At 39.0% G+C, this 144,179-nt stretch overlaps 5 protein-coding genes across 6 annotated transcripts in view; 1 reads left to right on the top strand and 4 right to left on the bottom strand.

Annotated features, from left to right (window-relative positions):
- Positions 1 to 41,051, bottom strand: part of LOC113052542 (cytoplasmic phosphatidylinositol transfer protein 1-like) — a 49,765-nt gene extending 8,714 nt beyond the window's left edge. Inside the window, exon 1 of the mRNA XM_026216957.1 lies at positions 40,268 to 41,051. Coding sequence (XP_026072742.1) covers positions 40,268 to 40,315 — 48 coding nt within the window. The 5' untranslated portion in view covers positions 40,316 to 41,051. The remainder of the gene's footprint in view (positions 1 to 40,267) is intronic.
- A 1,489-nt stretch (positions 41,052 to 42,540) lies between these two features.
- Positions 42,541 to 87,580, top strand: LOC113052516 (probable helicase with zinc finger domain). Of its 2 annotated transcripts, none has more exons than XM_026216936.1 (31): positions 42,541 to 42,644; positions 45,408 to 45,608; positions 46,061 to 46,097; positions 46,600 to 46,724; positions 47,686 to 47,742; positions 48,277 to 48,325; positions 48,451 to 48,526; positions 48,645 to 48,843; positions 50,009 to 50,116; positions 50,446 to 50,746; positions 51,092 to 51,359; positions 51,972 to 52,311; positions 55,218 to 55,348; positions 55,554 to 55,733; positions 57,519 to 57,620; positions 58,222 to 58,400; positions 59,548 to 59,666; positions 60,664 to 60,809; positions 62,105 to 62,252; positions 62,410 to 62,593; positions 63,832 to 64,060; positions 67,537 to 67,741; positions 73,414 to 73,465; positions 76,370 to 76,548; positions 76,744 to 76,951; positions 78,039 to 78,121; positions 78,357 to 78,807; positions 83,491 to 83,719; positions 84,524 to 85,034; positions 86,675 to 86,909; positions 87,022 to 87,580. In XM_026216936.1, exons 2-31 carry the CDS (start codon positions 45,426 to 45,428, stop codon positions 87,351 to 87,353), a joined length of 5,646 nt encoding a protein of 1,881 aa, XP_026072721.1. In that variant the 5' UTR covers positions 42,541 to 42,644; positions 45,408 to 45,425; the 3' UTR covers positions 87,354 to 87,580. The 2 variants fall into 2 exon arrangements, with proteins under 2 accessions (XP_026072721.1, XP_026072715.1); XM_026216930.1 differs by lacking the exon at positions 42,541 to 42,644 and adding an exon at positions 42,726 to 42,926 and having other exon boundaries at positions 87,022 to 87,353.
- A 242-nt stretch (positions 87,581 to 87,822) lies between these two features.
- On the bottom strand, positions 87,823 to 100,270 carry LOC113052532 (voltage-dependent calcium channel gamma-1 subunit-like). Its single transcript, XM_026216946.1, has 4 exons — positions 99,853 to 100,270; positions 93,239 to 93,313; positions 90,121 to 90,258; positions 87,823 to 89,835 (listed from the first exon to the last, which is right to left on the bottom strand). Exons 1-4 carry the CDS (start codon positions 100,091 to 100,093, stop codon positions 89,603 to 89,605), a joined length of 687 nt encoding a protein of 228 aa, XP_026072731.1. The 5' UTR covers positions 100,094 to 100,270; the 3' UTR covers positions 87,823 to 89,602.
- Positions 100,271 to 108,498: 8,228 nt separating this feature from the next.
- Positions 108,499 to 124,673, bottom strand: LOC113052508 (voltage-dependent calcium channel gamma-4 subunit-like). Its single transcript, XM_026216922.1, has 4 exons — positions 124,220 to 124,673; positions 113,783 to 113,866; positions 113,516 to 113,656; positions 108,499 to 110,038 (listed from the first exon to the last, which is right to left on the bottom strand). The coding sequence occupies exons 1-4, from the start codon at positions 124,440 to 124,442 to the stop codon at positions 109,518 to 109,520; spliced, it is 969 nt and encodes a 322-aa protein (XP_026072707.1). The 5' UTR covers positions 124,443 to 124,673; the 3' UTR covers positions 108,499 to 109,517.
- Positions 124,674 to 131,944: 7,271 nt separating this feature from the next.
- Positions 131,945 to 134,887, bottom strand: LOC113052499 (aminoacyl tRNA synthase complex-interacting multifunctional protein 2-like). Its single transcript, XM_026216916.1, has 4 exons — positions 134,615 to 134,887; positions 133,947 to 134,153; positions 133,230 to 133,464; positions 131,945 to 132,585 (listed from the first exon to the last, which is right to left on the bottom strand). Exons 1-4 carry the CDS (start codon positions 134,735 to 134,737, stop codon positions 132,197 to 132,199), a joined length of 954 nt encoding a protein of 317 aa, XP_026072701.1. The 5' UTR covers positions 134,738 to 134,887; the 3' UTR covers positions 131,945 to 132,196.
- Positions 134,888 to 144,179: the final 9,292 nt, after the last annotated feature.

The following is a 144,179-nucleotide window of genomic DNA, read 5'->3' as shown; positions in this document are numbered from 1 at the left end:
GACAAAAAGTTTCCAAAAAGTGTATTTTCAATATCGTAGCGATGTTCAGCAGTGTGCTGAATTCAAGTGACCAACAAAATTAGAGAAAGCTGCTCGGGTAGCATTTTCGCCATCACACAAAAATTTACATGAAATTTTGCAGTCAGAATCCAGTCACTTTTTTTTCACAAAGGGTGAAAGATTTCTCCCTATTCACAATGGGAGCGAGTTATCCACACGGCTTTGAGGCATTGACCAGCTACTTTGAAAGAGACTGAGCTGTGCTCGATACTTTGCTCTACTAAAAAAAAACGCAACAATGACTATTCCCAAACAAGTTTCCCAAACACACCCCTCAAATGCTTAATCATAATGTTTAACCTCCTCTTTCCCCCGAAGCATGCCATGCTCACCTCCATATCCTTCATTCATCTGAGCTTTTTAAAAACCACAGCTCTTGGTTTGATTAATGAGATATTGTCCTCATTGTTATCCTCTAAAACCCAATTAAAGCTGGAGAAAAAGCGAGAGAACGAGAGCGGCTGTGGGGTTCAAGTGGTGGTGAATAATTCATCGCTACCACTTTCACTTTGTGTGCGATGGACAGGCGTGAGGAGGGATGAGAGGATGGACAGACTGCATGAGAGCACATTAAGAGTTGGGAGTGAAATGTCATTTTAAAATAAATAAATGAGGCAGAGATGGAGAAGCGCATGCTCGATCTTCTTTGATGGCAAACTTGAGTCTTTTTTTGTTCTTTTAAGCGTGACTCTAGTTTCACCCACAGCAGCACTCTGTTACCTGGAGAGTGCCTGTGTTTCATGGGAAGAGAGTAAGTTAATGGTGAGTCATTAGACTGTGCTGTCAGGCTGCTCTCTGAGAGCTCTTGAGGGCTGCCCTGATTGTGTTGGGGAGAGAAAACGGTGGTTTTGTTGATACTGAAAAACCTCTCTCAGGCACACTGACGAAAGACTTCAATCATACACACAGGGAGGTTCATGCATTGCAGTCAGTTGAATCTAGTGTGCCAACAGCACGTTTGAAAGGAATGCAAGTGGTGCGTCTTTATTCAAAACTTGTCACTAGGGTTGCCACCCTGCATAATTCGATGATGAGCCAGTTCAGTGTTGTCATTCCTCGGCAATGCAATGCAATGCAAGTCAACATTGTAATAATGGCATTAGCTTATGTTTTTTTCCCCCAGTAGTCTATGGTTTCTCTTTCAGGTCGACTACTGTCATAACAGAACAACATTTTCAAAACTTGACTAACTGTGGAGGAACTGTGAGAGGGAAATAATGCTACATTAATGTAGACTGAAAAGTTTCCCCTACAGACAGATGACAACCGGATCCAGCGGATAAGTGGGTAAGTTTTCAATTCTCACCAACTGAATAACACTGAATAGCTGCCTTTCTGATGGTTTCATTAGCGCCAGCACACAGATGCAAAAATCAGAGACACTTGAATGCAAACACTTTAGGAATGCTTTAAAACCCTACTGGATGATGTACAGTATTGTTGAGGAAAACGCTACTGAGAAGACAAAATGAAAGACTGAAGACTGCATCTCGGGCAACAGGCTGTTGAGAGTGGGCGAGCAATGGTAACAGATGACTGTAGAGCCATTATCTACACAATACTCCTCAGACTGCACTATATCATTAAACCACGAGCAGCAGCGGCACATTTACATTCCGCCCATTCACTACTAATTAGAAAGCTTAAGGGATTCTATGCCCATGGAGAAAAGGAAATTAACTGTGATCTTCTTGACGAGAACAACTTCAAGTGCTCCAGCTGTCCGTAATGACAAACTGCTAACTGGCTTGTCCACAACAGATTTATCTTTTTGACGTCTCTCTGTCTGAACAGCAGAGGAAAATATGTAGATTCAAAACCAGTGAAAATTAAAAACTGGCATTGAATCACACTTTTAACCTTATCTTTTTAACCCCTAAACACATCTGAATCAGCTAATCAAGTGCTGTGTTCAAAATCGTCCTCTAATAAAGTCCAGTTGAAGGAGTGAATGAAAGCGAGTGGGCAAATTCGGACACTGAATGCGTCAGAAGGAATGCTGATTTTCTACAGTTTGTGCTTGCTGTTTAATAATCATATGAAACTTAGCAAACTGGCAGCACCAGTCCTAACACAAAACAAATTGTCATGGAAACTAGCATGTATAGACAATTAAATAAACAATTAAAAAGTACCGGTGTGTTATTACACTGTGATCGCATTGGACCAGCAGTTTGGAAAATTGATGGACGGAACTGGATCCTTCAGTCGAGACACAGGAATCCATTCCCCACAACCCTCACAGTGCATTATGGGTATTCTCTAGCCGCTGAGTGTACATCAATTGCACACTTGTTATTGCAGTGCATTATGGGATTGAATGAGTGTTTTCGATAATGTGCACTATGGTTCCAGAAACCACCACAAATGGCTGTCCCCTCAAGTAATGCCCTATTTAATGGTATAGGTGGCTATTTTGGACATGGCCAGGATCTTCAGAATAACACTGTCTCTATACAACGATGTAAAGCTGTTTTCACTGACGCAATTACTGTAAATCAGAGATGACAACACATGACGTTGTACTCAGAGCTGTTCCAAGTCCTAAAACAATCTGGCGGTGATCAGGAGAAAGAACACTTTTTAAACCAATACCTCACTCTTAACTACCCAGAGAGATGTGAACCGTTGATTTAACAGTGCTGAGCTGTCTGCATCAGATGAAGCGGGGCTAATCAAAAAGCGACTGTTCTTCTAGAAAGCTCAATCAGAACAAAGAGCAAAACAGTTTCTTATCAACCCACGCAAGGTACATGCTGTACATGAGCCAAAGCGAGCTCTATGTTATGCTGCAGATGTACCATGATATGAGATACATATGGCACAGTACAGAATGAATACAATTTTCACGTACCGTGGTCAAGTCCACAGTAAACAACTGTTGGACGAGGTACGAAATGTTCATCATGGGTTGCATAGGAAGTTATTGTTTGTAATATTTATGCTTTCTCACGAGATCAGGAAAATACTGATCCCACTGCATAGCTGTATGGCCATTATACAGACATAGTGTAACATATTATTAACACTTATGCACTGCACATTCATCTACTTTGACATTTTGTACAAATAAATTTGAATTTGCAACCTATTTGTCAAAGCGTAAAAATAGATGCATTTCCATGAAAGTGTGTTGGTAATAATTTTCATACTGTGTCTGTGCAAGAGCCATACATCTATACAGTGGGCATAGTATTTTCCCAATCTCATTATAAAACAGGTCAACAACTTCCTAAGCATTTGAATGATCCGTTACATACAAAATCAAAAATGTATTAGGTCCACCACAAACCCATCTCTAACGGTGTATTCACACCGGTCTGGTTTAGTTCGATTTAAAACGAACTCTGGGCGATTTGTTTACAGACGATCGCGCATTTAGCTGAGGAATTTGATTTAGCCTGCAATCCTGGTTTCACTTTCTTTATACCTAATCCGTCTTTTGTGCAGTGCCATTGTCAGTATGCCATGGTAGCTGAACATAAGAGCATGCTCTCTCTGCCGGAACAATCTTACAGCACTTCATCTGCGCAAAAACCTTGTTACAACATCCTTGTTACAACATCGCATAGATGACATTGGTCCAGACCAAAGCAAGTGAACTAGCAGACTTCCCAGGTGTGAACTAAATCATTGGGACTTAGGCAGTTCATATGAAAATTTGCAAATGAGATTGTACAAATAATGAGATTAGCGGGAAGACACTTTGCCCATTGTATAGACATAACGTGAAATATTTCCAACAGACTTTCATAGGAATTGATAGTTATTTTATGTTTTCGCCAATTGGTCTTAAATTTGAATGAATTTGAGATTGAATTTATTGCTTAAATTAATCTCATTAGCACATTTTCGGATGATCTGATTAATCACCACTGAAGGTTAGGTTTAAGGGTGAGGTTAGGGGTGGACTTAAAATTTTTACATTTTTGCACAAAACCATTTGTGAAAATTCATAAGAAATTGACAACTCATAAAATACTATCATTTTCTCATGAGATCACCCAAAAATGAACAGTCTGTCATCATTTACTTATCCTCATGTCGTTCTGCGGAAGAAAGATAACTATTTTAATTATTTTGGATCCCATTGACATTCATTGTTGAAGCAAAACAGAAACATTCTTCAAAATTATCTTCTTTTGTCTCCCACAGCACACAGGATTGGTGAGTACAACATGAGGGTGAGTAAATGATGATTGTTCATTTTTGGGTGAACGATCTCTGTTCTCCCAGCCTGACCAGCTCCAGTGGTGAAAACAAGTATAAAGAAAGTAAATAGGGTCCCTTTTGATTTCAAGTCATTTTTGTATCCGAAAAAAGAAGAAGTTTTAATCGCCATACAATTATTATATGAATCATCTTCTCCACCATCGAAGCAGGGGGTTTCAAGGTCTGACAACTACTAAAAATGGTGTTGTTAGCCCAAAGCATTCTGGGTAACAAATAAATAAAAATGGATTCAACAGCAGCGATTACTTAGGAAATCCTAGCCACCTGAGTGTCGATTACATCAAATTCAAGCCCACCGGCAGAGTTCGACAGAGGAAGCATTGGGGCTGTATTTATTAGACAACATCCTGTGTGACTGATAGTGTTGTCGTGAGCCTGGGGTGAGCAATGTTCACGTAATTCAGCATTAGCGCCCGTGGGGATGGCAGGGTGAAAGAGAACGACTCGGGATGTTACAGGAACGCAGGAGACGGAAGGGAGGAGCTGAGAGAGGTGGCCTTTTCCCAGGACGAGTGGAGTGACTGTCAAGTAAATGATTGGAGGGTTTGCGCTGTTATCTCCACCTCATCCATCACTGCTGGAGAGAATGCAGCCTCAGCGCTAACACAGCGTATAACACTGGTCAATGGAGTGTCAGGGGAATATATGGGAGAACGAGTGTGTGTTTATGGGAGTTTCTCTGGCTATGGGCACTTTTGGTCCTGTGGACTTTTAGAAATGAGAACTTTTTCTTTTAAAACATACTTTGAACTTGCGTCTTTTATTTGTCCTCTAGCAAACACCCATTCATTAACGGAGGATTCTGTCATAGCTTTCGTGAACAGCAATTGTCATTTACACCACATCTCTAATGTGGACTGTGTTTAATGGCATTCTGTAATGGAAAAGATGGGAATATTTTTGTAATATTACAGCCTATGTTTGCTAAGGGAAATTTCATAGCTAACGTTTTGTGTCATAAATACGTACATTGTCTGATGAAGAGCCACATAACTCGAGAACATGCTATAAATATGGATCTATGGTGTACCAACTTTTTCTTCCTTTGTTATTTATTTATTGTGGTTGAGCACCTTTATTAAGATTTTTTTTCTGCTAGATATGCATACTTAAATATTTTTTATGTTAAATATTTGCACAAACATGCACAACTAAATTTACAGCTTGATTGGTAATGATGCACAAAAATATTCTATTCATAGATTTACAGTGATATTTAACATGAGTTTACTTTATACATCACATATGATGTTTCATCTTAAATCACACGGAAAAACAAGTGCCAGTTACAATTATACTGCATGTAATTGCATATAATAACTATATATTGTATATATTATAAAGTGAAGTAATTCATTTTGACAAAAAAAAATATTAAAATGCTGTCCTTCATTATTTAGATTACAGTTTAAACTAATTCATATTTTATATGACATGTTCATATTTCAAGAATGTTAAAAATGTAATTAAAAAGGTAAAACATTCCCAAAACATCTTAATGGGACCGTAATGTAACAGAGTTGTAAATTTGTTCGTTCTAATGAATAAAAAAATCAACTTGTGGGACATGTGAGTGGCCAACACTGAAGTGACACCCTTCTGTGTGTGGAAGGCTGGGGGTGTGAATGACACATGAGACATATTAGACTGTTCACACATGAATGTGACGCAAGCAAAAGTGTTAATGAGAGAGTGCATGCTGAGATAGAGAGAGAAAGAGAGAGAGAGAGAGGAACTAAGGTAGGAACGCAATAACACAAGTAACAGCATGCTTGCTTCTCACATACATGCTTTTCTGATCACAGTGTGTCCAAAGTTACCATCTATCAGAGCAGTTCGCAACTGGTTTTTGTTAAGGCATGTATGATAATGGATTATAACTGTTTAAAGGGGTCATATGATGCGATTTCAATTTTTCCTTTCTCTTTTGAGTGTTACAAGCTCTTGGTGCATGAAGAAGATCTGTAAAGTTGTAGAGACCAAAGTCTCAAATCTTAAGAGATATTCTTTATCAAAGTTAAGACTCTGCCAGGGCCCCCTAAAACGGCTAATTCAGACACGCCCCCACATGTCTACATCACTATGTGGAAATATTTGTGTAATGCTGCCCAAATGTTTCAGTTTCAGTAACTGCAGTTAGTGTTGAAACAGCTATGTCAGGGAGATGGACATCTAGGCAAAAGCACTTTTTGTGCATCATGTGTGTGTGTTTGTGTGTGTGTGTGTGTGTGTGTGTGAGAGAGAGAGAAAGAGAGAGAGAGAGAAAGAGAGAGAGAGGGAGATGGTAACAGTCCATGGCTTGTGTACTGCAAACACATACGAGCTTCATCACTGTCTGTCACGCATCTCTGTTCCTCTTTCAGGCTTGAACTGATGGTAAAACTAAGGACATTAACTGTCTTTACATTTATTTTTTTAAAGATGAAGTTTGCGATTATGAAAATGGGAGTTACATTCCGAAGAGTGCTTGCAGTGATCAGCCAATCACAATGCATTGGGTCAGTTGGCCAATCAGAGCAGACTGTATCTGTTGGAAGGAGGGGCATTGTAGAAAACTATGTGTTTGAGAGAGACAGAGGACCTACAATAATGTACAGTATCTGAAAAATAATGCATTTTGAACATTTAAGTATTCCAACATATTCTGTTACACCACATACACAAAATAATAATCTTTAAAAAAGCATCACATGAACCCTTTAATGTGCAAAAAAAGTATTTTAAATAAAATAAACCATGAACGCCATAGGACCGACCAACATGTATAAAAAACAGACATATGCACAAACCCTGTTTATCTTAATTGCAAGTGGGTTGTATTTGCCTTTAGCTTGGGTAATTTTGTTGACGGTGTTAAAGGATGAGAACATGAAATCTGTTCACGATGGCATCCCGAATGCTAGCAAGTGATGGATAAATTTGCACCAAAATACACAAGGTGTGACTTTCAATCATCTGCAGAAAACAAAAGGAGAGGCTTACCAGCTGTTTTCCATATAATGGAAGTGAATGGGGGACTGACGCTGTAGAGCAATAATAGACCAAAAATAGTTAAAAGAACAACAGAAAAACTACATATGACATGCACTATATGCAAAGTCTTATGAAGTCACATGATACTAACATTTCAGCATGTTCTCCATACAAAGCTGTCAATTGGCTTTGTCATATGTTCATTTGGACTTTTAGGTTACTTTTATTATATTTTAATCAACATCTCATTTTATGTTTCACATAAAAAAAGCAGCTTATGAGTTTGGATTAACATAGGGGTCAGTAAATTACAAAATGTTTGGTTGAACCTACCCTTCATGTTAATAAAGAAGCCAGCGCACCAGCATCCAAAACAACTGCATGGTCTTATCAGCATGAGGGCTGTCAGGAAATACTTCTATAGAACATACTTCGCATGAGATGAATACTAAAGAGAGACAAATCTCGCATGATTATGGTCTAAAAGGTACAGTTACTAAAAGCTTGTTGGTATCACGCTGTCAGGAGCCTAGGTAAACATGTTAAAGGTACAATTTGTAAGATATTTTCAGTAAAATATCCAAAAATCACTAGGCTAGTGTTATATATTTTGTCCAGCTGATTACTAACATTATCTCTAATGTTTTCAACTACTTGTAAATCATGAGAAAATTCCCATTCTAAACAGTGACACGGGGCAGTGCAGTCGCCTGTCGATGACGTCATTTACCCTTTGTTACATTCTTTACTGACGTAGAAAAATCACATGACAACAGTGTCATGGACACATGCAGAAGTAGCTTCGCGACAAACTTCAACTAGAAAGAGATTCCGATCTGTTTGTGTTTTACTCGACAGGTGAGTTGTTTTGATTTGTATTTTACAGAAAACGTATGCTATTATAACGATCAACAAGATTAGTATTATTAAATTAAAAATTACATTGAATTTATGCATTTAGCCGACCCTTTTATCCAAAGCGAATTACAGTGCATTCAGGCAATCAGTTTTTACCTTTCATGTGTTCCCGAGGAATCGAACCCCCAACCTTGCACTTGATAATGCAATGCTCTACCAATTGAGCTACAGGAAAACAATTTATTATTATTATTATTATGGGGTTACAAACACGGAGGATCTTGACTCTAGACCCTCGCGAGGACGCGTCGGATCCATAGTCTGATCGGGTCTTAGAATTGACTTTGTATGTAATCTACTCGCGCAAATCATTGAACTCGCGTTAAATCCATGACTTATCTTTCCGTCTGATTGATGGCCATCAGCGGTTGGGTAGAGGACAACAAATCCCATCATTCCACGCTCCTCCTTAGCGTCATCAAACCACGCGATTGTTATTGTTTTGGTAGTACGCCCTCTAGTGGCAGGTCCTACAACCTGGATGATGTTTAGCATGTCAACTACATGGTCATACTGCACACCGCAGACTTTAGCACACAGATTCTTGTTTTAACTGTCCAATTTTCCCAGAAGGCTTCTTTTTCTTAAAAAAAAATCATACTTAATGTGTTATTTTTCACTAAATCAATTATGAATGCACCTAATCAATAATCAAATCCATCGCTGAATTAACCTCATAATCAATTACCATTGTGACTATTATTGATGAGCACAGATATGAGCACTGCTTGCTCTGTGTTGAACCACTGCTGGCGTCTGTTTCTCATTCTCTCTTTTCTCAGTGAAATGGAGAGCAGGAGTGTGAGGTTTGCACACACACACACACACACACACACACACACACACACACACACACACACACACACAGCAGAGAGACTGTCAGTGTCAGAGAACTAAAACGAAGACACAATATTTTTTTCCTTTCATTCCCCCTCTGAAATGCACACATTTATGCATATTCAGTGAATGCACAAGACGCCTCGTACGAGGAGTCGTACATAACAGACTGAATCTGACAGCAGTTTGTTACATAAGGTGGATCATTCATACTATGCCAAACACTCAAAGAAAAGCCTGTAAAAATATGGGCAAGTGTACTGTGTTAATATGAAGGAATTTTCTGTTTTAGTGGCATTTCGAATCACACATTGAATTGTGTATTAGGGTTTACAGATTAATAATCTGCCAGGATATTATACAATTTTCAACAGATTTGTTTTTGTTTTACAGTGTACATTTTCATGTCATATGTTGTATTACATTTGATACAATTAAAACTCTTTTTGTCTTCACATACACTGCAAGAAATTATCATGAATTTAACAGTAAAAGGCTGTAAAAATGCTACAGTGAAAACCTGTTAAATGGTTAACGGTAAATTCCCTTACTATATACGGTAAAAAAAACTGTATTGGACATTACATGTAATCTACAGTAGTATACCATTTTTGGAAGTGAAGACCATATCATTTACAGTGAATAACCGTAAATTGACAATCCCAGAATTTCCTGCGTTACATTTCAAATTATATATTTTTTGTTGTTGTCAAAATCAAAGTTTCTTAGTTTTTTCTTATCAGTTTTGTATATCAGGGTTGTGCGTTACACCTAATGTTGTTAACAATGTTTATTGCATTATTTCAGTTCCATGTGTGTCACCATGACGGTGTTTAGTGTTTGTGTGAATCACACTGTGCACCTTCTATATGTTATTATTTAAAAGCTGGTTCATGTGACTTTCTCATCAACACCTGCATTTGATGGTTATCAGTGTATGACAAAGGTACAAAACTGATCTCAGTACATCAGTAGGTTGGTATATTAACATTATATCAGTAAATGAAATTAGGGTATTTAACTGTAAATTCAAAGTAAACAAATTAAAACCTAAAATGTTGCTACCATTTTTTTTTTTACAGTAAAATTCCGGCATCCACTTCCGTTTTTTTACCATACATTTTACGGATTTTTTTTGTGTGTATATTACACTTGTTAAGATTATGACAACATGGTGTGAATGGTTGTTTTAAGCGGATTATGATGTCCTTACTATCACTTTTTATCCATTTAATGCATCCATGCAAAATAAATTAATAAAATTAATAAAAATTTCCAAGAAGTTAGGGTGGTGTTAGACATTTGGTGGAAAAACAAGTGTAATGAACAAACAAATAAATATGTGAATGAACGAACTGACAACTGAACAAATCAATCTCTTCCCATCATTCCTCATTATCGGTTCATAAATCACACTGATTTAGTCCTCACTAAATCAATGATTCGAACTCCACTGTTAACAGCTCACTGGAGCGGAAGATTATCAAAGAAAGATCATTAAACCTGAGAGTCTTCTGATGGTTTACACCACCGACAGCAACACAAGAGAACACAATGAACACTAGGAATTTCCTTCTGATACAGTCAATTTGTGTAGCTTGAAGCGTTTGTGTTCACAGAATTGTGTGGAGTATGTTTCGGGCCTTAGGCTCTGCTGTGATCTCGCTCTTGGTTTCCATTAGCGCGCAAACCGCAACAGACATGCATTCTGATGATGTTTTAGTTGCGGTTCGGAGATCGAGGGGTCCACCCTCTGCTCTCAGTGGCCCTCCACACAGAATTTAATGAAGTCATTAACTCAGACAGCAAGCAGCATGCATGCCCAATGCACTCGAATCAACTCGCTGCCCAGTGGGGAACATGTTTATTTTAAAACGTCAGATTGAATTCATTGACTTGTGGAAAACACCACTTACATTGCCATAATCTTCTTGTACTCCACTAGTCTACGTGGGTGCAGTGTTCTCATGGGAATGAAATGTGAAATTGATGGTTTTCCGTGACATTTGTTCATAAACTGCTATGTGAAGTGTCTCAAGTGACCTTTGACTTACAACTGATGAAAATGACAAAAACTACATGAATAAAAATGGATGTATTTAACACTTTTTGTGAATTCTGATATAAGCCACAGTTCAAAATATATATATACAAAGCAGCCATTACCACAGTCTTCAGTGTCACATAATCCTTCAGAAATGTCTTACTGGTGAGTTTTAATTGCAGCTTTTTTATTTCTTTTTTTTTTCAGGATAATTTGGAATAAAAATGAAAAGTGTCTTTACTCTCACTTCTGGTCAGTTTAATGTATTCTTAAATAAACAAATAAATAACATTGACACCAACATATTATGTCAAAATTGTGAGAATGATTTGAAAGCAAACAAATGAAGCAAGTGTACAATATAATATTAGTTACATAAATCTAATGGCCAGCTATTTTGTAAAAAAAAGCTTAAGTTTAATAACAAAGTAAAATCATTTTTACAATATAAATACAAATATATCAGCACATGTACATAATTGAAAACTTATGTTAAATCAAGTTTTGTTTTTATGTTTAGTGTGGCTAGTTAAAAGAAATAGTAGCTCAAATGGGCTGAAACACACACACACACACACACACACACACACAACCAAGATCAAAAGGTATAAAATAGAACATATACAAATAGAGTCGGGATCACAGACAAAGCAGCATCCTTCAGACTCTAGCTGGTTATTTGGCGTGTCTGAAGCATTATTGTTTCTCACATCTCTCCGAGCTGTTGTTTCCTATCAGCTGTGACAGACAGACAGTGGAGGGTGCTCATCACAGCCTTCCCTCTGGACGGTCACACTCAGGAGCACTTACGAGGGCCCTACACTCTCACACCTTTAATAGGGTATAGACAGAGACAGAGATTCCCTGGATACAAATATACATTCACCAGCAGCTATTCCTGAGAGAAGAGCTCAAACATAATGTGCTACTGCTAATGCACGCTTTAAGATGCACTAAATATATTTTCTTCTTACAAATGTTTGCACTTTAAAGTGATAAGAATGAGACTTTTTGCAATAAAATACTGAGAATTAATGCACATATTTAATATTAAGCACATAATAATGTCCCTATTTTGCGATTTGGGATATTACAGTTCATGTACATAGCGGTTTAGGAATGTAAACGTTCTTTAAAGTTTAAAGATCAAAGTGCATAACAAATGGAGTTATTGTCTCCCAAAAGAAAGAACTGATTTCAGTGTTTTACTTTAGATGTGCTTGTATTGAAGCCGTTTGGAATGCAGTCTGTAATCGATGCACAAAACTCATGTGCACTTTGTGTGTGTTTGTCCCGAAGCATTGATCACGGGATTCACGGCTGCGGTTAAATGCACTTGAATCTCCAAATACTTTTATGATACGACATTGGTAATGCAGTCTATTAAACCTGCCACTGTCTGATATCATCAATAATAATCAAACAGCAATAATGCTGAGGGAAAAATAAAACCTATAACTATGATTTCGGATATTTAAAGCACTCTCAGATACTTTTCAGATGCTGAAAGTAGTTTTTGTTTATCACTTGTTTATCACCTTATTACTTTATATTTGCTCGTTTAGAAGCTATGCTTATTTGGTTAAGTTCTTAACAATGCTCTTAATTTGTAATTATTTGAAAAAGTAGCCTGCTTATATTATTAAATAAAAATACATCAAATAAATACATTTGAAACAATCATAAACCATTGACTCGATACTCGTAATTGAAACGAATTGCGAAAATCAGTGAAAAATTGCACCCCTTATACACAAAGTATAACAAATGTCAATAGTCAAAGATTCGGTGCGATAAGACTACACTCTCACTCTTCACAAACCACTGAAAGAAAACAAAACGTGAAGTGCACTGGTTCTACGCACTTTTAAGAGCCGTAACGCTTGGAGTCACGCACAGATCAACTTGAGAGGATTTGCTTCAAATACGAACCTCATATTCCCGCTAGCCAGTGTGAGATTCGGAGGAAGGGATTACCTTTAACCGCCATCCATTTTCCACGTTTCATAACCTTATTCAATCACACAGCTCAGTGAACTGAGCCATGCATATGAGCGAAGCGACATACCCAATATGCTGCATTACACTGAATTACACAACCTTCAAAATGCTCTGACGGAATAACTGAACATGCCTTAACCTAGTCTCCCCATAAGTCTCTCTGCAAACCCATGTGTGCTGTAAGACTGATGATCTTATATCATGCATTCAGTGCATTAGCTGTATAGGGGGTATAGACCTGCTTTGAGAGGCTAATTTGATTCAAAAGTGGTTCATTTAATGGATAAGTGAAACCCAGACAGAAAGAGAGGATGGATAAACAACAGAATATGAGTATGAAAGGTCAGTGTGGGTGGATGAGGGCTCTTTGATAGAAACCCCTGGAGTGAGTGAATGAATGAGTGTGTGTTTTGGTTCACTGAACGTACAGTATATGTGTGTTCAATATTCCTGCTAATACACCAGTTCAATATCATTCAAATCAGCTTAAACAAGCTAAAACCAGCAAATCAACACGGTATTTTTAAAAAAATAAAAAAAGAGAGCTCAAATCTTAATATAACTGTTCAAAAATAATCCAGGCTGGTAATCATTAGGGTTGAGAAACATTAAAGAATGACCATAACAGCATTAAATCATGTGAGAAATAACGTCACATTATAAGATATAAAAGTCACAATTTTGAGAAACGAAGTCGCAGCTGCAAGATGTCACACTGTAAAAAAAATAAATGTTACACAGATATATTTGCATTCCGTGGAATACACGATATAGCAAAATCTCCAACGATAAGACATTTTATTCAGTAGTAACTTTATATATCGTCATACCGCCCAGCCCTATTGTTGGATACATACTTGCGATTTTGAGAAACAATTGTTTGATAAAACTTGCAATAACTAAAACAAATCTGAATAGTGAGGTACAGTCACATGCAAAATATGTCACATTGTAATTATGTCGTAATTGTGAGAAACAACTTCACGTGAGACGTGTCACATGTAAGACATAACTTGCAATTATGAGAAACTGAGTAGCAAAGTCTCCGCAAGATTTAACTAGGTTGAAACAGAGCGATAATATGAATTCTAATGTAACATGGTAATTATTTTGTAATTATGAGACATAACATGAGATTTTAAAATATGATGTCGAAAACTTAACAAAAAAAGATAGGAGTTGCTATTGCAAGATAAAACGTTACACTGTGAGATATAGATGCAATTATAAGGAACTAGGTTGGAGTCGTGAGCTATGAAATACAATGGTAGTTATGTTGTAATTATGAGAAACAAAGCTTTTTGAAATATTGTGAATTATCTCAGTTATGAGATACAACATAAAATAAAATGTCACATTTTCAGATATATAAAGTTAACATTATATCCTGCTATTGCAACTCAGTTTCTCATAAAGTCACACTGAGATATATAGTCGCAATTATGAGAACCTAAGTTGAAATTGTGAGATATTGCTCAATGTAATGTCATTGCAATTATGTTGCAATTATGAAAAACAACATATGCTGTAAGATATAAATGTACAATTATGAGAGTTGCACCTGTGAGATACAAATCACATTGTGACATATGAAGTTATTATTGTAGCAAAGAAAGTATCATTTAAAGTTAAGATGATGAATTTTATGGATCAATTCAGAACTGTATGTGAAAGAATTACAGTGCATCAGTAAATGACATTTTCTAACTAAAAATGACCATGCATGCATGCCAGACCTCCATTTACACATGACCTGTGACCCACAGCCTGAGCTCATGCATCATCCCTCACCCCATCGCTCTGCCAGCGCTATATGCATGTGCTAAATGTGGTCTGGTGCCTGCTGGGAAATGTCACTGTGCTTAAATAAAGGTGTTTATAGGGACGACTTGCGCTGAAATGTGAGACTCTCAGTGCCCAACGATGCAATCACATCCATTACAGCATCGTCTGCTCATTTACTTTAGATTTACAATCCCAAACGCAAAGTTATCATTCGCCACCGTTCCACATTCATGCTTTACATTTTTCCAGCCTCCGTATGGCTGTGCACTCCTTCAGTGATCGAGAGATTGCCACTAGAGACTCAACAGGGGCCGTTTCTTCTGAATAAATTATGAAAGAATAAAAAACATACAGAGAGCGTGCATGTGTGTGTGTGTGAGAGAGAAACGAACTCCAACTTAAACTTCAAATTAAACCTGCTTTACAGAGTTTTGTTTTAGCCCCTTTTCATCCCATAAACCCTTGCCTGTGTGAGTTAATAAGCCGTGCCTGATGAATTCTCACGGCCAATGGAGTTTGCTGATGAGGGTGAATTGCTGTACAGGGTGAGATAACCTACAGCAGAGCTGGCTTTATTCCAGAGCTTGTGGTGATGCTGGCATCCACAAATTAAAAAGTTTACAGCTTCATTTTAGTAATGCTGTAAATGAACAGTTGACTGTTTTTACCAGTCGATGCAGATATGTGAAGAGCACGGTGGTTTTGGCTGATATCATGCTGCTATTTATGCCTTGGTACAGTGCTGGAGAGTTTAACTAATTAAAGGTAAGTAGTGTTGGGAAATCCAATTCATCGGGTAAATTTATTTCATATAATACCAGTGGGACATTTGATCAATTTTGTAGTTAAAATTAAGTTTAATTGAATACCGATCAGCATCAGTATCGCAGTATGTAAACTACAGTGTTTTTTCTTAGTTTTATTAGATGTTTACATTTAATTATGTTATATTATTGAAATCCCTATAGATTTTGATAATAATATTGGCCTTGATAGTATGTGGCATATCACTTAAATTAAGTGTTATTGAAAATGTTATTTATTGAAAATAAAAAATTATTCTACATTAATTTGTGCGTATGTGTGTGTGTGTGTGTATATTAAATATATGTACACACACACACACACACACACAACAAAGCAACTGTGAGACATGTGAGATATATTGCACTGTCAGAAAATTGCAATTATAAGGCACTGAGTTGTGAATGTGAAATAGTTACATTGTGACTCACAATTACATTTAACCTGCAATTATGAGAAACAATCACAACTAAGAGATTATCGAAATGGTGACAAAATAGTGAGATACTTTATTTTATAATTACGAAAAAAAAGAAGAGATACAGTATAATGTCACATTGTAAGATATAGTCACGATTATGAGAACCTGAGTCACAAATTGTAAGATATAAAATATCATTGCGAGATTTAACTCACCATTATGAGAAACAAAGTCACAACTGCAAGATACAAAGTCTTGTTAGATATAGTCACAATTATGAAAACGTTGGAAATGAGAGATATTGTGAAACAGAATATTATGTTGCAATTATGAGAAGCATTCGATTGTGAAATAATGTCACATTGTAAGAAATTAAGTTACAATTATGAGTAACTAAATCGCAAAGGAGATATAAAGACCGTGAATTATAGTTGCAATAATGAGAAACTGAGATATAAATTCACATTGTGAGATATTAAGTCATAATTGTGGCATGTCAAGTATAATTTAAAACTACAGTAATTAAGAGAAGCATATTTCTGAAGTTTTAGTGAAGATTAGCGATTAAGCAATTGCAATAAAATGTTGAAGTACGGGGTCCTAGTTCACTTTAAATAAATCTTTATGGCTCTGTGTTTATGACAGGCTCCTGAGGGAGCAGCTATTTATATTGATCCCCGTTTCAGAGCAAAGGATTTTTCTGTCAACATGTTCGGTTTCCTTCATACAGTAAAAATAATCTGACCGGGCAAGTCGAGAAAATCTCAGAGCGTGACGATGAGTGACGGGGAGATGAAAGAGCTGTGGGAAGTAATGTGGTGAAAAGCTGATGCTATAATGATCTGAGCTGCATTAGAAAAGATTACAGCTCATCCAAACACACACACACGCACGCAGAGTTCACACACTTTTATTCTGAACAGCACTGTCAACCTATCTATATATGTAATAACCTAGCAACCACAACCTGTGACAGATTGGCATGCGGTTCAGGAAGCCAGTGGGACAGTATATATAGCTCTGGGCTGCCATAACCAGCATCATTCCCATTTTGTTTCCAATGTGTTCTCGGATTCCCGGCGAGAGTGAGAGTAAGGGACCGCCTTATTTCTTCATGTGATCCTGAGTTCCACACAGCCATTACACATTCCAGCTCAATATAGCGAAACAATGGAAGCCCCTCGCTCCTGATGGAAACTATGTCTGGAAAACCCTGAGACAGGTGAGGATCTGGCGATGGCAGAGGAATCACTGTGGAAAGTGGAAGTTCCTTGGCTGTTTTACACTCACTTAAGATACTTATTTTCATGCTAACACTGGGAACAGGATCTTTAAAAGTAATGTTTGGGGTTAAATACAGGTTAAGCTTTATTGACAGCATGTGTGGCTTAATGCCGATTACAGCAGACAATCATTAGGACTCATCTCTCAGTTTGAATAAACAGCAATGTATAAGATAACCACACAACAACCGAAGTACAGCTACAAGACATAAGCCCAACATGTACTGTGGTTTTTAACCTAGGGGACATGTATTTCGTGCATGACCTAAATATTGTCATTAACAGAATATGGGCATACTGTATTTTTCTAATTATACATACTCAATACGCTCAGCAGGCATATGCTGGAACATTTGAATATTTCTGGAACAAAAAATAGAAAAGCTATTTGCAATTTTTTATCTAACAATTTCGATTTTTTCCCCCTAACATTTTAATATTTTTTTTCTGAATTCAGAGAAAAAGTCTGAATTGCAAGATATAGACCAACATTTCTGAAAAACTCGGGAGTGCAAAGAATAAACTCAGGATTGCGTGATATAAACTCTCGATTGCGTGATATAAACTCTCGATTGCGTGATATAAACTCAGGATTGCGTGATATAAACTCAAGATTGCGTGATATAAACTCAGGATTGCGTGATATAAACTCTCGATTGCGTGATATAAACTCTCGATTGCGAGGCATAAACTCAGGATTGCGTGATATAAACTCTCGATTGCGTGGTATAAACTCAGGATTGCGTGGTATAAACTCTCGATTGCGTGGTATAAACTCTCGATTGCGTGGTATAAACTCTCGATTGCGTGGTATAAACTCTCGATTGCGTGGTATAAACTCTCGATTGCGTGGAATAAACTCTCGTTTGCGTGATATAAACTCAGGATTGCGTGGAATAAACTCAGGATTGCGTGGAATAAACTCTCGATTGCGTGATATAAACTCAGGATTGCGTGGAATAAACTCTCGATTGCGTGATATGAACTCAGGATTGCGTGGGATGAACTCAGGATTGCGTGGGATGAACTCAGGATTGCGTGGGATGAAGTCAGGATTGCGTGGGATGAACTCAGGATTGCGTGGGATGAACTCAGGATTGCGTGGGATGAACTCAGGATTGCGTGATATAAACTTAGGGTTGCGTGATATAAACTCAGGGTTGCGTGATATAAACTCAGGATTGCAAGATATAAATTCAGGATTGCAAGATTAACAGTCAGTAATCCGAGGCATAAACTCGGGATTGCGAAGTATAAATTCATTACTACAAGAAAAAAATTTAGGATTGCAAGCTAAACACTGAGATAAAAGCATGAAATTTGAGATGAAAAACAACACAGTTAACTTTTTTTTTAATCATGTTGTGGAAACAAGCTTACACAGACCATTTTTTTTTAGTTAAAGAGCAGGTCATATGTTTTTTTTTTTTTTATATCTCTTTTAGTTTATAACGTAGCTATCCTTAAATGAAATCAATCTGCAAAGTTGTTAATCAAAAAAGTACATGATAAATAAAGAAATTGTCTCTCAAAAGAGAGAACCGACTCAGAATCGGTTAAACGAGTCGTCATATTTTCTAATCTTTAGACTTTTACTGTATGGGCCAACTGCTCCCCGGCCTTGGCGAATGTGATTCGCGGAGAGCGAGAGAGAGAGAGACAGAGAGAGACAGAGAGAGACAGAGGGAGACAGAGGGAGAGAGCGAGTGAGCGTGCTTTAAACAACGCTGTCTTGCTCTCTCTCCCTCGCGCATATTAATCAATTGACACGATGGTGTCGATGTTTAAATCATTTAAAATGAGAATGTAAATCTGCTCACCCCATTTTTGTTTGTAAGAAAAAATTTGATTAGATTTCATATCGCAATATATATCACAGAAAAATAAAATATTCCAATGTCATATTTTTCCCCATATCGTGCCACCCTAGTGTCGATTATTTGTAGACTGACATTGTTCTAATTACTTTGTTTAATATTATACTACAGGGCCAATGAATGCTTGAATCTGATTGGCTGATGAACGTTCTGAGGGTTGCAATTATTTTCTGGGAAACGCACAGTGAAAGTAGTTCCAGGCAACTCTCTTGACCGCATTACAGTTCCATATCACGTCGCATAGTAAACAGTAATAACGGTCATGCAGTTTGCAGAAAAAGGTGTTGTCAGTGCTGCCTTGATGATTTTATCAGTTATATATATATAGTGTATATATAACTGTGTATATATAGCCTATATAGTGTACTTAAAGGCTACACATGACATTACTCTCTAGAGATGTAATAACAGAGCTGTTTACAGACGGTGCAGCAGTGTTTAGAGGTATGTTAGCCTAATTCACACAAGCTCTCTCTCTCTCTCTCTCTCTCTCTCTCTGTGTGTGTGTGTTTGTGTGTGTGTGTGTCTCTGTCACTCTCGCTGTCAATCTCTTTCTAATAACTTCATTAATAACTGCATTAGAATGCTATCAACAGCTCAAGCCTCCGTTAGTAGCTTTAAAACAAAGTTTTTGTAACTTACTAGCAAAAGAGGCATTTGATGAGACGCAGAAGAAATAGTCCTAATCACAATAATTGAATTTTCAGTGCTGGCAATGTGGCCATGGTATAACTCTAATAATCCACGGCTAGGTGTGCATTAATGTGTAGAGACAAAAAGTATGCAGCCTCTGCAAAGTGCATTACAAACCATCTAACCTAACTAGAAGAAACTTACTATATCCAATATTTAAACTCCCATTATGACTCGTCAAATCAGTAAACAAAGAACCATTTGCACAAAACATGCAAGGATGCTGTAAAGTGATGTGATCTAACTATTAGGGATGGGCATGATTAATCGACGATCGATAATTGATCGTTAAGATTTTCCTCGATCATGTTAATTTGTTATCGATTAATCTAAAGCATTTTTTTTAATCTAATGCAGGTTGCGTTGCGTAGTGCGAGTCTTGAAGCAATTAAATGAATTTCACTGTGTGGCAGCAATTAAATATTTTACCACCAGGGTGCAATATTTGACACCCTACTCGGTTATCTGTGATCTTCCGTTTTGATTTCAAAGAATAATCATGAAGATGTAACAGCAAAGTGTGGCGTGGGACCATTTTGATTTAAAAAGCGAACTAGTTAACTGCAAACATTGTGATGGGGTGTTTAAGTACAACTCGGCCACGACTCAAATGATGTACCTGTGCATCCCGGCAACGTCAGTTCCCTCAGAGTGGGTGTTTTAGGCGGCTGGACTGACGGTCACCATGGTTGCGGTCGCGTCTGACACCAGATCATGTCAACATGTGGTATTTCTCAGCAAAAATTCGTAGACTCGTGCAGAAGTTGTATGCTAGTTATTAAAGTTAGTTATTTTTCATGAGGCTTTAAGTAGCATAATTTGTTACGTTAGCGTAATTGTTAGGAAGGCTAATATCTGGCCTTTTCTTCTGGCTTGGATAGTTTTGAGTTACATTTTAACAAAATCTGTCAGATCTAAGTATTATAATGGTTTTTTTAATGTTATTGTTTAACATGATTCTTTTATCATTATTATTATTTTGGAACAAATGAGGTCTCTGTTTAAGAACGCCTGCTAGCAGCTGCAGGTTCCGCTGCTTTAGAGCACTGCATATGCACGCGCATATATGTTCGGTTTGCCTGAACGTAGTTTAACTGTCTGCCACAAGTTGATCTTGTAATAAAAGTCTCACCGAGGAAAAACACGCTGTATTTTTGTATTCATTGCATTTTTTTATTATAAAAAATAAATAATTATATTATAAAAATATTAATGATTAATCGATAGTCGATCGTTAATTCTCCCGACGATCGACTAAGAAAATTTAATTGAATGCCCATCCCTACTAACTATCAAAGTATGGTTTACCCACAGGAATTGTTACATAACCGAAAGTCCATCTGCCTGGAAAAGTAGTCCCACCACCAAAAGAACAATTTCCACAACCTAATAAATCAAATATATATTTTTGGTAGAAAGATTTGATCTAAGAGCTTTAACAAAAATTCAAGCTGCACATTTCTTTTTTACTGCCACTAACTTTTATCATCGGTAAGCTTAAATGTCCCAGACCAAATCCACTGCTTATATAATAGCACCCATTAAATTGTGCTCTGTTTCTCAATTGATCTGATCTAACTTAAGCCATGGAGCCAGAGCAAACGTCACTAAGAGAGGCCTGTAAGCCATAAGGGTCATTTTCATTCCTCTAATGGGGCATTATCAGCATGTGACTGTATGAGAAATTTGGATGAGCTATTTTTGCTCTGCTTTGACCCACTTTCTTTTTGTGATGATCTTCATCTGGCCATAATGCTAACAGAACAAGTCTTTGTCAATTCAGAGGGATGTTCACATGGAAAAATGTACTGACTCTTGTCATAAGGAGTTCAGGGCAACAATATGGCCATTCATTACGGCCTACTGCAGTCCTTACAGATATACTTGATTGAAGTGCTCAGAAAAACCCTTTTTATTTTATCTAGCATTTTGGTTTTCATTTTCAGTTTAGGTTTAGTAAAAGGAGAATTTCTTGATCCAATATTATGAATCCAAGGAAAAATACTCATCTACGTCAACATAGGATGGTCTGAGGATTAATAAATTTCCAGAAAATGTTCATACTATTCTTTAATTTTTAACTTGCAAACTTCACACAAGTTTCAATGAGTGGTTTGCACTGATTACGCACTACACGAATAATTGTGTGTGTGCTCAGTTAACCACTCAACACTAATCAGAAAAGCCATTTGATGGTGTTACTGAAGGGTGGATGCGAATGCAGATGATGTTAGGAGGGAAATCTTCCTCAGGAGCATCACAAATATAGCGTGACACTGAAGCATCACTGAACATATGATGTTCAGCTCTCCAACCAAACTAATTTAACACTTTACATTTCATATTCAATCAAATTAAGAAGTCGTACTATCGTTTCTTCTTAGCCAATATGACATTTATCATTAGGATAATTACATCAACTGATATATCAAGTACCAACATGTAATTCTCTTATTGGTGATGTTTGCTAATGACTGGAATATGCCGCATGTCTTTTGCCCCGATTTCCAGTCTGGAGAAGTCCGAGCTAGTCTGCAGATTTCACGGATTTTAATTTTTGAGATAAAGGTTAAAATATAAAGGGATATAAAGCAGAAATGACATCATGTCATAATGATTTTTTAACCTCATATTTAATTTTATTTCATGAATCCAAATTTTCTCTCATTATTATGACTTCATATATTTTACAACATGATTTTGTCACAATTATGACGTAATTCTTTGTAACTTTCTACATAATTATGATTTACCAAAGCATAACTTTTTTCCCTATGTGGCAGAAAATATGCTTGTATACTTTTGACTTGGGCTGGTAAGCAACCACATAGCAACAGCCAGAATACACTAATAACTACCCCGGCAACCACTTATAATACCCTAGCATTGTGGCAGTGGTTTTGTACCGCTTTTATTTAATTTTTTTCAGAAAATGCTTTTAAAAATCTAGTTTAAAAATAAAACGTTCTAAGAACAGAGAAATCATGAAAAGCAGCTTAAACTGGTTTCCTTCAGGGAGCTGTGTTAATTACCTGAGTTTCTGTATGTGGGCAGACTGGCTGTATGTCTTTAAAAATGTAAAAATATGTTATTAATACAGCTTGGCAGGACACCACTGGGCTTGAGTATAATTGACATTTACTTTTAACATTTAAAATAAAGTTATTCTATTTTAATATACATTAAAATCGTATTTATTCCTGTGATGCAAAGCTGAATTTTCAGCATTATTACTTCAGTCTTCAGTGTCACATGATCCTTCAGAAAGCATTCGGATATACTGATTTTTTTCTCTGTAGTTTTGATCAAATAAATGCAGCCTTGATGAGCATAAGATACTTCTTTGAAAAACATTACAAGACTTACTGATCCCAAACTTTTGACCGGTAGTGCCCATTTATAATAGTAATGCTGTCTTTGTAGGTCTTAACCTTAAATATCCTCTTGGTATGATGATATGAATTATGTGGCTAATGCATCATAAGGTGTGACATTCAATCATGTGGTTTAATGCCACAGTAGACTACAGCACAGATGCATGCTGTTGTGAACAATCTGTGGCTGCATGTTTCTAAGATCCAAATCCTTCATTAAGGTGTTTTTATCTTTAAATCATCGCTTCTACCCAAAATCTGAGTCCATAATCCATAACAACGCTTCCCTCAGTAAAAAAAAAAAAGTCCATTCCCTGTTGTTCTCTCACATCAAAGTCAGTCCAACTAAATGTTTGTTTAGAAGTGTTTTGGAATGTTTTTGCTTGTAAAAAGTTGCTTAATCTGTGCATATTTCTCTCTTGATTCAGACAAGATGACTTTTTCACTGGATAAAGCAATAGTACAGATGGAGGGCAGAAACAACAGTTTGAAAGTAAAATGTCTTAATGGATTTGTTTCTTACAAACAAGCAACTTTTCACTTTAAACAATGTTAACTGATGGACTGGAGTCATGTGGGTTACTTGTGGATTATTGTAGGAATGAACCAATATGGCCTATACCGATAACCGATAATTATTTAAATATGAAAGCCGATAACCGATATGTTGGCCAATAAATCTAAAGCCACAATTTTTGAGAGCCTGATTACAACAAAAGTGTCACCATTAAAAGGCATTAAACACTTCAACATAAAGCAGCCTTACAAATAAATTAAATAATGCTTAATGGAAACAAGTTACTGGACAACATTACTTGCGTGTAAAAATAAAAAAAATTAAAAAAGCCAAAAGACAATAGAGTGTGTTGAAAGAGGACAAACATGTAAGGACTATAGCCAGAGATAGTCAAAATTATTAAATATCATCATTATTAAGTGTATTTCGCATTTCCAATTAAAGGTCCCGTTTTACACGCTTTTTTGTAGCTTTGATTGTGTTTACCATGTGCAATATAACATGTTTTCATGTTTCGCGTGTAAAAAAACAATTTTTTACACAATACACCTATCTGTATACCGCTGTTTTCACGGTCACAAAAACGGGCTGATGACTTCCTTGTTCTATGAAGCCTCTCCTTCAGAAATACGTAACTGGTTCTGATTGGGCCAGCGGTTCCTGTGTTGTGATTGGACAGCAGCTGAGAGCAGACTGCCCTCCTGGTAAAGCGATTGGGCTGGAACGCACGTGCTTGAGATGTATTTAAAGTCACAGGAGCATTTTTACTGACGAGATGCGCATGAAAACCGCATTCGTTTTTTTGCACAGCCCTAACATCTAGTTAACAAAGCTAAACAGCGTTGCCCTTTGAGTAATAAGTTACAGAAACCGTTAAACGCACCAACGTAAATAATAAAATACACTTACCAGTTGTGGTCCAGACAAAGAGGGAACTGCTCCATGTTTCAAGAATAATCTTTGTGCAAATCCGGCATTAAACTGATTGAGATTGAGGAAGTTGTCCTCAGCAAAATGAGCTGCACATAGATTTACATGTGCCTTATAATGTTCGGGAACCGAGTTAAACATAAATTGTAACCATTAATCTCAAAGTACAGCGTTCCTGGGAAGCCCAAACAAAGATGATTGGACTCAGAGATGAAAATAACAGCGTTTCAACAACATGGCGACAAACACAAACAGCTCTTCCTTCTTCTCCGTCGGAGCACAACAAGGCCACGCCCCCTGTTTGTGAATTCATGTGGGTGGAGGTTAGTCAAAAAAACTGTTTTAGTGACGTCATTCCTGCAGGAACTAGAGGGCTGTAGTCCAAACGGGTCGTTTTTTGTAGGCAAATTCTGTTAAATCAAATATCTCGCTTGGCATTGAACTTTGAGTTTTAGCATTTTACAGATATTATTTATACTCTAACAACAACATTACACACTAACTAAAGTTTAAAACATGGAATCACGAAGAAGGGGACCTTTAATGTAGATCTGTTATTTTCTGGCTATTATTATTAGGTTACTTTAATTATTAAATTAATATTACAATTAATTTGCTTCGCAACAATTTCATAGTGCATCACCGCAGTACACAACTGACACGCTGTAACTCGCAGCCTGTGAGGAAAATAAAAAATTAGGCCATTAGCTTAGGCTACTGTTAAAAATGTCTTTTAAAACAGGTTTATTATAGCCTACAATGAATTATAGGCCTACAGCCTAAATAAAATTGTTACACTTCAGTAACACTTTATCAATTCTATGCACTAACTTTCAAAAGCAACCTGTTTAACATGAATAATGTTTCTTCTTATTGTTTACACTATGTTCGGGCCACAAAAGAAACATTAAAGAAATAAAATTAAAACCGTTATATATACACCACATATTAGGAGATTCGTCTTTGAGAGAATACGCACTGTCAATGTGTGCGTCATCAGATGCCGAAAGCGTGGTCAGTTTTTACTTTCACGATCATGGGGAAAGACGTTCACCGGCATAAGTCTGACTTGCACAAAGTTTGCTTGTATGATATCCACTGGCTCGCCTTCACGGTTTACAACAGAAGTAGACCATTTCCAATATTGCAATACTCCCATGCTACAAACCCCAAAAAGTCAGATATAGTCATAAATAATCCCAAATAATTCACAACTTTTTTATTACAGTAATGTGCTCTTTATAATATTATGTTTATGACATTCCCAATTATAGTTATTAATGTTGTGCATTGCTTTTCAAGCTTCGTGTGCTGAAGCTGAAGAGCTGAAAGAACACAGGTAAACTGAAGTGCTGCCCGCTTATTCAACACAGGGAAACACATCATAAATGCAGATATATATTCAGATATATATTTATATGACAATCTCAGTCATAGTTATTAATGTTGTGAGCTGCTATTTAAGCTGCGTGTGCTGAGCTAAAGATGATCACCAGCATACTGAAGCGCTCTATTAACCCTCTTTACCAAACGCTTTCTATATGAGAAAAATCAGATTTATATGCATAAAACAAACACAATAGAAAGACTGTAAATGCACAAGCAAACTCAACTGTGCTAGTCGTGTGGATCCGTTGTGGATGCGCTCTTCCCTTAACAACCCGCTAAAACACGGGCAAACAAAGATTCTGTTACATTATTTTACAGTAGCTAATAATCTCATTATAATATGACAGACTTGCCCTGCATGTTGCAGTATTATCCTTTTCAAAGTGTTTCCAATGATATTTCAAGAAATTAAAAACCATCATGGTGAACAGTGTGCAACTGAAGTGTCTCTGCAGCAAAACATGCATTATTTATCGGCTCCAAGATATCGGCCAAATTCTCTTATTAGTTCGATAACAGAAAAATGTACATTTATCGTCCGATATCGATATGGTGGCTGATATAATGTGCATCCCTAGATTATTGTGATGTTTTTAAAGGGGGGGTGAAATGCTATTTCATGCATACTGAGTTATTTAAACTGTTAAAGAGTTGGATTCCCATGCTAAACATGGACAAAGTTTAAAAAATTAAGTTGTACGTTTGGAGTATTTTTGTTCCAAAAATACTCCTTCCGGTTTGTCACAAGTTTCGGAAAGTTTTTTTCGAGTATGGCTCTGTGAGACGTTAGATGGAGCGGAATTTCCTTATATGGGTCCTGAGGCACTTCTGCCGGAAGAGTGCGCGCTCCCGTATAGCAGAGCACTGAGAGCACAACAGACTTCACTGATCAGAGCGAGAGCGTCGCGAAAAGTCACAAAAGAAGTGTGTTTTTGGTTGCCAGGGCAAGACAACCCTGCACAGATTACCAAAAAAAAACAGCATTAAGGGACCAGTGGATGGAGTTTATTTTTACAGAGCATCGGAGTTGTGCAAGTGTTTTTGTTTCTTCCCTGCATTTCGAAGATGCTTGTTTTACAAACAAGGCCCAGTTTGACGACGGATTTGCACATCCTTTATTTCTTAAGGATAATGCAGTCCCAAAATATCTCTGCCTCCTTGTTAGTGCGTCCGCCTCCCATGCCGGAGACCCGGGTTCGAGCCCCACTCGGAGCGAGTCGTCGCTGCTGCTGCTCTCGTTCAGTTTCAGCCTTCACAGCTGTCACAGCTTCCAAACGCTCTCAACTCAAAAGCCTACTGGTGCTCGTGATTCTTTAGCTCCGCCCACACGTCACGCCTCCAGCCGGTCGTGTTTTTCCGGGAAAAATCGGTACAGACTATCTTTCTCTTATGAATATAATAAAATTAAAGACTTTTTGGAGTTATGAAGGATGCAGTACTACTCTATAGGTACTAAAGATTAACAGGATATTGAGTGAAAACGAGCATTTCATCCCCCCTTTAACAGCTGTTTGGACTCTGCAGAGCATCCACTGGTGAGCTAGTGATGTAATCGTAAATTCATTCCTTTTTATTTTTTAGAAAATGTATTTCTGCATGAGCTATTTCTTTAAAGCAGAAAGAAAAGCAAAGCTTTTCGGATCTCTAAACAAAGGAGTAAGTGTTATTGTGCTGTTATACTACATCCCCTTGACTGTGACAAGCGTTCAGATAAGAATGTTTGTGGCCTGTCATTAGCGTTATTGGCTCTGAACAACTGATGAATCAATTTCTATTATCTCCTCGTCACACATCAACACATCTCTGCTCTGATCTGTGCACCTCAAAACTGACTTTAATCAACAGATACCAGCCCCGTTCATTTGCTGAAGGGTTTGTGTGTCTGTGCTCTTATAGCTTACAGCAAGTGTTTCTTCTTTGCTTAAGTATTTGCTTAAGTATCAACTGCATCAGGTGTTGGATCACATTACCTTCACTGTCTATCATCGTGTCACTGTTCATGTGAATAAAGTTGTGCTCTGCTCTACTACAGTATTTTGCATTAAAAATCTCTGCTCTGTCACTCATCAAAAAAAATATACAATTGTCAGTTAAAATGTTGGCCTGCGAACAGCTAACAGAAATATGTTTTGGTTTGCTAACGTTAAGTTAACAAAAGACAGACAGGCTGAATGCAGATCCACTCTCTAACAGCAGGTGGCACTTGTGGAAAAGCAGAATTATACTGTTATTGGGGATACCCAGTCTACTTATAAACACGTGACAGGAAAATGCCACTCAAAATTTTTGGAAGAATGTCAGTTCCCTTCAGATGCTATTTCAGAATGGCTAATTATAAGCAGGTAATTCTGCAGTGATTCAACTCTTTCGCGAGCTAAAGACTCTACCAACTCAAAAAGTCTCAATCAACTTGTCATGTTTGAAATGATCAGAGGCAGCTTTTGTCCTTTTCTTGACAGTGTCAAATGAGGTCCGGATGAACAAAACATTGTTGATTTGATGTCTCAACTAGGGGGCCAAAACATTTAATAAATCGACACTCAGGGGGTGAGAGATGTGTAGAAGCTTGGGAATGAAAAGTCCTTCAGTTCTGAGGCGGTTATTTGCAGGATATGCCCGGCTGCAGCGTGGAGCTGCTTAAGTGGCTCCAATTCAGTTGATCTCACACAGAATGTTTCCAAGTTATTAGTCAATTCACTCAATTATTAGACACAGCCAATGTCTTTTACTGACCAAATCTGACAGTGCTCTCCCCAAGCACCAATGTGTAATCACACCAGATCCGGTGGTCACCAGGATATAGATAGATCAGCCTCCCAGTCCCATCATGGACCACAAGAACAGATTAAAAACATCCAACATCCTTTCCTGTCTTTGTGCCATGTTCTACAGAACTAGATGACGTAGACATAACAGAGTTCTGACATTTAAGTTATGGGGACGCTTAGCTTACCTAACTCTCGTCTGTTGCACTTGGCTTCAATCTATGGGTGTGACTTTACAATGCTCCCCATCTGAGCTCTTGGACGGATGGCTCAGGCCTGACTCAACAGCCCCACAGTCTCCTGAAGGACAGGCCTCGCACAGGTGGTGCTGTCAGCATGGCGTTGTCTCCACAAACCGCACTGCGCCTACTCTGACATCTGTTGCTTTAGTCTGCGGGTACGCTATGACCACATTGGCAGACAAAACTGCAATGAATGAAGCGCTGACTTGACCTTGTGCTGAGAGGCTAGCTGACTGATGGAGCTCTGCCAGCGTCATCGGGTGAAAACAGCACTCTAATAAACTAACAAACCACATTTCCATTAACTGGCGTTTTACCTGAAGTTAGCCTGAGGCAGTAATGTGTTTTGATGACCCATTTTTCCGAGTAAACAAAGGCCTTGTGTGCACTGCAAAGAGCCGGGAATGATGAATAAATCCTCTAAATCATTGTTCGGTGTATGGCAGGGCTCAACATTGCATTTTGACAAACATTTGTCTTGTGGAAAAGTAAAACTGCTGGTCAATTGGTACAAAATGTTTTGACAATATAGATTGAGCACATTAAATTTACTACAAAATGGGAAGATTTCGAGGAATACGAGTTCCCCAAATATAATGACCCAAGGGATAAACGTTCATTAATCATTAAAAACACTAATTTATGGATATGGATCTTAAAATGAATGGAAACATCAAAATTAATATTTTTCATTCTTTATATTATAATGTTGAGATGCCTAAATGTACTTGATTTTAAAACCATTGAATGTAATGAATAAATTTTGACTTATACTATATTGACTTATAGTGCATATATAATATAAGTGCATCTCTAACTAACGGTTACAATATACTCAAAAATAAACGATCATCGGCTCAAGGCCCTTATCAAACCCTCTGCAAATGGCTGTCCACAAAATACACGTGGAAAGACTCTCTTAAATCAAGCCGATCATAATTAAAGCCTTGACCGAGAGTCACTCACTGAATGCTGATGGCATCAGCCGGCAAAGACCAGGGATCCCCTTGAAGGAAGCCGGCCACTTTTATCAACACATTAAAGTGGTGGCAAGAGATGAGCGTGTCTAAGAGTCAGGGGGCTTCCTGATTGCAAGACTTCATTAGCTGGCCTTGTGTAGGAGGACACATGAGATCGAGTGCCGGGTGATTCACTGGCTACAGCGAACGACTCGGATGCGTGTGATAACCTTCAGCTCACGTCCTGCCAAACACCTCTACACAAGCGTGACAGCTGTGCGTGGGGTTTCAGAAACAGTCACTCAGCCTGGACAGCTTTTCCGGTGAGATCCATTGCTTTTCATGTCAGAGTTCAGCCTCAGCGAAAGGCAACAGGTGACAAGGGAGTAAAAGACAGGAATATCCCTCTATCCTGTCAGCCCGAGCCCGAGCATGGTCTGAAATATGCATGCAATTTCAGTCATGCTGAAATATTCAGCAGTTAATAAGCAATGCTTCTGAATGTGTTTTGGTTTTGGGAACCAACGTTCTTGAAAAATGTGGTCTTTTGTGTTCAGCAGGGAAACCCATACAGGTTTGAGAAATGATGATGCGACTAAACGATGACCGAATATTTGTTTCATCATAAAATATTTTACATTTCTATAATTTATCAAAAAGGCATACGGTTATTAATTCTATGGCTGTAACCACTAACCAATCACTACAAAGTCACATGCACGTTTCAGAGCTCTTGTCTCATCACAATGATCTTCAAACACATGCATTTCTAATATTAATACACTACATTCTGAATTGCATTGTGGCAAACCATGTTCGTGATAAGAGTGCTTTGTATTCTGTGCTCTGTAATCTAGACAATGAAAAGTGCTGTGGGCGTTTCTCCATTGAACAAACAGTGCAAGCATCATCTTCAAGCCCTTAATGCTGCTTCTCTATCACTGCCACTGACATCAGTCTGGCCCTCAATCCTTCACACCTCATAAAATCAGTCTGCGCCTCCGGGTGCTTGTGTCCGATCTCCGCTCCCTCTTCCCATTTGTGATGTGAATCCGTATCTGTGACAGATTCTCAGGCAACTGGGAGTTCATGGAGGACGTCAAAACTGATGTAACGATCACAACTGGAGAAGATCTTCACATCTGAGCTGATTTTAACATTTACATGACTTTAAAATCAGCCAGCATTGTTTGCATGGTAATAATGCTAATCACCATCATCATCCTCTCACACAATGCATGACGTACGTACAGTCCTGTTTTAAGCATCAGGGACCATCCAGACGCTTTTTTCTCATCACTCCCAGTGTGACAGGCTATATTTACCTTTGCACTGCCACTAATGTTCCTCACTTTCATCTGTCACCTTTGTCTTCCTGTCAGGGTGCCAGTGGGCAGACCTTAAACGAGGTGCAGGGTCAAACAATTGACGCAAGGAAACACTGAGGAATGATCTGGGCTGCTAAGAGCTGACCAACCACAGCCGACGGAAACTTTCCCGCTAACAGAATGTGACGATGGGGATGAACAGAAAACACTGGACTGGGACCAGATCCATTAGTCATGTGCCCAACAGCAATGTGTGCGAGACCTCCAAACAGCCTCAACATTAACCTCTGCAGGAGCTCTTTCGCTACACAACAAAAGCCAGCTGTCTACCTCTCTGACCTCCAGTTTACAGCCAGTTCAGATAAACCAGGAAAAAAACTAAGATGTGATCTTCCTCTGGAGCAGTATCTGCATACGGCTGTAGAGGATAATGAGGAAAGAATAGCAAGTTTTGAATACAGATATATATCTAGCTGCAAAACAGCATACTGTAGATGAAGAAAAAATTTAAAAATAAACCCTTGAACATTAAATATTAGAATTTGTTTTCATTTCTTTATGTGCATTTTAACCATTAAACATGCAAGTACATTGTTAAATGATAAATTCAAGAGATCCTCCAAGTGCATCATTTATTTTAAAGGGTTTGGCTGACAATAAAAGCTTTGGCAATCCCTGCATTTTATAAACAAACATTAATAAACATGAAAACAGCAATGATATTACATGCTCAAGGTTTAAATATTTTTGTCCAGACTTCGTTAATGAAGACGGTCAATAACGAAGACGCAAGGTTTTATTGCTGATGGATATATAGGGGTCTATAACATTTCTATGTTCAGGAACGTTTCATATTTCAAAATAAATATGAATGAGATCCACAGATGTGTTAAATTATTAAACGTGATTGGCTGGACCAAGAATCTGCAATCGGATATCTGATTGGTTTCACGAGCCGGTGAATGGACTCCACCTGTTTGTTGATGTGTGTGCACGTCTTGGCACCAAAATGTTAAAATCCACAAAAGCATGCAGTGAATTACAAATCCATAGGAAGCGCTTAAAAAAAGAGGTCAAAAACAGCGACAGCATTTTGAATTTTTCAGTCAGGCAGCATTCACTTCATCTAGTTATGCATTTCTGTGTCTCTCAGATGGAGAATGGACTTAAAATGAACTGAAAAAAAAGCAGTAATTACCTGAAAAAAAACAACCACTACATTTATAAATGTAGTCCCCAGGCAAAAAGCATTAAGCAAAAATAAACCAGAAAGAGCACTATGAAAACTGGCAATGTGGAGCATACGACAGAACCTTTCAGGCTACGTCCACACAAAGCCAGAGCTTTTCCTATCCAATCTTTTTTAAATTATTTATTAATTATTATTAAAAGATTATACAACTAATTCTACTAGCAATATACAATGCAATACGGATTGATGAGCTGCTGGTAAGACTCTCTCTGTGCGTGTATGAGAAACAGCGCTATCAGCAAAGTGACGGTGAGTCATGCGCCTTCACACAGAGAGATATATATATGAAATGAAAAAGTTTTTGGATGCATACACCAGAATTACAGTACACTATGCTTCTAACCTGAGGTCAAGAGCTGTAGTGCCAACCACACAAGGTTCGATGCTCCTGTGTTTCAGGAAACACAGATTCACTGAAATATGTTGGTAAGGATGGAACTCGCACCCATAATTGGCTAACGATGTTGACAAAAGGCCATTTGATTGACCAAGGTTAAGTTGACCTTTCTGGTTAAGTTATTTAGGATGGTAATGATGGAGGACAGGATCCAAAAACACAACATGCAGCTCATAAGAAGACTTCTTATGGTTGAACAAGGACTCTGACTCAGCTACCCTTCAGTCATCACTGCTTCAGCTACATCCAGAAGCTTGTGGCCAAGAATGTGCGCACAAATAACAGAAGACACTACTGAAATGGAGGATGGTGCTGACAGCGCATGATGATGATGATGATGCACCCCCACACCACCGAAATGAATCCATATTTCCTCTCTATCACGACGTTCCAAACCTGCATGACTTTCTTTTGACCGGTTGCATTATTTAAAATGTCTCATTTTGTGTTCCACTGTTGAAGTCATACCAATTTCAGAAAAATATGGCAATAATAGATAAAAATAAAGATGGCATTTAACAAAAAAAAAGTTCAGTGCAGGATGAGTCATGAAGATTTTACTCTATTTCCCTAAGGGAAAAACAGCTAAAAATGTATTCAAGTAAACTACCAGATCAACACTCAACACAACTGCACTAAAAGCCACAAACTCTGAATTAAATTTAACTGGATCTTCAAATATTTCATTTACAGTGGCATCCGAAAGTTTGGGAACCCCTTGCATAAACTGTGAAAATGTGAATACATTTTACAAAATAAGAGAGATCATACTAAATGCATGTTACTTTTTATTAAGTACTGTCCTGAGTAAGATAGTTTACATAAAAGATGACAAAAGATAAAAAAAGACACTGAATTGATGAAAATAACCCCATTCAAAAGTTTGGGAACCCTTGGTTCTTAGTACTGTGTTCTGTTACCTGATGATCCTCGACTGTTTTGTTTTGTGATGGTTGTGCATGAGTCCCTTGTTTGTTCTGAACAGTTAAACTGAGCAGCGTTCTTCAGAAAAATCTACAAGATCCTCAGTTTTCCAGCTTCTTTTGCATATCTGAACCCTTTCCAGCAGGGACTGTATGATTTTGAGATCCATCTTTTCACACTGAGTACAATTAAGGGACTCAAACACAACTATTAAAAAAGGTTCAAACATTCACTGGGCACTATATCTATTTAAAATTAGAGGTAACCACATCATTTGATTCACGATCCAAACAAAGGCGCTGCACACATGCAGTTTTTGATTTAAATTAGACTGTATCATTTCTAAATTTAAAGCGAAACAGGAGGATCTGACTTATTTACTAAAGTCAGTTTGTAACTTCCCTATTTAAAAACAAAAACTGATCATGACCTGCACCTGCCCACTTTAATAACTCCATAAACTTATCACTTTATTAGCCAAGCCCAAACCGCTTATAAGTTGGCATGGCAACCCTTCAGATGAGGGTTCTGTTCCAAAAATAGACAAAGCATGAAGGCTCTGTTGATGGTTTAGTTAAAGGGGTCATTTGATGCTATTAAAATGTTTCCTTTCTCTTTTGAGTGTTACAAGCTCTTGGTGCATAAAGAAGATCTGTAAAGTTGTAAAGACTAAAGTCTAAAATCCTAAGAGATATTCTTTATCACACTTAAGGCTCATCCACACTTCTCTTTAAAACGGCTCATTTAAACACGCCCCCACATCTCTACATCACTATGTGGGAAGATTTGCATGACTCCGCCCAATTGTTCATGCAAAGAAAGAAGGTATGACTTTTATTCGCTCTGTTGACGCCGCTGCCGTGTCGTGGAGTCACTGTGTGTTTTGTTATTAAAGCAAAACTACTTGTTTGTTCTTCCAAAAGAGGACACGACTAGAAATCAGTGGTTAAGTTGTATTTCAACACTGTTTCGGAAAGGTCTATCCCAAATACTCAGATGTGCGCTGTGCATTTTTTGGAGGATGAGGACAATGCATCTGTGGCACAGTGACTGGGACAGTCTGTTTGTCATTTCTCCGATCACAAATGCTGACATGGTCTTATGTTTACGCAGTCATTATAATCAGTAATTATGTCCCAACTGGATGCAACAAATGCATTGTTTCTAATGGGTTTTATTGTTTTTGTCTCGTCTATTGATATCTAGATCGCGAATACTTTTTTTATTTAATCAGATCTTATTAGAGAACTGGTCGAACGAGTTCACCAAATCGAACTGAATCGTTTGAAACGATTCGCATCTCCAGTATGAACTAATCCACAAATTACTTAAATTATTCGGTTTATAAACGTGCCTTACACTCCCTCTGACGCGAAATAAACCAATATCCCGAGTTATTCAGTTACTCCTAACAGTACATTGACTGAACTGCTAAAAGAGAACCGATGATGGGATGTGCACGAGCAGAGCAGCTGGACTGAGTCTCGTCCTGCTGGGAGACGGCATTGCAGTATGGTAAGGGGCGTAACATTTCTGTCACAGGCTGGAGGCATTCGGCCAATCACAATGCACTGGATAACAGACCAATCAGAGCACACCTCGCTTTTCAAACTGATTAGCTTTGTAAAAATCAAAGCGTTTCAAAAAGGCGGAGCATAGAGGAGAAACCATAATGTGCATTATATGGAAAATAATAATGTGTTTTTTAATCTTAAACCGCATAAACACATTCCATTACACCAAATATTGTTATTTTTAGCAACATCATATGACTCCTTTAAAACTGCAGAACACAAGTCTTTGGTCTGTTGTTTCACCAGAAGATCCCGTTTTGACATTTTGATTTAAAACTTCAAGGTCAAACTAACTTTTGGATCGGATGGATGAATTTGTCAAAATAAGATACATTTAGAAAACAACTTAGAGCACATGCTTTCAAACCACCGTACTGTGCGGGAACAGAGATACAAGGTTTTTCCAGGTAAAATCCTGAAGCTTCTGTACACCTATGATAAGTGTGCAGCGTCTAGTGAGAGTCAATACTATCCATTATTAAGAGAACCTTGAGTTTCAGCAGAAAAAAAGAGACCAATTAAAGCAAAGAAAGACCCTTTCCTTTCACTTGTGAAGCCCCTGAGCTTCAGATGGTCACGGCTCAATTTCTCACCTAATAAAGATGTTACTCTATTTATTTCATAGTTGAGATTTAATAATTGCTGCCACAGAGCTGAACAAAACTGGCACTCATTTCAAATGAAAGTATCATCCTTTTATAGAAATATTTTGAACGACAACTATCATAATAGTAAAGTCAAATCACTTGAAATCTCTTTAAGATCAAAAGGTTTTCTCCTAAACAGTAACTAAATTAGTCTGCAGTATCAGTTTCAATATGCACAGCATTTTTTACACTATGTTGATACCCTTTCACCACACATTTACACTTTTTGTTTTGTAAAACTGTATGGTATGTTTCTGCTATTCACTTGTTTGCACACTTGAGTTTTTAGTAACTTTTTTTTTTTTTTTGATAGTGTATATTTTGGTAATAAATTATAAAATAAAACATTTAATCACAGATCGATACATATCCAATATCTTCATCCACTAATATTCCATATTGTAAGATTAAGTACATAAAATTGCAAATGCTAAAAAATAAACATGGTTTATCAATCAATACTAGGGGTGTAACGATACGCGTATTCGTATTGAACCGTTCGGTACGACGCTTTCGGTTCGGTACGCGGTACGCATTATGTATACCGAACGGTTCGTTGGAGTAATTAATTATATTTGAAAAAAAAAAAAAAGAGAGAGAAAGAAATATAATGATATGCGTTCAACAAGGTAGCCCAATAACCCAAACAACGTAACAGGCAACGCCCCTGACACTCCCGAAGAAGAAAAAAACACCATCTTATATGTTTATGTTAGGCTACTCAGCAGGCGCTCGCTCACTCAGTACACGCTGAAGGCTCGTTGCAAAATAGCCAATGCGTTTAACAGACTAGAAATGAGAAGATCCTCCAATAACCAACAGGTCTGGTGTTTGGGTGCACTTTGGATTCCCTTTAAGCTATAATGGTGATGGCAAGAGAGTGGTGGATAAAAAAACAACGGTATGTCGCATCTGCAACATGACAGGGTACACCAGCGGGATTACAAAAAAAAAAAAAAAAAAAACCAGCGGGAATATCTGGGATATATGCGTCAGTACTATCTGGGAAAAGACGAAAAAAAGGAGAAACATGCACGCAGCAAACTATCCCTGCAGCATTTAGACACTATAGCTTACAGGGAATCCAACCCAAACACCAGACCTGTTGGTTATTTTAGGATCTTATATTTCTGGTCTGTTAAATGCATTAGACATTTAGCAACGAGCCTTCAGCGCGTGCTGAGTGAGCGAGCGCCTTAGGGGCCGTTCACATATCGTGCCTAAAAACGCATGGAAAACGCTAAGCGCGTCTTTCTCCTCCTTTCCAAAGCGCTCGGGCAGAAGCGCTCATGATGCGTCTGTCTTTGCTAAGCAACAATGACGTGCTCTCTCCATGAGACGCGGAAATTTCAGCGAAGGATAAATGGATTTGCAGCTCTAAAAATCGCTTGCAGTAGCTCTGCTACTGAATTTATTTCAAAATTGCAATCCATATACAACTATGATCAGCTGTTCCTTCATCTTGGCTGAGCTCTCAACGTTGTTACGGGAAAGGATGAAGCTGATTGGTTGGTTCTTGTCACATGACCCGCGGTGCGCTTGCGGCATTCTGAAAAGTTGAGATGTTTTTACATTTTGCTGTATCTAAAACGTATCGAACCGAACCGAACCGAACCGTGACATCAGTGTATCGTATCGAACCGAACCGTGAATTTTGTGAACCGTTACACCCCTAATCAATACATTTTACTATTATTACATTACAAAGTACAAAGTGACTTTTCGGTAATAAAAAAGGTTTCCGTATTTTTCGGACTACAAGTCGCACCTGAGTATAAGTCGCATCAGTCCAAAAATACGTCATGACGAGGAAAAATATATATATAAGTAGCACTGGACTATAAGTCGCATTTATTTAGAACCAAGTACCAAGAGAAAACATTACCGTCTCCAGCCACGAGAGGGTGCTCTATGTCTTCAGTGTAGACTACAGGAGCACTGAGCAGCATAGAGCGCCCTCTCGCGGCTGGAGACGGTAATGTTTTCTCTTGGTTCATTTCTCTCGGTTCATTTCAAATTATTTTTGATTAATAAGTCACACCTGACTATAAGTCGCAGGACCAGCCAAACTATGAAAAAAAGTGTGACTTATGGACTATATTTTGCGGACTGCAAAATACGGTAGATAAAAATGGTACTACTTTAAGATAAAAAAATATTTTTTAATAAACCGATGCATTTTAAATGCACTCAACAATATATTCAAATGCATACTGAATGAAACCGATTCATTCTGCAATTTCATGTCAGCGTAAAGATCCACAGCTTATTTTCTGAGGTATCTGAAAGGGAAACTGTGATGAGATGATCTAAAGCTCGGGGCAAGTGCTTTCTCTTTATCACCTCACTCCTGCACTGCTTTTTCTGGCATCGCTCCACAACTGAATTATCTATAATTAATTAACTCAGGGAGGTGACTTAGAGGTCTTTATCACTCAAGGATAAACGTTATGATGAATGTTTGCTCCCTGCACGCATACAGAGACGATAACTCGGATGGATACAACATACAGTGAAAGCCAGAGTCACACATGTTTCCAAGAGCCGAGAGAATGTCCTTGACGGCAGTCAACATCATCTGAACCTGTAATCAGCTCGGTAACCTCTCATGAGACCTTTAATTGACCAAACAGATTTTGACTAACAGTCTCAGCCGTTGCTAAGAACACCAATCATCCAGAACGCTTGCAGATGGCCGTTCCCTCTTATTAAAACACACGCCCATGTACACAAACACATTAGAAACGTGCTAATTGATTTATAATGATAACCAGAAGAAAAAAACGTCAGAATGTAATGCTTAATTGGGGTTTAGCTTACTCTGTTTACAGTGTGCAAATGGATGGGTACATAGATTTATTAAGCAAGGATATTAACGATGATGCTTTTCAACATGCAGCTTGCTCGAACACAAAATACATCTGTGGTGTCAGTCAGCAGATGGGCTGCAGACGCACGAAGACACATGACGGAAAGACGGCAGTCACTCTGGAGCTGTACTTAAGAAGTGCTGATTGATCTGATCTCAAATTCATTCTGTCCAATTACAGTTTCATTCAGTCAGGCAACTTGAGATGCAGATTTATGCGCATGCACATCTGCTACACATATAGTTACCGGGAACAGAAATAGTCAGGATAATATGTTTAGATCACACTTAAAGCACTAAATGTGGCTTAAGAAGACATTATGATCAACAAACGGGGTGATATAAATGAATAAAACATACACGGATTCATATTTATCCACACACACATTTCACACAGGAGATTTTGCATAAACTCCTAGTCCAAGTTTTCCTTCATGCATGATACTGAATTGCCAAGAAGTTATTTTGTCAACTTTTAGGAGTGCATCTGATTTCATTTGCTCTTTCAGACTGTCCTAATGTTCATTGATTCTTCAGACTGATTTTAAATTCAAGTCGTGAATTGTTTTCAGGGGTTGCATAAGGACACAGCTACTGGGGATCCAAACAAACCCATGTAATGTTATCTAATCTTTCACCTACTTTGTAAAATAAAAGATTATGGCCATTTCTATTAGTGAACGAGCTGGGGTTTTCAATTTTAGAAAAGACGGTGGCTTGGAAGAGAGACATTTGGCACAGGGCTATTCTGTGTAAATGACTCGTTGTGAAATAGGTTCTCATGCAGTGGCTGCAGTGAATGGTTTATGAAAATAATCATCACCATCTTGTTTTCCCATTTAAAAAGTACATTAGAACAACGTCAAAGCCACACTGAGTGAACAACAACAGCATTAGCGGGAAGGGGAAGTTCCACAGCACCACCAAGTGGACTCAACTGTGGGTTTCTGTCATGTTTCTCTGGAGGAGAAGAGGGGGAAAGTTGCAAACAATTCAACTGGAATGAATTGAACTAAAATAGACAGGGCAGATTAACTGCAGTACAAGTAACTGGAGTAAACGCTACTCTGATTCGCATCTCCAAATGAGTTACTGGATATATTTAACCTTTTTTTTTTTTTTTTTTACATCTTACCATCACAATGAATAAATATATAATTCCAAAATTTACCTCTTCCACTGTTAGTGGCATGCATATCCGGTATTCCTTCAACAACATCGTCCTCTCCTTCGATTCCCACGCTAGTTCGAGTGCCAGTGATCAGCTAAATCAGTTCAGCCATCTGCTGATGCATGCAATCACGAGCTGTCATATATAAAGATTGGAAAGATCAGTGCACTTCTGCGGGGACGCTCCTGTCGTTGTGTTTGCAGCGCGGTCACACACTTGCACGCGCAGCTCGCGGTCGTGATGTTGCAATCAATTCACTCTTGGAATCTCCCGATGCTCGTGCGTTTTTACGCACTGGGAAACACGCCGGAAACGCACCCGAGAAGACGACTGTGGCAGCGTATCGGTGTTTATGGGCTTTTAAACTCTTCTGGTTCTGTGTCTTCTTTCTGATGTAGCCCTCCACCCCGTGCACCTGTCCCGTCCCGCTCCACATAGATGATACAGCGATGGTTCGTGTCAATATCAGCGTAAACTCTGTGCACCTGGAGTTAATGGCATTGTTTTCCTCGTCTAGTGAAACGAGAGATGTTGTCAAGCTGTCGTTTCCTCCACTGCGCTAGCGCGGGATGGTAAGTTTGCGAGGAGAAAGACACACTGTGGCGGTGTGGCGCATTGCATTACAGCAGTGTGGACATCAGTCAATACCGCCTTCAAGCGACAGGAGGCGCTACTGACCGTGAACTCACACAACAACCGCGGCGATTAAAGCCAGCGAAGAAGAGCGGCTTTGTTTGTGAATTTGCGAATAACTGGATCACTTATATACTCTTGTAACATATTATACTCTACAACATACAAGATACTCTGACAAATATTAAATAAATGAATATTCAGTAAAAAAAAAATATCTGATTGAATAGAATAGATTTGGGGTACTTTTTTTCAACAAGGATGCTTTAAATTGACCAAAGAGTTTTTAATTCATCAAAGCACACTGGAAAACATAGGCTATCACAGTTGCCACAAAAATGTGAAACAACAAAACTGTTTTGCACAATGATACTAATAATAAATGTTTCTTGAACGACAAAACAGCACATTAGAGCGATTTCTGAAGGATCACGTGACATTGAAGAGTATTGATGCTGATCTATAATGAAATAATTATCTATAGTAATATTAATAATTGAACACTATTATAATTATAATAATATTTAATAATATTACTGTTTTTAACCATTTTGAACATAAGATCATGAGAGAAGAAAAAAAAACATAAATGCAAACATTTGACAAATGGTTAGTGTGATTAGTTCTATAGAAATTCTTTTGAATAAAATGTGTGTATATATATATATATATATATATATATATATATATATATATATATATATATATATATATATATATATATACGTGTGTGTGTGTGTGTGTGTGAGAGAGAGAGAGGTTTATACATCTAATAATTGAGTAGAGAAATCAATTAAATCAAGTAAATATTTCCAGATTTGTATTTATTTATTTAAAAGCCAACTATTAATAATTATATTGTTCAATATAAATGTTCTTTTTTCAACATCAAACTATACAGCATGCCTTTATATTTTAGGAAGGGGGTGGGTGAAGGGACCAGTCATATTAAAAAGCTGAAAGCCTTCATTATTTGAGCAGGATATTATTATTCTGCCAGCGGTGACTGAACTAAATAATGCAGTAGGGAACATCTGCTGGAAAAACCGGTGGATGTGTCCTCATACTTACTTATTAACTAACAAAGTAAAGGAGATTTCATCATGCAAATCATGAAGCAACTCAAAAGTGATGTATGCTCCAGTTGATCTTTTTGTGATGACTCTTGCTCATCTCTTTCAGAACTGTCCATTTACAAAGACATTTCAGCAAGATTGTTTTAGGCTTCATTAGGAGTGAAAATGTATGAGGAATGTGTCTGGTTTCAGAAGGACGTAGTGCTGAAAAAAATAAATAAAATAAAAATAAAAAATGTAGCGATTCTATTTTTGCTGCTTGCAAATATTCTCAAATAAACCCCAGACCTCTCTGTTTTGTTATCATGAGAGAATTTGAACAAAGCCTTTCATTGATCCAACTGTCTAAGAAAAAACAAGCTTTAAAATCTTCATCTGTTTGTAACTCTTTTCCAATTTTTAATTACATATGACATGATATATATATTTAAATTTAGTGTGTGATGCATTAAAAAGACCCCTTTTTAAATTATTTAATTATTTTTGTAATTTTAATTTGTTGATATTTGTATCACTATTTCTATAATGTTTAGAAATAAATAAACATCAATCTCTAAAGCGTGAGAGTCCTGTGCAGTGGCAGGAAGAAGTGCGCAGAAATATTTGACCCATAATGCACCGCGACAGGCTGACAAGTGGATCCAAGATGGCGTAGAAAGTAAAGCTAGGTAAGTGCAGACTTCCTCTAACACCTTCCTGAGGTGCAGCGTTCGCCCTCCTCACACCTGTCCTGCCGTCGACCCCGCTGTCAGCTCGCGTGTCCCGCGCGTCAGGACGCGGGGTATAGCGGCGCGCGTTTGCACGGTTAACGTGATGATGAAAAGGCCTGGTCGCAGCTGCGCGACTCTTTACTAGCAGCTAAAGATGCTCGCGTTGAGCTGTGATATTCGCTTCCCATCTGAGCCGTTCATCACACACACGGACAGAGCGTGTGCTTGGGGTGTGTGAGGGTGAGATTCAGTGCAGATTGTTATGTTCATCTTGCAGGATCGTGTGAATCTGTGTCCGGGGGCGGCTGGAGCTCAAGGCCATGAGAGCAGCGATCATCGCAGTGCACACACACACATTATAACCCCCCTCTCTCTCTCTTAAATCGTGGTTATCAACCGCTATGCTCGTCCAGTAATCACATATCGTGTGTATAAGTGCACGTTGTGGCTGGTTTAGTGTGGGTTTGCGTGGATGTGGCGGCACACACGCAGTTGTTGTTGTTCTTTAGGATGGACACGGCGGCTGTGTTTCAAAACCGAGCGCGCTGCCTTCCTGGACATCACGTCTGGGCGTCGGACTCGGAAGCGCTTTTTTCGAACGTTCGAATGGCACGTTCGAATCGAACTGGTAAAGTGAAGGAATCGAACGCTGGAAGCGAGCGTCTCGAGCGCGTCCACGGTGCGCGTGGATGTTGTCTCGGTAGGCATCTCGCTGGCTTTTGAGACGCGGCCACACACTCGCACTCAGACGGGACATCTATTATTAACTGACCCGGAATCCAAATATAGAGTGTTTATATATTTTACCGAGGCTCTGTTGCCTTGTTTGGTGCGCTGGAGGTTAATTAGATGCTGGATTGTGAGGACTGTTATTGTTTGATACCTGACGGTCTCATTCTCTCTGTGTGTGAGTGAGGAACTCCGCTCAGGGTTTTTAACATTATGCAAATATCAACAACAATACAGTTGTTTATATCATGTTATGTATATGTAGGACTATGTGAGTATCTTCTTGACTTGAGCTGTAAGCAGCCTGCAGTCGATTCAATAAATATTTACATTTGAGTTTACATTTTTACATAACTGATCGGTAACCAGTGAACATTTAGTATAGAATTAATTTAATTATTTTATATGTCTTATTTCAGTCCTACCATGGTAAGAAGTTGATAAAGTTGTCCGTTTATTAGCACATCGGCTGCATTATTTTAATAATGTAAAATAACGTGAATTGAGAGAAAAGCTGCTGTATATTTACAGACATGTAAAGCTATGGCATATTTTGGGCGAGCATATTCATCAGAATGATATTAACTTCTAAAAAAACAAGAATAAGCATATTTTTATTTATCATTGAGCGTGGCTGATTTACAGTAAGTTATTCTTACTGCAGTGAATCTTTGTATGTTTTGATGAGCAGTGTCCATAAATAAAAACAAGGAACCAAAGAGAGACAAAGACAATTCTAGTTTGAAGGAGACTTCCCATATATGGTTTTACAGTAGTAACAATAAACGTATTGACTGTGGTGTTTTGATGGAGACTCTAGCGTCACGTTTGTGAAGCAATGGCATTACTGTTTATTTAACTGCACATTATAACAGTATATGATGTGCAGCAATGATAATGAATGTTTGTAACCCTTACAGAAAGTACTCAGTGGTATCAGTGTGCAGTGATGGAAATACTATGGTACTCTGGTGATGTGTGCTCAGTGCACACTCACTGGTATTTGCATTTTTCTAATGTAAGTAAAATGATAGATAGCTGATAGTCTCGTGGCTAGTACACCAACATGTAGTGCAACCGGAGTTTGACTCCAGTCTCAAGGACCTTTGCTGATCCCGTCTAATCTCTACTGTCCTGTCAAAATAAAGGCATGAAAAGACCAAAAAATAGAACTTACTGAAAACATGAAATGTACAAAATACTATAGCATGAAGTATCTTTATTTAATTTACTATTATTTTAATTTGATATCATAAAGTTATGCCCATAAGTGATGGATTAGCCTATTTGGGCTGAACTGTTGCTGGGGTCTTCTCATACGATGGTCATCAGTAGATATATAATATTGCTTAATTTAGTGTTTTTTTTTTTTTTTTTTTTTTTTTGGATTTTGGTTTAGTTGCTTGGAATAAAATATTTGGAGCATTCGCTCAAACCAAAAAAAAAAACAATGTGGAAAAAGTGTTCACAGCCGCCTCGGCTAACTCAGTCCAGATGGACGCCACAGCTGTGACCTAATTATTACAGAAAAGGAAAAGTGACACCACACTACAACAGAATTTGCACAAACCAGTGCGACCGGTGGGAAATGTCTATTTGAACTCCATTTTATGTGTTCAGCAAGTTTCAGTTCTTCAGATAAAAACACTTTGTGTGCCTTCAGCTGCTTTTCTAGTCGTTTCAGCCTTGAATAATACTCGTACGTTTGAAAAGCTTAATTCCAAATTAAAAGGCTTAAAATCTGAATGGCGCAGCTTTATATGTCAATGCATACATATGTCAATTTATATATCAACAGTGTTCTTTGATTTTAATGAAAGGCAACTTTATCTAACTGAGTATTTGCACAATTTCTAATTTTTAAATGATGATAAAATAGATTTATGGTTCAAAATGAGCACCCAAAGCATTGTGAGATTCTGTGGATGTGAAACTCGTGCATCCATTCAAATTCAGTTTTGGGTGTTTAACCCTCTGTGTTTCTCACGCCAGAAACTCTGTCCCAGAGTCATGGAGGACAGAAGGCCACAGAAGTCATGTGACGAGGCCATTGGATCATTAGTGAGGCAGGAGTATGAGGCGGCAGTGGCTCACAGCACCGAGGCCCTGCTGGCCATGGGACCCCCGACCCCCGCCACGGCCCTCCTCCGAAAGCGTGCCCTGCTCTACCGCATAGCAGCACGACTCCAGCTGGTGAGGCCGACCGGCCACTGCATGTCATAGAAACACATCCATGCTTTTGCTTTCTACATTTTGTCACTGTTTCTTTGTCACTGTATTACTTTCCTAACTTGTCTCTTTGCAAAACTACAGTTTTTAATTAAAAGATGTACCCATCTTGGAAGATGTTTCTGTTAAAACTGGTGTTTCAGGAACATTTGCTGTGTTTTAAAGCTCAATGAAGTCAAGACATCAGGAAGAATTGTTGTTATACGGGTTACTTCAGAGTTAATGTATTGAGAAAATCATTTTTTAACTCCTTTTCTAAAACTAAGAAGAGTTTGCTTTTAAATGCTCAAGTATGAATTAATGTGGACTTTCACAGTGCCTATAATTTTCACTATAATTTCTTTTTTTATATATATATATATAGTTTTGATTAGGAAGGTGGAAAAGTAACTAACAATTTGTGCTTTTTTCAACAGAAGGACTATGATCAGGCTGATGAAGACTGCAAGCATGGTAAGATAATACCTTTATGAATTTCCTTCTTCTGTTGAACACAACTTAAGATATTCTGAAGAATGTTGCTAACCAAAAAGTTGACTGTATCCATTAAATTGTACAATATGGAGAATAATATGGAAGTCAATGGCTAACATTAACTGTCATAAAGTCGTACATACAGGTTTGGAACAACACGAGAGTGAGAAAATAACACCGTTTTCATTTTTGGGGGAACTGTCCCTTTAATGTTTATTTATTTATTTTGGCCTTTAATCAAGGCAATAATTCGCTCTTCTGTAAAATAAAAATCTATATATATATTGTAGTTGATGTGTAAACACTCTTTTTAAAAAAGAAAACAAGATCAAACATAAAATAGTATGATTTATCAAAATTGTGATACCTGTGAAATTGGATAAATGGCACTCCGGTAGAGCCATGCCTTTCATCAGACGGCTCAGGATTATGGGAGGTCTGGTTTGATCAGTCGGGTGTGTTGGTGTGTTTGTCCACGCAGTGTTTGCCGAGGAGCTGGGGAAGGGAGAGGGCAGTTTCAGGGCAGGTCTTCAGAGTCTGCTGCTGGATGGAAGCTTACAGGAAGTGTGCAGTGTTCTCTCTAAAGCCCTCTATGGAGAACCACTGGTAAACCAACCAACGCACCAGTACTTTCCAGATGAGCTAGCTTCATGTATTGTGTATCAAACTGACATTGTGATATGTATCTCAGATTTTATCTTGCTTGTAAAAGCTTTTAGGTAACTATTTACATTAGTTCATTTTAATGAAAGACATTTTGGATTATGCTGTAAACTTTACAATTATGCTTTCAACTTTAGTTTCTCTGTAAACTTTACAGTTGCACGCTACACTTAACAACATTTTTCTTCAAACCTTACAAATGTTTAATATTTATTTTTGAACAAGCTTTACAATTGGACTTTGAACTTTAATTTTGCTCTAAACCTTACAGTTTTCTTCCTCTCAACTTCAGGTGCTTTGAAAGCTTTACAGTTCTGCATTGAATTTTACATTTGTGCTGTAAACTTTGCATTTGCACTCTAAATGATCGTTATGTTCACAGCCAAGTTTTCTGTAAGCTTTACTGTTTTTGTTCCAAGTCTTACAGCTCTGTAAACTATTGCTTATCAAATTTTGCTCTGTTTTAGTTGCTCTGTAAAGCTTTACAGTTTCACTTCACAAAATATACTGTAAACTTTACATTTGCGCTATTAACTTAAATTTAGTTCTAAACCTTCAAATTTTTCTCTCAACTTTAGGTGCAAAAAAAAATTACACAGTTTGCTTTTTATTTGTGCTTTAAATTACAATTGTTTCTAAGTTGTACAGTGTTGTTCTCAACCAAGTTCTCTGTAAGCATTACAGTTTGCTTTTAATTTTAATAGTTGTACTGCAAACTTTACAATTGCTCTGCAAACTTTACAATTGCAGTACATCTGCAAACTTCAGATATGCTAAACTTTACAATTGTGCGTTCAGCTTTAGGAGCTCCGTAAGCTTTAAAGTTTTGTTCTGTAAATGTTATATTGGGAACCTCTCTCCTTTTAATTGACTAAAATATACAAATGCTTTCTGGTTGTCATAGAACGGGATCATGACTAAAGACATGACAAGACTGAAGATGCTCCTCTCAGAAATAGAGGTCAGTTTGTCTTCCTGTGGTTGTTTCTTATATTACCCATTCTTAAAGGGGACATAACCCACACAGTTTCTGCCAATCTCATGTTAATCTTGAGTACCTATAGAGTAATATTGCATCCCTCATATTTCAGAAGAGTCTTTATTTAGAGTTTGATTAGATTTGATAAAAGACAGATAAAGCTGTACGCTTCTGTCTGGAAACGGTCGAGCTCATGGAGGCGTCCCGTAAGTGGGCGGAGCTAAAGAGTCACACTCACACTGTGACATTGACAAATAAAACTTAATAAATAATACTTAAAATAATACTTAAATACTTAAAGTCAGAATGCATGAAATAGCACTAGACCTCGTCTTGAAAGGCTTTACACGCAGTCAGCATCACTTGCTTTTTAATTTCTCTGTGAAAATGTCAACCTTTGCCTTCAAATGACTTGTAGTTTCAAGAACTAGTACCTCTCACCACAGCTTTCATGTATGACTAAGAGACCTGTCAGAGAATAGTGCGTGTGACTCACAAGGGTGGTCTCAATTGCAGGCTGTGGGGAGTAAGATGGCATCAGAGTTTTCTGAAGAGAACGAGGAGGGTGAGTTCCCCTTCAGTTTCACAATGCATCATTCTTCCTCTCTGATATTCTGGCTCTTATGTGAGCTTTTGACACGCTATCTGTCGTTCTTTCCTCTTTCTTTCTTTGTGGTGTTCTCCGGACAGATGTTCAGGAAGGCTGGCAGTTTCGTCCTCCTCCTCGAGGGGTCACTAGTAGTGAGGAGTACACGTTGTGTAAAAGGTACACTAGTCCTGTCAGCAAATAGAGCTGTTTTTGAGCACAGCTTCCTTGTCCAAACTGTGTGCCATTGCTCTGTTGTTGATGGATTGTAATGTGCTGTTTTGCCGGTTTGTGTCAGGTATTTAGAGCAGGGTCTGTGTCGGTACGGAGCTCAGTGCACCTCGGCTCACTCTCAGGAGGAGCTGACCGAATGGCAGCAGCGCTACGCCTCGCGACTCATCCGCCTCAAACAGCAGCAGGAGGGCAAGCACTTCACGGAGAACTACATGGAGGCGCTCATCGAGAAGTGGATCAACTCCCTCACGCCGGAGAGAGTGGTACAGTCCGCTTGATCCAATATCTAAGTTCACTAGAGAGTCACTAGTAAGATGCAACCAGCTTACTAAAGGCCAAATGCACTGAAATTTAATTGAAATACATTTTTGGCTGAAATTGACAAATGGTGATGTTTAATTATCAAGCAAAAAGGACTTCTAATTTCAAATTGATTTTCATTGTAACGAACCAAGATCTGTTACTCCATGTTGTGTTCGGTTGATGCGCGAACCTCTTATTTGTGGAGACCGACCGTCTATTAATTGCAGTTAGCTTTGAAACTTTTGATATGAAACAAAGTCTCAGCCCCCAAATCCTCTCAGTTTGATCACAAAGTTCCACTATAAACTTTTGACACTCTTTGTGACGTAACAGATCACTGTAGCCACATCAGTTCGACTTTGTTACTAGTTATAGCACCAAATAAACCTGAACGAACATCAGATTGAATGTTAAAAGAAACAGTACAACTTTAACTGTATTTGTTGAATCAGTTTTAATAAAACGGCTTGTAAACAATGTCATGTAATGATACATTTACCTCAAGAAAGCCATTCAGCATCCATAAACTCGCTATATACGCCTCCTCCAAAATCACATTACAGTACAAAGCTCATAATATTTCAAAAACAACGACATCCGTTCTCGTTTGGTCTGCAATAGCACTGAAAATGCTAATGTCTGCGTAGAGGCATGCAAATACATACTTTGACAAGCAAGTAGGACAGCCTATCGTATTCCTCGGACCGAGGAACGTGATTGGACGAACATTTTATGGTCTGGTTCTGTGCCTTCCACAGACAATATAAATAAATATTACTATATTTTAGACCGCATAATATAGTGATTTCTATTGCGATGTGACTTTCAACCAGCGTAACAAAAACTGTTTTGGAACCAAATTGCCTACCCTGCCTTTAAGTCAGTTTGAAAACTTCTTGGTTTATTGTGGTGTATTACTACTCTGAAGTCTACTCTTGATCTAGAGCTAGTTATATTACATGCTGATAGCACTGTGCCTCTTGGAAACTCTTTGGCCACCATTGACTACACCGTAGCGTAGTCTGTTTACAGAAATAATATTTTGACACACTGTGGTGGCCCTTTCCAGTCAGTAGAGTCAGATGCTGTCTGTCTGTTGATTTACTGGTTTGTCGTGTGGTGCAGATGAATGACTGTGTGGATGGAGTTACAGTGGAGCACAGCTCAGATCTCTCGATTACTGTCAACACCAAGAAATCATCTCACTCCTGGACGTTCACGCTCTACTGCAAGGTTTGGACAATCTAGCCTCTCTTTCCACAAGTTTGTTTGAAGAGAATCGAATTAGCGTTCAAATCTGATAATGTTTTCAGAGTTAAAGTCAATGCAAAATCAATTAACTTTAATACTTCTTATTGTGCATGTTGTTGTTTTTTAATCTAATAAACATTTGAAAAATGATGGCAAATGACGATTTTCTGTTGTATGTTTCTTCATTGAATTTTCTATTTCCTGCTGAACACGGGGCCGTGTTGACTTTAAAGCTGAAAGTGTGCGTGATCTCGGAAGAGGGTTTAAATCTCAGGGCTGATACAAGCGGGAATTTGTTTTGTCTCAAACAGCCGGTCCGTACGCTACACCGCATCGCTCTGCTTTACGATGCCAACCGGCCACATTTCTCCATCACGGCGGTCTCGGCCGGGGACGTGTCTACCCAGGTGCCCCAGGAGGTGTGTGCGGGCGGCTGTCAGGAGTGGAGCGCCCCGGGCCTGGTGCAGAACGGCATGGACCACTGCGTTTACACCGTGGAGGTCTCCTTCAGCACGGAGATCTTCGGGACCTTCCGGCAGACCGCGGTCTTTGATTTCGGCTCCGAGCCCGTGCTCATGCAGCGAGTGATGGTGGACGCCGCCTCCATTGAAGGTAGGAAAGCGGGAAAATGCTCAATGTTTTACTTTTACTCAAACCTCATGTTGCTTCAAGCGAGCAGGACTTTGATTCTTTTGTGCAAGACGAAGAGGAAGTGCTTCGTGCTTTTTATTTATTTCGTTTTCATGCAATACAAAAAAAAGCACCAAGTCAGGTGCCTTCTGCTGAAAATGTGCTATTGCAGCAAAGGAAAGAACCCTGCAACAAATCTAACTAACTGACATATTTATGCATGTATATACGAACATACCAGATTCCTAACTGCATGCATCTCAGTATCTTTTCAAATTTTAGCCTAGATCAGCATTTCAACATTATCCTCTACCCATGATCCCACAGATCTGGAGAACTTGATGCAGGCGCGACAGCAGCTTCTGATGACGGCTAAGCGCTGGGACTCGTCATGTAAAACCATCGTGGAGTTTGTCCCGAATGAAAACATGGATCTAGAGCGCAGTCTACTGACCCGCTATCAGATCCCCCTCTCTGCCGACCAGCTCTTCACCCAGTCTGTGCTGGACAAAACCCTCACCAGAGACAACTACCAGCCCCGCCTGCACGACCTGCTCTACATCGAGGAGATCGCTCAGTACAAAGAAGTCAGCAAGTGAGTAATCTGAGGATCACCGTCAAGTCTGGTCCACTTTGACTTTTACAGAAGCACCGTTAAAATAAGGATGCAACAGTGTGGTGGTAACTTTAATGAAAATAGTGGATTGTTATCTTTTTGCATGAATATAAAAGCATCCAAAATTCTACATTCAAACAAAAATAAACCTCGTTCTGTCTAAACTTCTAGGTTTTCGTAAAAAGTGCTCATATTTGTAGCCTGGTCATTTGTAAATGCAACTTGGTTTGCTGAAGAGTTGATAAAAGGTGTGCACCGACACCTGGAGATGGCAGAGTCCATATGCATCGAATTTCATATCAATTCTTGATTGAGCTTATATAATGAAATGTTCTTCTAAGATATTTCCTAATAATTCCCTGTTTGTTGGCACTAGAGGTCGCTAGTGGTCTTTTTGAAAAAGCAAGTGAGCATTGTTTGTGGAAGTATCATATTGTATTCTATTGTGATTTAATTATTGATATGTTATTATTCCTTTATTTATGTTTCCTGACATGTAAACTGAGGTCAGTAGTTGGCAGACATTAACTGTTACAACCAACATTGCGTTTTCATGTTCTCCTAAACGTGCAGTTTTTTTTTTTTCCTCAGGTTCAACATCAAGGTTAACCTGCAGCTGGTGACGAGCTTCATGTTGACTGGCATTTCTGGTGGTGCCAAGTACGCTCAGAACGGACAGCTGTTCGCACGCTTCAAGCTGACAGAGACGCTGTCTGAAGATACGCTGTCTGGGCGGCTGGTCATGACAAAGGTCAACTCTGTGCTGCTGCTGCCTGTCTGTAAGGAGCGGATGGGTCAGAATCAGCCAGCCGGAGCCAAGGAACGCGTGTATGAGGCCCTGATCGAGGAAAAGACCAAAGACTACATCTTTCTGCGGGTCTGTAAGGAGTGCTGTGACGAGCTAGGACTGGTGGCGGATCAGGAGCTCCAGGTATGTTAGGACAGTATTCAGAAAGGCCTCCCATATGCTGAGCATGTTATAAAAATAAAATAAAATAGCCAGTTTACACCCAAGCACATCAAGGCCCTAGAAACCAGCGAGAACACTTTAGCATCCTTACAATCTCCTACAGATGAGTCTGAATACCGTACGAACAACCAGAAGATGCTATATAATGTGCATAATGACTAGCAGCGTGTAGTGACTAGCCAGAACGCCTTAGCAGCGTGCAGTGACTAGCCAGAACGCCCTAGCAGCGTGCAGTGACTAGCCAGAACGCCCTAGCAGCGTGCAGTGACTAGCCAGAACGTCCTAGCAGCGTGTAGTGACTAGCCAGAACGCCCTAGCAGCGTGCAGTGACTAGCCAGAACGCCCAAGCAGCGTGTAGTTACTAGCCAGAACGCCCTAGCAGCGTGTAGTGACTAGCCAGAACGCCCTAGCAGCGCGTAGTGACTAGCCAGAACGCCCTAGCAGCGTGTAGTTACTAGCCAGAACGCCCTAGCAGCGTGTAATGACTAGACAGAACGCCCTAGCAGCGTGTAGTGACTAGACAGAATGCCCTAGCAGCGCGCAGTGACTGGCCAGAATGCCCTAGCAGCGCGCAGTGACTGGCCAGAACGCCCTAGCAGCGCGCAGTGACTGGCCAGAACGCCCTAGCAGCGCGCAGTGACTGGCCAGAACGCCCTAGCAGCGCGCAGTGACTGGCCAGAACGCCCTAGCAGCGCGCAGTGACTAGCCAGAACGCCCTAGCAGCGCGCAGTGACTAGCCAGAACGCCCTAGCAGCGCGCAGTGACTAGCCGGAACGCCCTAGCAGCGCGCAGTGACTAGCCGGAACACCTTAGAAACCAATAAGTGACGCCCTAGCAGCCACCTGGGACTCTCATGCTTGAACTCCACCTCTCTTATACTACTTAAGCCATTCAACCTTCAAGCTGTTATACCTTTCCAGTAAAGTTTGATGTATTTACGGTTTCTCGTCAAGCTTCTCGCTTCTGGTCACTTGCTGGAAAAGACGTTAATTGGTTGATGTCTGTGTTGATGTAAACGGTCAAGAGTGTTAAACTGGTTTCTACTTGTTATGTACAGTCTCGGTTATCTTGTCATAGAGAGGCATGCCAGAGATACATCATGGAATTGGTTTAAGCAGCCATTTGCCATTGTAAATTGAATTGTGATGGAGGAAACCCCAGAGACTTTTGTCAAAGCCAAGACTCAATAAGCATGCTCCTCGACAAAGAGCAGGATTTGGCCTAATTTACCCTCTTTACTCCGTCTAACAGATCCTATTTATCACTGTGCCCTGCAGCATAAAACACAAACACACTCTCTATCTCTCTCTCTCTCACTGTATTTCAATAGTGTTTGTCTCCCAGAATCCCTGTGTGGGCCTGTGTTTTGTGTCTCCACACATGATACTTTGACACGGTTCCTTAAGTCACTGTAAAATTATCCCAGAACATTTCAAGCCATAAATGGGATGGTAATGGATTAATTCTAATGCTGTGCAGGGCTGGGGTCCAACGGAAAACATATAACTGTTACGTAATCAGGATACAAAAATATTTGTACAAGTATTTCTGATGATGACCATATTTACATTTGTGACTGTGAAGTAATCAGATTACATTACTTACTGTGGTTCTTGGATTACTTTACTGAATACTTTATCATTAAGTAATTAGTAACTGTAGTGGAATACATTTTTAAAGTAACCCTCCCAAGCCTAGGGAGAGGGTTCAGTTCACCTAGAAATGAGAATTGTGTTATTTAATTACCCTCGGGTTATTCTAAACCTGTATGAATTATTTTCTTCTGTGAAAGCGATGTCTACAAAGTATTTAGTGTATGTGTATTCCAAGTCTTCTGGAACCGTGTGGTTTCAGTCTGTTGCTCATATATCAAATACAATTTTTCTATTTTAAAATATTCAACTTTTTCATATGACAAAGCTGTATTTTCAGCATCGTTGCTCCAGTCTTAGCATCACATTAACCTTCAGAAATCATCATAATATGCTTTTCTGCTTTAAGAAACATTTCTTATTGTTTTTCTGAGTATATCTAAACATTCTTAAATTAAGATACCAGAAGCAAAAGGACTTATATAAAAAGAAATTAGGAAAATATTGAGAAGATTTTTGCCAATGGGGCAAGACAAATATTCTTGATTTACCTTAAAGTAAAGACTATTTTTCTCTCTACATTGGCAAAAACATTTTTCCAGTAATGACTATCTAAAGTCATTTTGCTTCTCAAGTAAATATCTTGATTCAAGAATATTTAGATATTTGTAGTAGAAAGCAAGTAAATAATACTAAGAAAATCTTCCTTTATTTTATTTGCAGTGCATTAATGTTTAAAACTGCTGTGCAGCTTTTTTGACAATCTTTGTTGAATAGTAAGTTCAGAAGAATGGCATTTTTTCAAAATCTATATATTTTTTTACTGCCACTTTCGTTCAATTTAATTGGTCCTTGCTGAATATTTAGTTATATTTTTATCTAACCTACCCCAAATGGTGGAATGGTATTGTGTGGTTTCCGAGGATTTGTAATAAAGCATTTCTGATTACTTTGGAGCTTAAAAACCTCAATCCACATTCGCTTTCATTGAATGGGAAAGAGCAGCCTGCACTTCTCCTTTTGTGTCCCACTGACAACAGCAATGTGTTTGGAAGGACATGAAGGTAGTTTTGTACCACATTCAAACAATGTTTATTTTACTCTATTGAAAACCATTTCTCTGAAAGGCATTTTCAGTCGTCTGTTAGATGTGTTGTCTGTAGCACATGGCAGGCGCTGCTAGAAAAGAGCGTTCAAATAAACCCAGAAAGTCTTGGCAGAGTCTGTTTGAACAGCAGGTGTGTGTGTGTGTGTGTGTGTGTGTGTGGATGCAAGGTGGAGCTGCAGTTTCAGCTGAACAGGCTTCCTCTGTGTGAGATGCACTATGCTCTGGATCGCGTCCGTGATAATGGGATCCTGTTTCCAGATGTCAGCCTCACTCCCACAATCCCCTGGAGTCCCAACAGGTACGAGCAGACACACAAAGACCCAAACAAGTGAGTTTTACACACACATCTGGAGATCTGCTTGCAGTAGTCCCTTGTCTAAAAAAGACTGTCTTCTTGGTTTTATAAGCACCTAAAATGACAGAGGACATGAATAATATCTGCTTGTGTGTGTTGGCGGCGCATTTGTAGCCAGTGTGTAAGTTGTTCTTCCTGGGTGCCACAGGCAGTGGGATGAGCAGCTGGATCCCCGTCTGAACGCCAAGCAGAAGGAGGCTATTCTGGCCATCACCACCCCCCTCTCCATCAGCCTCCCGCCAGTGCTCATCATCGGACCCTACGGCACAGGCAAGACCTTCACGCTGGCCCAGGCTGTCAAACACATCCTCAAGCAGCCCGAGACACGGTGAGCAGGAAAAGCTTGCTTTACAGGGGCAGCCTTAAAGAAATTTGCCATAGAAAATCATTTCCAGTCATCCCCACTGTATGTGAAACGCATTTACACGGGCTGCCAAATACCGATGGAGAATATCCATAGACAGCTTTTTTTCCATGACTTAAGACGAGACGAATAAGAGGATGATGTCATTACACAGTAACTGTGACTACATCAGTATGCAGTTTGGTTAATGGAAACTAAAATATAGTTTAAAAAATAACAACTCTTTTTTTTTACAAAAAAAGGTAAAGAAAATGTGGTTTTCAAGCTTAGGGTTGCCAGGTGCCAAAAGCTTTTCTTCCCCAGCGTTTTACTTTAATCTTTGCAACCATGAGTAATGCACTTTACCTGTGTAAATAATGCTGGTTATCTGAAAACAGATCTATAAACCAGTGCTGTTTGCTGTATAAATCTGCTATTAAACCTTCTCAGTGATGAATTACTAAATCCAAACATGGATCTCGACTATATTGTTTGCTTTTGTGTGTGGTTGCTGGTAAATGTACTTGTGCAACCTCTGTGCTGCGATACTTTTTGTGTAGGGCTGCACGATAAATCAAAATGAAATCGTGATCGCGATTCGAGAGAAGCTGTGATTGTCATGTGAACCTTTCAGAGAAGCACGGTTCTGTGATCAGCAGTAAATCTCCATCCGAAGGCCAGAGGGCGCTCTCACGCTGGAAATCTAAATATGCCTCGAAGAAGAAATCAAGGAAATGCATGCAGCTGAAGAAACAGAAGATTTTGGAGTCAAAATATGTTATTAAATGTGGTATTTTCACATGATTTCAGATGGAGCAGTATTTACTTGAGAAGCTATGCAAACGGCTTTCATTATCGCGAATGATTTCTTTGATTTCATAATCGCGCAATAAAATCTGCGATATTTTTTTTCTTTTCTCTAACTTGTCAGTGAACTACAGCTCTGTGTAGTAAATGCTGCTCCATCTGAAAGCATGTGATGATGATTTACTGCTGATTAGAGAACTTGCTTTGGTAACAAAATGCGCATGACAATCAAGTTCGATTAATCGCGCAGCTCTATGTTTGTTGTTGCTTCAATATAAAACCACAAACAATTCGAAATGATTGGAATTAATATTAGAAATGTCAGGTTAAGCTTTTGATTTCGACCAGTTTTCATAATGCCGTGTGTTCATTTATATGATGATACTATAAAAACGGAAACTAGATTATTTTTGCTTATAGGTGAAATTGCAGTAATTTTGTCCAGATCTCTTGACAACAGTTGAGATCATGATTTATAATGTGTAGTTTCCATTTGATTAATACTAAACCTAAATCCTCAGACATTGGCGATTTAAAAACATTTACCAAACTAAAAACAGTATAACTTGACTAAATTACTAAAACGACATAAAAAAAAAGACACAGGAGTATTACCACTACTTTACAATAATGCATTTATGAAGGAAGTCTATTAGGCAAGACATTATACAATGATAAACATTAAAATGCACACTTCAAAAATATACCCACACTTTTAGTGTTAAACAATTGCTTACTGACCTTGTTTGGACAGTTCTAACTTTAAACACCATAGACTTCCATTGTAAGTGGAAAAGTGTGTTTTGAGAGACAAAATGAATTTTTCACAGATGTGGAGCTTAACTTGTATAGATCCCGACACAGTCCTCGGTGATCGTGAGGAATCGTCTTGAAGAACAGAGGAGCTGAACTTGATTTTTTTGATCATTTGTCCTGATGGCTGCTGTTCTCTCTTTGTTTCAGGGTTCTGATCTGTACACATTCAAACAGTGCAGCAGATCTGTACATTAAAGATTACTTTCATCCATACGTGGAGGCTGGCAATCCACACGCACGCCCTCTCAGGTAACACTGTCACTGTCATTGTTTGCTAAAAAAAAAAAAAAAAATGCAATCACAATTCTCGCTGTGGAAACTAACTGAAAATAAGCTTATACTGAAGTAGGAAAATTACTAAAGCTAACGCTGTAATAAATATAAGCTAAATTGAATAAAACAAAAGTGATTGGACAGGATTGCATGGCGTTGAATGATTTGAAAGCTGGATGTTGTGGAAGGAGATATGTTATGCAATTTTGATGCTGTTAGTCACCCGGAGTATTTTCAAACTGTGTTGTTTTCTCTCAGTTCAAGGCCACATTGGCACACCACCCACACGAGTGTGTTCCTCTGTTGTCTCTCTTTTAGCATCTCAAAATTTGGCCTTGTGCTGACAAGAAGATATTAATTTCTTGATCAATAAACCTGGTCTTATAATGCACAGTTCATCAGTTCATGCGTTTCTAATAAAAAGGATTGGTTTCATAAGTTTTTGATACAGCAAAGTTTTGGTTGAGTGTACTTTCAGTGGATGGACTGAAATCTCTTCTATGGTTTTGGGGGAGGAAATAACAGAATCTTCATTTTTTTTGGGTGAACCATCCCATTTGTGTGTGTGTGTGTTCAGGGTTTATTTCAGGAACCGCTGGGTGAAGACGGTGCACCCTCTGGTGCAGCAGTACTGCCTGATCTCCGGAGCGTACTTCACCTTCCAGATGCCCACGCGACAGGATGTAGAGCGCCACCGTGTGGTTGTGGTCACGCTCAGCACGTCCCAGTACCTCTGCCAGCTCGACCTGGAGCCAGGTGAACACACAAACACACACATATAGAAAGAGAGACATGACAGAAACGTGGCACAGCTGGACACGAGCGCATTAAACCCCTCCTGCGGGAGCGATACAGCGGGGTCCGCAGCAGTTTATTCGGAGAGGCTCATTTCCTCCTGTGTGTCTGCGCACAGGATCATCTGTTGCTAAGAGACCCGTCTTGTCTGTCTAACACACTCTGCATCATTCACATCCAACGCTGTCGTCTTTTCATCTTTGGTTTGTCTTCACACGTTTCTTAGCAGTTTAGTTAGCAGTCATTCCTGCTGATTTCTGACATCACACCAATGTGTTTGAAGGGTGAAAGCTTATTCCCTCCAGTGCCAAACATTTTGGGGTTTGTGTATCTTGTAGTACACATAGGACTATTGACATATGTGACCCTGGAGCACAAAAGCAGGCTTAAGTCACGGGGTATATTTTAAGTAGCAGCCAAAAAAACACTATGGGTCAAAATTATAGATTTTTCTTTTATGCCAAAAATCATTAGGATGTTAGGTAAAGACATTGTTCCATAAAGGTATGATGTATATCTCCTACCGTAAATATATAAAAACTTAATTTTTAGTTCGTAATATGCATTGCTAATGCATTTGGACAACTTTAAAGGCGATTTTCTCACTATTTAGATTTTTTTGCACCCTCAGATTCAAGATTTTCTGTCTCAGCCAAATATTGCCTGATCCTAATAAACCATGCATCAATGGAAAACTTATTTATTCAGCTTTCAGATGATTTTCCATTTTCCATTTTGAAAAAATTGACACTTAAGACACTTAAGTTTCGTGGTCCAGGGTCACATATATCTGACTTTATTGATTTCCAGATTGATTCAGAATGTCTTCTAGAAGAACAAAAGCACATAAGCACATTTAGTTAAAATAATAAAGGCATGTTTACCATTATTAACACCTCTGTGAGTTGTGTGTCAATCACACACCTGCACTCAAACTACAAACAATACACCTGTTCCCGTGAGATGGTGCGTGCACAACCTCCTCTGTGGCAGAGCCTTTTGGGTTAATGGCTGCTGTGTGTGTGTGTGTGTGTGTGTTTTATTATTGACGCCTTCTCCTGGGAAGCTCCATGTAATGAATATTCCATTCCCGTGTGTGTTTCTAAAGGGATCTTCACACACATCCTGTTGGATGAGGCAGCCCAGGCTATGGAGTGCGAGACCATAATGCCGCTGGCGTTGGCCAATAAGAGCACCCGGATCGTCCTGGCAGGGGACCATATGCAGGTACCTGAGTGATGACATCCGCTCTAAAAAGTGGCGTCCATGTCTTTTTGGTATACAAACAGAAAAACATGAGTTTTGTTGCAGTCACATCCTGTCTCCCCTCGCTGCCCTCACTCTGCAGACCGTGTCACGTCACTGTCTCACTCCGCCTCAGCCCGACTTGAACCAATGGGCCTCTAACTATATGGCTTTTAGATAGAAACCTCATCACCACCACCAACACTTCCTTCTGCCTTAATAATTCATCTCACGCCCCAGCTGTGCTTCCTCATGCGTTAGGAATAGATTAGACAGTCATTCCTTTAGTAGCTGTTGACCAGTATGGTATCTGGTATCTAGAGAGTAAAGATGAGATATAGTTATACAAAGATGGTGCGTTCCTTTTACTTAAGAATGGGAGAACATGGCTGAATAGTCCCGCCTTCTGAATAAAAAGAGCCAATCACTAATAAGAATGGCTGAATAGTCCCGCCTTCTGAATAAAAAGATCCAATCAATAATGATAATGGGAGAACATGGCTGAATAGTCCCGCCTTCCGAATAAAAAGAGCCAATCACTAATGAGAATGGGAGAACATGGCCGAATAGTCCCGCCTTCTGAATAAAAAGAGCCAATCACTAATGGGTAAAGTCATCATGTCACTGCAGCCGCTGTTAGAAGCTGTTTGCTATTGAAACAGTGTGAAAAATAAGAGCATAAGAAACCGCATTTATGAGGTCTTTGTTGTCAAATTTCATTGGTGATTTGCAATCTGAAATGTAATCGAACAACTTTAGATAATTTGATGTCCCCCAAATCCATTCAAAGAGACAGGAACTGCACTTGAATGACTGAAATAGGTCAACAACCAATGACATCAGTTATTAACAATAACATTAGGTACAAGAACTATTGCATCCAAAAGAAAAATCAAGACTGACTTGAGCTCAGTGAACCCAAAGGCCTCTGTCTAGTGTAACACATTTAAGAGTGACTCTGAGCTTTCCTGTCTTGCAGCTCAGTCCGTTTGTGTACAGTGAGTTTGCGCGGGAGAGGAATCTGCACATGTCTCTGCTGGACCGGCTGTACGAGCACTACCCATCCGAGTACCCCTGCAGGATCCTGCTGTGCGAAAACTACCGCTCCCATGAGGCAATCATCAAGTAGGTGTGAACTTTTTCACACCGCTCTTCCCGAGGAGAGACAGACATGCAAACACACAAAGCGTTCGGTCCGTGTTGCTGCAGACGTAATTACACAACAGATTCCCTCGCGCTGTCACTCTTCCTGTCTGCTTCTCTCTCCAGTTGTGCTTCAGCCTTTTGGGTTGGTTTTTATGTAGATCTCTTATATGCATGACATAAATTAGTGGTTCTCAACTACAAGGACATGCATAATGCAATCTAAAGCCAAATAATAAATGGCAACTAAATAACTGTGCATCGTTAGGAGAGCAAAATAAGTAATAAGAAACGAGAATCTGACCATCTGAACGAAGGAGTCTCATTATCAGTGTCACGAATGACTTCGAAATAGTGCAGAATAATACTTCACAATAAGCTCCTATATGTTAGTGTTGGTCTATGCATGAAAGAACAACGAGCAATGCATTTGTAACATATTATGTTAAATAATTTAGTTTGGTGTTAACTAATTGAACCTCATTGTACAGTCTTACTAATCTTCCTTATTCATTTTGCATAACTTTTATTAGTTTAACAGGTCCTCAGCGGTTTACGCCAGGTGCTCCGGTTTCCTCCCGCAGACTTTGAGCCCCGCTGTGTATTCTTAAATTACTTTATGTAAATCTGTCTGATCGTAAAACGTAATCATCCTGGGAGCAGTCAATCCATGATTTATTATATGTAAAACGAGACTATTTTCCTCCGGGACAAGACAAGGCACTGCATGCAAAAATTGAGGCTTAAAGCCACACACACACACAGACAGAACAGTCGATGCTAACAGTAACACATTTGCGGTAAATTCCTGTTTGGACATCCAGTCATGTGTTTTGAGATTGAAATCCGACAAAACAGATCAAAGATGGCACACTGCTTTGGAAATTGAGTGCCAGTTTGTTTTTGATGCATTCAAGCATTCGCTAATAGCCCCCCCGAACTGTCCCCCAACCCTTGAGAAGTCAGAAAAATGAATAAAGCATCCTTGATTGGAGAGCTTGGATGTCAAATTGTTAATTAAAATGGATATGGCTGTCTTCAGCGCAGAAATTTACATGAAGTCAGTTTTTTCTGTAATCATTTTGCATACAATCTACATATTTTTGTGCTGTGGAACGTTTGAGTGGGTAATATTCAATTCGGCCAATGCAGAATGTGTTCGAGTATATATGCAGAGATTTGAATCTTTAAGAGTTATAGCTCTTGATAGTTTAAAGAGGAGCTGGATGACCTTTTTAAGGCCCTAAGTGCTGACGGTGTGTTCTGGCTGACCGCAGCTATACGTCTGAGCTCTTCTACGAGGGCAAACTGATGGCCAGCGGGAAGCAGCCGCCCCATAAGGACTTCTACCCTCTGACCTTCTTCACTGCCCGCGGAGAAGATGTGCAAGAGAAGAACAGCACGGCTTACTACAACAACGCCGAGGTGACCCCAATATTTGTTTGCGCTTCCGATCCATTAGATGGAGTTTTTATTGTGCTGGAATTGGTGTAAACGAGCCTTGTTCCCAGTTGAATGGATGTGTGTGCATATTGGAGGGTTATCACTGAGAATCTGTTGGGAATGCTCTGTCCTTCTGCAGGTGTTTGAGATAGTGGAGCGGGTGGAGGAGATGAGGAAGAAGTGGCCCGTGGCCTGGGGGAAGCTGGACGAGGGGAGTATCGGCGTGGTCTCGCCCTACGCCGACCAGGTCTTCCGAATCAGAGCCGAGCTCCGCAAAAAGAGGATGCCAGAGGTCAGCGTGGAGAGAGTGCTGAATGTCCAGGGTGAGTGAAAGATGCCACATCTACAGTGCATTTTAATACATCGAAATTGCATAAGTTATATCGTTTCTTGAGGAAATGTATGGTAGTTAGGCCATCCGAGATGTAGATTAGCTTGTTTCTTAATAGGAACAGATTTGGAGAGATTCAGCATTAAATCAGTGAATTAACTGCAGTGTATGGGTGCCGTCAGAATGAGTCCAAACAGCTGATAAAAAAATCACAATAATCCACAAGTAATCCACACCACTCCATGCCAACAATTAATGTCTTGTAAAGTGAGAAGTTTAGTCAAAATGTACTATACTTGTTATTATGTCACAGGTTTAGGAAATGGTACAGGTGACCTTGTGAAGGAATATAGATTGGCTCCATTAAGGTGCAATCAAAGTTGCTCAGTGAAATTTTGCAGGTGGAATCCAGTAATTTCAATAGGCATCTACGCAATCCAGAAGATAATGAAGGTGAAAGATTTCCAAGCACAGATATTGCAAAGGGTTCAAGTTGGTTGTGCAGGTTTGGTGCTTTGACCAGCGGAAAGCTTCTTGGTTTGAAAGTGACTGTGTGAGCTGTGCGTCATACATCACTACGCTATTCGTTTTACCACAACTTTATACATTTCATTTGAGTAGAATATTGCAATGGAGGGAAGAAAAGACACAATCTGTTATTGGGGGACTAAGCACTTGACATCTGGCAACCTCAGATTTGATAGATAGCAATGCAAAATAACAAAAATGTCAAAATGGAAAAAAATAAACTCATTTTGAGAATAAATAACTAGCGGGGCAAATATCAAAGAGCAGAAATCATGCTCATGACTAAAATACGATTAATCTCACAGCCCTAATAGTTTATAGTCTCCGATTTTTCACCGACCCAATTAGAGAGATTGCCTTTCTGCAGAAGGAAACATTTGATGCTACCTCTCAATTTTGTCAAAGTAAGGAATCTTCAATATAATTGAGAAGCCAAACATTAGACAAATCTTCGCATCTGGAATGTGCCCCCAGTGGAAGATCACTAGGTTTTAGACCAGGAGGGTGGCAGAAAGAGCAAGTTTATCCGACAGCAATATCACCTGCCAAATGTGAGTTTGGTGTCTGACAAAAGAGTTGGATGGGGAACAAATGTACATCCAGGTGTTTTGCAAATGCTGTTTTATGTTGGTTTCGTGTTTGATGACTTCAGGTAGCACCATTACCAACATGCTAATGACACGTAGCATCTGCTGTCTGTAGGTAAGCAGTTCCGCGTGCTGTTCTTGAGCACCGTTCGCACCCGTCACACCTGCAAACACAAGCAGACGGCCATCAAGAGGAAAGAGCAGCTGGTGGAGGACTCCACCGAAGACCTGGACTACGGCTTCCTGTCCAACTACAAGCTGCTGAACACCGCCATCACTCGAGCGCAGTCCCTGGTGGCCGTGGTGGGAGACCCCATCGCTCTCTGCTCGGTGGGACGCTGCAGGTAAGCCTAACCTAAACTGTTGTGAATGGGGCTTTATGATTTGTGGGTAGACCTGTCTGGATGTGTGCGCTGGGCAGACAGTGGCTCGTTGCTGTCTGGTTTCGGGGAGTACCTGCGTAGTCAATGTCCCCATAGGAAGAGCTGTCCCTCTGCCTTCCCATCATGCACTTCACCACTGTCAGCTTCGACTAACACGATCTTCAGACATTCCGTCTACAGAAGAGACATCAAATCGTGTGGCACCTCTCTTCAGGGTTCTCTCAGGAGGACAGTGTGAAGCCAATGCACTCGTTTACCATCACTGCCGTCTGTTTGAGAGACGAATCGATGAAATAATCAACAACCAATATGATTATTGATTAATCTAGCTCTTTTCTTCACAACTCTCATGATTCTAGATTGGAAATCAAAGAAATTAATAAATATAGTAATAAACGCAAATACAAAGAGGCAGAAAGACCCCTAGGGACCTAAGTAATGGTACACCAATGGGTGCTCTACGTACGCTTGTCAAGACATTGCAAAAAGACAAATCTTATAAGTGATCCAATATGTTTAACAAAAAGTACCATATTTTTCTAAATGTCATACGGTTACAGTTTCTTTCACCCACTGTTTAACAGATGGGATTTATTATTTTTTTTCAAAAGCTTTTATATAAGTTTCTTTGCAACAGTAAGCCCATGGGACATCAACTGCATTTGACAGCATTGGTTTTAATTCTGATGCCAGTGCAATATTGATTCATGAATTCTCTCCAGTAGTTCAAGCTTAAGTGAACCATGCTCTCATGTTTTTGTCCATTCGTTGAAAGGCGGCGAGTTTTTTTGATCACGCTCTCAATGCACAGCCGTGTCTGCAGATCTGTCTTTGTTTGGAATCTCAGAAATGTTTTGCTTCTGTGAAAACGGTCTTGTGAATTTGTTCACATTATCTGTGCACAGTGGGTGCGATGCTATATCCCACAATGCACTTGATTCTGTACATTTCGAATACTATTTGTACACAAAAAAAGCAGTAGGCATTATTGAGTATGTAACATGAAGTATGCTAGTATTTTTTTGTTTCTCCCAAGTATTGATTAAACTATCATCCATGGATTTAAGAATCAATGGTAACACGTTTAAATTTCAAGTGACCACATTTAAATTCCATTGTCATAAATATGCATGATAATAAGCAGCTAGTAAATCGTGCATAGTGTTCCCTGATTGTCCAAACGAAGAGCACAATTAATGATTGATTCATTTTTAATATAAATTGAAACCTAGCCCTAATAGCAAAGGTATTAAAATTCAATAGAGCAGACGGTGAGTGATGTTATCTAGCAAGCAGGTCTCTCTGTGACCTTTGACCTCTTGTGTTTTAGCTCTTTGTGACGGTTCTCTGACATGGGTGTTATGGTGCTATCAGTTTAAGAGATCCACTGTCTACAAGCGGTTTTGCATCTAATTCAGTCTGTCACTGTAGCTTCAGCCTGTCAAGTCCTCATCAAGCTCCTGATTAGTTCAATCAGTTCTGCTTCCTCAAGGCCTCATCATATCATCTGAAATGAGTTCTGCTGTTTGAGGAGGAGGGGGCACAAACTATTGCTCGTGGAGTTGGCATGTATTGCGAACACTAACTCCGCTTGACGTCTCGAACTGTATGGTGCTGACATTGCTCGTGTTGTTGTGTGTGACACTGGAAGATGTAAAAGTGCGTCACGTTGCTGAGATCTGGACAGATTACCCATCAGGGACGGTAAAGTATAGCACGTCTGCTTGAGTTGTTGCTTAGAGGATTGCGCAGTAAACCGACAAGAAGTGCTAAACCCTTACATTTATACCATATTCACATAATCATCAATTAGTGTACTTCAAGATTGAATTATGCACTACAAATGGCACCTAAACGTAGGGTCGTCGTAGTTTCTGAAGTACCTACAGACCTGGGGATGTACTTTTGATTTCTTTGCTGAGCACAAAAGTGTCTCCAAATCTACATTGACTTTTAAAAGTTTTCTTTTATAAAACACTTGAAAGTATGAGGTGTTGAATCCACACTTCAGAAATGCCAACTCCCGATAATGGTTCACGGATAAAACATTTTGGCCCCTCATGGCCCCCTCTTTACTAGAAAGTGCCTCTCAAGCGATCCCAACCTGTGAATTATCTTCAAGCATCTCTTATCAACCATAAACTCGCCAAATTCTTGCAGCTTCGAATGCTACAAGATCCCCATGTGCGGTTTTCAGAAGCAGGAGAGATCAGCCGCTAAATTACGCGGTGAGGCATTGGGTTTCTCCAGCCCGGAGTCACGGTGGAGGTCTGAGATTGTTTGAGACTGATGTCACTGGAGTCAGGTTGTGAATTTTGCCCTTTCAAGCCGCAGCGATATGAAATACAGCTATTAGGGGGAGAATCAGTCATATTCTGCCTTCCGTGTGTCAGTGTGGCTTTACCAGTCAGCCGTGAGATCAGATTTGGTTTCTGAAGTTGCGTCTTAACCAGCTTGTGTGACTGATTCATTTGTAACTCAATAACTTGATGTTCAATGGTGCACGGACTCTATTGTTTTCACTCTTGACCGAGTCAGTAGCTCCAGTCTGAATGCGAGCAGCATCTGGATTAATAATGGATGTTTTTACCCCCTGGGGATTCTCCGAATGGAAATCTGTACTCGAGAGTAATTGCCTGAAAGTAGTTTTCTGACTAACTCGAGCAACAAGCTAGTCTACAAGCATGTAGCGGTGCATCACAACAAAGCACTGTATTTCTGGTTTAAAAATCACTTTGTATTTCACACACAGGCGGAAAACTGCGTGCGCTGAAGGAATATCCAAAATGCTTTCTTAAATTCTTCTCTATTTTTGTGGAATTGGAAAGCCCAATTGGTGTTTGGGAGTTAATTAGTCACGAGTAATGTGAAAGGTTGTGGTAAAGTGGTTTATTTCTGTCAGTGGGCTGCGTGTGATTTTGGGACAAATGCTTTCAATGGTTTTGCCTGTGGCTTAACAATCAGGCTGAAGTAGTTACAACTAGATTGTGAGTGCATGAGCCTTGATCCAGCAGCAAAAGATTCATGTTGAAGCTTTGGGGTAAATTTGGCGTCCCTAATGAAAATTAACCATGGTTTTATTATAGCCAAAGCATAGTAACCATGGGTTTTTGAAGCAATACTGTCTTTCTTTTGTAAGTGTTAAATAGAATCAAGTGGGAAAATCCCAATCACAATTCAGTAGGTAGCTTTTATAATGGCTTTGGCATCAGAATATACTTTTTACATTCAGATTTAGCTTTTTAAAAAATATGTTGCTCTTAAGAATCTCTAGGTGGGTCCTAGCATAAAGTTGGGGAACTTCTGCTCTAGATTGAACTTTCTTGGTTTTCTTTTGTGTTGGTGGCACATGTATAGTGAGGGACATCAGATATCAGCCCTGTTTAGTGATGCGTGCTGTTTTTACTCAATCTCTGCATCCATTTGGTCCTTCACAGAAAGTTCTGGGAGACCTTCATCTCCATCTGTCATGAAAACCAGAGTCTCCACGGCATCACCTTTGAACAGATTAAAATCCAGCTGGAGGCGCTGGAGCTGAAAAAGACCTACGTACTCAACCCGCTGGCCCCAGAGTTCATCCCTCGTGCCCTGCGCTCGCAACATCCCCAGGGTCCCGGCAAGCACCAGCACTCTCCACCCAAGGTATGAGTCTTCATACAAAACCTCCCAAACACTAATAATCAGATTACTTAGAGATTTGAAGAAAGACAAAACCAAGAACAATCCAGACTCTTGATTTTATTAAGTTTCTCTTCTGTTTTACACAACTTCACAATTGGGTTTATAGCACCTTCAGGCGTCCTCACAATACAAGAAATTCCTACTAAATGGGCCAATTTTATATCTCATCTCAGTTCATCTGTCGTGCCCGGAAAGAAGGACCTGACAGTTACAGCGTCTGCTCGGACACGGTCAGTGGCATCCACTGCGGAGGGATTGTTATGGCGTGCTGTGATGTGGAGTCATGCACGCTCTCCCCCGCTGACATTATTAACCCCTTTGCGTGCAAACATCGCTGACGGCCCCAGTTTATTATTGTTTCACCTTCACAGCACATTTAACATCACTGCCTTACTTCATCTGGACAAACTGTGCATCAATGGAAAGTTTAAAGACTCAAGCTTCGATATTTGACCAATATTTTGATAAAACATTGTTGCAGTGACAGATATTTAGTGATTTATGTCAGGAGTGCAAAATAATAAATCCGTATTATGCCACATTTTGAATAGAAATTCACAACTCACTCATATTCAGTCACGTCAAGAGCGGTTTATTTGTGTTCACATAGACTCACTGAACAGCGTCAATAAGGATTTACAGACCAAAGATGCATATCTGCGGAGATATATGGATATATTTACTGATGTTTACTTCATATTTCTTCAGACAGAATCGTCATTTCTATTCATTTTCCACGGATTTACGCGATCAGATGATAAACAGCCTCTCCCAGCGATCTCTGTGTGCGTGCAGTAGTCACAGCTCGTGCGGTGTGTGACTCAGACTCTGATTGGGTCTTTCAAACATCAATCTTAGAGTTTCATATCTGGACACCGCCCCATCGTGTCACATGCTTCCTGCACACTTCCTGGTAGTTATCTGGCCAAAACAACACTGAAACACCTCTGTACACACAAAATATCCGAATAATAAACCCGCGATTACGATAGTAAAGCTTGGTATGAGAATTTCTTGAGATCTGGGGCGTTTTTATAAAAAAAATCGAAAATGTACATCGGAAATGCTAACTTGTGCAGCGATGAAAAAGGCTACAAATAACATATTTTTACAACAGTAAACGACCAAATTCCACCCCTGATCGCTAAAGGAAGTTATTATAAACACTCGATCGGGGTTTAAAGTGAGTTTTGAGTAAAAGTGTACTAATAATTTCATAAATTGTCAGATGTAGCTTGATGCTAACGTTAGCACCAATGCTACTAATAGCAGGTGCTTTTCTTCTTCATAATGCATTTTTGTCTCAATAATTCACGTAAGGTCGTAAGAAAATGTTTTGTTGTATTTTTATAGTAAGACTTTTGATAAATAAGGGCTAAATGCAAAGAGAGACTGAAGTGAGATCGCTGCTTTGTTGCTTTGTAAAGCCTGAAAAACCACAATCAAGGCTAATAAAGGTGGAATAAAAACAAAAGAATAATGATAAAAGAATAATGCGGATAATGTGTCATACTTGGCGGAGGTGTGAAAGAACCGTTTGGTGAGAACAATACAATCATGATTCAGGCAGTTTTCAACAGTGAAACATACACAAAGAGCACAGGAAAGTTTACATGTGAGATCTTACAGAGATGACAAGGGCCATAAATCAATCTGATTAGCCTTCTCTAAAAACACACATGACATGGCCTTAGAAAATATTTCATAAAATTCACAGTTTTACAGATTCGATTATGAAATTTTTTATGAAGTCTTGGAAGACTTGTGGCCTTAGCTACACTGTGTTTTCAAACTCATTTCCTACATCAACATTTTTTTAAATACATTTAAAACATATGTTTTTAATATTTTTATTTTTGTTTTTATGTTTGAGCTTATATATCTCTATTATCATAACAGTCTGAGTGATTCTGATTCCTGAACAGTAAACTTTAAAGTGTCAGCTTTGTGAACAAAGGTTGATTATGTATCTAGTCAGAAAGAATCATGAGCAGAAACCTTTTTATTTTGGGTATGTAATTTCGGTCTCCATGCCAAAAAAGGGGGGTTACTAGTAAGGGGTTAAAAGGGTTTGACTCTGCGACTGGCAGAAAGTATCTGTCTGTATGCAAAATGAGCTATCGCCCCCTAAGAACGAATAATATGCCAATCACAGGGTCTTGGAAAAACCTGGCGAAGTCATGGAAATTTATTTCCGGACCTCTGTATAATAGAGTAGATTTTCAATCAGGTCCTGAATTTCAGTGCAGGATCGTGCATTATATCACACAGTTTTACACGTTCCTTCAGGTTTATAAGGCAGGAAATTCCTGCTACAGAAAAAAAAACATAAGTCGCACTGGACTATAAGTCGCATTTATTTAGAACCAAGAGAAAAAATTACCGTCTACAGCCGTGAGAGGGCGCTCTATGTTTTCAGTGTAGACTACAGGAGCACTGAGCAGCATAGAGCGCCCTCTCGCGGCTGGAGACGGTAATGTTTTCTATTGGTTAATTTCTCTTGGTTAATTTCTCTCGGTTCATGTCAAATTAATTTTGATAAATAAGTCGCACCTGACTATAAGTTGCAGGACCAGCCAAACTATGAAGAAAAAAAGTACGACTTATAGTTCGGAAAATACGGTAGATAAAATATCACATCAAACTAGTCATTTGAAAACGGGCTTCACATCAGCGCATCTTGTCTGCTCTTCAAGAGAGTTGCTGCACACTGCGATATGAGACTTAAGTTCGCGTTTGGGAACAGTTGATAGAATTGTCACTTGCCTAATCAAAGACCTTGCAAGTATCCTCATAAACAGTCAATTTTTCCTTAAGTGAATGTAAACGGTTAAGATGGATAACTCTTGTGTATCAGTGTATTAAACAGGTGCAGTCAGTCTTAAAGTGATAGCAGCCTAATAAAGCTGTGTTGTCTGTCATAAATATTAATCGAATAACAAAAGAAAATCACTCAATGCTCTTGACTTAATAACTTCAGTAACTTCAATTTTAAGGATTAATCTGTTTTTAATTCAATTTATTCAATTTTTGTATATTTCGTCACCGGAATAATACTGTTCAACCTAAATGGTTTCCTAAAATAAATTATAGTACGGAGTTTAACTAAATACACTACAATATTTAGTGATGTGATGGTATGTTCTCTGTGTGGAGTAATGTCTGGAACAGTCACATCTTCTACTTACCATTAAAACAAACAGGAAGCAAACAAGTAGCCTATTCATTAATTTTAGTCAATATATACTATGATAAATTTCAACATATATTTTTATATTGCTTCTATACTTGTAAAATAATGGAACATTAGTTCATGAATATTCTCTCAAACGTCATGGAAACTTAATCAATCAATCCTCAGCCCTAAGGGGAGAAAGGTAAACATGCCAAAATAGATGAGTGAGGAGACTTCCTCTTCCCCCTTGTTTCTGTAGCTCAAATTTGTATCTGTTTCTCCCCACCCACTTCCGTTTCATTTGGACTAGCTATAGAGGATTATTGGCTGCTCGATTTAGTGGCTGCAACGTCCCAAATGTTTTATTAGTGAATCTCAAAAAAACAGCTCAAGTCATGTTTAACAAGCCTATTTACAATGCTTTTCAGATTTAGTTTACAGATACTATTTTTAAAAAATATGCATACTCTACACAAAAAAAAATAATATTTGTAATATGCAATTAATTGAACTTCAGGTTTTCTCGACATGTCACGATATTGGGCTTCGTGAGTTCCTTATCGCGATGAATGATGGGATGTGCTTAGACATAAATGCCTTTCTGAAGTGATACTATAGATGGTGTGCTTTTAGTGTGCGTCTAAAAAATAGGTCACCGAAAATTTGACATTAGCCGAAAATGTTATACTGTTTCTTGGGGGAAATCATTTCAGTGTGCAAAGAGCGTGACATTTGGAGTCCAAACAGCTGATAAAAAAAAAACATCACAATAATCCACATGACTTCAGTCCATCAGTTAATGACTGAAGTGAATAGCTGTATGTTTGTAGGAAACAAATCCATCATCGAGAAACTGTTGCTTCTGGACAAAATATGGGTGTTTTATCCATAATATTGCTTGCTTCAGTGAAAAAGTAATTTCATCTGAATCAGGAGAGAAATATGCGCAGATGAAGCACTGTTTCAAATAGATACAATTATTTGGGTGGATTTTGATGTGAGAGACAACGGGGTGGAGTTTCTCACTGGAGGAAGTGTTGTTATGGATTAATGACTCCTATTTTAGTAGCAGTGGTTTCAAGTTAAAATGCCTTAATGGATTTGTTTTTTAGTTGTTTTTTTAAAAAATACACACAGCTTTTCTCTTCACAATACATTAATCGATGAACAGGAGTCGTGTGAATTATTGTCAAGTTTTTATCAGCTGTTTGGACTCATTTTGACGGCACCCATTCACTGCAGAGGATCCATTGCTGAGCAGGTAATGTAATGCTGAGTTTCTCCAAATTTGTTCCCATAAAGATGAGGGTGAGAGAATTTAAGCAAATGTAAAAATTGTGGGTGAACTAGTCCTTGCAGGGCACTGAGATTTGGCCTTTTTAAGATATGAGACAATCTTGCGCACTTCCTGTCACATGCATGTGCTCAAGTGACCAAGCCGAAAATATGGGTATTATTCCATATAAACATTTCTTGTTTTGATTTTGCTTACCGCTCACCCAGTTTTCGCAATGTTTGTACCCTTAATACAATACCAATGATTTCACCACAGCAACTTAAACCAAACCAAAATAGCAATGATATCAATCTCGGTCCAGAACAAGCATTTGCCATACAGACCAAGGAGGGAAGAACTCAAGAACCCAATTCTTGACCAAATTACCACCATGTTTTGGTCATCTCTGATGTATCTTGATTGGAGTGTGATAATTATAGACATTTCCATTGATTTCATCCAACACTTGACAGGTACATCCCCATTTTTTTTGTGCTGTAATTGTCCCAGGCTTTGTACAGAAACATGCTGTTGAAATAATAGCATGATCAGTGGTTGACCCCAGAGCTGCCAGCAGAACACCTCAATTATGCATTGATGCTGTCAGCATGTCATTCTGTATGCACTCAACCACATTGATCTGTTTAAAAAAAATGTCACTTTCCGAACGGTTCGCATCAACAGACTGATTTGGAAGTCGATGGCAGCACAAAAAAAAATAAAAATCCAAGCACTGTTTTTTTTTTGTACGTTGCAGTGCTGTAATTCAGGCACCAAGAACAAGAGTTTGTTCCACTCGATCCACTGATTATCTTTGCAGTTAGTGCTGTGTTTTTCTTGGAAATCATCTGTGCGCGCTCCCAACCGCCTCCTCAAACCGCCCTCTGCCCTCGTTTTACTGAAACTCCACCCACGTGGAGCAAACTCGCCAACAAACGTATCAAGAACATCTCAGACGTGATTTCCCTGACCATGTGGAAGTAAACCATTGTAAACGTTTTGACAAATCAGTGCTGCCTCACAGCGATGCTCTTCCCCAAAGAAAGGGGAAGCACGGCCCCCTGAGCCTGTGACTATAGTTATCACACTAGATGCGGAAGACCCCCTTCCCCCTCACTTACCCTATGCACGCTTCTTCATCCTCTTGCACTGATTCACTCAAACCCTCCTCTTCCTCTACAGGCAAAAGGACAGCTGGCCAATCACACTGAACCCTTCCCCCCTGAAGGCTTTGGTAAGTGTGTCTCTCTCTTTGACCTCTTGTTCTTGAAGGTTTGAATGTTTTCACCCAGGATTCTCTGAATTGGGCGATTGTGCTCTCATTACATGTTCTCTAGCTCTAAATTGCTACAGCGTAAGGTTATTATGATAGCGTTATCACATCAATACCTGTCAGTTTGTGTGCAAGTATTAAATGTGTTGGCAGAAAAACAAATCTAATGGTTAACAAACCAACAACCAAATCCAGAGGGGAAAAAGCAAGCATTGGTCTTCGTTATTGCATAAGTACTGTCAAAATACCACATACTGGATGTTATTGTTATTAATTGTAATATTCAAAACAGCTGTATCAATAATAATATTAATAACGTTTATGCATTTAGCAGAAGCTTTTATCAAAGGCAACTTACAGTGCATTCAGGCTATCAATTTTTACCTATTATGTGTTCCCGGGGAATCGAACCCACAACCTTGTTCATCAAACCCGCAACCCTTGCTTGATAACGCAATGCTCTACCACTTGAGCTAGAGGAACACTAATAATAATATAATAATCAGATAAGTAATTTGTACAAGAAAAGGAAGTCAAAATAATAATATAAATGCATTATAAATATTTTTTATGTAAACATTTTTTTTAATAATAATTTACTTATGTATTAGAATCAATACATTAATAATGTCAGATTCAACTGTTTTCATAGGAGTTGACATTGTTGATATTTAACACATACTAGGATTGGTGAAATAGAAATTGAATAAAAACTGGTGTTGTATAATTAGTGTATATTTAAATTAATAGTTCAAACTAAAATTACTTTAATGTATTGATTTATCATATACACTAGGATTGGCACAATTGATTTATTGTGTATATACTAGGATTGTAATATCCTTATAATCATAATAATATCCTAATGTTTGGTATAACTTGTGTATGAAGGTGTTTTTTTCAGTTATTGAATGCTATTTGTGTATTTAAATAGGAATTTTCAACCAGGAATGAAAATCCTCATCATTTACTCACCCTCATGTTGTTGCAAACGAATGACTTAAAGGTTTTTAATAAAACCCGAGAGATTTCTGTCCACCAAAACACTAAAGTTTCAAAATGTTCATGAAGACAGCATTGAAGGAATCCATATCATATTGAAATTCACCAAAGTAGTGTAGTTGTTGTTGTTGTTTATGGCAAATAGTAGCAAGTACTGTACATGCAATCACAGTAGTGTATTTCCAATTCTACCATCTTAAATACTTTTCCACTTTAACATTGCATGCTTTGGCACTGGTGTGTTGGCAGCAGGTAATATAGTGTTAAACCTGTGTATAGATAGACACTTAAGATGAACTTGAGGTGGTCAGAGTTTACCTGCTTTACATTCATATCGAGCAGTTACGTGGAGAATGTGACAGAGAGGTCAGCAGCTGAATTGCCCCTCATGAAGGAGATGTTTTCACAGCCTTTGACCTCTGATTGGAGAGTTTGAGGATATTATTGGCGTGATGTGACAGTGCTGTCAGAACAAATCGAGGTCATTAGTTTGTGGAGCGCTGCTCGAGTGATTGTCGAGGCAGAAAGAGCGGACGGAGAGCGAGAGCATAAAAGGAATCCAAGAGTGATCAGTCAAGTGTATCCAACTTCCTTCCAGCCTCATTTCTCGCCCCAATCAAAACATGATCCCGCCAATAATGTGTGGCAGCAGCGCCAATTCTCCCTGAATTACTTCCTTGGATTGCAGATGACTTGGGCCAGGTGTGTGCTGTTCAGCGCTCATGAGGACATTTTGGGGGTGGCTGTAGTGTAAAGATTCTGGGCTTCAAACTGTCTGAAGCAGGGATGACCCTGAAATTGTTAAAGATAAGTGTGTATCAGGGCACATTTTCACACTAGAGCTTTTAGATCAGAGCAGTGTCTTACTGAGCAAAAGGTCTTTAGGAAAACCAGGGTTTACACAAAGGAACTGCACACAAATTTATATTGGGTGACTCGCATTACATATCAAGAACATGTTCAGGTTATACTCAGTCATAAAATACATTTTTTATTTAAATGTTATTTTTTATTATTTAATGTATTACTTTGACGTATGATTTATGAAGTAAATGTCCTTTATTGTCATTAAGTTAACAGTGCAATATTGATGGTTCTAAAAAAATATGCTTCATTTTCTTTATGCTATATATATATATATATATATATATATTTATTTATTTATTTATTTATTTATTTATTTATTTATTTATTTATTTATTTATTTTCACCTGTACGTGTTCTTAAAAGGATCTTGTTCCACCAATAAATAGTGTCTTGGGTATGATTCATTTGACCCCCATTTACAAAGTTATCCTGGAAGTCCACACAATTAATGGTTTTGTGTGAATACTGTACATTCATCTCTTATCTAATGTGAGTGCTAATAATCTATGTGATCTACAGATTTAGAGTAGAGATTCTAATTAAATCAGTGCATAAATGAGACCTGAAGAGTTTTAATATAACTATTGATCACACATGTGCAAGTATTTTTTGCCAAGAGCCTTTTGGTGTTGCCAACAGATAGAACCAAAAGTGCCATTTTTTTTAATTATCACACATTTTCTTGCTTGTTAACAGGGAAAAAAACCCACATTTGGGTTAAGGGTCTAGCAAATGTGCGAATTAAAGGAAAAATGGCTAGAAAATGTATTTAATCAGTGTTCTCCAGGTTGCTTAGGATGAATGTGTTTGCTAAATGTCTAGTTGCCAATTGTTGGATTTCACCTACTTCATCACGATACAATACAAAAGAGCAATAGTCAGAAATGATTCTGGTTCTACTGCTTTACCATCCAAGAGTATTAATGTAATATTGTAAAGTAGGACATAGCATTTGAATCCTATATTCTCAGTTTTGGTCGGTGTTTGTATCTTCAGTTCAGCCAAATGCTGCTGTGTTGATGGGAAACCCGATTCAGGCCTTTACTCCACCAGGAGCAGGAGCTCCAGCCTCCGGCAAATCACCAAGCCCTGTTCAAAGAATCGACCCCGGAGCCAACATCCTCTATGTGCCCGCTGTCTATGGGGGCAATATGGTGGTGCCCATGCCTCTTCCAGTACGTTCTGTACTTCTTTCTCTTGCTGTGTAACATTGTTCATAACCTGTACATTTTTTAGATGTTTCAGCCTGTTCTCATGTTCTTTTTACTATCAGTTGGAATTTGGAGGCCCTTGTATCTCCAACCTAAATGTATTTCCTTGTAATGCACATGTACACTTATATGACCCTCACTTCACCTTCTCTTCACCAGTTGCCATGGTCTGGCTACCAGAGCCGTTTTGCTATGGATCCTCGCATCATAAGTCATCAGGCCGCCATGGCTGCGTACAACCTCAACCTGCGGCCGGCAGCCAGTCGCACCTCACCTGTGCTGTATGGCTTCAATCACCCGTCTCCTCTAGGCCTGAACCAGCAGCCTTCCTCTGAGAAAGAGCTACTTCAAGAGCCCAGTGGAAATGGTATATAGTGACTTCCATTTTGACAATACCAGTTGCTCAACTGATATGTGCCATTAGCAACACCAAGGTCATGGGTTTGAATCCCAGGGAGCACAGATGCTGATAAATGTATATTTAAAGAAAACTAACCATTTTAGTTTGGGCTAGTTTAAGTGAGTTGGGTGTTTTTGTTAGAGAATTACAAAAATTGTAAAATGGCCCGAAATATTTGGCAATAATGCAGTTAAACTCAATGGGACAAGGTGGTCTGGATGGTTTAAAGGATAAAATATGCAACTCTTATTTTGACAGATGCTTTTGTGAAAGATTCAAAACAATGTCGCAACAACTAATCGATAAACTTGATTATTATCGATAATGAAAATCATCGACAGCTATTCTCATTATCGATTAGTTGGGTCTGCCCACAGTGCACCGTACAACTGCAGCCGGTCGCATCAAATTACAGCACTGAATAATGCATTTCTATTTACATAATGCATCTAAAAATAGTGGAGGAAACCGAATGAGCTCCTGCAGGAAAAGTATGTGATCCAAGCTGCCAAAAACATGAGAAATCTTTATTTTAAGATTCAAGCTGATGCATTAGCGTAATGGCTTGCCTGTCAGTTGCATTGAGAGATACATGTGTGCGTTCTCAGCACAAAAAAACTTTCAGATAACGGTCATGTCCTTATCTGTAAATGTCATAAATTCACGCAAGCCTTTCTATTTTTGCATAAAAGCCTTGAACTCTTTACTTAAAGAGCGCTGACAAGGCAGTCGCACGTGTTAAACAGACCCAACACAGAGAGGGAGACGCTATTCAACACAAAAACATTCACTGTGCTGAAATATCTGTTGTTGGACATTACTTTTGTTATCCGATTAATCGGAAAAATAATCGGTCAACTAATCGATTATCAAAATAAGTTTACACATCACGTTTTGGTAACGTAAAAGTGAACCGAACTGTACCATGCAGTGGAAAAACATAATAGTTCATACTTTGCCTTAACTTTCACTAACATTACATTGTAAATGTTTTTGAACTTGGTGAACTCTGTCTTTTGGGGTTGTATTGTGCTGATTTGTTGTCATTCTTTAGGGAAGATCGACATTAATGGGAAAACGGAGCATTGTAGGCTGCTGACACCTGAGAGGAAAGCTCCTGAGCTGAAGGAAAAACAGGTACCATCCATCTGCTCATGCTCTTTTTGTATCTATCTATCCTACGTCCTTCCCGGTTTAATCTGAAATAAATCAAAGGAGCCGCCCACTACGCCTTCCCACAAGAGCACTTGTAACATGGACCATCTATCTTCACTCGTCCCATGCATGCTCAAAACACTTCAGTTCTCCTACTCTTTTACACCCTCCATTAGCATCACATGTCTGTAATGATTGTACTTTCTCCTCCCCACAGGGAGACTCCGAGTCGGTGCAGAATAAGAGTCCAGAGCCCCAGTCCAACATGGGCTTCCCTGGCAGTCGCCTCATACGCAAAGACCCGCAGGCCCAGAGGGCCCTCAACTTCCACCTGGGCCCCCCGCATCCCGGTTTCCCCCCTCACCACGGGAACAGCCAGTTTCCACAGCAGTACGGTCTATCACGACCTCCCCTCCGAATGCAGGCCCCCATCCACCCTCAAGCCTCCTTCCCCCCATCGTTCTTCAGTGGACCTCCAATGGCGCACCGCGGGCTGCAGTCTCCGGTCCTGGAGGGTGGGGAGGGCTCGATGGGAGCGGGTCCAGGTGGGGTGGCTGAGGATCTGAAGGGTGTGGTGAGAGGACTTCCCCTACAGATGCACCAGCAGCCCCTGCGCATCAACAGCTTTGGAGAAGAGAATTTGGAGTCTCTGCTGGGTGATACTTTAGGTATGTACACAAGCAATAAGGACAATAAATAGATTTAGCTAAATTTTTTATGGTTCTGAAGAAAAATATTACCAGTTTATTTTAAATATAGCCTTCATAATGAATAACTTCTTAATTTGCCCTCACAAAATAGATGAACATTGGTGTGATGCAAACACAGAACCAGTTTGGTAGTTTCCTCCTCCAGTGTTTAGCTGTTCAAATCATCCTTCATTCAGACACAGTAAAGATCTGATCAGAATCAGTGTAGAGGGGCCAGGTCTGGAAGATTTCGCTGCTAGAGAGAGGGTGGCCAGCTGGTTTAGCCAAGGCCAAAGATCAAGAAGACCAAACTACAGGAGTTGGCCATCCGAGGGGCATGTGATCGCAATCCAGGATAGTCCATAAGACACTGAGCCATAAGATGTTCCGTTTGAAGCCCTTAAAACACTTAATTTAAATTTTCTTTTTATTTCATTTATCTTTTAGATGTTTTAAGTTTAATTTTACACTTTAACACTTTAAGCACCAACACTTTTTCAGTAAGTCATCTTTCTTGCAGAATTTGCTTCAAATAAAGAACTTTGTTGGCCAGATTGTTAGTTAATCATTTAGGCTACAAGTCAATATTGCCTGTATGTACAGCGATTATTTACATACACCGTATTTTCCGGACTATAAGTCACACTTTTATTCATAGTTTGGCTGGTCCTGCGACTTATAGTCAGGTGCAACTTATTTATCAAAATTAATTTGACATGAACCAAGAGAAAACATTACCGTCTCCAGCCGTGAGAGGGCGCTCTATGCTGCTCAGTTCTCCTGTAGTCTACACTGAAGACATAGAGCGCCCTCTCACGGCTGGAGACGGTAATGTTTTCTCTTGGTTCTACATAAATGCGACTTATAGTCCAGTGCGACTTATATATGTTTTTTTCCTCGTCATGACGTATTTTTGGACTGATGCGACTCATACTCAGGTGCGACTTATAGTCCGGAAAAATATCAACACCGCAACATCGTCGGTTGTTGGTCCATTACCACTGCGGTGGTAAAAATCTGCCACCGTCACAGCCCTAAAATTTCAAATGATAAAATCGAATTTAGTGATTAATATTATTATTATTGCTGTTGTTGTCTAAAATTGAACACCTTTGCAATGTAAACAAATGACAGGCCACATTTGTTATTCATCTCCTTCACACTGCACTTTGTTGTCAGGTATATTATGCATTTTTTTATTGACATTGATATTTTTACGTTTACTTCCAGAGAGATATTATTGAGTTTACAGGCTAAAGTGGTCTTGCTGTGGTAAACACTGTTGCTATTGTAGAAAAAATATATATATTTGCGTCACATTTAAAATATAATTATATAATTAATTTCTGAATTGTTTTTATTTTTATAATGATAATTCAGAGAATGAGGAAATCTGAATAAGCCTTACCAGTGTTGTGATAATTATTTTAAGGCACTCATCGTGTTAAGAAATAAATAAGTACTGTAATATAATAAAAGTTTAGTCAAATAACATAAAAAAGACCAGACCCTTCGATGCCTGTGAAACTTTTCTCCCTCAAACAGCACGCTTCTACTTCTACACTACAGGCTACACACAGCAATATAAACAACGTATCTGCATGTTCTCACATCACATCGTTCTTGTAAAATAATAATAAGTAAATAAACACCAAAATCACTTCGCTGAGAATGAAACACCACTTACCAGCTGCCACGGTTCTGAAAATATCTTTGAGCAATTGAAAAATGCGCGTGCAGCGTGAGGAATTTTCCCGGTCAGGTGAAAGGTCATCATGTTGGTCATTTTATTTACGGCTAAATTATTATTAATAAATTGTAATAATATTATGATTGGACGTGGGCAGGCATTCACAAAAGGGTATGTTATTACAAAAAAAAATTCGAGGATATTTTGCTTTGACAAAGGGCACTTAAGGGGCAAAGGAGCAGGTGCTCAAGTGAACCGGTTCTTTCGGACAATTCGATCAAATAAAACCACTTGAAAAAAAAAAAAAACGGTTCACCGGTTCTTTTGCGCCGGATGTAATGTCATTCGCGATGACTGCCCTTGATTCAAGCCTTCGGTTTACCAGTGCTCATAACACTAGCACAGAATCAGTTCGGTTCAGACGCGCTGTGTGTCGGTCTGCTTCACACTGAATTACACATGCGCAGTTATCATCAGCTCCTCGGTTCTCGAATCGGACGCGTCTGACAGAAACGGTTCTCGGTTCAGTGTATGAATAAATGTCGAAATAATTATTTTTTATTATTATTCTGTGTAGTTTGAAGATATATATTTTTTAAATCTTTATCCCGGATATATATATATATATATATATATATATATATATATATATATATATATATATATATATATATATATATATATATATATATATATATATATATAAAATATTTTAATCAGGAAGAGGATGGGGGGTCAGAGCGTTTTTTTGCAGGGTCTTGAGACCCCCAAAGACACCCCCTGGCACCGCCGATGTATAAGACACGATTTTTCATTCGCACGAAGTTGATAGACGTAACGGTATTCTATACTGTATATCCCCATACACTACCTCTGTCCATCACGGAAAATGCATGTTTAAAATTTCTATTAAACACCGTATAGTGTCATTTGGTTCACGAGGGCACAGGAATTGTCCTCGCAAACCATGTTTAACATTGTAATACCTATTTCTGATATTTATAAACCATATACAAGAACACACACACACACACACAGCTGCTTGCAAATGATATGAGCCGCGACCATACGAGCATACACGATTTCCACACAATTGAAAAAAAATCGCATGCGAACTCGTACGACAGCAAAAATCGCACCGTGTACGCCCGCCTAAACACTAAGAAAACATACTGTGATTTGAAATAAAAATACATTTATAACATTATATAGCACAGTTAATCAACATGAGACAACCAATAGTGAGCTGTTTCCTGAATATCAGCACGATTGCAGATTTGACACTGATTTTATTAATTCAGTAAACGAGTAGTTCAAATTAAGGGTCACTTTTTTTATATTACTTTTTCTGGTAATGGCCTGATTTTTCAGTATGTTTAGCATTCAACTTCTAATGGAAGTTTGTTAAATCAATTTTGAAATGTCTGTTGATCCATTTCTAATTCAGTTCAGAGTGATAAAGTCTATTTAAATTATGTAGATTTTCGCAGATAATCCAACATTATCATCATTGCATCATATTCAAATTGAATGGTTACTTTAAAACATTTAAATAGTCAAAATGATGGGATCATTAAATAAATGCTTTTATTCAACAAAGAAAGATTAAATTGACCAAAAGTGTCAGTAAAGACATTTATAATGTTACAAAGGAATTTTTCAAATAAATGCTGTTCTTTTGAACTTTCTACTCAAAGAATCCTGAAAAGTTAAATGTATCAGTTTCCACAAAAATATGAAGCTTAAAAAATAAGAACCATTATTAATAGAGGACTAGTATAATTGATAATTACAGAGCAGCTAATCATCACATCAGAATGATTTCTCAAGGATCATGTGACACTGAAGACTGGATGATGAAAATACAGCTTTAACATCACAGGAAAAATATATATATATATTACAAAATATTAAAATAAAAAAGTTATTTTAAATTGAAATAATATTCCACTATTACTTCTAAGCAGAAGAGACTTTTTTTCAAAAACACAAAAATGCTTTGACAGGGAGAGTGTGTGAGAGATATATGTATTGCATTAAAGAAATTGTAAAAATGCATTAGAAAAACCTTAAATTAGATTTGACGATGCCTGCAGAAACCTTGTATGTAAATGTATGGATGGTTGATGTATTGTTCTGTAGTGTCTATTCCGGCTGCTCTCTGTATCGCAGTTTTGATTTTTCTTTGCCAACAACTTTGACAGTTGTAAGTTTAGTTCAAGCTTCTCATAAACTCCACAGTATTGTGCCTAAGGGGTTGAATTTGGCACTGTAAACGCCTTTTCACACCAAGCTAGATTTTATATATTTTTTTGACAAAGTTATTAAATTGAAACAGTCTCTCTAAATCCTTGAACTGAGTCTGAATCAGCCACGCAGAAAACACTAGCAGTGCACACAAAACTCAATAATGTAGTAACGCACATCAACCCCCACAACACACTTAAAACCAGTCAGAACAGACCAACATCCCAACCGGGCTGCACAGTTATAACTGTGGTTATTAATTTCTTTTTACATTTTATTAGAGCAATTAAACATTAACTCACACCCAGCATCTATTTGCTGATTTATTAAAATATGACACTCAGGACAACATAACAATGCTATAAAAAGGTATTGGCATGGTGATTAATGTTCTTAGTTTCTTAGCAAATATAACAATTTGCATGGTTTTAAGGTTTCAGTTAAGTACTTAGTCGTGTTAATTAACATGTTCTTAATATAGGGTTATGGTTTGGATTATGGTTTGGTTCAGGGTTTGTTGCTTGTAGTATTGCATACTGTTATTAGTAGAGTAAGCACATGGAACAAGGGCACTGTGAAAGAAAGTGTTACCTTTTTAGTCGAGGTGTCTTAACCATTAAGGTCATCAGAATAACTGGTCAGCCTCCTTCAGGAGAACTTGAATGCATCCGTCTGCTGAAGTAGTCATGCCATGTCACAGGGCTTTGTTGGTTGTGTTTTCACAGATGGCCAGGCTTCCTCAGGGCTGGATGCTCTGGGCCAGCAGCAGCAGCAGCAGTTGGCGGCTCGTGTGGGTCAGTGGGGTGAACAGTCTCCCTTCCTGCAGGCCGGTATGGCCCCCTTCCCCCTGGCTCATCTTGGCCAGCCGGGTCTGAGACTCCCTCAGCAGCTCCTCAGAGGCGGCTGGGGCCTGGGCCCTGCAGCAGAGGAGGAGCCCAGACCTGCCATGCACAGGTTTGGAGAAAAGAAAAGAATCTACCGCAAATGATTTGTTTACCACACACAAAATGTCATTAATTTACAAAACGAGGTTTCTTAGGAGAGCGTGAAAGTTTTGCGAGGTAATCCTTTTATCATGCAAGCGCAAACCTTTTCTTTCTCGGGAGTGAGTGTTTTGAAAGCGAACGTGACTGTTGCATACCTCTGAAAGAATTTGGCATTAATTCGCAAAACTGTGAACGCAAGTTTTTTTTTGGGGGGGGGAACGCAAAAGTTTTTTGAGCGAAAACTGTTTTGCGAATGAATTCAAAGGTTTTGCAAGACAACTATACTGTTTTCAGTCACAAAACTGTTGCGTTCTCCCAAGAAACCTTGAGTTCTCTCGTAAAACCTTTGCATTAATTCGCAAAACTGTTGTTTTCACTCAAAAAAAAACGTTTGCGTTCTCCCAAGAAACCTTGAGTTTTGTGAATTAAAGCAAAGGTTTTCAGGGGTATGCAAGAGTTTAGTGAGTTAATGCAAACTTTTAGAAAACAAGTCGAGTCAAAATGTAGAATACTGCTGTTTATTGTTGATTATTGTTTTTAAGTTTGTTTAATACTGCTTCACCATTTTTCTGTGCCGTTTATGAAAATATATTAGACATTATACACTATATACAGTTCAGTATGTAGTAAGCTATAATTCCATTTCCTGTTTCTCTGGCTGACTCTCTCTATCCATCTCTCTCTCTCTCTCTCCCCTCCCCTCCCCCCCCCCCTCCCTCTCCCATTCTCCCTCTCTCTCTCTCTCTCCCCCTCTCCCTCTCTCTCCCTCCAGATATCCCGGTCTTCTGCGTGAAATGCTCCCTCAAGACCAGTATGAGCAGCGGGAGCCGGCCGACATGCCCCCTCCTCAGTCTCGCCTTCTTCAGTACCGTCAAGTCCAGCTCCGAAACCCCGGAGACCTGCCGTCTCCCTCTTCCTCCAGCTCAAACCACACCTCGGGCCCCAACCCCTTCACAGTTCCAGGTCCACCCTCCTTCCCCGACACCGGCCGAGAGCTGCCAATGGGCGGCCAGCCCTTCCAGCAGCACCAAGCCTTCCATCAGGCTTCCTACTCCCTGCCGCCCGAGCACACAGCGGGGCCTCTTCCGGTCAAATACCTCCTGCAGGAGGCCCACTGGCCCCACCCTGGCCTACCCCAGAGCCACGTGCTGGGCCACGGCGTGCCTTTTGGCATGCAGACCATGGCGCACAGGCAAGAGCAGGGCCCCCTCACGCAGCTGCAGCACCAGCAGCAGAAACAGCAGCTCCAGGCCCCACAGAGCTCCCTGCACAGTGTAGAAGAGGTGAGGGCCGTCTGTAGTCTGTTAAATCATCTTCACCGTGCTTCGCTGTCTGCACTCCCATTGATAGTCACTGCATAGACTGCATAAAGTTGAGCTCTCATTAACCGTCTCTGATGCTAATGTTGCTTCAAATGAGCAATTCTAAATGGAAATCAACAAATTAGTCACTTGTTGCTGTAACTATTAAGAATGAATAATACAATTTAGATATTTAGTTATTTTAGCACTTTGGTTCCTGAAGTCAGTGCATTGGGTTTAAGTTCTGTGGTCAAAATGAGCTCAAGATATTCTACAATATAAAATATAAAATGGATCAGTAATAGCCTGCTTGAGGTTTTTCTTGTCTTGAAAAAGACTGTTACTAACAAATGGTTACATGGGACTACAGAATTAAACTAAACTTCATCACGCCGAAACTTATCTATTACTAGTCTGCTTTCAAAGCCTTATTGTGTTTATAATCAACTCAAACGTTTAAAGTTAGATTTTAAATAATGATTGGAATTGCAAATATCTTGATTATTTTTTGGGGGCGGCTGAAACGGGCTTCCATGCATAATAGTGGTGAAGCTAACTCTTGCTTTTACTTCTGACGTATTAAGACTTAAAACTCGTGTTCATTATAAAGATTTTCATGGACAAAACATTGAAGAATTGTAAACTTTTGTTGGTCATGGAGCTTATTTTCTGCAATAATCCAAAAGGCAGTGGGAAAATTCTTCTGGGTTTTTTTGTCGAGGGAACCAGTGTGATGTCAAATGGTTGGCCTAAAAGAATACATCATCATTGCAGCACTCCATTACCACAGAGAATAACTGTTTCCCGTCTGTCGGATTGTAAGAGCAGATGTTTGCAATACTGTAAGTATTGAATGGAAGTCTATGGAGCACGCGTGCTGAAAGTTCATTTTGTGTTAAGTTATTCTACAATGTAGGAGGATAAGCTTTTAAGGTAGTTCCTGTAGGAGTTTGCTCCATATTAATAGTTTCAGGACACTGAAATCATATCAAACTTCACTGGGGGAGCTGATGGTCAACTCTGTGATGGTTATGTATTTTATAAGCGTTTTATGTGATTTGCTAATTTTTAACATTATTAACATAAGTATTTTAAAAGCCGACACTCTTGCCATCAAGGCTTCAAATAAACATGTATTTACTTGTACTTTGAACATTTTCTGTACATTTATACACTGTACACGACACGTGTGGTAATAACAGCATAAGACATTATGTAGAAAAAAAATATGGAAATGGTAAAATTTTTGTATTCTTGGTTCTCTAATTTGGACTTCTGCTGCTTCATTTGTGATTAAGCATTAAAAGAAAAAATAGGCTGAAAAAGGACAGTAAATAATAAATCGTGTCTGAATTGGACTACATATCTCTGGCGTTCAGTTGAGCTCCCACTGTTTTTGATGTTTCAGTCACACATGCATTCAATTGAGGATCTCTGATTGCATTAGTTTCTGGCTAGTCCCACACTCATTTTCTATCTCTCTCTCTCTCTCTCTCTCTCTCTCTCTCTCTCTCTCTCTCTCTCTCTGTCTCTCTCTCTCTGTCTCTCTCTCTCTCTGTCTCTGTCTGTCTCTCTCTCTCTCTCTCTCTCTCTCTCTCTCTCTCTCTCTCTCTCTCTCTCAGTATGAACCACGGGGCCCCGGGAGGCCTCTGTACCAGAGGAGAATCTCCCCCAGCTCCCCCCAGCCATATCCGGACAGCCTGGACCCTCAGGACCACCCCACGCCCTCCTACAGATACCCCTCAGCAGACCTGTGGCTGGGCAGCAGTGGCCCCGGGCCCGGCCCAAACCCCGCTCCTCTCCAAAACATTCCATGTAACGGAGCGAGCCACCTCGTCCCTCACAGGGAGGTTTTAGGTGCGTCTCACTGACCTTTGCTTGCTTCGAATAGTTTTTGGATTGATTAAACTTATTCGTAACTAATTTATTTTGTTTAATCCTGTTGTGACATGCGCTAATTGTTCCTCAGTTTCAAAGGCGATGAGTGTCTCAGAGGAGCAGCAGTCGCCTCACCCCGCCAGCACCGCATCTCTCCAGCACCACGGACAGTTCCCACCCCTCATGCCCAGCAAGCAGACCCCGCCCGACCCAGGAGGGGGCAACACCAGCCCGGGGGCCCCCCAGGGGCCCGGCAACCCCAAGCCCCCGACCATGTCATACGCCAGCGCCCTCCGAGCCCCTCCAAAGCCCCGGCCGCTGCCCGAGCAGGTCAAGAAAAACAGTGACCCCATCTCTCTGTTACAGGAACTTAGCATAGGCAGTTCAAACAGTAGCAATGGCTATTACACGTATTTTAAATAAGTCAATATATATGAACTGTGTACACCTGTTAAAAATGAAAACCGTTGAAAAAAAAATTGAATAACAATCTAAAAAAAAAAAAAAAAAAAAAAATGTCTTTTGATTTTGTGGGATAGTTAGACATTTTGCGTTTTATTATTTTTTACTTGCTTTAGTACTAGTTGATTCTTTTACAGTTTGCCATCTGTGATTTTACAAACCGAATCAGCATATATATATATATATATATATATATATATATATATATATATATATATGTATGTATATATATGTATGTATCATGAAACACCAAAACATTTGGAAAAAAATAAAACATAAAAAAAAACAATAACCAAAAATACAAAAAATGATTTATGGAAAACAGATTTTTAAAAACAATGATTTGGTTGGCCACTCAGCTGCCCGTCTTTCCTGTAATTATGTCCGCTCTCTTTGCATCCACTCCCAGGAGTAAAACTTGTTGAAGTGATTTTTTTTTCCCAGCTGGCATTTTTTTATGATGTTTAGTTTCTTTGTGTGTTATCTTGTGCTTGCTGCTGAGTGGTGAACTGACTCGGATAAAACGAAAACAAAAAAAATATTATAAGTTGTATAGATGTAGACAGACTTTTCTCAAACCTGTAAATATAAATAAATACATGAGATGAGAGTTGTGTGCTTTATTCTTCTACTACCACATCTGCATGTAGAATGTAAAAAAAAAAAATATCACACAGGCAAATATAAACCTTTTTGTTCTCAATGAAATGGGACATTTTAGATTTTTATTATATTTGCAAATACATGAAAAAATGCAAAGCTGCCTAGTGTAAAGATTCTGCTTGCTATTGGATATCAAAATGCTCAGTTTTAATAAGCAAAAAAGATTTTATTTGTGCTCACCTGATCAAGATAAAAAAAAGAACCATCATGAGAGCTATAATGTGTTTACTTGTGCTCAGGAAATGGTTATTAGTTCTGGCAAAAGGCAAGATGCAACCAAAAAACTGGTTGTTTAATAAAGCTATTAGCAATAATGCAAACTGATACATTAGCATTAGTAAATTAGCAAATATACCAAAAATGAGCATTCACATTATTCTTAAATCACAAATGTGTTCATTATTTGCCCACTGATCCAAAAGCCCTTGGACTATGTTCAAAACACATGTAATCTATAACCATTCGACATCTTAAATCTCCATTTCTAAGGTGGCAGTGTACATATTAAGCCCTGGTTCACTGTCTTTATACAAGTCTGATATAATGGAGTAGCATAACAAAGACGTGTGAATAACAGAATAAGCTTTTGTTTATGAATGTTTGGTGGATTTCAGTCCATTTCTATTAGTTTGAACTCTTTCTATAGGAGTATACTCGTTTTATACACACATTGGAAATACTTTTCTTTCTGGAAAATGGGTCAAACGTACAATCAAATGAGAATGAGAATGTCCTTCCCTCTAAATTAAGCCCTTAAACCAGGAACAGGAAGCAGTAACTCATGGTTTGGTGGTGTCTTAAACTAAAGGCTATTGGCTATAAAATAAATATAAAAAGGACGAGACCTTCGATATGTCCTGCCCCACCTACATCAGTGCAGTAAATGTTTGTGGGGTTTTAACAGTCTTTCTTTGAGATTCACTCGCTCAAAAGCAGGAAGTCCCAGTGTGACATGACTATAACAGCTTAAATGACCAGGGAAGTATAAACCGGTACTAGTTATGTTATTAGATTCAACTCACTTTAAAGTGCAATCTGTATTTGCTGAAACAAACAATCCATCGTTGCTTATACTTTAATGGTCACCCATTATCCAGTTTCAGAAATAACAGATTGTAAACTTTATGTACTATAAACAAGTCCTTAAATATACATTCTAAGCTGTCATCTATTGCATATAAGCATGAATGCACATACAAATGTTTTCATATACCATAAAACATTTGTTATAACAAAATTCATGTTCGATATTTCATATAGACTTTAATGGGACCGTTTACCCAAAAATGTCAATTCTGTTATTATTCACTCACCATCAAATCTTTTCGAACCGGTTTGACCTGCATTTTTCTATAGAACACAGTTTCAAAGAATCTATACAATTAAAAAAACTATTTGCATAATCTATCCGTCCCTCTGTCAGTGCTGAGTTAAAAATATCAATGCATCACTATCATCATCTATAAATGCAATGCATCATCATTCACTCTGCTAATATGACTCCTGTGTCAGCTGCGCTGCGCTCTTACGCTGTGGTCATCTCTACTCTAGTCTATGGGTTCTGGTTCGGCGTCCATGCAGGTCTCCCAGGGGTTTCTGGGCATGTGTGGCATGGAGATGATGAGGAGGCTGATGCCGCTGAGGAAGAGGAGGGTGAAGGCGGCGCAGGCGCAAGCGAAGGACCACGAATAGTAGTACTCCATCCATATGGTCTCGTCGCTGTCGATCATGCGTTTGACCGACTGCCTCATGATCTCCACCGAGATGACGATGCACAGACCTGTGAGGGCGAGGAAGGTCACAGAGGTCAAATGAAGAATAAAGGGGGTGGTTTTTGTAAAACATTACATAAGTACTCCATAAATACTCTTTATAAGAGTATGCTAAAGTGTACTTCTTTTACACAAGTGTAAACTTATATAAATGCTAATAACATGGTTTCTTGGACATATACCATGGCATTGTTTGAACTATGATTATTCAGTGTACATGGGAGAAGCATGGTAGCATAACTTCAACAATTCCAGATAAATGACTCAAACTACAGTTTTAACATAGTGCTTACCTGCAAAAGCAAAGAACATGCCAGCTGGTCTCAGCAGGTAGTCTCTGCCCTTCCCAAAAGCCCCCAGGAGGCAGAGACTGCCCAGGGTCATGAAGGCCAGACTGAAGATGGCTATGGCAGCAGCTGAGATGTTGTACTCTGACAGAAGGAAATCACAGCTGGATCAAAGCTAGACCAGGTCTTATGAGATCTTATATTATTAATTTGTTCTTTTAAAACATGTCTTCAACTATGCATACAGGTGTAAACCTGCTGTACAAGTATTTAATATAATCTAATTACTCGTATGTGTAGCAAATCCGTGCTGTGCTCTGTGCGAGCTAATCTGCTAGCGTGTTAACTGAAAACAAAATGAAAGAATATCTAATTTGACCATTTGTAGCGTTGGCTGAGTTGTGATGCATGATATACTTAATTAAAATAGAAATAATTTATTTCATTGTAAAGACTGTTGGATTCCTTATGTGTCAATAAATGTGTCAATATACTGTGAATTGTCTTATTTTCACTAATTAGGAATATGAAAAATAATTCGGTTGTAATTAGGTCTGAAAAGACGTCTTTTCAACTTTAACTTTACAACCATATGTAGAAGTAAATTGGACGTCTTAGACAGACGTCTTTTCATCTTTCACTTTTCAACCACATTTAAAGAGTAGGGGGAGGCTGCAGTCTCCCCATATAGCATTTAATCGTAATTTGGACGGATTTTTTGTCTTTTCGACGACCTGAAAAAGACGTCTTTTCACCTTTCAATTTTCAACTAAATTTTAACGTTGTTTAGACGTCTGCCAATGACGTCTTTTCGACGTCTTTTCAACGAGTTTTTGCTGGGTGGGTAAGAACCCAAGCAAGAAGCTAAATTAAGCCGCTTCAACATAAGCTATCTACTTCTGTATGTTTTGGTAGGTTTCTATTTATTTATCCAATTTTATTCTTTCTTATTAATAATTATCGATATCAAAGATTTTTTATGCAACTGCTGCTTACCAAAAGAGCTTGCATTCACCATACAATTCTGCAGGCACCTTGCATTCCCAACCAGATCATTCAAGGATGACTTCATCTACCCTGCTAATTCAGATGATCTGGCTAATCAGTCTGACCTCTAGAGTCTAGACTAATGTTGCATTTAATGTGTCATTAATTAGTAATACAGAAAAGATCAATATTGTCAATGAGTATTGACATTTTAGGTTGTGGCTCAGGAAGTACGTGCTTCGCCTTTCGCTGCATTCAGCACTTTATCAAACTCAGATAAAATGACCGAGCTAGAGCGTGAAATAGCTAAGATGCGCTCTGCTCAAGTAGGCAGAAAATTGAATGCCAATGGCCATAATATTTGGTTGCCAGATTGCGCTGCCTGTGATTGCTGGACATTACGTCATAACTGAGAAATACAAAGCTCCAATCTTAAGAAGAGCAAGGTACTTAACAGAACTTTGAAGAATATGAACAAATATGTTGTATTGTTATATCTTAGGAGCAGTACGTTGCTTGCATATGAAAAACTCGTTGTTATGCATTGCTAAGTTGTTAGCATGTTGCTTGAGGTTTTTAGGGTGTTGCTAGAGTGGCCTGTTTGTTTGACATTTATCATTTACCGGCCAAAAATTTGAAGTAAGATTGCTTGGGAAAGCAGAATCATTTGTGTGTGTCGTGTAAGCAATGCAGAATGGACAGTCTTGGGTAGTAACTGATTATATGCTGGTTGGGTATGTTTTGATGCTGGGATGCTGGTTTATGATGGTACTTTGCTGGTTTATGATGGTCCTTTGCTGTCCTTTGCTGGTATATGCTGGTCCTCTGCTGGTTTATGATGGTCCTTTGCTGGTTTATGATGGTCCTTTGCTGGTTTATGCTGGTCCTTTGCTGGTATAAGCTGGTCCTTTGCTGGTTTATGATGGTCCTTTGCTGTTTTAAGCTGGTCCTTTGCTGGTTTATGATGGCCCTTTGCTGGTTTAAACTGGTCCTTTGCTGGTTTATGATGATCATTTGCTGGTTTATGATGGTCCTTTGCTGGTTTAAGCTGGTCCTTTGCTGGTTTATGATGGCCCTTTGCTGGTTTAAACTGGTCCTTTGCTGGTTTATGATGATCATTTTCTGGTTTATGATGGCCCTTTGCTGGTTTAAACTGGTCCTTTGCTGGTTTATGATGATCATTTGCTGGTTTATGATGGTCATTTGCTGGTTTAAGCTGGTCCTTTGCTGGTTTAAGCTGGTCCTTTGCTGGCTTAAGCTGGTCCTTTGCTGGTTTATGATGGTCATTTGCTGGTTTAAGCTGGTCCTTTGCTGGTTTATGATGGCCCTTTGCTGGTTTAAGATGGTCCTTTGCTGGTTTATGATGATCATTTGCTGGTTTATGATGGTCATTTGCTGGTTTAAGCTGGTCCTTTGCTGGTTTAAGCTGGTCCTTTGCTGGTTTATGATGGTCATTTGCTGGTTTAAGCTGGTCCTTTGCTGGTTTATGATGGCTCTTTGCTGGTTTAAGCTTGTCCTTTGCTGGTTTATGATGATCATTTGCTGGTTTATGATGGTCATTTGCTGGTTTAAGCTGGTCCTTTGCTGGTTTATGCTGGTCATGTGCTGGCAAAGGACCAGCATAAACCAGCATCGCAGCGTCAAAACATACCTAACCAGCATATGCTGTTTTTTTTCAGCAGGGGTAATCTGGATAAAATACTTTTAATCGGAATACGGTTACTTTTTTATTGATTAAAATATTATTCACTCTATAGCACTCTATAGATTTAACCTTGATATAATGACATGTTTAATGCACTTCATGTTGTTAATAACAATTAATTAAATATGTATTTTTTGTATTTTTATATCAGAATGGTAATTATCAAATAATTTAGTGAAATTAATTAGGTCAAAAGTAATCAAAAAGTAATCCTATTATATTACCTAAAATGTCTAATGTAATGGATTAGATTACTGACTACAATTTTTGTCAGCAACAAACTACAATTTGCAAGTAATGTACCCAGAACTGAGGATGGGTTACACAGCTAATTTAAGTTGATTTCCTATTCCACTTCTTCTCATCCCTGCATAGTTTTAAGTGTAAACCAGTGCACTATACTCCCATGATTTCAAAGGGGGAAAACCTTACCTTTCTGAGTCTTTACTTCAAAAACTTCAGCCTCTTCCCCTGATGTGAAGTGTTTGAAGTAGGAGCAGTTCTTGACTGGAAAACAAGATGAAAACAGTGACTGTAGCTGAGTTGCAAGTGTTACCGTAGCCTGTTATTACGATGCAGCCAAACTACCAATGAGCCCACTTGACATTTTCTCCAGAGACCATAGCCGGGTGCTCACAAACAAGCCAGGCATTCATGTGTGTCCATCGAATAGATCACGAATTCTGAATTATGTGCGGAGGGCATGTGTTTATATTGCACAAGCCTTCTTGCTGGTATTCAAGACACGATCCTCTAAGTGTTTTTGGACAGGTAGACAAATTAGCTGATGAAATGCAACAAGCTCTGTTTGCTACCATTATTTAGTCCTCCCTCACTTAACAAAATAACACTTTGTATTGCACAATTGCCTAATACCCCACTGCCCCCAACCCCCTTGGGCAAATTAACAGAAATGAGCTTCTCGTCCATGTGTTTATCAAGTTACAGGTCCTCTGTCTCATATCTCCCAGGGCAACATTAAAAGCCACATTATATAAGATATATATATTATAGAATCTTCTTTAGATTAAACTCATAAAGCAACCCCATCGTCCCCTGTGCCAGGAGAAAGATTGACAAGAGGAGCTGTTTGATACGCTGGACCAAGAATCTCCAGCTCAAGTGGGGGGTTGTGGGAGGCCTATGCATAGGTTACCTAGCAACAGGCTGGTCTTAGCTTTATTAATAAAGGCAGACAGGGGTTTGGGATGCATCGTTGTGCTGCTTTAGACCATGATTTACTCAGCTTATTTGACTATTCCCATCACAGGCCCTTAGCGCAAGCTGTTGTGGATGAGCTATCTCACGATTGGCCTCTGAGAGCCTTTGGCCGTAGTGTTTGGTGCCATGTGTGGGCTAATACACGTGTTGGGTCGTGTTCAGTTGTCTGGACATAAATAGCCCTGTGTTAGGATTTCAACACCCTCATCCCACGATGTGAGACTTGATTTAATTGTATTTCGAGCCCTTTGCGGCAATAAAGAGTCGTTGAGTGTGTTTTGTGGAGATTCATTGACATGCCTCCATGTTTTCCAAGCCACTGGATGTCTTTTCATGTCCTCTTCACCTGTCTTGCTTCAGTAGGCCTGTCAGCGCCCTTCATCCGTTTGACAGAGACATACAAGGACAGAGCGATCACGGATCAGTCCCAGATAAAAGGGCCACTCTTGACAAATCAGTCATTTGTTTCTCCTGGCTGGAATTGAATATTAGACCTGTGCCATGCGCCTTGCTCTGCTTGTAGGCAGATCTGTTTTTCAGAATGATTGTACCTAAAGCTCAAAAAGAACAGCATGAGTCTTTTCAATTCAGTGGCACCACCGCGTAACATGAGGAGCCGAAAATAGCAATTTGGGGCATATCATTGACCTTGCAGGTTTGTTAATGAAAGCACTTATTTCAGGGAGGAGGTCGATTGCTGGGTTGCTGTGGCTGTCATATTAGTTTTTCACATCTTGATTAAAGCTCCCTCTATTTTGTGGCCCATGTAAACAGACCACTGGGCTTGGCAAGTTTCCTTTAGCGTGAGGTTTTCGAGTGGCGTGAGATGGCTGTGCTGATTTTATTTAGGTAATTATGAAGCATTAGCTCATGAAAACAGAGGTGTCCTCTTGCAGAGCGACCATTAGATTCTGGGTCAATGTTAGAGGATGAGGACAAATTTAAAGCAGCTGACCCGCTAAGGGTGCTTATATCTGGGTCGCTCAAGAGAAGTGGCTTCCTCCGGGGCCTCTGTGCCTTTGGAGAAGTTTGGCTGTCAACTGAGATAAAGCCCCTGTAACACAAAGGTACTAAAGGAACCGTTCATCTAAAAAATAACAGTTCTGTCATTAGCTTCATCATTACCCTCATGGTGTTCAAAACAAATTACTTTCTTTCTTCAGTGGAGCATAAAAAAAGATTCACACTAGATCTTCTCGCAGCTCTTTTTCGCACAACGAACACATATAGTAACTAGACACCTTCAAGCTCCACAAATGACAAAAGAGCACCATTAAAGTACTGTAAGGGGCCGTTCACAGAGAATGCGTCTTTCGGTCTAAAAAAAAACAAGTTGACAGAACTCTGGAGAAGTTTTTATAAAAGCGCAGTGCAGACTGTCCTCTCCACCAATTTGCCGTCAGATGATATAGTTGCAATGCCAACTTGCTCTGTAAACAAAAGTTCGTAATGCTTGCCCCACCTCCGGGGTCTTCTGATTGGTCCATTGTTTTGGAACAGTCATTGATGAGTGTCAAGACACTGCAAAAGACGCAAGACTTGAACACAATGGTCATAAATATAGATCATAAACCAAACCCTCTCAATGTAATCTAATGGGACATAAGATAATAAGAACATAATCAAATTACACCTTTTTCCATCATTTTATGTAGTTATAATAATGCTGATTTATGTTCAAGTGTTAGTTTGTCTAATAAGTTTGCTTTTAGCTGGTTATTTGATGCTATAAAGCAGGGTGTGGTGTCATGATTGTGAGTTTGCAATTGGGTCTGTGGGAGTTTGGCTGGGTCTTTGTTACTGTGGCTCCTCCTCATGATGACTACTGCGCAGACTTGGCCTCCAAATGAATCACTACTGTGCAGACTCTGGCTCCAAATGAATCACTACTGTGCAGACTCTGGCTCCAAATGAATTTCTACTGTGCAGACTCTGGCTCCAAATGAATTTCTACTGTGCAGACTCTGGCTCCAAATGGCGTCATTTTTGCAAGATGACAGCGGCCATACTGGGATGTTTTGGCTTCACTTTTCTAAAGTTGAAGGAAGTGGAGACACATCGTCCATCTTTTTTTTCATTCTATGGTTCTGTGTGAATGGCCCCTACTGGTAGTCCATATGATGGACAATTTCCAAATCCATATGATAGTTCACAATGTCTTCTTCTATCTTGCACAGAACAATACTGTATCAGAATTCACTGAGTAGTTCCATTTTCAAGTTGTTCAAGTCCCTTAAATTTACTATTTTAACATAATTAACTCCACTGGGTGGATCGAGAGGCACTTAAACAGACCCGAGTGTTGAATAAGTGTGAAATCTTAGATACCCTAGAAGAAAACGATGAGTCTCGCCAGGACTCATAGCGCTTCTTTTCCCTCTGTGAGAAGCAGGTCTGGGAGTGAAGCCAAGAATCATTGAGCAAGCAGGAATATAACTGTTTAAATGCTAATGTTTTGGCTTATGGCTTCTTCTGTGCAATTCAAGAGGCTATCCAAATCTAACCACTCCCCAGACAGTGGTGTTTGCAGTACTAGTGTGAACTGGGCCACACGTTATCTCATAGGACGTCGCTTTGAATGGCTGTACTCTGCAAGGTGTCTGTGGAGCCTCAGGGTTAGGTGCTTTCTAACCCTTGCCAGCACAAACTCTCCCACTGGGACAGGAATATCAGTAGGTCTCTGCCAAGACTGGAATCCTCCACCTCATTAAACTGCAGTTGGAGAAAACTCATGCTGCACATTGGTAAGCAATACTGGTAGTGTGCATTATCATACAGGAAATGTTTGACGAAGCACAGATTAAGCTGACTTTGACTAATAATCTTAGATCTGAGAGAATTGTGTCATTGCTAATCTGAATTTTGACTATCGGCATAAAGTCTAATAAACACTGCAGCTTATTCCAGTTAAGAACCACTCACTTTGAGGTTGAGGTTTATGGATGGCTAAATTTCAAATATTCCCGAGAGTATAGTGCAATGCACAGGTATACTTAAGGATATCTCATGTACTTGCTACTAAGTCTTAAATCTCTGGACTTTTCAAAGATCAAAGCAACTAGGTAAGTGTGAGTTCAAACCTTTGACTCCTCCTCTTCAGAAGTTCTCATTGTAGTGAGAAGGGTTCTGCAGTACTACAAGCCACACCCCCCCAGTTACGCCTACTACTATTAAGTTATGCCTCTTGCAGAAAAACAAGCGTAAATTTGATTGACTAAACAATCTTTTCAAGTAAATGATTTTATTCTAACTTGGAGGGGCATGGTTACTACTACTGTGGGACACAAAAGGATACACGTGATTGTAGCAGCCTTGTTTCCTGATGGCCTGGCAAAAAACTTTTCACTATTCTGGAGCATTTTGATTCCCAGAAATTGCATAAAGCCAATCAGATAGGAACTTGCTGCTTTAGTAAAGCTCTTGTCTTTTTGTGTACAGTAAATACATCTCAGATGAATGGTCTTTAGTCCATAAATGGTCCAAAGGCATCTGAGGCTGAAGCTACATCTTGGATGATGAAATATAGTACACTGTCATAGCCAGTTGTCAACTTGTCTAAAATGTGTAACTGAGTTGAACTGAATGGTTCAATCCAATTGCAACTGTAGGCTATGGTGACCATATGAGCCATTTTCCCAGGATGCGTCCTTGCCAGGATTTCTATATTGCCTAAAACATCCAAAGTAGTTTGACCAATAACATGCAGGTATTGTACATAATCAACCAGTCGTGGCATTTGAGAAGTTGAGATCTACAGAGAACGATCAAAGCAATGCAAATACACGTACATGTTAGGTGTTTGTTCGTTTATTCAACTTGAAGTGTCGATGTGCACCGATCATTGTATGACACCAAAGTACCAAGAGTGATTTTAATGCATAAGGAGCTGTCTGCTCTGCTCTCTATAGCTCTTATGAATGTCATACAATGATTGATCTGCAAAGCACAAACAGCCAAAATCTGGAAATTTTAGGCAATATAAATCCTGGCCAGCACGCGTCATGGGAAAATGGCTCATGTGGTCACCCTACTGTAGACTGTTGTCATTTTGCATCTATAGTTTGGGCCTTGCTTAAGGAGGAGGTCTTCTCCAGACATTCACAGGAACACATGGAGGGAAGGTTCGCTCTGATTATCTCCATAGTTCTTCCCGAGATATGAAAAGAGGAAGTTGGTCTTACTGTGCCCTGGATCACACAGGTGACAGCCTGGACCCAATTACTATTTTACTCTAGTTGTTTTTGTGTAGTTTCTGAGCCCTCTGTTACATTTTTCCACTCAAAATTTGATCTTTTTATCCTCGTTCAGACTGTCATCTGATTTGAATGACTGTCCACACAGTGTATTGCAGGGATCCTCAAATCTGGCCTACGAGTTTAGCTCTAACCCTAATCAAACACTCAGGGTTGGAGCTAAACTCTGCAGTGCATTGGCCCTCCAGGACAAGATTTGAGAAACCCTGCTGTATTGCGACTGTTCATATCTGATTGATGTGTCCATAAATGCTCTTTTGTTTTACAGAATGTGCATTGGTTTCTATGTCACAATGCCATTGTGTTGTTATGCCAACGCTAAAAACAACAATTAACAGCTATAACAGTTTGCAATTCAGATGTAGTCTTAGCACATGACATATCATGTTTTGCCGTCACGCTGGATTATTATTATTATGGATTTCGTCTTATGATGCAGCAGCAGAAACGCAGGAAGCTGGAATGTGCAGCTTTATTCCATGCTGCCGTCTCCGCTGGTTTCAAAACTCAAAGAAGTGCATACACTAGCAATATATTGTGTTTTTCCACTTGACTTGCATCTCGCAACAAAACACGCTTGTATCTGTCAAGATGTTCATTGTGCTTTTATTCTATTGGTGTCTTTACGTTTTATGTGACGTGAAAACGTGAATAAACTAGGCTAAATCCAAGCTGACCGGTCAGACTGAAACAGATTTCCAGGAATGCGATTTGAATAGGATTACAAACCACATAGAAATGTAGAAACTAATTTGCAAAAATTGGATTTCATGTAGTTCGTTGCCATTCAGACTATCTAGATATAATCAGATTTGCAAAAAATTTGGGATGACAGTCTGAACTAGGCTTTTGTGTGACATTTGATCTATAACCTGCCATCTGTAATTCTCAAGCATTAAATGTTAAAATAAGTATGTTTGCATAATGCAGTTGATGGTTAATTGACAGGAACAGAAGGAATTATGAGTGAATTGCATTTATTTGTTCTCCTCAATCTGTTTGAGCTCATGAGCTTGGGTGCAGGAATGAAATGAGGCTGATGCATCCCTAGAGCAGCGTAAAGACCAGTCGAGTTATGTCCTGTCCTCCACAGGTAGATTCAGCTCATCTGCCTTTCCAATAATCCATATCCACTGATCTGCTCGTAAATCACATCAACTATTACAGCCTTAATCAACCCAATGACAACAGAAATAACAAATCAACGCCCGTTCAATTCATTAGCACTCTGGTCAATGACCTCTCTAAGCAATTCAAAAACAGCGCAAATATAATAGACCCTTGCAAACTCCCAGAAACAGACTCCCACTCAAAGTGCCAATTGATGGTGAAATGAGAAACCACAGTGTTCGAGAGAACAAAACTTTTCACACAGTGTGAGAGTATGATAGTATGCCTGACTTGGCTTCTTCTGCTTCCCAATTGCCATTTACAAAACTTAAGATGAATGAGGTGCTCTTCCAAAACCTTCACACGGAAGACAGATCCATGCCTTTGGGCTGCATCAGATGAAATGGTTGGACCTGTGCTAATGACGGTCATGAGAAATAACTTGGTCGTGAACGTCCTTACCTCCTGGCAGACTGATAGGGCCACAGCCTTTGCCCTGGGGGTCTTCCTCCACAATGTAGATACTCTTTTTACACAGCCTCCAAAGTCCGAAATGGGCCGTTTCGCAGGTGATGTTGAGCCGCTCCACCCTGGGACTCAGCACCGCCCAGTGGTCCGTCACCACCGCCGCCAACATGGATGAGATGCCTACCAGGATAACCAGGAAGGTGATCTTCACCTTGGTCTTCTTGTCCTCCAGCATTGTGGCCTCCGAAGATAAGTTTGCACCGCAGTTTGGAAATGTTTCTGCCCTTAAATGAATGCTTTGGTTTAGTTTACTTTTCAGGCACGAAGTCAGACGGCAACAACGCTATCTCTTCACTCCAGCTCACTGTCCACAAATCTCCGCTTCTGCTTGGAAAAAGAGGCCAGATAATAATGCCCTAGTTTTCTCTCTCTCTCTCTCTCTCTCCCTCCCTGTAAGTTTGGTATGGTGGGCTGTGCCTTTAGACCTGCCTTCATGATGTAGGCTGGGAAAGTTTATTAACTGATATTGTAAAATCTGCAGCTCACGTAAAGGAGATGTTTCTATAATTTCAGCCCGAGACACTGGAATAGGCTCCAGCAACCCTGTGACCCTGCATAGTTTGATATCACCATGATATCAAGGTCAAATTGTGATGTGGCGTGTTATACCATTAAATCATCTTTGTTGCATTGTTATTATTGCTAAAAATCTTCTGAAACAACCCATGCAAAGTCAGTTTGTATAGCTGTTGATGGGATTTTATTGTCGTCTTACTGTCGCTGAAGACTAGCCTCAAGCTCACAGCTGACTGATCTATGAACGTTCAAGATGACGTACAGATTCAGGGCTTGCAGCGTAAAGACAGACTCAAATTGTTACTGTGCAATGCATTGTGACGTGTCACCGGGGAAGACATTTAACGTTTTACATGTACTGAATGTGTTTTTCATCTTCTATGATTTGATGTTGATGGCCTGTTGTGTTAATTTGCCTTGTGCCTTGCTTTTCCAAAGCCGTTTAATGATTTCCTGTGCTACTGTTGCTCGCTGGATCCAAGAGGCTCAAGGGAAATCTCCTTTTATTAGTAGATGATCTACTTTCCTCCGTCAGTGAGTGAAAAGCTGTATCTATACCTGGGTCTCAAAATGGATTTCAGATTAACACTCTCATTAGCTTTTATTTAAAAAAATTATCAACCACCTCTTTTGAAAATTAACCATGGTTTTACTACAAATAAACCCCCAAAAACATGGTTGTTGTAGTTAAACCGTAACCACAAGTTAACCATGGTTTTACTACAAAAAAAAGTAGCATTATAAAATTAAAATACATTAATAAACATCTCACTCAAACTCGATTGGTTAAAGACTCGGACCTGACTCGAACTTGACAAGGTGGACTCGGACTCAACACTACCAACTTCCATCTATGATTATGTATGAATGGACTGTACTTGATATATATCATAGTACTGAAAGATTATGTAAAGAATACAGTTGTAGTACTATGGTTGCAGATCATTATTCTCTCTCAGTGTAAGAAACATACTAGAACGCTCCCCTTGATAATTGTTAGTGTTTTCACACTGCTGCCCATTTATTGGATCATTTACTTTGCCATTCACTGTAAAAGACAGAGCAGAGAATGTAAACAGCTGTAGTGTCCCTCGCACTTGAGTTACCCTTACGTGCTAATAAAGTAGCGTAACATAAACCGACATCTAAGTCTGAGCTTTTTATAAAACACCGTGGCCCACTTATCAAGACTCTGGCCCATTTTCTTTTGGTGACAAGTCTGTTGCCTCCTTCCATTTATACACAAACCGTGTCAAAAATGGCACACGGCAAAATTGGACTGCTTAAAGCAAAACATTAAAATAAAAAATGAGCAGCTATCTTGAAGTGAGGCATTACTGTTCAGGAACTACACCCTGGGCCTGATGTATGTTGTGTGAATAATGGTGGACACATTCATTGAGATGGAGAGCTCTCTTGAAATGTATTTTTATCTGCGTAGTAGCTAGAATACAGCAGGGATATAGATGCTGTGTTTCCAAACACACCACTCATGCATCAGTCTTTCAGTAATTTTTTTAATGAGAAGCAACACTTAATTCAAAAGAACAGTGAGCATTTACATCCACAGCAGACAGCTATTTTTATGCCAGGTTATTCAGTATTATTGTTCTGATGGGGATGGGATTCATCATTCATTCATTGTTGTTTTCCATGTAAAGGTCATGATTGCAGGACTGTATGCTGGTCTTGAATAGATATTTTACAGCGATTGTCAAAATAACTCAAAACTTGAACTCAAAACTACCTCCACTTATGATGATGTCTTAAATATACTGAGGACCACCAGATGTATGTAATTGGTTTCCAGGTCTAAAGTGTTAAACGGTGAAAATGGGTTGTGTACTCATTCTAATTAGAAAGTCATTTCTGTCCTACCAGTGAATGAAAAATGGAATCGGTTGTGTTAAAAATGGGTTGCTGAACGATGGGTTTTGCCTTGCTTTAGTACTCTACTATCTCCAGGTGACATTTAAAAAATGGAGAAAGCTGGGTTTTTTTGACAAATGACACTGTGGTTTGATTCTTTTTGATGATTCAGTCAAACCTTTTCACAACCTACATAGAAATCAAATGAGGCATTGTTTAGGAGTAAAACTGAGATTTGAATTATGTACATATGATTAAATTAAAAAAATGAAAATGAACCTTCTTCATACATATTTCATAAAAGTCTCCTCACTTCATATTCTAAAAAAAAAAAAAAAAAAACTTTAAAAGAATATACTGAAGTGCGAACGAAATGTAATTTCATTAATTTGCAATTAAATAAAAATTTATTACAGTTTATATTTATATTTAAAGCAATTAGCTGAACTTTAGAGTGCTGTATAATCTACTTAATTAAGACTTAAGTACACCTTTATATGTACAGTAATGTCATAATTATAAGTCTACTGCTGAATGTAATGGCAAGCAAATAATTGTCATTTCTATTGTGTTTCTTCATAAATGGAATTTGTAATGAAGTTACACTTATATTTTACTGAAGTCATATTTAACTGTATGTATGTTAAGTGCATTTCTTTAAAACATGACGAAATATTATTAAAGCATTAATGATTTAAAATTCACTTTACAGTAAAACATTAGAGTTAATGTGTCATACAACAAGGCACACTTTTTGTCTTCAAGTTTACTCTTCTTAAGTACACTTAAAATATTTTTTTTCATTATTATATTATCTCCAAGCACTCACAAGTACAATTAAGTTCACCTTTTTTCCTTTCTTTTTTTTACATGATTTGAAATCTTTGCTCATGACAGCTCAAATTTGGCACTTTAAAAAAATGAGAAAGATGCTTTTTAGTGTTGGCATCTACCAGCACGTGCTAATCTGCGAAACCTTGACCCCTCTGGTAAATCAACACATGTTTGAGTGCTACAGCTTCATCGCACAGACCCTGATGTTTGAGGGTCACAAGCAACAGATGAGAAACACCTCGCCCAGTTTGTCTCAGACAACATCAACGCAGTGGCATCTTCACCTCTTGCATCTCACAGCTGAGAAACCAATCTCCAATTGCTGATACAGCTAATACGGCCTACAGTTCACTTTGCTGAGCGTGTTGCAAGTACATGACAGCCACAGTGCAAAATCAATCTCATCTTGTCGTGAGTGTTTCATTAGGCTTCTCTGATTTCAAATGAATGGTTAACAATTTGATTCCTTTTAATGCGTTAGCTTCCAAATGGAAAGACAATGGTGATTGGTTTCAGATTTAATGCAAGGCTGAAGGAGGAGGTGAATAGACTGTATGCATTTCCTAATGACTGGTAATATTATTCAAGCTAAATTAGATTACCCAAACCCTCAGGGCCATCTCCTATAAAGGTCACTGAAAATAGAACTGTAGCATACCAAATCGGTTTGTACCATTCTCCATCAGCTATAATCTGTGCCACAGACACGATGGGCAGTAATACGGCAGAACACGGCTGATCAGGGCCATTCGGCTGAACTAATTTCTTTAAAACCGAGTAAACGGCCAGTTAATGAAGGCCATTAAAGAGGACGGAGACAAACACTCATTGGCAAGGTCAAAAGATTTTACCATTAGTCACTGTGAAGAATATCTTCCTTCTAGTTTGTGTTTTTCCACTGTTGGGTTGCCAGGTTTTGTATGTGTGTGTGTGTGTGTGTGTGTGTGTGTGTGTGTGTGTTTCTTACCAACCCAAGTAAAAAAAAATCATATTAATACTTTGGTCAAAAGATGTGACATTGAATTTAAGATGTGACATTTTATTTCAATGAAAGTTTTTCCTGCAACATTTTGACTTTTTTCCCCTTGCAATTCTGTTTATATCTCACAATTTGGATCTTTTACTCAGGATTGTGCAAAAGAAGTCAGCTTTAAACTATAAGATTTTGTTTTTTTTCAGAATTGCAAGTTAACATCTTTCATTTCAGATTTTTTCGTCAAAATTGTGAGACAAAAAAACGTGCAATTCTGAGAGAGAGAAAAAAACTTTTCTTTGTGAACAAGAATTTAGCAGTCTCTCAATTTTTCAATCTTGTGAGAACAAAAGACGAGAAGAATTGTGTCAAAATAGATTTCAAATGGAGATAAAAAGTTTCAACTGCTTTTTAATTTTTTTTCGAAATAATAAAAGCACACTTCCCTTTAACATATTTTGAGGTATAATTCATGTCTATAGTGCAAATGTGAATATTCACTTTGGTTCTCATGGTTAGGAGGTTGCTTAAGTCCTTGATGTTCTTCACCTTTTGTTAAAGTGACACAAACTTGTTTTGATGTCCTTACTTTGAAGATGAATGAACAACCTGCTTTAAACAGATGACTCTCGTTACTGGAGAGGTAAAATGAATCTACAATTCACTGTAGATTCAAACCATTCATACATGTTACTGGAAGGCTTAACTATTTATACAAAAGTGCAAGAAAATCTTCATTTATTTTAGGTGTCAAAACTAAGGAAGCTAGTGTCACTGGATTGGATCAGAAAATGTCCAAAATGCTGACACTTTGGCCCGTTTTCGCATTTTACATGACATTCCTCATTTTGTTTCATCCTTCAAGTATCTCAGGATTATTCAAAGAGAAAGAACAGCACTCGTTCTCATGTCATCTCAAACCTGTAGGACTATTATTCAAACCCGTGGATTTTAAAAGTAATATCCTGGTTGCCCTTTTCCATTTAATGAAAGTGAATGAGGACTGGCACTGTCAAACTTCGAAATTATATATGATTTGTGAACAAATCGCTCCTTTGAGTTGGATTTTTTTCAGATCTTTTATATTATAGTTCACATAAATGATTCATTCACTGGATTGATTTAGTTCTCAGGTGACTCAATGGTTAAGTCAACTGGAATATAGTGAATGAGTCATAAGGACAACTTGACATAAAAGCATCATAATAATTGTAGCCGATTAGTAATCCAAGTTATTATTCACTGATGATCTTTCGCTCCAGTCAGGTGATAACCATTGCAACTGGTATCATGGAGTCTGGACATATCTGTGATGAATTAAAGCACCGATCCTCGGTCACTCTTTCAATCTATGGAAAATAGCTGCATGGACATTATTGAAAAAATGGATTTGGATTGACATTAGGGTGAGTAAATAAGGGCAGAATGAATATTATTGGGTCAACTTGACCCACATGTGTAGGTTATGGCAAGACTGAATTAAAGTATGCATTAAAGTCTGTCTAACCCTCAAAATATTCAATTGAAAACAAAGGCAAACTGCTTTTCTAATTGCTTTATTTTGCAAATACAGGCAGCTGCTAGGCTGTTTAATTTGTAAGATTATTCCCAGTCCTGTTACAAAACACAAAAGTCACATAACAAAGCACTTATGCATAAGCGAGACACCGTTCCTCAATTAAATGTATTTATGTGAGCAAGGATATGCTGACTATGTCCAAGATACAGAGAAATACTGAGAACAACATTAGCAAATCAGAAAGAAAACCAGAAGGACAAAAACGCCTTCCAAGATGAACACAGAGAACATTACAGGTATTTATAGTGAGAGATGCTTGGCAGTGAGGCATCCTGGAGTCATCCCGTTAATAATACTGTGAAAAGCACACAAAGTCAATGGGTTAGAGAAAAACATGCAACAAACGTTTACATCTTCCCACCACACGCCGTTCTGCAAAGAGCCATGGCTCAAAAGCTTGTCAGAATGGCTTTACTAAGAAAAGGTAGCTGTAAATGCTTCAATTCAGTGAAACACATACCAGAGATTTCCATCTGCCACCTCTCCTTTTGTGAGGAAACACTATTAGCGACCCTGATTTGACCGCTCGCATGGATAATGCAGCCCTTGGTGGGAAAAAGCGATAGATTTTTCACTAAGGATCTGTCCAGATGGGAGCGTATAAACAGCAGCAACAGAGAAAAGATGAGGTTATATTGTCGACTCAAAGAGAAATCCAGGCATAAGGCTCTGGTGAGGCTAAGACACTTCGAATGGTCTTCTAAAAGGCTGGATCGGCCACACTGATGTCTTTCATACTGCTCTGCCCTAGATACTTATCAGCTGTCACTGGAATACTTCCGAGGGCTGACCGGCTCAAAACTTTCTTTCATTTCCAAATGTATAACATCTCTCAGCACTCCTTTTATCAGTGGACTCCAACAATGTCAGATCCCCAAAGATGCCCCATTCAGATGTTGCACTGCAATCACTCAAATTCACAAGAAGAAGTGGCTCTATGTAACCCACATTCAGGCAAAGACCGAGCTTTAGTGGAGGTGAAACCCCCCCCCCAATGGAGATGAAGGCTTTGACTGATTCACAATGGAAAACAACGACACTGGCTGGTTAACTACTGACACTTGTTGAACTACTATTAATGGCAGTCAGAATCTGAAATGAGAGCATAAAACTTGAGGCCTGTTGAATACTGCTTTACTTCCCTGCTGAAGAGACCATTAGAGAGCTGGTCACCATCACATGATGTGTTTTGAATGCTGGTGCTGAGCAAGGAACCCTGGAATCTAAACCTAAGACTTCTGATCTAGCTTAAACACAACATGAAATCAAAACGGACCCAATTTACTTGCGTAACCTCTAGGCTTATTGTGCATTCTACTGCATGACCAGAGGTGGGTAGAGTACCCAAAAACTTTACTCAAGTAAAAGTAAAAGTAATTCTAGAAATATTTACTCAAGTAAAAGTAAAAGTACTAGTCTTGAATAGTTACTTGAGTAAGAGTAAAAGAGTATCGGATAAAAAATCTACTCAAGTAGTTAGTTACTAGTTACTTTGGGTCATATATACGGAGCCTTTTTTTATATAGATATATAGACAAAAAATGTATGTAATGTATGTGTGTGTGTATAAATGTATATATTTCATCAGCCTTTAATCTAATTTATGTAATTTATTATAAAACCCTGTCTATTTAAGTAACAAATATAGGTATCATGCCATAACATATTTTTAATACGACTGACTTTATTTTAAATGTGAATTTAACATTGAAAATTAATGTGATATAAATATTGCTACTAATCTTTCATTGTTCAGAAAGAGAGCAAATAACATTTACATTATTAAACATAATTTTCACTGACAGTCTAGATTTCATTCACTCTCAGAAACTACCATTAAAATCACTGAAACTGTTAACACTGTGAAATCAATATCTTAATTATAGATTCGTACACACATCTGCACTTTGTTGTTTCTGACGAGAGAATTCGGCAGAAAGAGGTATTCAGTAAGTGAGCGAGTGAAGGAAGCACCGGCATTTCAGCGATGACTCATCGGAACACCTCTGATTGGCCTTTGCATTCAAAAGCTCAACAGAATCTTGTGTGATTGGTTATAATGCGCAGCGCTGTAAAACGCGTCTGTCTCTGGCTCAGCGCCAGCAAGCGATCACAGATCTGAATTTAGCAGCTGATGATATGACTTGCTGAACGTACTCGCACTGGTGTGATTGTATTAAAATTAATAAAATCTTAATCGGCTATTCTTTGTCTTTTGGAAGCTGCATTCAACCTGTTATAAGCCACACACGTACAACAAACTAATGTCACAGTGGTATTGTGTACTGTAATCGAATGTAGCCCAAGTTATTACCTGTTAAACAGTAGACAGCACACGCGTTCATCTAATAAGGATCTCCATCGCAAGCAAAGAATAGCCTTTGCAGATTAGCTTTCAATTCAGTGCAGTTCCATAGCCCCGTTTTCAACGCTGCTAATATTCTTAAACGTTACAACTCTGAGTGAACCGCTTCAGAGCTCAGCGCGTGCAGCATGGAACTGAACGACTCAATCAAACTGATTCATGAACCAATTCACTCGTTTGCCAATTGGTTTGATCAAGCCTTTGAACAGAGTTGACTCAAAAGAATGAATCATTCGCGAATGGGCATCGCTCATTGTCCAGAGAAAAGTAGACGGCGCGTTTGGAATAAACTAAAGCATTTATTGCATTAAGATAAAGTAACGAGAGGGGCGTCGCCCACAGTAACGAAGTAAAAGTACAGATTTTTCCCAAAAAATGTACTCAAGTAAGAGTATAAAGTACCCATCTTTAAATATACTCCGAAAAGTATTCGTTACCCCGAAAAATTACTCAAGTAAATGTAACGAAGTAAATGTAACTCGTTACTACCCACCTCTGTGCATGACCCATCAGTGCACATGAAAACATTTCTTTATAATTGTTTAAAGCCTTTGTAATCTTTTTTTAAAAATGCAGCTGAAATAATTGTCCTTTTTGGTTGATGTCCCCAAAGTAATGTTAATGTTTGCTCATACTCTGTCCACTTAAGATACTAATTCGTTAAAGAAATATCCCAGCCACGCTTCTCCATATAATTAACAACTGAACATCATGAAAATCCAAGCTGGTCTTTTCAGCAGGGAGTTTATATGCAATTAGTAGTCATAAATCTACTAAACTAAATTTTCCCAGTGATTATTTAGTAATTCAACTGATATTTCCAGTTGTACAACAACGAAAACAGATGGAACACAGTTTTGCACTGTTGCAAAGTGGCTCCAGAAAAAGTCTGAGCAGTTGACACTGCCAAGATGATAGGCACACTGAAAAGGGTTAGACAACTGCGGCAACAAACATATAACACAGAAAAGGGCATTCAATATTCAGCTCGAGTCTGTACTGAACACACAAGAATGGGAAGGCTTCAGCTGTGAGCCTACATTAGCACCATCTAAATACTGTGAGAGTCATTATCACATTGGTATACATTAAGAGTATGGCACTGTACTGACAAACAAAAATATATTTATTAACCAAGGGAATGGACTGGCTTACTCAAAGTCCTTAATATCTGAAGCACTGCCAAAGACTCTCCATTTTACATTTGCATGACTTGACCTTTGATGAGAGATGGGTCTCTCTGAGAGTTCTTGTTTAAATGTGAGGAGCAACACAAGAAGAAACACAAATTACCGTGTTCGCAATGGTTGTTGAATGTCAAGATGAAACCTTTCCCGCTTAACACAGTGCTTCTCCTTCACTGAGGAGAGATGTCACTGGTTAACAGGCTTCACCAATAAGTATCCCTTCCACTGGCATCTGCCACAGTGGCAACTTCATCTCTTCTGTTCCAGTATGTAACCTCATACAGGTGTTGTCCTCCTGTTGATACCATCATTAAGGTCTTTGGGAAAGCAGTTGTGCACTTGGAGGAATCCTGAATCGTGCTCTGGGCTATAGGAGCTGTCTGTCCCTGACTTGAGAGGGTCTCTTGTCAATGTGTACATGTTGATTTCTCCTACAGGAACCGAGCTCATCATCTTCATGCCCACTGGTGATGCCTCACGAGATGCTTCCGTTGAGCGAGAGCTGGAGCGCGAGTGCCGTCGACGGTGGTGAAAACTGGGCATGCGAGAATACGGTGAAGAGGACGAAGTAGACTTGATGAACTCACGGCGTGCTTTGAACCGTACTTCGTTGTTCTTCTCAATGTATATATTGATAGCCATAACGGCCACCGCCTCAGCTACAATGAAAGAGAGTGCTCCGAAGTAGAATGACCAACCGTAGTTGTAATGGTTCTTCTTGTCTTCGTCTCGTTTGTCACTGGGGTCACCAGCATTGCTGGAGATGTAGACGATTATACCGATGATGTTGCTCAAACCTGCCAGACACAAAACAGAGCCAGTAAAGCATAAGAGAAACACCTTGTTAAGTAGTATAACAGTGTTATGACTTTTCCTTGGTTATAAAAAAATAAAAATATGGATACACATGGATTTAAACTTCAAGATTTTAAATTCAGCTGATTGGGATGCGTCAACACCGGTGAGCGTGATTTCACCAGGTACAACATGGGAAAGAGGAAGTCATGGCCTAATGGTTAGAGAGTTTGACTCCTAACCTTAAGGTTGTGGGTTCGAGTCTTGGGCTGGCAATACCATGACTGAGGTGCCTTTAACAATGCACAGAAACCCCAACTGCTCACCGGGCACCACAGCATTAATTGCTGCCCATTGCTCTGGGTGTGTGTTCACAGTGTGTGTGCACTTTGGATGGGTAAAATGCAGAGCATGAATTCTGAGTGTGGGTCACCATGCTTGGCTGTATGTCATGTCACTTTCACATCATTCCAATCAACCAATCGGAATTGAGAGATTTCAGTTTAATGGCTTACAATCAGGATACAGTGCTTCTACAGCCTTGTAAATCAGCAATCATTTCCCTTTTAAGATTTTAAGAATAAATTATGGGTAAGGTTAGGTTTAGGGGTAGGGATTGGGTTAAGTCTGTATTTTTGGAAAGTAATATTGATCCAGGATCAACAAAAGATATTGATCCAGGAACATGTCTTACTTGGCAAAATCACGCTGACCCAACACCTCCATCTTTGAAAGTTTAACACTGCAGACTGAGCTCATCAGATGTAATTACTAGTCAACCTACTGTAATATCAGGGACACAAATTCCACAATATGGCACTGCCTTTGAAAACTGAAGACAGACTTTAGACAAAATGGGATAGGTTTTCTCAGGGGTGAATACGAATGTAGACATGACACTTGGCAAAAGCTACAAATGTCTTCTCAGCAATACGTGTTTATGTGAGTGGATCAAGGTTTGGCCAGTTAGTGTAACTCAGGGGTAGCCCAAACTGTGACAACACACTTGTCTGTAATTGTCAAGTAATCCTGAACTCCCATGATTGGATGGTCCAGGTGTGTATAATTAAGTCTGGAGATAAACTATAAAGGAAGGTAGACTTACAGAAGCACGGGTTGGCTACCCCTGGTGTAACCAGCCCTACTTGTACAATGAGTGGGATTCAAACCACCGTCAACCAGCATGAGAGGTGGGCACGCTTGCAAGGATACTAAACATTAGTCCCTAGCATTAATTGCTGGTGTGCCTCTTGAGGCCAGTGGAGTGAAGTTTACCTGCACAGCTTTCCTCAGTTACAATCTCCACCCTAAAGCTCATTCCCAACCGAGTCATGGCACCAAGATTTGAACCAGTGTCAACCAGCATGGTAGGCCATCTACTAACAAAGGCCACAGCCTCTAACATCAGTTCCTAGTGTGCCTCTGGAGGCCAAGAGAGTGAGGTCTGTCTGAACAACTCTAACCACCAAGCCTTTGTCACTCACCCCCCTAAACCTTACTCCTATTTGGGTTATGGCACTAATGTAACTGGTCTATAACACTTAATAGTGTTAATTGTCATGTGTGGCAGAAATGCTAACAAGGATTCTAAAGAGCATAGTCTCTAGCTTTGAGGCCAGGGGAGTGAGGTTTACCTGCACAATTCTTTGTAGCTGGGTTCCATAACATTAGCATGGTCCAATTAGACTCTGCCGGTAGATGCGGTAACATCACCATCTGGTTGAAAAACTGCTACTGAGATGACAAGGAATGCTAACCGATAGCTTTCCAGGTATTATGTGTGTGGATCTTGACCTTTAAAATATCATAGGCACCCTGATATATGTGACCCTGGACCACAAAACCTTAAAGGGATAGTTCATCCAAAAATGAAAATTATGTCATTAATAACTCACCCTCATGTCGTTCCAAACCCGTGAGACCTCCGTTCATCTTCAGGACACAGTTTAAGATATTTTAGATTTAGTCCGAGAGCTTTCTGTCCCTACATTTAAAGTGTATGTACGGTATTCTGTCCATGTCCAGAAAGGTAAGAAAAACATCATCAAAGTAGTCCATGTGACATCAGAGGGTCAGTTGGAATTTGTTGAAGCATCGAAAATACATTTTCGTCCAAAAATATAAAAAACTACGACTTTATTCAGCATTGTCTTCTCTTCCAGGTCTGTTGTGAGTGCGTTCACTGCAGTTTGTGATATCTGGTTCGCGAACGAATCATTCGATTTAACCGGTTCTTCTTACTGAACCGGTTGAACCAGTTCACGAGTCAAGAACCGTTTCTGTCGGACGCGAACCGATTCGTGAACCAAGGAGCTGATGATACTGCGCATGTGTAATTCAGCGTGAAGCAGACCGACACACAGAGCATCTGAACCGAACTGATTCTTTTGGTGATTGATTCTGAACTTATTCTGTGCTAATGTTATGAGCGCAGGTAAACCGAAGGCTTGAATGAAGGGCAATCATCGCCAATGATGCCATTACTTCGGGCGCAAAAGAACTGGTGAACCGATTTCTTCAACCGGTTTATTGAATCGAACTGTCCGAAAGAACCGGTTCACGGAAAAGAACCAAATTTCCCATCACTACTGGTGATCCGAAAAACGATGCAACCGGTTCTTGATTCGAGAACGAGTCAATGTTTCGTTCGTTATCTGGCTCAGCTCAGTGTTCATCTTCAGTTCTCTCTTCACAGCAGTTCAGTCAGTGTACTGTTTGAGTACATGAATTAGACGAAATGAAATCAAATGAAAATGATTTGGTGACAACTAGTTCACTAAACTGGATATCGCTAAACTGCAGTGCAGTGAATGTGCTCACAACAGACCCGGAAGAGAAGACAATGCTGAATAAAGTCATAGTTTTTGCTATTTTTGGACCAAAATGTATTTTCGTTGCTTCAAGAAATTCTAAATCACCCTCTGATGTCACATGGACTACTTTGAAGATGTTTTTATTACCTTCATTAATGACAGTTTTCTTTTTTGGGTGAATTATCCCTTTAAGTGCTAATTATTCTTGAGATACAACTATTTGAAAATCTGTAATCTTGAATTAGCTGCTAATGCAGCATCTAGAGAACACATGACCTGCCCAGACATACTATGCTATCTAAGCCTAGTACTCAAGTATGTACACATTCTTTTACGGTTTTGCTAAAGAGTCTTGTCATCGGCTTTAAGATGTATCTGATGATGAAACTATAGTGAATTACAGACCATACAAGGAAAGCACTTTTGAAACAAGCATTATCAACCCACTAAATTCAGTTGAATAACAGTAAAAAGTGGAGGAGTTGTCGCCCCCTCAGTTCCAGTGCACCTGCCAGTAACAGCAGGGATAATTTGGACTATCAGAGCATGGAAATTGTCCTATATTAAATTATATTACAACAAATTGAAATTAGTAATATTCTAAAAGCATCTGTAGTGAGTTGAAAACCCATGTGCATGTTAGCAGGTGGTCATTATTAAGTTTACCTGCTGCCACAAATAGTATCCCAGCGCTGAGTAATATGTTGTTCCACTTGCTGTAGATGCGTCCTACACCGACACACAGCCCTCCCAGAAACAGCAGAACGGTACTAAGGATGGGGAACACACTGGAGGCGCGCACAATACCTGTTCACACACACATATAAACATGTCTTTAGCAAAATATCTAAACGCACATGTCTTTAGCAAAATATCTAAACGCGCATGATAAAAACGTTGAGATATAGACAGTAACACTAATAAGTCACTCACGTAAGAGATATTCAGGGCTGTCAGTGTCGTAATCATTGTCATCTGGGAAATGATCGATTCGGTAACAACTTCCTTTGTTGAGACCTAAAAAAAAAAAGAAAAAAAGATGAAACTGGTCTAGATTAGAGTTAAGAGGACCTGGAAACAATGCAAATCACCAAGCATAAGTGAGAATACTGGGCAGCAGAATAAACAATTACGAAATTTAAATAACGAAAACATCCAGCATATTGTAGGAATTTGTTCTGTTTTGAAGCAGTAGAAGATGAATATGAAAATTTTAAATCTTAGAATTGTTCAGTGACAGACTTTAAAATCAACAGGGGCTTTCACACATGCAGCCCTTTGTGGAAAATTACCGGTAAATTACAGTATTGATGCTATGAGTGAACAAAGTACAATTTTACCGGTATGAGCATGTACACGGTTTTGCTTTGGGCCAATAATAAAGTTGTGACAGAGAATGCAATTACTTTGCCCTTTTACAATAAAGTGTTGTTCGCACAGAATATGTTTTTCTGTTCCACTCGGCATTTTAATTATTTTTCTGTGTAAACATGTGCTAAATGTATGGCAAGCCAAAAGGGTCAGTACTGAGCTATTCTTTACATACAAAATGCTATAAACCCTCTAATAAGGTTTTAATTGACATAAAATGCAATGTTTTGAATGTAAATGCAATTCCTCTATAATTTTGATTTTATTAACTTGCACATGAGAATTGCATATTTAAAGGGGGGGGGGTGAAATGCTATTTCATGCATACTGAGTTTTTTACACTGTTAAAGAGTTGGATTCCCATGCTAAACATGGACAAAGTTTCAAAAATTAAGTTGTACGTTTGAAGGAGTATTTTTGTTCCCAAAATACTCCTTCCGGTTTGTCACAAGTTTAGGAAAGTTTTTTTCGAGTATGGCTCTGTGTGACGTTAGATGGAGCGTAATTTCCTTATATGGGTGCTGAGGCACTTCTGCCGGAAGAGCGGGCGCTCCCATATAGCAGAGCACTGAGAGGCTGAGCACAGACATTTCATTGATCAGAGTGAGAGCGTCGCGAAATGTCACAAAAGAAGTGTGTTTTTGGTTGCCAGGGCAAGACAACCCTGCACAGATTACCAAAAAAAAACAGCATTAAGGGACCAGTGGATGGAGTTTATTTTTACAGAGCATCAACGGAGTTGTGCAAGTGTTTGTGTTTGTTCCCTGCATTTCGAAGATGCTTGTTTTACAAACAAGGCCCAGTTTGACGACGGATTTGCGTATCGTTTATTTCTTAAGGATGATGCAATCCCAACGAAAAAGGGTCACGATCGTGTGTTGGAACCGCAGACGGTGAGTAAAACTGCTTCAAATATCTCTGCCTCCTTGTTACTGCGTCCCCTCCCATGCCGGAGACCCGGGTTTGAGCCCCGCTTGGAGTGAGTCGTTGCTGATGCTGCTCTCGTTCAGTTTCAGCCTCGGGATCTGATTCTGGATCATAAATAAACGGCTGAATCTGACTGTTAGCCATGGTTTGTTTTGGATTATGGTTTTTTTTTCCTCAAGGTAATGTCACAAACGCTCTCAACACAAAAGCCTACTGTCGCTCGTGATTCTTTAGCTCCGCCCCCACACGTCACGCCTCCAGCCGGTCGTGTTTTTCCGGGAAAAATCGGTACAGACTATCTTTCTCTTATGAATATAATAAAACTAAATACTTTTTGGAGTTATGAAGGATGCAGTACTACTCTATAGGTACTCAAGATTAACAGGATATTGAGTGAAAACGAGCATTTCAACCCCCCTTTAAAAAAAAAAATTTGGATTTAAAAATCTGAACATGAAAGGACTTAAGGGTTTGAGGGTGACAACATGAGGGTGAGTGTTTAATGACAGAATTTTCATTTTTTGGTGAACTATCCTCTTAATATCATATAGCAGAGTTCCTCAAATCTTGTCCTGGAGGGCGAATGCGCTACAGAGTTAAGCTCTAGCCCTGATCAAACTCACCTGTGATTTTGTAATGATCCTGATTGACACTGATTAGCATGCTCAGGTGTTTGATTAAGGTTACAGCTAGAGCTAAACTCTGCAGGAAAGTGGATCTTGTGGGCCAGATTTGAAGATCTCCGTCATATACAGTAGTGTCACATTGCAAACCTCCCTCCCTCTGTCTGTCTCCAGGTGGAGTCTACTCCGTGACACAGCTTTTGTGTGGCCCAGCATGCCATTAATTGGGTCTAGTGTTAAAAAAGAAGCAAATTAATTATTATTAATTAGGTCTGAGTAAGTGGGGCATGTGCTTTCTTGTCTAGTCATTGTTAAAAAGAAAAGTCTATTAAAAAGTCTTTATATAAAACAATATATATATTAAACCTGACACATTATGCCACAAATTATTAAAAACATCTTGGAGTAAAATGTAAATACTATGATACATGAAGATGAATATCATCTATAGTGCAAATGTGTCTATCAAATTTGCTTGCCATGGTGTTATCTTCTGATTTTGTATATTTTAATGTTTGTATTTTTAGTAATGAGATCCAAATTCACTTTTTAATAGATATTTGTGGTCCATTTATACACCACTTTTCATCATCTAATCAATTACCAAAGTGCGATGTAGAGGGACAAATTTTCCAGTCACGCTCCTGCAGAAATATGTTATCTCATCAATATGTTATTGCTCCCATCCGCAAAAGTCAGCATAAAAGTAGCCTATATAAGTAGCCTTTTTTTTCAATGCATCCATAAAATTTATATGAAATAGTGAATTCCACATGCTTAACCACAACATCAATAACTGTTATCTTTTGACAGAAAAACAAGCATAGGGAGCCACTGGCATTGCATGGTAGAATGCGATCCCTTTATAATCACTAAAAAGCTGACATCTCAGTTCATCGAAATCTCATGAAACTCTGTTGTAATACAATGAATATGCACAATAAATCTTTCATAATGTCTACAATTCATAATGAATTCGTAGGAAAATTGCATCATGCAATTAAAACCAATTAAAAAAAGAAAAATAATAAAGAAAAATAAAGATAAAAAAAGATAAAAAATAAATAAGTAAATAAAAATATACATAAAATGCAGCAGTAGTGTAAACAATTCCGAGAATGAAAAAAAAATGGGGAAATTACTTTACATAAACACTTTTGTTTGAAAATCAGGAGCAAGGAAAATAAAAGGTTCCCTGAGATATGGGAATGAGCATTGCATTAAAGGGATGGTTCACCCAAAAATCTAAATTATGTCATTAATAACTCACCGACACACTCACAACAGAAACGGAAGAGAAGACAATGCTGAATAAAGTCATAGTTTTTTTTTGCTATTTTTGGACCAAAATGTATTTTCGATGCTTCAAAAAATTCTAACTGACTGTCAGGGACCAAGCAGTTAAGCAAGAGGAGTCGCAAGGGAAGTTGAAATATAAGGATTTTTATTTCCTAATAATCATCTCAACAAACTGAAAATAAACGTTTGGGCCCAAAAACAAAAGTCAAATAAACAAACAGTAACTAAAGCTCTACACAAAAAATAAAACTGACCTCTTACAAAAGAAACAACAGGGACTTATATATTGGCTGATCAGACCAATTTTAACACACAGGGGAAGACTAACAACAACACTACTACATAAGCTACAAATACCAGCAAAATCTACCTAAAACTTATTCCAAAAGGAATATACTTTTACTTAACCTTAACTCAACAAAAGTACTCAATATAATATAAAATAAATCAACCCCAAAATATCTAACGAGATATTTATCCCCCCCGGACATAAACAATGGTAGTGTCCAATTAGGCCAACTCCCCTATAAGACTGCTCCTGCTCCAAACACCACCCATTTAAGCCAGCCAACTCTCTGGATCTCTCCCGGGTTTGGAATCCAACACTGGTAAGCTCAGAAACGTGTATTTATACAAACAGAATGACAATCTAAAAGTAACTAATGGTGCATGCTCCCAAAAATATAGTTCTGTATGGTCAACTAAATAAAACACAATGTATGTGAAATGACCTTTGCGTCCTGTGAGTTATTTGTAACTAAATAAATGTTTGCAACAAATGTGTATGAAAATTTTAAATAAACTAATCCTAAAGAAAAACAACAAACTATAAGTGCATGAGGTTTCCGCTCTTAAACTGGTTGTGAGGCCATGGCTGGCTCGTTAACTTAGGTTACTTAAGTAATAGAAATGTTGCTGGATGAAGCCCAGGAGTAGGCCATCCCTCTGATGGAGTGGTCCTTCACTCCAATAAAGACAGTGTAAGCCTTCTGTGGCATATGCCAGGGCTATAGCATCCACTATCCATCAAGATCTCTGCTTCTTGACCTGCTTCGTGAGCTGCTCTGAGTGCCAACATGGGCCAAAGGGCTCAACATACATTGAACTAGGCAGAGTAGATTAATACCCTGATCACCTTTTGAACTGGGGAGCACTAGAAGGGTGAGACTTGTGCTCTGAATGGAGTGGTGAGCACTTTTGGCACGTAGCTATGTCTTGGCTTGAGGACCACTCTACAGTCATTATAATAGGCCCAAAGACATGAAGCACAGACCGACAGTACTTGCAGGTTACCTACTCACTTGACCAACACTAAAGCTGTTGCAAGTTTGCTCACTGGAGCAGCTTGCTCTGTAGGGCCCTGAGAAATATATATAAGTCCCAAGTCGGCAGTGTGAGGGTGAGTAAGATTGAATTTCCAAGCTCCCCTTTAGAAAATTAACCACCATGTTGTTTCTCAGGACTGACTGGCCAGCCATCTCACTTATAAAAGGAGGTCCTTCCTCAGTGGTATTGGCCAACTCTTGGAACTACATCTGATTCCTCCAGAGTGGGGCCACCAGGAAAGGAGGTATTGAGCCTACTTGTAGAGGGAACATAACATGAAACCTCCGTGGCGATTTCTAAAGGCTACCACCACCATGTTGTGAAGTGAAGTGACATTCATTCATTCAGCCAAGTATGCTGAACCATTCTCAGAATTTGTGCTCTGCATTTAACCCATCCAAAGTGCACACACAAAGCAGTGAACACACAAAAACCGTGAACTCACACCCAGAGCAATGGGCAGCCATTTATGCTGCGGCACCCGGGAAGCAAATTGGGGGTTCACTGCCTTGCTCAAGGGCACCTACATAAGTCATGGTATTGCCGGCCTGAGACTCGGACCCACAACCCTAGGGTTAGGAGTCCAACTCTCTAACCACTAGGACACGACTTCCCGCAGACCAGGATAGGGTGCCCCGGTGGTAGGAAGGTTTTTAGTGGTCACCCTAAGATGAAAATTTTCTAGGATCAAGTGTGGGATGAGACATGAACCTTGAGCCAATACTGCAGGGGCCACATGTGAAACAGGACCAGAGTAATCACAGATGAAGTGTCCAACAATAGGCTCAGCATCCTCTGGAAAGCCCTGAGGGGATCTGAAGTCCCAGCTTGATTCCGCCATAATCCATGCCCGCATCTGGGCAGAATTGATAACTGTCCCCAGAAAGACTACTAACTGGCTGGGAGACAAAGAGCTCTTGGCTAAATTGATTTTCAACCCAAGCCGTTCCAGTTGGCTGAGCAGCAGCAACCTGTGAGACATTAGTTCCTGATCTGATCTGGTGAAAACCAGCCAATCATTGAGGTAATTCAAGATGTGGATTCCAATCTGTCTCAAGTAACTTTGGAAAGTCTGAATGGCAGGACTGTATGTTGATAGGCCACTCATTCGAATGCGAATCTCATCTGTGATGGGGGACTGAAGTTAAAGTAAGCATCTTTCAGATCCACCAATATAAACCAGTCCCCAGGGCATATTTGCACGATGTATCTGTTTTAAAATCAGCATCTTGAACAGCCATCTCATGAGTGAGCAATTCAGATGCCTAAAGAATGGGCCTGAGCATGTCATCTTTTTGGGGAAAAAAAGCAGTAGTTTGTTTGGGCATACGCTGAATGGGAAGAGTGAACTCAACATGAATGGAGCTTCCACTGCTCGGTGTTGAGGGGAGGGATGGTGAGCGGGCCTTGGTTTCAGTTTCAACCTCGGCAAGAACTGACCCTCACCTCTCCTGTTCACCATATGAAGCCATAAACAACATTGAGTCATCCATGACAGCTTTCTCCTCTGAACCCCTAAAGCAAATCAAGCCACTCACAGTTGACGAGGGATGCTGATCCTCACGTGTAAAGAACAAGGGTGAATCAAAGCACTGAAGGGAGAGTGAAGCATATGGGACCTGAGCCGGCTGGAAGAAGTGATCCGCGAGCAGAGAAGGGAGAGACTCATGTACTCGCCTTGAGAACATTGTGCCTAAACTATCTAGACAGGCTACGTACTCACTGTTCCCATCTGCCACACTCACGGCGCAACATTTGCAACAATGTCACAGTTGAAATTAGCTCAGAAAATATGCTCTATTTAAAAGCTGGATGACCACAGGGGAAGGCTTCAAGCTTCTTCTCATGCCAGCAAGCGGGAGGCTGAGCTTCTCTCTTCTCTTCTCTTCTCTTCGCTTCTGCTTTTTGCTTGTGGTGTCAGCGAGGAGATAATCTTCATCACTGCAGGATATAATTCTAATGAAATGGCAATCAGAGCTGACTTATATAGCAGTTGCCTCCACCCTTTTTGGCGAATGGAAGCGCCATTGGTCTGTGCAGCTACAAACATGATCAAATCAGTCTTCAGTATCAGAGTAAACAGGAGTTACCTCGTAGCATGATTAACGCAACAGGAGAGACCGTTCAAAAGGGAAGCATAAAGTCCAGGTATAGAGAAAGGTTTTTTTCCTTACCTGTATTTTCTTACCTCTTCTTTTAATATTATTATTTTTAAATGTTACAAGAAGGGTTGCCAAGTAGTGTGAAAATTTCTGTATTGCCATGTATTGTAAATAAAACATTCTGAAATTGACTTCAATGAGGTCAATGGTGGGCAAAGCCAAAAATTATAATTAAGAGTAGGTAGAGCTTTTTGACACCGATCACAAACCAGGGATGATTTTAGACAATTTGGCTTTTGTCCAATAGCCTAGACTCTATGCAACATCTTAAACTGTATAAGAGAATGATGAACTCAACCATGACAAAGGACCTTGGACCATTCCTCGTCTGTTAAAACATGGTTAAGGTCAGATTCCTGATTGTGTTTTATTTTAGAGTGGGGAGATGAGCCTGACTGCATTATGAATAAAACATTTTTTTTGGAGAAGGTACCTTTACAGAGTTTTGTTTCTGAAATCTGATCAGTCTCTTGTTTAGGAGGTGCATGAGGGAAATTAGAAAAAAAAATTTTTTTTTTTTATCAATTTAAGAGTCAGAATTTTTCATGGGAAAAAAGTGTTTTGGGAAGATAACATTTTTTCTGACGGATAAGAAAAAGTAACAAATGTATGGAAAAGATCATTAATATTTAATAATTAACATTAGCATTCTTGAAAATCCTCACTGTTTATTTCAAGGTTCCAGGTTCACAAACTGCCATCTCCTATGTGTTCTCAGACTTTCAGACTCCACTGTACATCCACACAAAATCTAAGACTTTATAACTCCTGAAAGTGTGTACAGTGAGCGTGTTGAGCCATAGGATCTTATGTAAAGCTCCGCTCTGGCTGTTGATTTATAGGAGCTGCTTATAGGCCCGTTGACTGAAGTGTACCTAGCCTCATAAAGACCAAATAAGGAACCTTGCTTGACTGACACGGAGGCATATCAGAGAGTGAGAGAGAGAGAGCGAGAGAAAAGAGAAAACGTGCACCTGGTCCCTGCGGCCTGTCTGGAGGTAACAATACTCATCGCTGGGATTGTCTTCTCCATGGAAACCTCAGGTCTGATTTCCATAATGTCTCCAAAGATGCCTTTGACATCTTCATTGTGGTTTAATACAGCAGACAGCAACACGCTCCTCTCCCCCAAGCCAAGAGCCCCCTCCTGTTTTGCAAACCCACATCCCCACCAGACACATCCAGCGCAGCAAGGAAACAGCTGCCACATTCCTCGCCTCCGGCATTTTGTCATAATTGTGAATCAGGGCAGGGCAGCCAATCGTTCGCCTTGTCGAGAAGTTAAACCAATCAGTGCTTTGCATGCTGGGGAAGTGTGCTTTTGCTTGTCATCACAATTCGATCAATATGAAGACTGCCTGTGTCTTCTTTTCTGAGGCAAGTATCAGTATTATTATTGCTCATACTTACTGTTAGGAAGTTCAACAGATTATCAGACTTTGGTATTTGTGTTGTGGACACATCTCAAATTGTGTGAAAAAAATGGCCATGTATTTTCACTGAAGGAGGAGCTGCATGTTAACAAGCACTCAGAACATCTCTAGCAACAACTCTGAACACCCTAGCAACTCAATAACAACGTTTTAGTCGCTTTAAATACTTGAGCAACCATTTACTATAAAGTAAGCAGTCCAGAGATTCTCTTCATAAATCCTCTTCCTTAATTCATGTATTTCTTGCATTTGATATGTCTACCTGAACAGAAATAATAATAATGATAATAACAGTAATAATAATATGACAAAAATACATAACAAAATTACTAAATCTTTAAATAAAATTAAAATAAAAACTGAAAAAAAACAAAAAAACACAGAGACGGGCTAATTCAAAACATGCTGTTTGCTAATTAAAATAATAAAATACTATTGTGGAGGTTTATGAAGGGAAAGCCAACAGCGAGAATGGCAGTTCGGCACCTGGCACGTGCTCAAAGCTCGTTATGACTGTGTTAGTCAGTGTGGATCATTGGGGAAGTCAAACCCGGTGGCTAATTAGAGACTCTGTGGCCTTTTGGCCACTGCATTTAATTACAGATCTGTTGCACACACTGAGAATGGCAAAAGTAACAGCTATTCCCTTCCAATAACCCCTAATCTCACAAACAAAATAATAATAACCATAGTCAATTAACTACACTAAAGGCTCAAGACATGGATTATTTTATTTTATTTGGTACAGTTCATGTGTTTATTTAGGTTTAAGTAATAATCCTCTTAAAAAACGTAATAAGTGTAAATATATATATTTATGTATTATTCATATTACAAACATGTACAACAAGTAATAAATGGGGTCATAAGTGTATGATTTTAAATGTACACAGATCTACACGCTTTGATCAGTTTGAATAAAGTAAGCAAACAAATAAACAAAAACCACGAACTATTCCCTTCTGACTTTGGATATTAGCAGCAATGATAAAATAAAAATAAAAGAAGTAAATTAAACATTAGTTTCTTTGGTAACTAAATTAAATAAGTTTCTTCTTTCAATGGGGAAAAGTCAAATGTTTTCACACTATAAAATGACAATACACTAAGTAGTGGTTAATTACCGGCATCACCTAATTTCCTGAGAGACAAACTCATTTCCTTTTTCAGTAAGAAATATGAAGCCTGACGACATTATCATTCGACTTTTAGATAAAGATAAGTAATAAGTTACCACTGCTCATCAACTATGATGTCCTTGTTTAGTCTATGGAGATGTGTAACATGATGTCATCAGTCTGACTGTCTGAGACGAAGCTCTGCCAGAACTCCATCATTTGGGGGGAAAACCTGACATCTTTTTAAAATTACATGAATCTATATGTTATTAAACATCTGTTTGACTCTCTGTCTGTCTGTCTTTTTCTTATCTACGGGCAGAAGCAACAGATTCATCTATTTTTAAACATCGGCCAACGTTACCATAGTGATTTCAGACATATTGTTTCTAAGCAACAGCATCAAATGCGTGAAACACATGAATGAAGGAAGAGGATTTATGAGGAGGATCTCTGGACCCATTATGCCTTTCTGTCCATTCAAGAAAGCCGCTGGTGCCAACCGAGAGAAACGGGGAGCATTTCCACTCCCTTCCAAGTGAACGTCAAGTTATGGTCACTTGAGAGAGATCCAAGCCCCATGAATGAGTTCGGATGAGTGGTTGACAGTTCCTCTGGATGGAAAAGTCAAGCCCCCAGAGGACTATTTCATAGCTTTTTGTCATTGCATAAAAGAGTTAATGCATGATTTAGACGTTTCTCCTAAGATTTCCTTTAAGAATGTCAGACTTCGCACATACTGTGATCAATCAGCAAAAATGGTTTTGGATTTATCTGACGAGAAACATTTGAGATCTGACTTTGATATCTCTGTTTTGAGTCTATTCTTTCATTCGAATTCTCCATTCGCTGTCTAGAAGATATCAAAGATCTCACACTCCAGTGTCTCTGGGAAGGTTAGACCCCCTTCACATTGACTACTGTCTGCACACACACACACACACTGAAACTAAATGGCATTGTTAAATAAAAAAAAACACCTTTGTTTTGAGTTCACATGCATGCAGATAAAGAACAAAAGCCTCCTAAAGCAAGACGTCTTTGCCTCAAGTCAACAAGTTTCCTCTCTTTTAAAACTCGAGTGTAAGTAAGGATGTGGAGCACATGGTACCCTCTATGCAGCAGATCCTCCAGAGCCCGGAGTGCGTGAGATCTCCGCGCATCTTCTTGGCTTGACTCTGCGTGTCGTCCGTGCTGATGTTGGTGGCGTTACAGATGTATGCGCGAGAATAAAGCCAGTAGTCGGTCCCGATCGCGATGCTCATCAAACTGAACGCCACGAAAGCCCCGACGGAGGCCAGCAGCATCTGAATCCCACGGTCACACCACGCCATGGCCACTCATAATAATAATAATAATAATAATAACAATAATCCACCACACATCGCTCAAACTCGGGCTTTGTTCCGACGGTCGCTGTGATCAGGAAACTTGAGCGCGTCTCTTCCACGTGTTGCTGTTAGGCTCCCATGCAGAGCTCACACATCTTTCTATGCTTTTTAAGCAGTTTTGATCACCACCGTATCCATTTGCTACAATCACATCCCTCTTTTCCAAACTCGGATGGCTTTGATTTGGGATTGCGATCTTCAAACCCCACCTTCAGTCACACTAACCAATGAGAAACACACATGTCCTGGGGAATGAGATGATGCTCTCACATCAATTCTTTATCATCGTCATCATGATGATGAAGGAAAATGTACGATATGTTTTCATGCTTAAATGCTGTTGTAGCCTAACTCTTAACAGTCTATATAAAGTACAGGTTTTGACGCTTGTGTGGTTTAATAAACAGACAGGAAAAGAATCAATAACCAGTGTTGTGAGATTATTTTCTTTACCAATATTGGATAAAGAGTTTAAGGTAGAAAAGTTTAGCCAGTAACAAAATTAGATTTCTGGTTCTGGCCTCTGATTGGTCAATAGAGAGATATTATATATATATATATATATATACACTGTAAAATATTTCAGGGATTTCACAGCATGCAACTGTAATATTTCAAAATAAATTATATTATCACTTTAAAAGATGAAAAAAAAGTAAATGAATCTTGATTTCTTTCTGAACAGTTGGAAATTGTAATTTAAAAGTTTTTAATTAACAATAGATTTTATAGTAAATTAAAAGCATATTAATGGCTACTGATTTTCAGTTTATACTGTAATTCTACAGCAGAATACTGCTAAATTGCAGTAATCTGACTGCATTAACTTCACAGCTAAATCAGTAATTCTACAGGAGCATACTGCCAAATCACAGTCAATTCACAATTATTTAGTGTAAACATGATACAGTAATTTAACTAGTTTACAGTAATTTACTGTGAATTTACATACAGTAAATTAATGTAGTCATGCTAGTAGTAGCCAGTAATTTAATGTCAATTAACGGTATTTTTTTTTCTACAGTGTGTATATATATATATATATATCAATGAAATCTTAATATATATTTTGTATAGACTTACCATGATGTAAACACACACACACACACACACACACACACACACACACACAGCACAGGCACACACACGCACTCTATATCTATCTAATCTAAATTAATTAATGACGTCTTACAAAATTTAGGTTTTATTTAATACATTATTTATAAAGATTTATTATAAATGCAAGTAAGTAAAATATTAACTAATATTAATATATTATATTAACTAATCTTAATGTCTTTTACACACACACACACACACACACACACGCACACGTACACGCACACACACACACACACACACACACACACACACATATACAGTATATGAAGAGTTTTTATAGCCTACCAGAAATGTTTTCATCACCTGTGGTTTAGGATGTAGATATAGACGGATGGGTGGATGATTTCATCATCAGAAGAAATACAGTAACTGACACAGACCTGCTTTCACACAGTATTGGGTCGATTATTGTTTATGTTTAAAATATTCTCCACACACTTTTATTTAATTCAAAGGTTCTGTTTCATTATTTACATAAACCATACCCAGAAAAAAACAAATACTGTATTGGAATATTTTTCTCATCAGTATACAGAATGGTGGTAAATCCAAAAATACCCTTAAAAAGGGTGTTATGAAAGTGATGGTATCAGATTGTAGTGTGCATACTCTATTTATGGATCAAGCCATTTGCGTGGTTCTCCAAGAAACTTCCAAGCATTCCATTGTATATGTTTAAAATAGCATGGAAGTACCACAGTACATATTTGATTAGTGGTATAACATCAGATAAATAAACCAATAAAACAATCATTCTCACCAGCAATCATTTGACCAGCAGTTAAAGTTCTCAAAAGGACCATCAAACAGATCCTCATTGGGAGACAATTTTAAAAGCAATTGTTTAATGAGTTTGCGTCAAGCAACTGATAAATATGTTCTCGTTCAATCTAGCATAGCCAGACTCTCAGAGTAAAATGATTGCTCAGGCTCTCTCCTGGGAACAGACATTACGACAGCAGCCGGTTGTTTGTTAGCTTAACACGTTTTACACAAAAATTGCACTATTGAACATGGGAGCCACTAAATCCATTAGCAATATTAATGTTTCTCAGGGAAGACATCATAATATAGATGTGCTGTTACCATTTGAGACTGGAGACTGTTTTTGATATTTATAGTGTAATAAGTACGGTGGAGGTACCTAAGAAAATGAGCAGGACCCCCAGATGGGTGCGTGATCATCCCAGTGGATCGATGGAGAATGTGAATCATGCTGGAGCACTAAGAGTGTGCTGACTGCAGACACACTGACTGGCTTGGCTTGTATGGTGATTTAGTAGGCACATTTTGTATGACAAAAATATAGTTTTAACCAACAGAACATATTTAAAGCTATACAATTACTATCTATATACAGTATTGTTCAAAATAATAGCAGTACAATGTGACTAACCAGAATAATCAAGGTTTTTAGTATATTTTTTATTGCTACGTGGCAAACAAGTTACCAGTAGGTTCAGTAGATTCTCAGAAAACAAACAAGACCCAGCATTCATGATATGCACGCTCTTAAGGCTGTGCAATTGGGCAATTAGTTGAAAGGGGTGTGTTCAAAAAAATAGCAGTGTCTACCTTTGACTGTACAAACTCAAAACTATTTTGTACAAACATTTTTTTTTTTCTGGGATTTAGCAATCCTGTGAATCACTAAACTAATATTTAGTTGTATGACCACAGTTTTTTAAAACTGCTTGACATCTGTAAGGCATGGAGTCAACCAACTTGTGGCACCTCTCAGCTGTTATTCCACTCCATGATTCTTTAACAACATTCCACAATTCATTCACATTTCTTGGTTTTGCTTCAGAAACAGCATTTTTGATATCACCCCACAAGTTCTCAATTGGATTAAGGTCTGGAGATTGGGCTGGCCACTCCATAACATTAATTTTGTTGGTTTGGAACCAAGACTTTGCCCGTTTACTAGTGTGTTTTGGGTCATTGTCTTGTTGAAACAACCATTTCAAGGGCATGTCCTCTTCAGCACAGGGCAACATGACCTCTTCAAGTATTTTAACATATGCAAACTGATCCATGATCCCTGGTATGTGATAAATAGGCCCAACACCATAGTAGGAGAAACATGCCCATATCATGATGCTTGCACCTCCATGCTTCACTGTCTTCACTGTGTACTGTGGCTTGAATTCAGAGTTTGGGGGTCGTCTCACAAACTGCCTGTGGCCCTTGGACCCAAAAAGAACAATTTTACTCTCATCAGTCCACAAAATGTTCCTCCATTTCTCTTTAGGCCAGTTGATGTGTTCTTTGGCAAATTGTAACCTCTTCTGCACATGCCTTTTTTTTAACAGAGGGACTTTGCGGGGGATTCTTGAAAATAGATTAGCTTCACACAGACGTCTTCTAACTGTCACAGTACTTACAGGTAACTCCAGACTGTCTTTGATCATCCTGGAGGTGATCATTGGCTGAGCCTTTGCCATTCTGGTTATTCTTCTATCCATTTTGATGGTTGTCTTCCGTTTTCTTCCACGTCTCTCTGGTTTTGCTCTCCATTTTAAGGCATTGGAGATCATTTTAGCTGAACAGCCTATCATTTTTTGCACCTCTTTATAGGTTTTCCCCTCTCTAATCAACTTTTTAATCAAAGTACGCTGTTCTTCTGAACAATGTCTTGAACGACCCATTTTCCTCAGCTTTCAAATGCATGTTCAACAAGTGTTGGCTTCATCCTTAAATAGGGGCCACCTGATTCACACCTGTTTCTTCACAAAATTGATGACCTCAGTGATTGAATGCCACACTGCTATTTTTTTGAACACACCCCTTTCAACTAATTCAACTAATTGCCCAATTGCACAGCCTTAAGAGCGTGCATATCATGAATGCTGGGTCTTGTTTGCTTTCTGACAATCTACTGAACCTACTGGTAACTTGTTTGCCACGTAGCAATAAAAAAATATACGAAAAACCTTGATTATTCTGGTTAGTCACATTGTACTGCTATTATTTTGAACAATACTGTAAATTCCACAACAGAAAATAATCCACCATTTCTCAAATTTACCAAGGACAAATGGTTTGAAAAATTGATGGAGAATAGAATAGAATAAAATAGAATGGGCTTAATCATCTGGTTTAGAAAAATAAAAATAGAATAGCATAGACTGAATAGAAGCACCCCTAAGAAACTACTTAGGACAAGTTTGGAAAATATAAAATAGAATCGAATAGAATCCAGCATCCCTGTGAACGTACAGTACAGCACATAGGAAAAGTAGTTTGAAAATTTAGAATAGAATAGAATAGAATATATAATATATTATATTTTAACCTAAATAGGACAAGCTGTTTGGAATTTGGAAAATAGAATAGAATAAAATTAATATAATTGGCTGCAGCATCCCTAAGAATCTACTAGGACAAGCAATTTGGAAAATGGAGAACAGAACAGAACAGAATAGAATAGAATAGAATAAAAATAGAATAGAACAGAACAGAAGAAAACAGAATAGAACAGAACAGAACAGAAAATAATAGAACCCAGCATCCTGGAGAACCTACAAATGAAAAGTAGTTTGGAAAACAGAATAGAACAGAACAGAACAAAATAGAATAGAACGCATCATCCCTGTGTATCTACACTACAGAACATAGGGAAAGTAGTTTTGAAAATGAAGAATATAATAGGATAAGATAGGATAGGATATAGAATTCATTATAACCTACAGTAAATAGGACAAGCTGTTTGGAATTTGGAAAATAGAATAGAATAAAATTAGTAGAATTGGCTGCAGCATCCATGAGAACCTACTTAGGACAAACAGTTTGGAAAATGGAGAACATAATAGAATAGAACCGAATGGAATAGAACCAAAAAGAATAGAATCCAGCATCCTGGTGAACCAACAAATGAAAAGTAGTTTGGAAAATAGAGAACAGATGAGAATAGAACAGATTAGAATAGAATATAATCCAGCATCCCTGTGAACATACTGTACAGTACATAGGAAAATTAGTTTGGAAAATTAACAATAGAATAGAATAGAATAGAATAGAATAGAATAGAGAATCCATTATAACCTAATTAGGACAAGCTGTTTAGAATTTGGAAAATAGAACAGAATAAAATTAGTAGAATTTGGCTGCAGCATCCCTGAGAACCAAAGGACAAGCAGTTTGGAAAATCCAGAATAGAATAGAATAGAATAGAATAGAATAGAATAGAATAGCATCCCAGAGAACATACATAGGAAAAGTAGCTTGGGAAATGAAAAACAGAAAAGAATATCCATAGCAAAACTGACAGGTGATTGAGCATGTTGTTTTACATTACATGATTTGAGATATTAATGTCTACTTTATTATCTGTGAGGGATAAGTTACACACTGTAGTTTAATAATTAGAGCTGGGGTTTGAGGGGAAATAACCTAACACAAGTATAAGCAATAGTATTAGGAACTTATAAAAACAGATGATGACAACATAAAATCTTCTGATATGTTATTCCCTTACATGATATGCCATTTCATCTTTTAAACAACACAGCCACAGACAAAACCCCATGTGTCTTCACAGCTGAATATTGATGTATGGCGTGTAAATTAAAACACTTGAGATTGTGTTGCCAGGCTGCGTCTGTGGTAACTGAAGAGTGGTAGGTGTGAGATAAGCCTGAAGACATGTTAACACCAATTAAAGCTGCAGGGTGAGCGTCGTGCTCTTCGAGGAGACAAGCTGGACCAAAGGACAGCACTCTCACCTTAATACAGCATTCATTTGAGAAAGCACTCACTGAAAGAAGCTTCTGTGCACATTTCACCTTGACCACCATATGGGTACATCACATTTACTCTCATCTGTTTGGGGTCTTAAATCTCTTATGCTCACCAATGCTGAAAAAAACCCCAATAATAATAGAAAAGTAATACTGTGAGTTTCTAATGTAATGTATTGCTGTGATGTAAAAGCTGAATTTTCAGCATCATTACTCCAGTCTTCAGTGTCACATGACCTCAATTCTAATGAAAACACGACTTAAACGACTAGTTTTAAGCCCTCAAGTCGCATCACAGATGAGTAGAGTGTTGTTAGTGAAATCAAATAATCATTTTTTTTTATCCCTCGCCTGCAGATATGAATCCCATTATATTCCACAACAGCTTTCATGTAAATAAAACAGTCTTGACGGCTGTCAAGACCTATAGGCGTTATAACTCAACTAAAAACACAACATACATAGACGTTTGAGTATTGTAACGTGTCCCTACAGGCGTTATAGGGGGTTTTCTCATTAACATGAGAGAGAAAACTGATATTCAGCTCTACCAACACCGGGCTGATAACATTATCCTTGATTCTTTAAACGCTTTATCTTGGAAATGTGCATTTCAGTGAAAATCAAATACAGATATTCTTCTATTAAGGGGGAAAAGAGCAATATGTGTGTACAACTGAAATATAATAACTGGCCTATCATTATCTGCTGTGAAGGACAGTGTCATATTACTGTAGACAACATAATGTGACACGGTCAGTGAGGAGGATAGAGATAACCCTGATTTCACCAAGCTCCTTGTAGATCCTGGAACACCATTCACATCGCCCTAAATCTGTGTGTTGTGTGTTTACTGTGCTTAGTGGTTCAGAACATAGTCGTATGAACCTCGAAATGTAACTCGTCGGTTTGTTGTTTTGAGGATGGTGCTGCCATCCACAGGTCACAGCATGTATTACAGCGTCTTTGATTTTGATTTTAAAAAATGCCATTTTGCCTAATGTTTATATTTATAATATATATATATATATATAAACTTCTAATAATTCTTCCCACTACAATTGTTTTGCTTAACCCAGTGAAGTTACATCAAGTTTTTGTTTTTTTTGAAAGGTCTCTATTTTAATATATTTTAAAATGTAATTTATTCTAGTGATATTAAAGCTGAATTTTCAGCATCATTACCGTCACACAATCCTTCAGAAATCAGTCTCATATAGAGATTTGCTGCTCAATATATTTTAATGGAAACTGATACATTACTAAATAATGTGTAAAAACACGTACTCTCTCACTTCTGATCAATTTAATGCGTTACTTGGTAATAAAAGTATTAATTCTTAGTACGGTTTTACTTTTTAAAAGGAAGAACTTTCTTTTTTTTTGCGCAATCCTCTCGTCTAACACTCAGACACATAACAGCAATAATTCTATGTTATCCGTGTATTCGGTGTCTAGCCTGAATGAAAGTGTTTACTAGGTTTAAAGAGAAGTATCACCTCTCATATGTCTAATACCAGCAGGTCCTTGGGTTCAAATTTCAAACACACAATAGATTACGTCACAGCAACACACAACATCTTCTAGTACAATGTTTTATTAGGAAAAAGCCCTCTCTCTGAGTGTTTGCATCTATGACCCTGCTTCAGATCAACATGGCATCATCTTTAAACATCCCATATAACAGACCTGAGCTCAGTTCACACCAGATTCTGGGACGTAACAGTGTTAGCTGGCAGAACCGGTTACATTTCCCTTTTTTTTTTATTATTTAGTTTACTTAGTTCCTCTTGCACAGCTGGAGCACGACCTGCACTGATCTCCCAGCTCTCGTCACTGTAGTAATGGATACACGCAGTCGAAGTGGCCCAGGTTCTGGCAGGACTTGAGCCAGCGCTGGACGTTGACTGGAGCAGAGGAGGCCTGGCCGGCCCGCAGGACGCAGCAGGCACACACGATGTCTGCCAGAGAGAACTCCTGACCCAGAAGCCACGGGGAACGTCCCAGAGCCGCGTTCAGTGACCTCAGCACGGCCGCCCGCTCTTTACTGCCCCCCTCGGCCAGCTGGAAGACTGCCGTGTCGATCCAGCAGTCCATCTGTGTGGCGGCGACCGGGTCCTGGGGTCCGGCACCCAAGAGACGGAAGAGGAAGCGGGCCACGTTGGCCTCGCCCTCGATCGGGCACATGCTCTGCGTGTTGAACTTCATCTGCAGCTCGGACACTGAAAGCAGACGGATGATACAATAATTTAACATGACGAAATATCTGGAGCTACTGCAAATGTTACTCCTGTATCTAAATTCTTTATAACACTATATAACTACAGTTTATGCATATATATATATATATATATATATTGCACATTTAAAATTTTACTGTGCAGGATTTATCAGTGAACATAATTGCAAAGTAAAACAAGATTCGTTTTCGTAACTGTTTGTCAAAAATGCATGCACTCTTCTTTTCAGCATTTTTTTTTTTCATGTTAACTAGTTGCAGAATAGTTTCAGGAGGAGTCGTCCCCCACAATCAACAGGTCTGGCTGGTATAAACACCCATCATTCACAATCCGGTCTAGTGCTGGCGAAAGCACCCGTATTTCTGTACCACAATGATACTGCAATTTAAAAAATGTGACGCCACCAGTCTTCCAGCAGTGCAGAGTACAGACATCTGGGCAAGCACTCGGAGAGGTTTTTTGATTACAAAGCAAAACTGAACATTATAGCCAGTCCTCAAATGTTTGTAAGCTCTAAAGCTGGAATTATTTGAGATCTGATCAGTTTCACTCCGGTCACACAAGAGAACCAAGATTCCTTGAATGCACAAGACACATCAGCCCTGAATCTCTTTTTACCCTCTCACCATCTTTCCATATGAGCGTGAAGCCGAGCTGAAAGCGCTGGCGGGCGTAGCTGTCTGTGTGACGCGGGCCCAGGCAGGACAGCAGCGAGGGGGGCACAGCGCTCACCGAGGAGTGCACATGAACACTGGAGAGCACCTGGTAGCGCTGGCACAGCAGAGCATGGAGAACCAGCAGGGACAGAGGAGGACGGCCAGGGCTGGCGTTGATCACCACGTCTCTCAGCGCACCCAGGTCCTGGAGCACAACCAGACACTATTCAGCAGGACATCTTCACCAAACCATGAGGAAACAATGCAAGCTGAGCTGTGTGTAGAGCACTTTACATTCCTTCAAATGTGGTTTGATCACAATTCAAGAGTCTGAACGATCAATTAAATAACATTTGGGTTACATGCAAAGCCATGTTCAAATTTTATGGCCTTAAATGTTTTCCTGTGTGTTGAAAAGAATTGAGATTTTTTTTTAAAGGTATTGCACTGAATTTAGAAATTTCCTATAGACTTCCTTCTTGATTTAAGATTTAAGACATAATGCCCAACCCAATTAAGGCTGCCAAACAGAAACACAACAGAAAATACAAAACAGTCATCTAGGCTAACCGGACTGACATGTTTACGCTGGTTTAGTGATACAAGAAGAATACAGGAGCTGAATACCTGAGCAGGGCTGAAATATCAGATAAATATAAAGTGTCTGGCGGCGCATGTATGGCTCACCTTGCCCAGCAGGGAGTCTAGATCTGCCGTTCCTCTGAACACAGACTCAGCCGGTAGCCGTGACCCTGTGCTGACGTCCAGGTCTGCATCAGGAGAGGTCACCGTCTTCGTGATCCCGTCCACCGCTGCCTTCAGCTCGTACAGTCTCCTCAGGACCTCATCCTGACGCCCCTCCAGCCTCTCCAGAGCAGGATCCACGCCCCCGTTCTGAGACCAACACATGAGAAGAGACCGTTTACAATCCAATCTGCATGCTTACCTTCCCAAACATACAAGTGTACAGTACAAAACAGCATGAAGGTGGCATTAAACTATGTGCAAGATGACCCTAATATAAACTACAATAGATCAGTTTACCATATTATCATCATCCTCACTATGCTTTCTAGTGTGATCCATCTCCTTCCTCAGTGTTTCAGGGAGTCGTTGTTGTTAGTGGCTGGTAAACTGCAGTGTATTAAAGTGAAAGTGTGATTCCAGGAAACCTCACTTAAAAAGACCAACCTCTCGTTCAGAGTGCGAGGTACAGGAGCTGTCAATCATACTGACGAGCGCGTGCCCGCTACACCAGACAGCCATTTGTGTATTTTACGCATTTTTAACGATTAAATGTGCGATTTGAATGATGAACTGATGTGCTCCCGTGTCATATCGGTAAATTAGATTACCTGAAGCGCGTGGTCTCCGCAGTTCATCCCCTGCGCGTGGATATTCGGTGACTTGTACATGCAGGCTGGCAAATCGATCTTTATGTCACCGGGACTGACGGGCTTCACCTTGTACATGGGCATGATGACGGGTACAAACGCACGGGATCCAGATATGTTTGTTTTTGACGGGGTTTGTCGATTCCTCGACAGTCCGTCTACTAGCAGCCCGCTAACAGCAGCTGAGTAGTGAAGATGAGGCCGGCGGACGTCACTTCCGGCGAGAATGAAAGCACGCGGGTTGCTCGCACAGTGACGCCAGACGCTGATATCTGTTTGACAGATACAGATGTACAGATAGCTTTATTAATCCCCAAAGGGCAATTCAGTTTCTACAGTACACTGTCTAGACATAGCCTACAACCATTCACACAGCCATAGTATGTAACAAGGGTAACATGATAGCGTCCGGGTCCAAGGACAATTTATAAATAAAGAGACATCAAAGCAGAATAATAATAATAATAAATAAAAAAACAGAACAGATCAGTCCATAATTATTTCCTCAGCTCAATGTTTAACAGCATAATTGCTGAAGGAATAAATGATCTCCCATAACGGTTTGTCTTTCTAGGGGGCTGCAAGTAACGCCGACCGTATAAGAACAAATTCCTCACCCAAAATATGATGTTGGTTCAACAGACTTTTTACTTTTTGAAGAACACGTTTCTCCCACAGAGAATTTTGGTCGCACATTTGGATTCCAATAATTTTGGAGCAGACTTTCACAATATTATTTAAACAGTTTCGATCCTTCACTGAAATGTTACCAACCAACAAATGAAAGAAAAAGTAAGAAGGCTCTCAATTTAAGACAAATACACAGTGCACAGTATAGATTTAGAAACCCCGAAGGATTTTATCCTGCGCAATAAATGTAGCCTACTCTCTGCTGGGCCCGTTTGGCCACTGATTCAGAGTTCCTTTCAAACTTCAGTTGAGAATCAAAAACTGTACCCAGATATTTATAATAATTTACAATCTCCACATCCTCGCCATGGATCCTGCATACTGAGGTAGGCCTATTTGTCCCGTTTTTTCTAAAATCGATAATGAGTTCCTTAGTTTTAAGAACATTTAGGTCAAGAAGGCTGTCATCACACCACTTTACAAAATCAGGAAGTGCACGTCCGTGATCTGACTCTGTGCCATGGAGAAGGGACAGCAGAGCAGTATCATCAGAAAATTTAACAAGAAAACTGTCCTCTTTAAGAGACCTACAACTATCTGTGTATAAAATGAACAGTAACCGGGAAAGTACACAGCCTTGTGGGGAACCTGTGTTGGAGACTTGGGTTTCTGTGTCCTATCAGTAAGAAAGTTTAAGAACAAGGCTAAAAACTGGTCGGGCAGATTAAAATAAGAAGCAAGCCTCTCAATCAAAATGAGAGGCTGCATTTTGTTAAAAGCTGATGAGAAGTCAGCAAATAAAAGCCTGGCATGAGACTTTCTCCAGATGCTTATAAAGTGTGTCCAAAATAAAAAGCTAAGCATCATCCACACCTTTATTCCTCTGATAGGCAAATTGAAGAGAATCAAGTTTGCCCTCAACCAAGATAAGAACCTCTTCTTTTAAGGGGGGGGGGGGGGTGAAATGCTCGTTTTCACTCAATATCCTGTTAATCTTGAGTACCTATAGAGTAGTACTGCATCCTTCATAACTTTAAAAAGTCTTTAGTTTTATTATATTCATAAGAGAAAGATAGTCTGTACCGATTTTTCCCGGAGCTAAAGAATCACGAGCGCCAGTAGGCTTTTGCGTTGAGAGCGTTTGGAAGCTGTGACATTACCGTGAGGGAAAAAACATCATCCAAAACAAACCATGGCTAACAGTCAGATTCAGCCGTTTATTTATGATCCAGAATCAGATCCCGAGGCTGAAACTGAACGAGAGCAGCAGCAGCAACGACTCGCTCCGAGCGTTGCTCGAACCCGGGTCTCTGGCATCGGAGGGGACGCACTAACAAGGAGGCAGAGATATTTGAAGCAGTTTTACTCACCGCCTGCGGTTTCAACACACGATCGTGACCCTTTTTCGTTGGGACTGCATTATCCTTAAGAAATAAACGATACGCAAATCCGGCGTCAAACTGGACCTTGTTTGTAAAACAAGCATCTTCTAAATGCAGGGAACAAACACAAACACTTGCACGACTCCGTTGATGCTCTGTAAAAATAAACTCCATCCACTGGTCCCTTAATGCTGTTTTTTTTTGGTAATCTGTGCAGGGTTGTCTTGCCCTGGCAACCAAAAACACACTTCTTTTGTGACATTTCGCGACGCTCTCGCTCTGATCAGTGAATCGCTCTGATCAGTGAAGTCTGATGTGCTCTCAGTGCTCTGCTCTACGGGAGCGCGCGCTCTTCCGGGAGAAGTGCCTCAGGACCCATATAAGGAAATTCCGCTCCATCTAACGTCACACAGAGCCATACTCGAAAAAAACTTTCCTAAACTTGTGACAAACCGGAAGGAGTATTTTTGGAACAAAAATACTCCTTCAAACGTACAACTTAATTTTTGAAACTTTGTCCATGTTTAGCATGGGAATCCAACTCTTTAACAGTGTAAAAAACTCAGTATGCATGAAATAGCATTTCACCCCCCCTTTAAGATTTTCTCGAGGTTTTTTACGTAAGCGAAGTAAGTAAGCACTACGGGTCTGACATCTTGTAATTCCCTAGCTCTATTGATTTCGGTTATAGGAATAACAATAGAAGATTTCCAAATAGTTGGGAGCTTGCAGTTGTCAACACACATTTGAAAAAGATGGGAAAAAACACCACTGAGTTGTCCAGCACAGTGGTGTAACGTGTGACCACAGATAAGGTCTGGGCCTGAGGCTTTCCTCTTTTTTGTTTTCTTAAATAGAACCTCGACTTGTTCTTGAGATATTTTAATATCATTACATGGTGTCAAGGAGTTTTTCAGCCTGGAGACATCATGCATGATATCAGACGTTTCAAATCTTAAAAAAAAAAGTATTAAAAGCATCAGGCAAACAGTCATCCTGAACACTGTTAAGGCTGGTCTGCTGCTTGGGTTCATTACCATACTGATTCATTGTAGCCATTGATTTAATCCCGCGCCATGCTGACCTAAGGTCGCCATTTACATATCGTTACTTTTGGCTTTAACTATTTCAGCGCTAACCTCTCTGGATACAGACTTTATTTCCAATGAGTCACCAGTAAAAAAGCTTTTTTTTATTATTATTAATCACTGTTTTTAGATCTTTGGTGACCCATGGTTTATTGTTGGGGAAGCTGATAACGGTTTTGACTGGGATAACAGTGTCCACACAAAAGGTGACATAGAACGAAACAGTGTCCGAAAGTTCATCAATATTATCCCCACAACCGTCGAAAAAACATTTCCAGTCCGTACACTCAAAACAAGCCTGGAGGGAGGATATACTGTCCTCTGTCCAGAGCTTAACAGTTTTTGATTCTCCCTCCCGACGTCTAATACAAGGTTCATACGTTGGCACAAGGAAGATGCTGTTGTGATATGAAGCCCCCAACCCTGGCATGAGAAGAGACTTATATCCTTCCTTTACATTTCCAGCGTGGTATTTCTTTGAGTGGTTAGACAAGTCACATATTGGTCATATGTCCGCAAGACCTTATCCAAACGAACATGGTTCATATCCCCCATGTAAAATTTGGGAGCATCACTGCAAATAGTATCCAACCGCTGAGATAAATCCACAATCAGTAGCATTAGCACGGGGATGACAGTACATCAGCGTAAAAAACAGCTGAGGGAACTCACGTGGTAAATTTAACGGTCTTAAGGAGAGGGTGAGGAACTCAATATCAGGAGTTCCCTCACATGAATAATTATGTTATGTTTTGAGATTTATGAAAATTTTCACTAGGTTTGCTTAAAATGGACAGATATCAGAAGCCTCTGGTGAAGACTTGTTTTAGCCAGTTCAGCACTGGCTCAGTTGTATTTTAAAACGTTGTAGATCTGTAGCCAAATATGAATAGGAATCATGTACATGAAATTATGCATTTACTCTATGCTCTGTATCTAATATTGTATTGTATTATATTTATTATATTATATCATAGTACATTTGGGAAATATAACTGTTTTGTATGTTTACTCTCTTGTATACATTTATGCAAGATTGATTATGATATCGTATATAAGATGTATGTGGATTTATCACAGTATATTAGTTTTGATATTTAATATTTTCAGCATTCATGGTCACACTTTATATTACAGTGTTCTTGTTACTGTGTAGTATCTATGCCAATGAACTAGGTGCAGTATTTAAACATTTTTGCCAAGCTACTTGTAATTACACACTTGTACATATTTATATATTATATTATATTATATTATATTATATTATATTATATTATATTATATTATATTATATTATATTATATTATATTATATTATATTATATTATATTATATTATATTATATTATATTATATTATATTATATCATGTATTGGGATTTTTTTACAATTTATTGGGGTTTAACTAAAGTTATTTCTGTGGTTATGAACTATGTGTAATATTTTAATATTTTGTGAAACTGATTTTAATTACACACTTGTACATACATATGTGTAAAATAAACGTTTTTTTTATGGTTAAAATATATTAATTATATTGCATTATGTATTATTGCATACACTGGCATAAAATAAGACATTAAATTATCTTTTAATTTGTTGTTATGTTATGTTATGTTATTGTATGAAATGCTATGCTATGCTATGTTATGTTATTATGTCATGACATGTCATATCATGTTATGTAATGTTGTTTAGTGCTGTTAAATGATTAATCACGATTAATGGCATCCAAAATAAAACAGCTTGTTTACATTATATATGTGTGTGTACTGTGTATATTTATTATGTATATATAAAGACACACATACAGCACATATTTTGAAAATATTCACTAAATATTTATTTATTTTCAATAAATATTCTTAAATATATGCATGCATGGCTCATGTCCAGCAGAGGGCAGCACACTACAACATATAAAGGAAAGTTCAGCGAGTTTTGGTTCATCTATAACACTTCTGAACAACCTTTATATTATATATGCCCTTCGTACTTGATACACTTTACAGTTTATATCAAACACAGCTACATGAAAATAAGGAGCACACTGTGTGTATAAGCCATATTTTATATAACTTCAGGCTTTTGAGGAAAACAATAAAAAATTACCATCATTCAAGATTATTTAAAATGAGATTTTTAGTTATAATCAGTTCAAAAATATTTTGTTGACTATAAAATGTTTTGTTTGTAACCTGTGAGTGTTCAGTCATGTGGAGGACTAGTTCCTGGAGACCTTGCATGCAACCTGCTGTGCATGTAATAGTGCAGTAAATGTGTGTGTGTGTGTGTGTGTGTGTGTGTGTGTGTTGCTTCAGCACTCATCAGCTCTGGGACAGTGGTTGTGATCTGTTCTGCCACCCAAGCCCTGCGTTTGCTCCTTTACTGCTGAGCCGGTGATCTGCCCTGCTGTGTGTGATAAAAGGAGCTGTGTTTATGTGCTTGAAGGATTCATACTTATATATATTTGTAGGCATACTGATAGACTAAGTGCATAAACAGTGTACAAACAGTGATCCAGCCTTTTACCACTAGTAAAAGTGTTTATATATTGTATAGATATGTGCATGATATGTTGTGGCATCTAGAAACTCACTGATTCTTATTGTGAGTTCAACATTTAATTTGACATTATTAGAAAGTGCACTTTTTCAAAGTGTGTTTAAGTGTGTCATAATCATGAAAGTGTCTCTCGTTAAGTGGCCTTTTATTTCATTATTATCTGCAAGTATAGTTACATGCTTTTAAGACTGAAATGCACTACTCTACAAGTGTGCGTTCAGTATAATTACCTCTATTTAACAAGCTGTTAACAATTTGAGTATTTTTTCATTTTGAATAAGTGTGAGCAATAATAATAGTGACGCAACAACAAAAACCATTGAGTGGAACTGTCCAAGCAGAAAAAGTATCCCCATGTTCCCCTCCTGGTCAAGAGGAAACACTGGAGCGTCTCAAACACCACCGCCTCGCCGTCAGCAGAAAGAGAGACATTTAATTAAAACACACAGTGTCCCGACAGCTTGTTACGCTTTAATAATTCACTGTTGGGTTGGGTGAGGTCCTGGAGTTGTGAAGAACCCTGTTAGGTAACCAGAAGATCTGGTGGCCCTAGAGTCGAAACCGAACCCAACAGTGACTCAATCAGTGCGATCAAGCAGAAACTGAAGCGGAGACGGGAAACAGAGCTCGGCCTGGTTCTGTGTGCGTTTCCTTGTCAGGGTTTGACGAGGCCTGAGCTCAGCATCTCTGATCAACACAGTGTCTTTGAATCTTCACGGCGCATGTAATCTGCTCTGTGAGCATTCAGATGACTATATTGCCAACACAAGGATTTGTTTATTATCAAATGACGTATTCCTCAATATTTGAATGGTCTTTTATTGTCAAATGAAGCATTCCTCATCATTTGAATGCTTTAGCTGAATGAGCGGCCTAGAACTGACATATTGGATATTGACACGTCTGAATTTACAGATACGATTTCATCACTTGCAAAAAGCCATTTGAGGACAGTCAGTGAATAACAATGGAGAAAAAGAGCCATGCTTACTTTGATTGAATGTTTTATTGAATTTGCAAAGGCGGGGAATCCAAACACAAGTATTGCACTGATGATTTGCTGTTGATGTCATTGTGAAGTGAGGGGATGTCTGCATTTCAGTGTTTAAAGCCAAACCTGATAGGTTTAGTTGTATGATTCATTCCTGTTACCGAGTACCTTTTACACGGCTACTGTACTTGGAAGTGTGTCTATATTCTAATATTTCTATATAAGATCAGGGACCTTTTAACGTTATTATTTACAAAATGGCTGGAAAATCATCAGAAATCTACTCTGAAACACTTAAGTAGTACTTAAGTCCATTTTTATATTTCGACAATACTTGTTTTTTATGGTTAATGTGTACTGAATGTAGTGACAAGCTTTTATGGCAAACTAAAATATAATTTAATACCATTTCTATTGAAACTTGTAAGTCAAGGTTTTAAATTGAATTGTGATCGCACATTTATAATGAAAACAATCACATAATTTATAATGATGAAGTTTTAATTTAGAACAAGCACGTTAGTCAGCACTTTGAAATGAGTTTACTTTTAATTTGACATAAAGTGCACTTAAGTGTGTTTTAAGAGATATATTGGTGAAAGTGTTTTTCTGTGAATTAGTTTAAATGTCCATTTATTTCATTCATATTTTATTTGCAAGTACAGTTTTGTAATACATAATTTGGTTGCACTTTATTTTACAGTACGTGTACTAACAGTGTATTTATAGTCTACTTACAGTGTATTTATCTAAGAAAGTTCTGGTAACACAAGGAGTAGGGTTAGGTTTAGGGGTAGGTTCAGGGTTAGTACCTAGTTATTACATAGTTATTGTTATTACTATAATAAGTACATAGTATGTACATGAGGAACATGACTGTAAAATAAAGTGCAACCGATAATTTTAAGTTTTGAAGTACACTACAAGTACACACGCAGAGCACTTAAAGAAGTGCACTTACTTTTCATAAGGGTAGCTGATGTGAGCAAACTCATTTTGATATCTTTGATCTTAAATGTTAATATTTTGAAATATTATACAGATTGTTTTATAATTTTACTGAACATGGCCGAATGTTTCATGGTGACACAAACCATCAAATACTACAAACATCTCAGAATCCATCAAAACCATTACTTTCTGATGACTTGCCAGTTTTGCATGTTCATGTTTCGTGTTGGCAACATCAGCTCAAGCCAAAGTAGTAAAGTTACTTATCAAGAAATCTCTTATGATTTCCGTATTTGGAAATAAGACACACAGTGTCCTGAATAAGAAGACTGACCCGTATCAGAGCTGTACCCTTGGCTGAGATTTCTCATAAAGCATAAGCGTCAGTATGTCACCCTAATCAGACATTAAACAATAGCAGCTGACCCGCTGGCCAGAAGCCCATGCTGAATAATGCATGCATTATTGAATCCACCCAACCTTTATCTTCCACAACACTTAAAACCTTTATGACGCTCATGCTCTTTCAGGACTCAGGCGAGTCCAAATCAAATCAGATCTGAATAATAACACGGCCTGCAGCAGCTAATCCCCTTCATCCAAATCTGTAATTATTGCTTTTCGTACTTCATACGCCATCTATAGCCGAAACAAACACCCTGGAGCTGTGAACTAGCTGTATTATCATGGAGGATGAGGTGCCCATTAAAGATTCAGAGACCTTTAATAAGTAAGACGACCCTGACACTTCTTCCTTGCTATGAGTTTTTGGTGACAAAGAAGCGAGGTGCATCAATTATTGACCAGCCGAGAGACAGCAGACACAAGACGCTGGAACAGTACGTCTATCTACGGCCATCACCCCACCAGACCAGTTAATTGCCAGGGCGGGATAAAAGAAATTCAGCCAGCATTACTTATTCACATCATTCTTTTGCTGCCTTGATTAGATATGCTCATCAAATCTCGCTGGGAAGCCCTGGTCGAGTTTCAGATGATAATCCCACCCAGGGCACACCACGGACTCGAATCCAGGGCACCCGATCTCACCCCTTTCTTGAGGTTTCTTCATGGCCCCATGCATGACTGAGATGTCAAGTGCTCGGGCCTCATCTATTGATAAAAAGCATTTGATACTGTTTACCGTAGCTTAGGTTAATTACATGGGATTATCATTAAATGTGCATTGTAGTCGCACTGAACCGAGGTTACATAGGTGCAGTGGTTAATAATGCACTAGACTGTGCAAGAACGGAGGCGAAATGTTGCACGACTGTTTAAAATGCGGACACAAGAATGAAAATGAGACAATAAGTGTCACATTTATAGTGGAGTGTATCAATGTTTTCTATAAAATAGTGTTTTAAATATATGATGTTTGAATAAATGTGCTAGGGGTGACGAAGACAATTATCTGTGAACATTTCTGTAAAGATTCCTTGTGTTATGTTGCGGGTCAAATTTGACCCGAATTGATTTTTGAGATGTCGGAGATACTGGTAAACAGGGTTTGTCTCATTTAGGATCACGAATATGCATGCAAAGGTTGGATGCTTTGATGTGGACTGTGTTTATCACAATTATGACGTTCGCAAGTACATTCGATCCACATATTTCATAGTTAGATGGCAACTAAGTAGAACCAATTTTCTTGTCAATTCCAAGTTGTGCCAAGTTTCGATTTCTCCAGTGGTAAGTAGTATCACACAACTCTGACAGAACAGAAACTCAATGACGTCAAGGCTGTAATGCGATTGATGTCATCTTAAGGCACATGTGAACCAAACTGGCCGTTACACTTTCTTTAATGATAGAGACACAGACCCTGGTATTTCAGTGTACTCTCAGAATGACACAGAAAATTGATCATTTAGCAGGGAATCGAATCCACAGAGCTTCAGCAAAGCACACGGAATAAATGC

This window comes from Carassius auratus, chromosome 3 (assembly GCF_003368295.1).
Source record: "Carassius auratus strain Wakin chromosome 3, ASM336829v1, whole genome shotgun sequence".
Taxonomy (NCBI): Eukaryota; Metazoa; Chordata; class Actinopteri; order Cypriniformes; family Cyprinidae; genus Carassius; species Carassius auratus.
Note: the sequence above shows the minus strand (reverse complement) of the source record. Positions and strands in the feature narration are given on the sequence as shown.

Bases quoted from the DNA above. Each gene is read 5' to 3' on its own strand.
- LOC113052508 (XM_026216922.1), bottom strand. From the start codon at position 124,442: ATGGCGTGGTGTGACCGTGGGATTCAGATGCTGCTGGCCTCCGTCGGG. The intron at 113,657-113,782 runs GTGAGTGACTTA...GTGTGTGAACAG, and splicing joins CAGCCCTGAATATCTCTTAC to GTATTGTGCGCGCCTCCAGT. The intron at 110,039-113,515 runs GTAAACTTAATA...TGTGTCTGGCAG, and splicing joins GATACTATTTGTGGCAGCAG to GTTTGAGCAACATCATCGGT.
- LOC113052516 (XM_026216936.1), top strand. From the start codon at position 45,426: ATGGAGGACAGAAGGCCACAGAAGTCATGTGACGAGGCCATTGGATCA. The intron at 48,527-48,644 runs GTACACTAGTCC...GGTTTGTGTCAG, and splicing joins GAGTACACGTTGTGTAAAAG to GTATTTAGAGCAGGGTCTGT. The intron at 55,734-57,518 runs GTGAGCAGGAAA...TCTTTGTTTCAG, and splicing joins CTCAAGCAGCCCGAGACACG to GGTTCTGATCTGTACACATT.
- LOC113052499 (XM_026216916.1), bottom strand. From the start codon at position 134,737: ATGCCCATGTACAAGGTGAAGCCCGTCAGTCCCGGTGACATAAAGATC. The intron at 133,465-133,946 runs GTGAGCCATACA...GTTGTGCTCCAG, and splicing joins TAGACTCCCTGCTGGGCAAG to GACCTGGGTGCGCTGAGAGA. The intron at 132,586-133,229 runs GTGAGAGGGTAA...GTCTGCTTTCAG, and splicing joins CACGCTCATATGGAAAGATG to TGTCCGAGCTGCAGATGAAG.
- LOC113052532 (XM_026216946.1), bottom strand. From the start codon at position 100,093: ATGCTGGAGGACAAGAAGACCAAGGTGAAGATCACCTTCCTGGTTATC. The intron at 93,314-99,852 runs GTAAGGACGTTC...CTTGTTTTCCAG, and splicing joins CCCTATCAGTCTGCCAGGAG to TCAAGAACTGCTCCTACTTC. The intron at 89,836-90,120 runs GTAAGCACTATG...TCGCCCTCACAG, and splicing joins CATGTTCTTTGCTTTTGCAG to GTCTGTGCATCGTCATCTCG.